The sequence below is a fragment of the Lathyrus oleraceus genome, chromosome 1 (genome assembly GCF_024323335.1).
Source record: "Lathyrus oleraceus cultivar Zhongwan6 chromosome 1, CAAS_Psat_ZW6_1.0, whole genome shotgun sequence".
In the NCBI taxonomy this organism is placed as follows: domain Eukaryota; kingdom Viridiplantae; phylum Streptophyta; class Magnoliopsida; order Fabales; family Fabaceae; genus Lathyrus; species Lathyrus oleraceus.
The window spans coordinates 132,510,667-132,654,845 of NC_066579.1; the positions used below are offsets into that span (position 1 = coordinate 132,510,667).

The 144,179-nt window shown below is 35.3% G+C and overlaps 8 protein-coding genes, 3 long non-coding RNA genes and 1 pseudogene across 11 annotated transcripts; 5 read left to right on the top strand and 7 right to left on the bottom strand.

The window, feature by feature from the left end:
- Positions 1–38,769: 38,769 nt before the first annotated feature.
- Positions 38,770–39,475, bottom strand: LOC127122071 (albumin-1 D-like). Its single transcript, NM_001427565.1, has 2 exons — positions 39,379–39,475; positions 38,770–39,295 (listed from the first exon to the last, which is right to left on the bottom strand). Exons 1-2 carry the CDS (start codon positions 39,425–39,427, stop codon positions 38,952–38,954), a joined length of 393 nt encoding a protein of 130 aa, NP_001414494.1. The 5' UTR covers positions 39,428–39,475; the 3' UTR covers positions 38,770–38,951.
- Positions 39,476–46,260: 6,785 nt separating this feature from the next.
- On the top strand, positions 46,261–46,862 carry LOC127122088 (uncharacterized). The gene is made up of 2 exons (XM_051052498.1): positions 46,261–46,424; positions 46,596–46,862. The coding sequence occupies exons 1-2, from the start codon at positions 46,293–46,295 to the stop codon at positions 46,695–46,697; spliced, it is 234 nt and encodes a 77-aa protein (XP_050908455.1). The 5' UTR covers positions 46,261–46,292; the 3' UTR covers positions 46,698–46,862.
- Positions 46,863–47,160: 298 nt separating this feature from the next.
- On the top strand, positions 47,161–49,277 carry LOC127095649 (putative U-box domain-containing protein 42). Its single transcript, XM_051034311.1, has 2 exons — positions 47,161–48,802; positions 48,918–49,277. The coding sequence occupies exons 1-2, from the start codon at positions 47,567–47,569 to the stop codon at positions 49,275–49,277; spliced, it is 1,596 nt and encodes a 531-aa protein (XP_050890268.1). The 5' UTR covers positions 47,161–47,566.
- A 5-nt stretch (positions 49,278–49,282) lies between these two features.
- LOC127122098 (uncharacterized) lies at positions 49,283–50,528 on the top strand. Its single transcript, XR_007803505.1, has 3 exons — positions 49,283–49,419; positions 49,591–49,752; positions 49,958–50,528. It is a non-coding gene; the product is annotated as an uncharacterized LOC127122098 (long non-coding RNA).
- A 12,076-nt stretch (positions 50,529–62,604) lies between these two features.
- On the bottom strand, positions 62,605–62,704 carry LOC127116358 (uncharacterized; annotated as a pseudogene).
- A 22,952-nt stretch (positions 62,705–85,656) lies between these two features.
- LOC127122064 (albumin-1 C) lies at positions 85,657–86,349 on the bottom strand. The gene is made up of 2 exons (NM_001427564.1): positions 86,266–86,349; positions 85,657–86,182 (listed from the first exon to the last, which is right to left on the bottom strand). The coding sequence occupies exons 1-2, from the start codon at positions 86,312–86,314 to the stop codon at positions 85,839–85,841; spliced, it is 393 nt and encodes a 130-aa protein (NP_001414493.1). The 5' UTR covers positions 86,315–86,349; the 3' UTR covers positions 85,657–85,838.
- An 8,793-nt stretch (positions 86,350–95,142) lies between these two features.
- On the bottom strand, positions 95,143–95,896 carry LOC127122079 (albumin-1 E). The gene is made up of 2 exons (XM_051052488.1): positions 95,730–95,896; positions 95,143–95,647 (listed from the first exon to the last, which is right to left on the bottom strand). Exons 1-2 carry the CDS (start codon positions 95,776–95,778, stop codon positions 95,304–95,306), a joined length of 393 nt encoding a protein of 130 aa, XP_050908445.1. The 5' UTR covers positions 95,779–95,896; the 3' UTR covers positions 95,143–95,303.
- Positions 95,897–100,300: 4,404 nt separating this feature from the next.
- Positions 100,301–101,494, bottom strand: LOC127122115 (uncharacterized). Its single transcript, XR_007803506.1, has 2 exons — positions 101,395–101,494; positions 100,301–100,706 (listed from the first exon to the last, which is right to left on the bottom strand). It is a non-coding gene; the product is annotated as an uncharacterized LOC127122115 (long non-coding RNA).
- Positions 101,495–101,726: 232 nt separating this feature from the next.
- On the top strand, positions 101,727–102,476 carry LOC127122104 (albumin-1 D). The gene is made up of 2 exons (XM_051052507.1): positions 101,727–101,895; positions 101,979–102,476. Exons 1-2 carry the CDS (start codon positions 101,847–101,849, stop codon positions 102,350–102,352), a joined length of 423 nt encoding a protein of 140 aa, XP_050908464.1. The 5' UTR covers positions 101,727–101,846; the 3' UTR covers positions 102,353–102,476.
- Positions 102,477–119,752: 17,276 nt separating this feature from the next.
- Positions 119,753–122,107, bottom strand: LOC127122122 (uncharacterized). The gene is made up of 2 exons (XR_007803507.1): positions 120,407–122,107; positions 119,753–119,940 (listed from the first exon to the last, which is right to left on the bottom strand). It is a non-coding gene; the product is annotated as an uncharacterized LOC127122122 (long non-coding RNA).
- Positions 122,108–123,857: 1,750 nt separating this feature from the next.
- LOC127122109 (albumin-1 A) lies at positions 123,858–124,548 on the top strand. Its single transcript, NM_001427887.1, has 2 exons — positions 123,858–123,927; positions 124,011–124,548. Exons 1-2 carry the CDS (start codon positions 123,879–123,881, stop codon positions 124,352–124,354), a joined length of 393 nt encoding a protein of 130 aa, NP_001414816.1. The 5' UTR covers positions 123,858–123,878; the 3' UTR covers positions 124,355–124,548.
- Positions 124,549–131,155: 6,607 nt separating this feature from the next.
- Positions 131,156–132,421, bottom strand: LOC127095673 (indole-3-acetic acid-amido synthetase GH3.6). Its single transcript, XM_051034330.1, has 2 exons — positions 132,405–132,421; positions 131,156–132,089 (listed from the first exon to the last, which is right to left on the bottom strand). Exons 1-2 carry the CDS (start codon positions 132,419–132,421, stop codon positions 131,156–131,158), a joined length of 951 nt encoding a protein of 316 aa, XP_050890287.1.
- Between the last annotated feature and the right edge of the window lie 11,758 nt (positions 132,422–144,179).

The window sequence follows — 144,179 nt, forward strand, 5'->3', positions numbered from 1 at the left end:
TTGAGACCCGTCTACTCAGTGGAGACCCTTTTGGAGCTATTGATGTCACATAAGTCATTTATGGTTAGGCATTACTTTCTCTAATTCGGGGTCCGAGAAGCTGAGGACCGTAGAATATTTAACTCAACTTGGCCTATTTAGGACGTAGTGCGGAGACTGTTCAGGTGTAGACATGATAAATGTTGTTACGTGATACTACACTCAGACGAGTTTCTCTTGAGAATATTATGGATTGATGAGTCAGCCATCCTACCCTATAATATCCGATAGATGGAATTAAGACTCTGGGAACTTTTTAGAACATGATCTACAAGTTTTTATCCTTAGTACACCCCTTTGGGATGGTTCTTAACCTGACTCCATGCTCGTGACTCACAACAAACCCTTTAATTCTTGGTTGATCCGATTAAGTCTTGTCAATATCAATGGAACTTGGATGTTGATAAGGTGAAAACCATAATCCACCAAAATGTATGATTGATCTTGATGACAACTTGATCCATCCCTTGACCTTTGTTTGTGTTTACCGTGTGTGTGATCCCTTGTTTGTGATTGTTGCATTTATGCATTCATGCGCATTATAACATTCATCACACAAAAATAATTTCAAGGAACTAAGGTCTTATTTGCAAATATTTTCAGACCATGGATTATGGACGAAGGAACACTAAGAAGTACAGTTTCAGATGTCCTGATTTGAAAGAGCTAAGGAAGTTGCCATCCTTTGTATTAGATCCCTTGGACTTCAAGAAACGTAATGGGAAGGTTTTATATGTGTTATCTAGTGATGTGGTTGAAGGACTCTTGAGTGTGTTGGTTCAGTTTTATGACCCTCTCTACTGTTGCTTCACTTTTCCCGATTATCAGCTTATGCCTACGTTAGAGGAGTATGCCCATCTCTTGGGAATACCTATTTATGACAAGGTTCCTTTTAGTGGATTGGAGGAGATTGCCAGATCTCATTGTCATACCCCGATTTTGATCCTGAATTTTTATGTTCGTTTGGCATGCTTGACCTAACTTTGCTTTGTTTTTATATGAGGATTGGTTTTGATTCAAAGTCATGGTGTTGTGATTGTGGATACATCTATGGTCTGGGTCATCTGAACAACCAAGTTTTCTTGTGTTTCTAACCACGTGCCAGTCACGTTATTGGTTCATGGATACTATAACCTTATGGTCTTATTTCATGGTTTTGTTCATACACATTATCAGTCAAGTTATTTTCTTCTCAAGAGTCAAACATTCAAGCCAATTGTGAAAACAATCTCCAATCATTTTTTTCAAACCATTCCAATCCATTTCGTCCATTTTAAACCAGTACATGTGATTCCATACAAGAAAATAAAAAATTGACACTTTTGACCAATTGTTTACTTTGGTCAACAGTTGACTTTTTGGTCAACTTTGACCAAAGTCAACTTAAGTTCCTTCCTATTCCAAACCCCAAGAACCTCCCATCCCTAATCTAGATATGCAAGGAAGATTTGGAAGTTGTACTACTTCTGAGAATCTTGATGTTGGATATAATGTGGTTCTAAATCATCTTATGGGTTAAGTTGAGTTAACAAAACTAGAAGTGTTGGAGATGGAGAATATTATAAAAAAAAACAGTTCTGTAGATATGGAAATACAGACGGCAGGTTTCCAAACTGACGCCCTGAGTTTTTTCTACTTATAGGGATTTAATTCAAGATACAATTAAAGAAACAAAGGATATGAGGGGAGAAATAAAGGATTCAAAGATGCATCGGTTAAGTTTTGGTGTATATACAGTTGACTCCTTGATATCTAATACAAACAACTGTCAAGTGCTTACAAATCAGCAATACACCCTGAATCAGATAAAAGAACAGCTTGTTGCAATGAATAACGGTTTGAATATCATAAAGAATTGTATTAGCAATGATGTAGATGTGTCCGGGTTTAAATTGACAGATGAAGATTTCATAGAAGCAAGTTACAAGAATTCACAAGTGAAATAACTGAAGAAAAGGTGCCCCTAAATTCTGAAAGAGGCATAATATTTCAATCAGATGATGAATGCAGCAGACTCCTGTTTTCAGAGGCAAATGAGTGATGTTTGCTTTTCCTTGGGAGGAGTAAAAAATGTTGACTTGTCTAGATGCACTTCGTCTCTTTGACAGTCATCTTGTGGTAAGATGGAGATGTATGCTGCCGATGCCAATCCATTGGTAGGATCTGAGGATCAACACTGTGTCTTGAGAGAACACGATGGCTTGATTTATGCCAATGATAACAATAGATTTGAAGATGTTGGGAAAGATGGAAATTTAAAATTGATCCCTGCAAGAGGCCAACAGCTTTAGAGGCCCTTCAACATCCTTTCTTCATGAGCTGTTTTCACATCCCTCCATCACTTCGCACCAGGGCAGTAATCAGAACTCCTCCATCTGCCGGAAGAACAACCGTGACAGTAAGAATAACCTACAACAGACAAAAAATCATGAGCAATATAGTCGGAAGGAAAACGGTTCATGCATTGTCTGCAGCAAGATAGTACGACAATGGAGAAAACAATTTTTGCAATGTTACCAAACCGCCCACTTTGTTTGTGAACCATGAGACTTGGCAAGAAACCGGCTTCAACCATCAGGCTTATGAACCTGTCTGCAAACCTAAAACATGCTGAACTAACACATTCGAGTGAGCCTAACACCAACTGCAACCAAATTCCTTGCCCACAGTATACCACATTACCTGGCCAAAGCCTCAAATACAATTGGCCCTGCAATAGACATTGGTTTAGAGCTTCATTAAACAAAAATGAATAGAAGCCACAACAATTTTTGCAAAGAAAAAAAACCTGCTGCAAAATCTTGCCACAATAGAATCACAAACAGCTTACCAAAACACCCTGCCATGGACACTTCCTTATAAGTCCCTGCTCACTTCAAGCAACCGCAGTTGATGCCAATTCAACATACCACTCACTCTTCTTCTTGAGAAATCCCTGTAGAAAGTCAAAACATTGGTGAAAGCTAAATATGTTCTGCTAACAAAAGTGTAGAAACTCATTAGAATTCAAAAGAATTGATTCATTTAGGTGGCTCACCTCAAACCAAACATATCCGAATGAATTCTTGACTGCTGCTACAATATCTTGTCAACAAATTCCTACAAAGCCATGGTCCTTCCGCCAAGCATCAGCAGCCCGCAAAATCAACAAACACATTTGAAAGTATTGATGTTAAGGTTTTCAAATCTGAAGGATCTTACTACAAGCTTTCAGCATTGTTGAAAATGATTTCAGACAGAACAAAGGTGGTTCAGTTCCAGCCACACATAAAGTTCATCAACACAGCAAATGCATAGAAGCAGACAGGATAACAAATGGAAATGATACCTATGTTTTCATTTTTTGGCAATCACGTCAGGCTCCAAATGAGAACAAAGAAATTACCATGACCTCTTTTCCTGTACTCAAGATGGACTCATTACAGTAGACACAAACAGAAGAAAGATTTAGTAAGCCTTTATACCAGGATGAGGGAACTGCAATCTCAATGGGAAGAAAGATACTTCTGCATGGCTAGGTATTATGGTGAAGTGCTTGTTGATGCCAGGAAACTCTGAAAGGAGAACTTACCATATTGATTGAAGAACAAGCAAATTCTAAAGTTGAACCTTCACCGTTATAGCCATACTCTCTTTGTTATGTGTCCAAGAAGTCGTAGAGTTGAAACTTCAAGACGAGGAAGGCACTGGTCCTGGTTATGGTTTAGACGAGGTGAGACTTCAAGTCGTAGCGGGACCTCGTCCTCACATCGGAGCCGATTTAGTTCCAAAAGCCATGCTCACAAGCTCAACGTTTTCCCCTGCAAGAATCAAACCACACAATTACATTTCGATAATTTGAGGAAAATGTATATTCTATTCAAGTGAAATGCACTATAGTAAATAAGCTTCTTACCAACAGTAAAAATTCTTGGAGATGGAAAGGATTGAAGGAGGGACCACCTGCTGAAAGAAGACAAAAATTCCTCAGGCAACTCCGTACTATGAGACTACGAATTCACTCCTGTGGTCCCTGTTATTCACACATATAAGAGCATACAAACCCTAATTTTGGGAGAGGACACTGTTCAGAAAAGGAGAAAAGATTGAGCGGCGGAAAAGACAACAAAATCAGCCAAAAAAAAACCCTAGGAGTCATTGGAGAGGCGGAAGAGAAAGAAAACTGTTCAACAAAAAACCCCAAGAAAATCTGGATTCCACTCAGAAGAGAAAAGATATCCTAACTTAGAAGGATTCAGGAAGAACATTACCTACGCTTTCGTCGGTCGATCCAGCTGCAACTGGTTAGTTCCATTTTCGATCCATCTCTCATCTTTAATGTAGCTTCATGATTGTCTTCCCTGCGTGTTCTTGTTGTGCTTTGTTGTGGAATTTTTGCTGTTGTTCAAAAATGGAGTTTGATTTTTGAGGAAGAAGGTGGTTTTTGTTTCAGAAACGGGAATGATATTTGTGGCTCTTGATGCTTCCCTTTTGTTTATTTTCAAACTGATACGTTGTTTTTTTTTTTTGTTCTAAATAACATGAGGTATTTGGATCGATACCTGTGAGATCCACGAAATACAATGCCTAGCCTTTTTTTGTTTTGTGTATCATCAGTCATTATTAGCTTTGTCTTTTTCATCTGGACCAAGACAGCCATGCAGCTAGGTCACGCTGCCCTTTGGCTTTCCGTCAGTTCTTTTGTGTTGGACCGGTTATCCAAGTCTGGAATCCAATGGCCCATTTCATTTTCTTTTAGTTAAGTTTTTATTATTATTGTTTGTTGTTCTTGTCTATATGTTCTAGTCGCTGTTAAGATAATAGCTAACCACCTGTGGCCGGGTGGATGGGAAGGAGTCCCATTTCCCCTTATGTAGTGGGTTCGATACCCACATATAACATTTCTTTTCGTTTTTAGCATTCATTTTTTCCATGTTTATGTTGTATTATAATTTTATTATACTCACAGTTTCATTTGTCAATAATGCAAACTTTGTTTTCTTTTAACTTCATCATTCATTCAAAATCACTTTAAAATTATAAAAAATCATATTTTTCTCGATTTAACATCGAGCCCCTTTTTCACACCCTCGTAAGTCGATTGCTTTTTTAAGCATCGCCGTCAACCTCACATAGCTTACTCTTGGGCTTTCTTACAATGAGCCGGTTCCCTTACACTTACACCCATACGTTGTTTAAATGTTCATTATTTCATTATTTGATTATTTGATTTGATCACATATTTGTTTATATCTTACTTGTTTGATTAACTGTGGCCTACTTGTATGGTGTATGAGGCATATATTTATATTGCTTGATTGCCATGTCAACCCCCATTCATAACAAATGTATCCCTCTCCCATGAAATGTATAATATTTACTCTTTCATTCTTTATTCACCTGTTAATACAAGAATTAAAATGAACATTCGATAACCATTTCAAAACAAGATCAAAACCTCGATCCAACGTCGAGTAATCATTTTTCAAAACCTAACAGAACCAGCACGTATTCATCCACCCTTTTGTAAGTCGATTGCTTTATGCATCGCCATCAACCTTGTAAGTCGATTGCTTCATGCATCGCCATCTACCTTTATCCCTAACACTTCTCCTTGCTCCATTCGTCGATTCTTGTTCCGATTAGGTAGCACCCATTAGGTAGAACCCTTTGTATGATAACATAGGTAGGATTCCCATATCCTTTTGCATGCTAACATTAGGTAGATATTCCCATTTGTAAATCCTAACGCTTAAGTACATATTGCATGACAACTCTAGGGCAGAGCTCCCCCACTTCTAGACCTTTCCGAGCGTCGCCGATCTTGTGGCATGTAGTCCGTCCTATTGCAAAGAGGTAACTGCCTAAGACTCGATTCAGCGAGCTGCGACACCTACTGCTAGGACGTGAACACATCGCCCACTCTCCTTTGACACAACTGGTGTCCTCCTTTTGTAAGTCCATGTTCAGATGGCAACCCCTATGAAGGGGAACTACGTCGCCCTGATTCTCATACCAGATGAGGTACGTAGGCAGGAGATCATGCGAGATCTCTCCGGGCACACTTTTCTTTCTTTTTGTGTGTGTGCTTGACAGTTATAGGCTCGAGTTCCCGACTCCCTATTAACTTGTTTGGTTGTTGTGTGCTTGGAAGCTGATGTAAGTCCATCGAGTGGCATTCGGGTTCCAGTGTGCGTGTGTTTTGGTTCGGATGCCTATGTAAGTCCAGTGATTGGCGTTCGGGCTCCACGTTTGCCTTTTGTGTGTGTTTGGTTCGGATGCTGATGTAAGTCCAGTGATTGGCAGTCAGGCTCCACGTTTGCCTTTGCCTGTGTTTGTTTGTGTGCGTGTAGCCGAACTACGGCAACTCTGATTCTCATGTTCAGATGAGATACGTAGGCACAATATGCGATGTCTTGCCGAGTTTGACTAACAACTAACAACTAATCCTTGTTTTCTTTCGCCCTCGTTGCGATCGAGATTTTCCTTTTCTCTTGCCCTAGTTGCAATCGAGACCCTTAATCCCGTAGTTAGTTTGAACTACGTTTTGCTCTGATTCTCATTCCCGATGAGATACGTAGGCATAAGACACGATGTCTTAGCGAGCACACTTATCCTTAACCCATAGGTAGCCGAGCTACGAAGACTCTGATTCTCATATTCAGATGAGATACGTATGCAGTGGATGCGACATCCGTGCGAGTCATTTTGTTTGACCCTCTCTTTTAGTAAATAGTACCTTAGATAAACACACACCCTTTAGACAAGAAACAAACAAGAGTGGATCCCGTAGAGTACTACGGATGCGTGGGGGTGCTAATACCTTCCCTTCGCATAATCGACTCCCGAACCCAAGATTTGGTTGCGAGACCTTGTCTTTTCCTTTTCCTTTCTCCAGGTTTACTTCGAGCGTTTCCTTTCCCTCCTTTGGGATAAATAACGCACGGTGGCGACTCTTCTGTCATTTCTTTCTCGCCGGTTGTTTTTTCGCACCTCCGTATTTTTCGGGTTGCGACAGCTGGCGACTCTGCTGGGGATATAGCGGTTTCCCTAAGCGAGTCCCTCCTAGCTTTTGTAGGTTTCTTGTTTGTTGGGTGTTTATTCTTTTGTACAGTTATTTATTTTCAGCATTTACCTGCTTTACCTTATTGCATTCATGTACATATGCTTGCTGTATCTGTGGGTTGCTTGTTTGTTGGGTTGGGGTGTTCTATGAGAGGTAAGCCCATTACCCAGGCTTGAGTGTACACACAGATTTTAGAGTGGATGTTCATGAGGCTTGCGTGGCATGTTGCTACGTTAAGTCGTTCGTGAAGAACCACACCCAGGCGAGGTTTCTCTTGGATATATTTTGTCCTATGGGTGTTCCATAACGACAGATATTCCTTTAGAAATCGTCGACTCTGGTGACCATTTCCCGAGAACTCAGTCGAGGCCTCTCCTCCGAGACGTGATTATGTTAGCTCTGGTGGGCGCATTCTCGCTGCTCAATCCGAGGACCCCGAGACTGGGAACTTGCTTTAGGATATCCTGTTGAGGGGAGTCAGCAGAGGTCTTTTATCCCGTAATAATGCCAAACCTTCAGTGGTAAACGTATTATTCTCGACTGAAGGGCTGAAGCTGACAAACTTCTGTTCTTAGAACCTACCAGTGAGGGGAGGGTTTGATCTCTACAGATACGGTTTCTGCCAGTGGTGCTGTGATGGTGACTTTGGTTCAGCCAAATTTATGGACATTTATTTCTGGGGCCCCGGAGTTCTGTCCGTGGTTTATCAATGGGTTCCGTTTATTTCGGATCCCCGGGTTGAATTGAGAGTACCGGTTCAGAGGATCTGGCTGTCATCCATTCAATGGATGATCCTGTGATGATAGTAATGTAATCTCCAGTTCCGTTTATTTCGGAACTCCACAAGTTGGATTTATGGTGACTCGGTTCTCCAGATTTGGGTTCAGATGCCAGTTGATCAGATTGACTTTGGGTTTCAGAGGAATTGTGACTCCAAGTTCAAGCCAAAGCTCCGATCCGGTGTGCCGAGATGCACAGCCTGCCAGTCTTGGCTCCATCATTTGCATCATAGCATGTTTATTTTCCAAAAAAAATATAATAATGCATGAAAAAACAGAAAAAGTTAACTCGCATACGCATATCCTTTATCAGGATCATTCATGACAAAATAATACCCATATCATGCATATCATGCACATAGCATCCTTGCATTACAGACATGTTTGGAGAGACTTCTCACTTCGGTTCTTGACTGAGAGAGGATTGCTGACCGCCGACCGCATCGTTACTCAACCAGACTCAATCATCAGAAGATTATGGATCAGGTTCAAGCAGAGTTGGCTGAGATGAGGGCAAACATGGCCCAGTTCATGACAACGATGCAAGGAGTTGTTCAGGGGCAAGAGGAGCTGCGTGCCTTAGCCCAGAGACTGGAAGCCATGATTCCACCAGTCCACCGTGCTTCACCAGTGGGTGTACCCGTTCATGAGAATGCCGCTGTCACTATTCTCGTCAATGATCATGCCGTGGGCGATGAATTGAAGGGGATCAGAATCAGTGAACAACCTCTTGCTGCAGAGACTGTTAATGTCAGAGCAACCCGCGCTCCGGTTCGCCATCCTGGCTCTTCAAGTTCTTCCGGTTCTAAGAAGACATACTCTGGGGCACCCAAAAGGGGAGAGAGTGAAACAAATGCTGTGCACCGTCGGAGGAGTGCAAAAAGAGGACATAATCGTCAGGTTGCTGCTGTGACTATTCCAGCTACTCAACCCCAACAGCAGAGAAGGCCAACTCAGCAATATCAGCATCAACAACATCGTCCTCAGCAGCAGGCTTCCCAGCAAGCCAGTACGAGTAATGAGAGGAAGAAGATCATTTTTGATCCAATCCCCATGTCCTACGCCGAACTGTATCCCTCTCTGTTAGAGCGGAACTTGATCACTCCCAGAGACCCGCCGGCTATACCCGTCGACCCTCGATGGTGGTATAGGCCTGAGCAGCATTGTGTGTATCATTCGGGTGCTCCTGGTCATGACGTGGATAGTTGCTTTCAGTTGAAGATGAAGGTTCAAGACCTCGTGAGGTCAGGTATTCTGAACTTTGAAGATTTGGGTCCCCGTGACAATCAAGCCTGAAGATAACAAGTCCTGGGTTGGCGCCGACTTTTTCTTCAGAAGGGTTGTTCAGAAAACAGAAATTGCTGATGCAAGAGATACTGACAGTTGTCATCCCCGGGGGGATCTATCACAATTGGGTCACTGTGGGCTTTCCTACAGTTGTTCATAAGCCAGAGCAATAATCACTTTGTTTAAAAACCCTTCTCCCATGCCAAAAGGAGAAGTGATGACATTGTTGGCAACATTTTGTGCAATGATATTTTCATTCAAATAAATTCATGTTAAACATTTGTTTTTCCATTTGTTTTCCCTTTTCGCTTTTTGCATGAAATTGGTGATCACAAAAGACCCTAAAAACAAGAATAAAAGCAATCTTTTCATCTGCATAACAATTGTCTTGTTTGATTTTCAAAGTGCCTTTTATACTCAAAATCTTTATGCAGGTTGTTTCTCAAACCCATTGAACATAATGATCGGACGTCATCTCCCAATTTTGAATTCCCTGTATTCGAAGCGGAAGAAGATGATGCTTGAAGGGATTCCTGACGGTATTTCCCGACTTCTTGAGCAAGAAAAGAAGATCACACTCAGTTGCATCTCGAGAATCAGCAGAACAGCCAACTGGGGCATTAATAAAAAAAAAAAATCAATCAAAAAAAAAAACAACAAAGAAAGAGAGGGTGCAAAATCAAAAGAAATCAAAAGAAATCAAAAGAAAGAAAAAGAAAGAAAAAAACAAAAGAGAAATAGCACCCTCAAAGTTCCAAGTTGACTGATGCTGAATTCGATCGAAAAGAAGAGATCAACTGCCATGTGTCATGGTCAGTCATATCAGCAGAGAGTGAAGAAAGCATTCGACAAGAAGGTCAAGCCTCGTGTGTTCCGAGAAGGTGACCCTGTGCTCAAGAAAGTCTTGTCTTTCGTGCCCGATTCCAGGGGCAAGTGAACCCCCAAGCTATGAATGTCCATATGTGGTCAAGAAAGCCTTTTCAGGCGGTGCTCTGACACTTACAACAATGGATGGAGAAGTTCACTCGTCTTGGGAACTCCGATGCAGTCAAGAAATACTTCGTCTAAAAGAAAAAAGCAAAACAGCTCGCTAAGTCGAACACCCCAAAGGGCGACTTAGGCAAAAAGGAGCGTCTCGGTGGATTGAAAACCCGAAAGGGCGATCCAGGCAAAAGTTAGAGACATTGAAAAAAGAATTTGCATCCCGCTAGATTGAACACCTCACACTGGGGCAATCTAGGCAAAAATTAGGGATTTGGCAAGTAACTGCATCTTGACAAGACCGTGTTCTATATCTGCCATCCGTCAGGAATCCTCGATGCGTCGTCGACTGAAGCTCTGAATACATCGAAATTCAGAATGGTAGAGTAAGGGTCATTATGTTCAATGTAGCCCTCTCCAATATATATCACCGATTTCAAACTTGTACAGATCTATGGAGTCTCGCCCTTTGCAGACTACCATTCCATCACATCAATTTGAGCTTTTATCCAATTATTTGCACTCTTATTTGTTTCAACTCAACAAACGTTTTGCATGTTTTAATTGATAAAGTATCATTGTTTTTCAAAATAAATAAAATTTTCAAAATTGTTCTCAAACTAAGTGAATATTCACAATGGTGGAAGGATACTTAGGAGACCCACAGTGCTCTCCCAAGGGTGGTATGATTACCAACAGGTAAGACAATTGTTCGTATCTCGAGCATGACTGTATCTTTTTCCTGCAGAACATTTTCATGGTTTCTCCTCAGCGAGGTTGCTCAGTGCAGTGTTGGTTGAAGTTGTTTATCTTCATGTTCCCGGCAGTACAACATTCTTCCTCCAAGTCCCTGTTAGCCCTATTGTGGGGCATCTCCAGTATAGGTTTGATTGAGCCCTACTGTGGGGCATTCCCAGCAAGGTTTGTCTTTCCCCAGTAGGATGGAAGTTGACGTGATTATAAGATCCTCAGCACAGTTCCTGGAGTTCCCCGGTGTTTGTCTCTGGAGGAGACGTGTGTTTAGGCATTCATCATTTAGATAAACATAGCATATTGCATCATTAGTGCATAGCATTTCCATGATCATGGGGCATTGTGTAAAACAAAAGAAAAAAAACTCATGCATCAACATTGCAAACATATCCATTAGCCCTAGGCCGTGGTGACCAGCCGAGTTTGGGTTGTTGGGAAGAGGTTAGCTTCGCGCCATTGGATCGGCTTCAGAATTGGTTTCATCAGCATGGTTGAGAAGTTGGTGTTTTCCCAACAAGTGACTCCTTAGTTGAGTGGGTATCCCCAGCAGTGTTACTCCCCGAAGTTGGCATCATTTTGCAAGCTTGGTTCAATTCCCCTAGCATATGTGGGCGTGTCTGATCTCTCCATATAGAGTCGACCCCTTAAGCAGAAAATGTCCACCATTCCTTCTGCGCTCCCCACCGAGATACATCCTCGTGGATGACGGTTGCTTCCGTTCCCTCCATAATGGGATGGGTTTTCCCTATTGAGTTCTTTCCTCATTAGGATGAGTCTTGATTCAGTTTGCCTTCTTGGATCGATCCTAAATTGGCTTCTTGTTCGCTGTCTCTTGTACTTCTCTGGGGCATAAATGAATGGTTGCTCACTAATCGGCACTCATTCATCTCATCCTCAGCGGAATTTTGGGCCTCTACCTACAAACCGGTAGTTGTAAGTCCTATCGTCGTGGTTTTCTACCTACAAGCTGGTAGTTGTAAAATCCCACTTTCACCCCCTAGCAGAGGTAACCTTTGTGGTTCATGCTGTTTGTGGGCCTCTACCTACAAACCGGTAGTTGTAAGTCCTATCGTCGTGGTTTTCTACCTACAAGCTGGTAGTTGTAAAATCCCACTTTCACCCCCTAGCAGAGGTAACCTTTGTGGTTCATGCTGTTTGTGGGCCTCTACCTACAAACCGGTAGTTGTAAGTCCTATCGTCGTGGTTTTCTACCTACAAGCTGGTAGTTGTAAAATCCCACTTTCACCCCCTAGCAGAGGTAACCTTTGTGGTTCATGTTGTTTGTTGGCTTCTACCTACAAATCGGTAGTTGTAAGTCCTATCTTTGTGGTTTTCTACCTATTAACTGGTAGCTGTAAAATCCCACTTTCATCCCCTTGGTGGAGTTAACCCTGTGTGCTCATCCTATCGATGACTGGTTACTTTTCCGTGGTTTTCTGCCTACTAACCGGTAGATGTAATCCCCTCTTTGTGGTATTGATAGTCTTGTTCCCTTTGGATACTTGCCTTGATCAAGCAGTATTGTCCCCATTGGGTCTTCCCCTTCTTTTTGGATACTTGCTCCGAGTAAGCAACTTTATCCTCTTTTGATTGGTCATCTTTTGCATACCTAGTCTGGTACCCCGTTGCGTTTCTTTTCGGTCGTTTATCCATTTAACAACCTGCAACCCGGTTATGGATAATCTTCCATGCGAGTGTATTATCTATGTTTTGACGGCTATAGATAATATATCTCATGCACTCTTTGGTCAACCTTTCGATTGTTATCCCCAGCATAGGTCTTTGGCATGCGTGCCGGCTCACGTATCACTGTTTTGTTATCTTCGTCGATGCTGATAAACATGAAGAAGTTTCCAGTATTCAGACTGATGAGTGGCATTCAGGCCAGTTTTCCCGGTATCCAGACCGAAGTGGCATTCAGGCCAGTTTTCCCGGTATCCAGACCGAAGTGGCGTTCAGGCCAGTTTCCGATTTCCAGATCGAAGAAGTTCTCAACAGTCAGGACGAAGAACTTGTGGTGTTCAGACCAGTTTTCCCGGTATCCAGACCGAAGTGGCATTCAGGCCAGTTCCCGGTATCCAGACCGAAATGGCGTTCAGGCCAGTTCCCGGTATCCAGACCGAAGTGGCATTCAGGCCAGTTTCCGATTTCCAGATCGAAGAAGTTCTCAACAGTCAGGACGAAGAACTTGTGGTGTTCAGACCAGTTTTCCCGGTATCCAGACCGAAGTGGCATTCAGGCCAGTTCCCGGTATCCAGACCGAAGTGGCATTCAGGCCAGTTTCCGATTTCCAGATCGAAGAAGTTCTCAACAGTCAGGACGAAGAACTTGTGGCATTCAGGCCAGTTCCCGGTATCCAGACCGAAGTGGCATTCAGGCCAGTTTCCCGGTATCCAGACCGAAGTGGCATTCAGGCCAGTTCCCGGTATCCAGACCGAAGTGGCATTCAGGCCAGTTTCCGATTTCCAGATCGAAGAAGTTCTCAACAGTCAGGACGAAGAACTTGTGGCATTCAGGCCAGTTCCCGGTATCCAGACCGAAGTGGCATTCAGGCCAGTTTCCGATTTCCAGATTGAAGAAGTTCTCAACAGTCAGGACGAAGAACTTGTGGCATTCAGGCCAGTTCCCGGTATCCAGACCGAAGTGGCATTCAGGCCAGTTTTTCCGATATTCAAATCAAAGTGGTGTTCAGACCAGATTTCCGGTGATCAGACCAACATTGATACTCTCATATTCCAATGCTTAGTGCGGCGTTCAGGCCATGGGTATTCCTGTGTTACCATTTATTTTGGTGTTCAGGTCAACTTCCTGTTTCGGTACTCAGACCGATTTTCACCGTACCAGACGGACTCTTCTTTCGAGATTGCTTCTTTGCCGATTCTGACAGACATTGTTAACTATTTCATGGGGATTCAGGATCAAAATCCGGGTCTTCTTAGTATTTAATCATCTCCCACTATGATCATATGAAGAACGTCCTGCTTCATTTTCTCTAGTTGAAGACGCTTAAATAGGGGCAGCTGTCATACCCCGATTTTGATCCTGAATTTTTATGTTCGTTTGGCATGCTTGACCTAACTTTGCTTTGTTTTTATATGAGGATTGGTTTTGATTCAAAGTCAGGGTGTTGTGATTGTGGATACATCTATGGTCTGGGTCATCTGAACAACCAAGTTTTCTTGTGTTTCTAACCACGTGCCAGTCACGTTATTGGTTCATGGATACTATAACCTTATGGTCTTATTTCATGGTTTTGTTCATACACATTATCAGTCAAGTTATTTTCTTCTCAAGAGTCAAACATTCAAGCCAATTGTGAAAACAATCTCCAATCATTTTTTTCAAACCATTCCAATCCATTTCGTCCATTTTAAACCAGTACATGTGATTCCATACAAGAAAATAAAAAAATTGACACTTTTGACCAATTGTTTACTTTGGTCAACAGTTGACTTTTTGGTCAACTTTGACCAAAGTCAACTTAAGTTCCTTCCTATTCCAAACCCCAAGAACCTCCCATCCCTAATCTAGATATGCAAGGCAGATTTGGAAGTTGTACTACTTCTGAGAATCTTGATGTTGGATATAATGTGGTTCTAAATCATCTTATGGGTCAAGTTGAGTTAACAAAACTAGAAGTGTTGGAGATGGAGAATATTATAAAAAAAAACAGTTCTGTAGATATGGAAATACAGACGGCAGGTTTCCAAACTGACGCCCTGAGTTTTTTCTACCTATAGGGATTTAATTCAAGATACAGTTAAAGAAACAAAGGATATGAGGGGAGAAATAAAGGATTCAAAGATGCATCGGTTAAGTTTTGGTGGATATACAGTTGACTCCTTGATATCTAATACAAACAACTGTCAAGTGCTTACAAATCAGCAATACACCCTGAATTAGATAAAAGAACAGCTTGTTGCAATGAATAACGGTTTGAATATCATAAAGAATTGTATTAGCAATGATGTAGATGTGTCCGGGTTTAAATTGACAGATGAAGATTTCATAGAAGCAAGTTACAAGAATTCACAAGTGAAATAACTGAAGAAAAGGTGCCCCTAAATTCTGAAAGAGGCATAATATTTCAATCAGATGATGAATGCAGCAGACTCCTGTTTTCAGAGGCAAATGAGTGATGTTTGCTTTTCCTTGGGAGGAGTAAAAAATGTTGACTTGTCTAGATGCACTTCGTCTCTTTGACAGTCATCTTGTAGTAAGATGGAGATGTATGCTGCCGATGCCAATCCATTGGTAGGCTCTGAGGATCAACACTGTGTCTTGAGAGAACACGATGGCTTGATTTATGCCAATGATAACAATAGATTTGAAGATGTTGGGAAAGATGGAAATTTAAAATTGATCCCTGCAAGAGGCCAACAGCTTTAGAGGCCCTTCAACATCCTTTCTTCATGAGCTGTTTTCACATCCCTCCATCGCTTCGCACCAGGGCAGTAATCAGAACTCCTCCATCTGCCGGAAGAACAACCGTGACAGTAAGAATAACCTACAACAGACAAAAAATCATGAGCAATATAGTCGGAAGGAAAACGGTTCATGCATTGTCTGCAGCAAGATAGTACGACAATGGAGAAAACAATTTTTGCAATGTTACCAAACCGCCCACTTTGTTTGTGAACCATGAGACTTGGCAAGAAACCGGCTTCAACCATCAGGCTTATGAACCTGTCTGCAAACCTAAAACATGCTGAACTAACACATTCGAGTGAGCCTAACACCAACTGCAACCAAATTCCTTGCCCACAGTATACCACATTACCTGGCCAAAGCCTCAAATACAATTGGCCCTGCAATAGACATTGGTTTAGAGCTTCATTAAACAAAAATGAATAGAAGCCACAGCAATTTTTGCAAAGAAAAAAAACCTGCTGCAAAATCTTGCCACAATAGAATCACAAACAGCTTACCAAAACACCCTGCCATGGACACTTCCTTATAAGTCCCTGCTCACTTCAAGCAACCGCAGTTGATGCCAATTCAACATACCACTCACTCTTCTTCTTGAGAAATCCCTGTAGAAAGTCAAAACATTGGTGAAAGCTAAATATGTTCTGCTAACAAAAGTGTAGAAACTCATTAGAATTCAAAAGAATTGATTCATTTAGGTGGCTCACCTCAAACCAAACATATCCGAATGAATTCTTGACTGCTGCTACAATATCTTGTCAACAAATTCCTACAAAGCCATGGTCCTTCCGCCAAGCATCAGCAGCCCGCAAAATCAACAAACACATTTGAAAGTATTGATGTTAAGGTTTTCAAATCTGAAGGATCTTACTACAAGCTTTCAGCATTGTTGAAAATGATTTCAGACAGAACAAAGGTGGTTCAGTTCCAGCCACACATAAAGTTCATCAACACAGCAAATGCATAAAAGCAGACAGGATAACAAATGGAAATGATACCTATGTTTTCATTTTTTGGCAATCACGTCAGGCTCCAAATGAGAACAAAGAAATTACCATGACCTCTTTTCCTGTACTCAAGATGGACTCATTACAGTAGACACAAACAGAAGAAAGATTTAGTAAGCCTTTATACCAGGATGAGGGAACTGCAATCTCAATGGGAAGAAAGATACTTCTGCATGGCTAGGTATTATGGTGAAGTGCTTGTTGATGCCAGGAAACTCTGAAAGGAGAACTTACCATATTGATTGAAGAACAAGCAAATTCTAAAGTTGAACCTTCACCGTTATAGCCATACTCTCTTTGTTATGTGTCCAAGAAGTCGTAGAGTTGAAACTTCAAGACGAGGAAGGCACTGGTCCTAGTTATGGTTTAGACGAGGTGAGACTTCAAGTCGTAGCGGGACCTCGTCCTCACATCGGAGCCGGTTTAGTTCCAAAAGCCATGCTCACAAGCTCAACGTTTTCCCCTGCAAGAATCAAACCACACAATTACATTTCGATAATTTGAGGAAAATGTATATTCTATTCAAGTGAAATGCACTATAGTAAATAAGCTTCTTACCAACAGTAAAAATTCTTGGAGATGGAAAGGATTGAAGGAGGGACCACCTGCTGAAAGAAGACAAAAATTCCTCAGGCAACTCCGTACTATGAGACTACGAATTCACTCCTGTGGTCCCTGTTATTCACACATATAAGAGCACACAAACCCTAATTTTGGGAGAGGACACTGTTCAGAAAAGGAGAAAAGATTGAGCGGCGGAAAAGACAACAAAATCAGCCAAAAAAAAAACCCTAGGAGTCATTGGAGAGGCGGAAGAGAAAGAAAACTGTTCAACAAAAAACCCCAAGAAAATCTGGATTCCACTCAGAAGAGAAAAGATATCCTAACTTAGAAGGATTCAGGAAGAACATTACCTACGCTTTCGTCGGTCGATCCAGCTGCAACTGGTTAGTTCCATTTTCGATCCATCTCTCATCTTTAATGTAGCTTCATGATTGTCTTCCCTGCGTGTTCTTGTTGTGCTTTGTTGTGGAATTTTTGCTGTTGTTCAAAAATGGAGTTTGATTTTTGAGGAAGAAGGTGGTTTTTGTTTCAGAAACGGGAATGATATTTGTGGCTCTTGATGCTTCCCTTTTGTTTATTTTCAAACTGATACGTTGTTTTTTTTTTTTTGTTCTAAATAACATGAGGTATTTGGATCGACACCTGTGAGATCCACGAAATCCAATTCCTAGCCTTTTTTTGTTTTGTGTATCATCAGTCATTATTAGCTTTGTCTTTTTCATCTGGACCAAGACAGCCATGCGGCTAGGTCACGCTGCCCTTTGGCTTTCCGTCAGTTCTTTTGTGTTGGAACGGTTATCCAAGTCTGGAATCCAATGGCCCATTTCATTTTCTTTTAGTTAAGTTTTTATTATTATTGTTTGTTGTTCTTGTCTATATGTTCTAGTCGCTGTTAAGATAATAGCTAACCACCTGTGGCCAGGTGGATGGGAAGGAGTCCCATTTCCCCTTATGTAGTGGGTTTGATACCCACATATAACATTTCTTTTCGTTTTTAGCATTCATTTTTTCCATGTTTATGTTGTATTATAATTTTATTATACTCACAGTTTCATTTGTCAATAATGCAAACTTTGTTTTCTTTTAACTTCATCATTCATTCAAAATCACTTTAAAATTATAAAAAATCATATTTTTCTCGATTTAACATCGAGCCCCTTTTTCACACCCTCGTAAGTCGATTGCTTTTTTAAGCATCTCCGTCAACCTCACATAGCTTACTCTTGGGCTTTCTTACAATGAGCCGGTTCCCTTACACTTACACCCATACGTTGTTTAAATGTTCATTATTTCATTCTTTGATTATTTGATTTGATCACATATTTGTTTATATCTTACTTGTTTGATTAACTGTGGCCTACTTGTATGGTGTATGAGGCATATATTTATATTGCTTGATTGCCATGTCAACCCCCATTCATAACAAATGTATCCCTCTCCCATGAAATGTATAATATTTACTCTTTCATTCTTTATTCACCTGTTAATACAAGAATTAAAATGAACATTCGATAACCATTTCAAAACAAGATCAAAACCTCGATCCAACGTCGAGTAATCATTTTTCAAAACCTAACAGAACCAGCACATATTCATCCACCCTTTTGTAAGTCGATTGCTTTATGCATCGCCATCAACCTTGTAAGTCGATTGCTTCATGCATCGCCATCTACCTTTATCCCTAACACTTCTCCTTGCTCCATTCGTCGATTCTTGTTCCGATTAGGTAGCACCCATTAGGTAGAACCCTTTGTATGATAACATAGGTAGGATTCCCATATCCTTTTGCATGCTAACATTAGGTAGATATTCCCATTTGTAAATCCTAACGCTTAAGTACATATTGCATGACAACTCTAGGGCAGAGCTCCCCCACTTCTAGACCTTTCCGAGCGTCGCCGATCTTGTGGCATGTAGTCCGTCCTATTGCAAAGAGGTAACTGCCTAAGACTCGATTCAGCGAGCTGCGACACCTACTGCTAGGACGTGAACACATCGCCCACTCTCCTTTGACACAACTGGTGTCCTCCTTTTGTAAGTCCATGTTCAGATGGCAACCCCTATGAAGGGGAACTATGTCGCCCTGATTCTCATACCAGATGAGGTACGTAGGCAGGAGATCATGCGAGATCTCTCCGGGCACACTTTTCTTTCTTTTTGTGTGTGTGCTTGACAGTTATAGGCTCGAGTTCCCGACTCCCTATTAACTTGTTTGGTTGTTGTGTGCTTGGAAGCTGATGTAAGTCCATCGAGTGGCATTCGGGTTCCAGTGTGCGTGTGTTTTGGTTCGGATGCCGATGTAAGTCCAGTGATTGGCGTTCGGGCTCCACGTTTGCCTTTTGTGTGTGTTTGGTTCGGATGCTGATGTAAGTCCAGTGATTGGCAGTCAGGCTCCACGTTTGCCTTTGCCTGTGTTTGTTTGTGTGCGTGTAGCCGAACTACGGCAACTCTGATTCTCATGTTCAGATGAGATACGTAGGCACAAGATGCGATGTCTTGCCGAGTTTGACTAACAACTAACAACTAATCCTTGTTTTCTTTCGCCCTCGTTGCGATCGAGATTTTCCTTTTCTCTTGCCCTAGTTGCAATCGAGACCCTTAATCCCGTAGTTAGTTTGAACTACGTTTTGCTCTGATTCTCATTCCCGATGAGATACGTAGGCATAAGACACGATGTCTTAGCGAGCACACTTATCCTTAACCCATAGGTAGCCGAGCTACGAAGACTCTGATTCTCATATTCAGATGAGATACGTATGCAGTGGATGCGACATCCGTGCGAGTCATTTTCTTTGACCCTCTCTTTTAGTAAATAGTACCTTAGATAAACACACACCCTTTAGACAAGAAACAAACAAGAGTGGATCCCGTAGAGTACTACGGATGCGTGGGGGTGCTAATACCTTCCCTTCGCATAATCGACTCCCGAACCCAAGATTTGGTTGCGAGACCTTGTCTTTTCCTTTTCCTTTCTCCAGGTTTACTTCGAGCGTTTCCTTTCCCTCCTTTGGGATAAATAACGCACGGTGGCGACTCTTCTGTCATTTCTTTCTCGCCGGTTGTTTTTTGGCACCTCCGTATTTTTCGGGCTGCGACACTCATATCATAGCTAAAGCCCTTCATCTGAAGAAGTATGAGATTGAGGCTCATTGGGTGAAGAAATGAGGAATGTTTGGATTGACTTTTGAGTTTCTCATAGGGAAAGCTACTGTTTTTGCTCAAGCCGGTAGTATGGATGATTTTGAAGCCATCTTTGTGTTGCTCATCTATGGTTTAGGTTTGTTCCCTAACATTGACGGGTTTGTTGATGTTAACGCCATTAGAATCTTCTTGATTGGGAATCCTGTTCCTACTCTGTTGGGTGACATGTACTTTTCTTTGCATTTGAGGAATTCTAAAAGTGGTGGAACTATTGTGTGCTGTATTCCTCTTCTGTAGAAGTGGTTTATTTCGCACTTGCCTTAAACACCTATTTTTTTTGGAGAACAAACAATGTCTATGGTGGTCTTAGAGACTCATGTCTATCACTAATGATGATATTGTTTGGTACGATTCTGCATTGAGTAGCTTGGATATTATCGATAGTTGTGGTGAATTCTCTAATGTGCCCCTCATTGGTACACAAGGAGGAATCAACTATAACCCTGCTTTGGCTCGTCGTCAACTTGGGTTCCCCTTGAGAGACAAACCTAATAACACTCAGTTAAAAGGTCTTTTCTATCAAGAGGGTAAAGATCCCCATCATTTGAAGAAGAATATGATACATGCTTGGCATAATGTGCATAGGAAAGGAAGATCCGAGCTTGGTCCATGCAACTGTGTAGCTTTGGAAGCTTACACTACTTGGGTGAAGAAGAAAGCTTTGGAGTTGAAGATGTCGTATGCTTATGAGAGACCTATGTATTTGGTTGTGGTAGAGTCATCAACTCTCCCTAACCAAGATGTAGAGGAGTTAGAAGACGCGTTCATTAAGATGAAGCAAGAAAGAGATATGTGGGAAGAGCGGTTCCATGCTTTGAGCCAAAAGCATAATGAGTTGTAGTTTGAGTCAATGGAAAAAGACACACTTATTGAACTTCTTGAAGACAGAGCAGTGAAGAGACAGAGAGAGCCAGAGGGTTCACATTCCTATAGTATGCCTCAACCTTCCGGCGCCTTAAGAAGATTGTTGATCAGCTTGTCCTTGAGAAGGCTCAGATGAAGGCATCTTTTGAGACTAAGATCCGACGCATTCGAAGGAAGTATGCGCCAGCAGCCAGATTATCTGACACTGTTGCTAGGGGATACTTAGGATGATTAGTTTCCTTTTCTCTTGTATTTGTACTTTGGTTTCTGAAATTGTACTCAGAGTAATCCTTCCAAATTTTATGAATAAAAGAGATTTTAATGGTCAATCAAATTGATATTATTGTTATTATATGTTTGCAAATGAAACAACGTGTTCCTTGAAATTAAAACAATCAAAAACATTACATTTCATGCATCACCTGCATAGTAGGTTTTCTTCTGCCAGATGTCTTATTGGTTATTCTTATGTGCTTCAGCCAAGCTGACTCACCGATACAACACTCGCGCCAATCAACCCAAAATCATGGAACATTTAGAACAATAGAACATGGAGCTGAAGGATGAGATGGCACAATTGACCTCTATGATGGGGCCTATTCTTACTGCACAGAATCAGTCTTCACCAACTCCCGCAACTCCTCCCCAGACGATTGTCATCTCCGAGGTAGCTACCTTAACCGTTCCTGTTGCTGCTACTCAATCTGGTTCGTTTATTCCTGGTGGATTCCCGTGGGGAATGCCACCAAATTTCATGCCCGAAGGGTTTGCACCTACCTTTTCTTCTATGCCGACATCTAGCCCGGTCATGTCTGTGCCACCTCTAGTTGTTCATACCTTGCCTCATGTTGAGGACACCATTTACCATTCTGAGCCATGTGAGGGCCCAGATGTATATGAGAAAATGGATGGAATTAAAGATCAGTTCCTTGAGCTGCGAAAAGAGTTGAAGACTCTGAGAGGAAAACACCTATTTGGGAAGAGTGATGTTGAGCTTTGCTTGGTACCAAATGTGAAGATCCCGATAAAGTTCAATGTCCCTGACTTTGAAAAGTATAAGGGAAATACTTGTACACTTAGTCACCTTGTTATGTACGCCAGAAAGATGTCAACTCAAACTGATAATGATCAATTGCTGATTCACTACTTTCAAGACAGCTTGACTGGTGTTGCTCTTAGATGGTATATGGGGCTAGGCAGTGCAAGTGTTCGTACTTTCAACGATCTGGGTGAAGCTTTTGTTAAATAGTACAAGTATAATATGGATATGGCGTATGATAGAGACCAGTTGAGGTCTATGTCTCAGAAGGATAAAGAGACATTTCCCCCATTATAAGATAAAGAGATGACGAAGATTTTCCTAAAGACCTTGAGTTTGCTTTATTACGAACGTATGATCGCCAGTGCCCCAAGTGACTTTATCGAGATGGTAAACATAGGGATGAGGTTAGAAGAGGGAGTTCGTGAAGGACGTCTGTCTAAGGAAGAAGCGTCGTCTAGTAAGAGGTATGGGAGTGGTCTCTCCAAGAGGAAAAAAGGGGAAACCAATTCATTATCTATAGGAAGGCAGAGGAGACCTCATGTCATAAGAAGTTCTCAACCTCGTCAACATCAACATCAAGTTTCATCAGTGATTCCTGTATTTTCCAACAATTCCAATAATCAATCTATTCCAATTTAACAACAACAATGTCAACAACAACCGCAACAAAGAACCAAATGCAACAACAACAATAATAACCAGCAAAGCTTTGAGAGGAAGAATGTCTCTTTTGACCCTATTCCTATGTCATACGCCGAATTGTATCCATCGTTGGTTCTTAAGAACCTACTCCAACCAAGAAATCCACCTCAAATTCCTGAACCACTTCCATGGTGGTTCAAACCTGAACTCCGTTGTGCCTTTCACCAGGGAGCCCCTGGCCATGACATTGAGAACTGCTACCCGTTGAAGTACGAAGTCCAAAAGCTCGTGAAAAGTGGAATGGTGTCCTTTGAGGACCGCGCGCCTAATGTGAAAGCCAATTCGTTACCAGCTCATGGTAATGCTACTGTCAATATGGTGGATAGTTGTCCAGGAAATTTCTGAGTCTTTGATGTATTACGTATCCATAGGTCTTTGGTGGAGATGCATAAGACTTTGTGTTTGATCAGTGATGTAAGCACGACCATGATGGTTGTGCAATCTGTAGTGTGAACCCCCATGGATGTATGATCGTCAATAGAGATATCCAGAAGTTGATGGACGAGAATGTAATTCAGATTCAACGGTCAAGGGATATAGATGATGTCAATGTAATTGTGTCGGTGTTTAAGACCCCTAAGCGGGTAGTAATTCAATATAACAATAGCAGCAACAACAACGTCAATAGACCGGTATTGCCGTTGGTTATACGGTTGGCAGGCCCTATCCCGTATGCATCCGATAAAGCTGTGCCTTATCAGTATAATGCCACAATGGTGGATAATGGTCAAGAGGTTCCTTTATCTGTAACAAATTATGTGGTGAATATAGAGGATATTGCAAAGGTGACCCGTAGTGGTCGTGTGTTTGGTCCAATCTTTCCGAAGGAGATAGAAGATGTTTCTGCCAGTAAGAAGGTGGATGTACCTACGAAGAATCCAATTAGTGCTCCAGTATGTCAGTCTAGTGAATCCAGTAAACTGAAGACTAATGATGATGATGAGGTATTACGGTTGATTAAGAAAAGAGAGTTTAATGTGGTGGAGCAGCTGCTCCAAACTCCGTCAAAGATTTCAGTGATGTCTCTGTTAATGAATTCTGAAACACACAGAGAAGTGTTGCAAAGAGTACTAGAGCAAGCCTGTGTTGAGCACGATGTTACTGTGGATCCGTTTGACCACATTGTTGCTAACATTACTTCTTGCAATAATCTGAGCTTTTATGATGAAGAACTTCCTGAGGAAGGTAGAAATCACAATCTGGCACTCCATATTTCAATGAACTGCAAGGAGGATGTGATGTCTAATGTGTTGGTTGATATTGGTTCTTCTTTGAATGTACTCCCGAAGTTAACTCTTTCCAGACTCTCTTATCAAGGCGCCCCTATGAGGTACAGTGGAGTGATCGTTAAAGCATTTGATGGTTCTCACAAAATCGTCATTTGTGAAGTGGACCTTCCAGTTAAGATAAGTCTGAGTGATTTTCATATTACTTTTCAAGTAATGGATATTCACCCGGCCTATAGTTGTTTATTGGGAAGGCCATGGATTCATGAAGCAGGAGCTGTAACATCTATTATGCACCAGAAGCTTAAATTTGTGAAGAACGGCAAGCTTATCGTTGTTGGTGGAGAGAAGGCATTACTGGTGAGCCATCTATCATCCTTTTCTTATGTTGAATCTGAGGAGGAGGTTGGAACTCCGTTCCAAGCCTTGTCTATTACTGAAGTGAAGAAAACTAGGGCACCTATGTCTTCTTTGAAGGATGCCCGAAAAGCTATTAAGGTTGGCTGCACTGATCAGTGGGGCCGCATGGTAGAGGTTGCTGAGCACAAAAATAGGGCCGAATTGGGATTTCAACAAGGGTCGTTCAATGTCAAAGCCGAAGATGTGCAACTGAGTTTCCGGAGTGGAGGGTTCATCCATGGTAATGAACAACACCCAACTGCTGTGATCGAGGATGATGAAGACGAAGCTTGCGCTAACTTTGTGACGCATGGCAAGACTTACAACAATTGGGTTGCTATTGATATTCCTGTTATTGTTCACCGCTCTAAGTTTTTTTTTCACTTTTAAGAAAAATCCTTCTCCCATGCCTAAGGGAGAAGTGAACATTGTTAGGCATTTCAATTATCATCAATGAAATACAATTTTATTCATCCACATGTATGATGTTTTATTTTTACTTTTTGCTTTTCTGAAAACGATAATCAGAAAGAACATAAATAAATAAATAAATAATAATTGTCCATTTGCATAATATTTGGTCACAATTCAGTCCTCTAAAATTAAGATATCAAATCATTATGCAGGTTGGTTACCAAACCCATTGAATACAATGATCCTACTCCCTCTCCAAACTTTGATTTCCCTGTGTTTGAGGCTGAGGAAGAGACTGATGATGAAGAAGTATCTGATGAGTTATCTCGTTTACTTGAGCATGAGAAAAAAGTCATTCAACCATTTGAAGAGCAGATTGAGTTATTCAACTTGGGTTCCGAATATGATGTGAAGGAAGTCAAGATTGGGTCTCAATTGTGTCCAGAGGCTAAGAAGGGGCTGATTGATCTTCTTCGAGAATATTCAGATGTGTTTGCTTGGTCCTATCAAGACATGCCTGAGTTAGATTCTGAAATTGTGGAGCATAGATTATCATTGAAGCCAGAGTGCCCTCCGGTCAAGCAAAAGTTGAGGAGAACTCATCCTGATATGGCAGTGAAGATCAAAGAGGAAGTGTAGAAACAAATTGATGCTGATTTTCTTGTTACCGTTGAGTATCCGCAATGGGTGGCCAATATTGTGCTTGTTCCAAAGAAGGATGGAAAAGTCCGTAGGTGTGTTGATTGTAGAGATTTGAACAAAGCTAGTCCAAAAGATGATTTCCCTCTGCCACACATTGACATGTTGGTAGATAATACATCTAAATTCAAAGTCTTTTTGTTTATGGATGGATTTTCCGGTTATAATCAGATCAAAATGGCACCCGAAGATATGGAGAAAACCACATTCATTACACCCTGGGGAATATTCTGTTATAGAGTGATGCCCTTCGGTTTAAAGAATGCTGGTGCAACGTACCCGAGGGCTATGACCACTCTTTTTCATGATATGATGCATAAAGAGATCGAAGTCTATGTTGATGATATGATCACCAAATCAAGTGATGAAGAAGAACATGTTGATAATTTGTTGAAGCTATTCTAGCATTTGAGGAAGTACAAACTCCGCTTGAATCCCAATTAGTGTTGCAAGTTTACGAAGAAATGCCACAAGTGTCAAATTTATGCAGATAAGATTCATGTTCCTCTGACACTGTTGAATTTCATTTCCTCTCCATGTCCCTTCTCTATGTGGGGAGTCGATATGATTGGAATGATTGAGCCTAAAGCTTCAAACAGACATCGTTTCATCTTGGTGGCTATTGATTACTTCACAAAGTGGGTTGAAGCGGCATCATACGCGATCGTAACCAAGCAAGTTGTTGTGAGGTTTATCAAGAACCAAATTATATACCGTTACGGTGTGCCAAGTAAGATCATTACTGATAATGGGTCGAACTTGAACAATAATATGGTGGAAGCTCTTTGCAAAGACTTCAAGATTGCACATCATAATTATTCTCCCTACAGACCCAAGATGAATGGGGATGTTGAAGTTGCAAACAAGAACATCAAGAAAATCATCGAGAAGATGGTTGTGATGTATAAAGATTGGCATGAGGTGCTCCCATTTTATTTGCATGGGTACCGTACATCCATCTGCACATCAACATGGGCAACCCCTTTCTCACTTGCTTATGGTATGGAAGTTGTACTCGCAGTAGAGGTTGAGATCCCATCATTACGAGTCTTGAGGGAAACCAAGTTGACCGAAGCTGAATAGTGTTAGACCAGATATGATCAGTTGAATTTAATTGAAGAGAAGAGGTTGACTGCCATGTTCCATGGTCGGTTGTACCAATAGAGAATGAAGAAAGCTTTTGATAAGAAGGTCAGGCATCGTGTATTCAGAGAAGGTGATCTTGTGCTCAAGAAGATGCTATCTTTCAAACCAGATGCTAGAGGCGAATGGACTTCTAATTATGAAGGTCCATATGTTGTTAAGAGAGCCTTTTCAGGCGGTGCTTTGATTCTTACAACTATGGATGGTGAAGAGTTCACGCGCCCTGTCAATACCGATGCAGTCAAGAAATACTTTGCCTAAAAAGAAAAGAACAACTCGCTAGGTTAAAAACCCGAAAGGGAGGCTTAGGCAAAAATGAGCTTCTCAGTGGATTGAAAACCCGAAAGGGAGATCCAGGTAAAAATTAGAAACATAAAATAGAAAATTTATCCCGGTAGATTGAGTACCCCTCCTTGGGGCAATCTAGGCAAAAATTAGGGATTATGGCAAGTAACTGCATTCGATTGATCTCTAATCTTGAGAGTCGTTTTGAGCAAGACAATCAACTCTGATTCATCATCCTCAACCGAAGCCAAGAGCACAGTGGATAGTGAAGTTGGTAGAAGGATTAGTGATCATTGTATTCAATGTAGCCCTTTTCCATGTAAATTACCATTTTTTAATTTTTGTAAAAGATCTGTGGAGTTTTATCATTTACAGACTACCATTCTATTAAATAAACTTGAGCTTTTGATCCAATTGTTTATACTCTTATTTATTGTTATGCCAGATAGAATTGAATCTTTATGTGATAACTTTGAAATAATAAAAAAAAATCATTTTTCTTAAAATAATAAAAGCAATTACTTTAAAAGGAAATCGATTTCAGTAATGAATATCAACAGCAGTCTGAAAACAGGTGAGTCCTAAAGTGAAAAGGATTGTTAGTCTTCCCCAAGCAGTTGGTTTGGTCACTTTTTCCTCCCCAATGGAAAATTAGTTTTCCCAACTGAGTAGTAATTGCCTCCCCAACTGAGTTGTAGGCTCATATTCTCAACGGATTGCATGGATCCAACACAGAGTTTCACTCCCTGAAAATTCCATAGTGGAATTCACTCTTGATCCCCGCCAGCGTTGATTCTTGAGTAGTGTTTATGGTCCTCTGCAAGGTTATCTTCCATTTGGTATGGTGTTGACCTAAAATTCCCCGCAGAGTTCACATTTCAGGCCCTTAACAGATCTTTCCTCCTTCCTCAGCCAGGTTTGAGATATTTAGAGATGGATGACTTATATTCATCCCCAGCATTTTTCTCTAGTTGGTACTTCCTTCTTGTCGAGATTAGCCTAGTGTTGTAACGATGATTCAAATCACTGACATTTGTATCCTTTGTGATTGCTTTGTCAACATAATCATCAATCATATATACATATGCATTCATACATCAGATATTTCATCATGCATGCTATTACATCTGATTCCTTATTTTCTGATCCTCTGCTATGGTGATATTGTTTCTCCATGTAGATTTGGTGCGTCTGTCCTCCCTCAATTGTAGAGTGTCATCCCCTTAAGCAGAAAAAAATTTAACCTTTCTCATTCCCCAATGAGCTATTTCCTTATGGATGATTATTATTTCAATTTCCTCTCCCCAGTTGATGGTCTGGATGGAACCCCTTCCCCTGAGTTATATCCTCATCGGGTCGAGTCTTTGCTTGACCATTTCTTTCTGGTCCCTCGAAAGTTTATTACCCAGTAACTGGTAATATTCTTTTCGATTTGCGAGTACTTTAATTTTACCAAATACCCGGTAATAGTAATCTAATTCCTCTTATTTTTTCCCAAAGAATTTGTTTTATGTTTCCCCAGGAAGTCTATCCTTGATATGTTCATCATAACCGATGACAGATATTCCTCCCTTGAGTTTATCCCTGATATGTTCACTTTAACCGGTGACGGATATTCTCTCTTTGAGGTTTCCTACCCAGTAAAAGGTAGTTATAATCCCTATTTCATTCTCCAGAGAGTTAATCCTTGATATGTTCATCCTGACCGATGACGGATATTCTCCTCTTTGCGGTCTTCTGCCTAGTAACCGGTAGTTATAAATCCTACTTTTCCCTCTGAGTTTATCCTTGATATGTTCATCCTAATCGATGACGGATATTCTCTCTTTGGTATTCTATCCAGTAACTAATAGATATAATTCTTATTTTCTCCCCGGTGGTTTATCCTTGATATGTTCATCTTAACCGATGACAAATATTCTTCCTTTGAGTTTATCCTGGATATGTTCACTTTAGCTAGTGATGGATATTCTCTTTCTTTGGTCTTCTGCCCAGTAACCGGTAGTTGTAAATCATATTTGATTTTTTTCTACAACAATTTGTTTCCTAACCAGCGACCGGTAATGAATACACCTCTTATTTCCCTAAGCAAGTCATACTTAATATGTTTACTCTAACCGGTAACGGATGCCTCTTTATCAGATTATGTTATCTTCTTACCTAGTAACCGGTAATAGATAATATATTTATGGTACTCCTATGTCGAAGATTATTCTTCCCCAGTTGAGCTTGGTTCAGGTATTTCAGTTTTGTTTTGATCTACCCGTTTCCCCTGCAGATTCTTCTTTATCCCCGACCAAGTCCTTCCATTGATTTATTTTCATGGAATCCCCTTGTGTCTCCAACAGCTTTTAAGTCGTAGCCTGGCCTACGCACAACTTTTTATCCCCAGAGTCTCTGTCTCCTCTAGTGAGTTTTCCTTATGAAATGCATTATGCTCCTGTGGACTTTCAGTCTCTCCGGATTCGTTTCCTTTGTGTCAACATCTTTCCCTAGAGAGATTACTTTTAAAAGTCAAATCCTATGCATCATGAGGTCTCTTAGGGACCAAAATTTGTTTCTATATGTTTTTATTTAAGTCCATTCTACTGAGTTGATACAAAGATTTTAACCTTCACATCCTCAGTTAGAATGTCCTTAAATAGGGGGAGTTGTAAGACCCCAATTGTGACCCTAAGATCCCTCATGTCATCTCATCATATTCATTAGTATTGGGATCACACCCTAGCATCCTCCTTACCACTCATTAATTGGGTTTGTATTGGGAGGGATCACCAAGCATATTTTGATTGTATCATACTTTGACATTCATTATTTACTAACCAAAATACCAAAAATATGTCAATGTATAGTTTGTTGTTTTATAGGTAGTGTGTATGCTCATCTATGCTCCATCAAGCTCACATCTAGGGTTTAAGACCCTCAATGCAAGGAGACCAATCAATAAATGATTCACATTGGCTCTAGACATCATATATGGATCCTTGTGACCTTCACATATCATTTTGATCAAGAATTCATCAAGAGTTTGAAGCTTGTTTGCCTTGGAAAATCTAGTTCATCTAGGTATCTTGTGTGACTTCCTTAACACGTTTCTTCAACATTTGATCAAATATTTCAAGGGATACTTCATATTAAATCATACTATGCATATATGATCCTACATGAGTCCTAAAAATAAAGAGAATGTCAAGCTAGCAAGATGGTTCATGGTGGTTGACCAGAGAAAGTCAACTAGTCAAAACTGGGGTTCCCTAGACCCTATCTCCTACAATTTTTGTCATATGAAAATAATTCCAAGATAAAAGTTACTCAAAATGACATTCCAAACAACTTTCATGTTTAAGTGAAGAGCTAGTTTTTCTTGGAAAGTCACTTTTTATGGCGAAAGATTATAGGTCATTTTGTCTGAACCCTAGTTAGGAGGTCAAATTCCCAAGACCATAACTTGCTCAATTCTTATGAGGTGAAAGCCATTCAAATTCCATAACAAAATTCAAGATGTCTACTTAAAATTCAACTTGAAAATGCATGTTCCAATAGAAAAAATTATAGGTCACTTTGGACCATTACCATTGAACAAGTCATTTTCCTCAACTTCTAAAATGCATAACTCTTTCATGCCAAATCCAAAGGACGTCAAATTTATGATAAAATTGAAGAGGTTTGAAAGATATATAACTTTTATGAAGGAACTTTTTTCATTTGAATTCCATATCAAAAGTTACTTGAGGTGGAAGAAGTGAACATTTGACTTCGTACTTAGAAAAATTTCAAACATGTTTGATTTTCCAAACTTCCACCTCAAAATTCATCATGATCCAAGCTTCAAATAAAACATTATTCAACATGAAAGTTGTTTCCCTTGATCTCACCTTTCCAAAAAGTCTAAGATCATCTCATTTTTCCAAAGAATGAAGGACTTGCACATGGGTTCTTTTCAAAGGATCAATTGGATGATTTTCACTTTCACAATTCAAACACAAAAACATGGCCACATGACATGATTCTCAAGCATTTTTGGACCTGATAGCATCACTTAATGGGACTATCACATGCCCATGCAAGCATGCAAGGTGAATTTCTAAATTTGGCAAAATTTGGAAGTGGGTGGAAATGAATCTCATAGCCTATAAATACAGCCCCTCATGCTTAGAATTGAGGACCTCATGCCCAAGCTTTGAACCTGCAATCCAAACCCTCACCATTAAAGGATAATCTTAAAGGTTTACATTTAAAAATTGAGCTTCGAATCTCATTCTCTTTTGAGATTGAAACTCCTAGAGTCCAGGCCATTTTATGATCTTAATCACTTCCTACAAGCTTCTGAAACAAAGCCAAGCACAATTGGAATCAAGATCAAGCAAGGTTGAAGCTCCCTCGAAGGTAATTTTTCAGAATTTTCATCTCTTCGATTCTCCCTCAATTATTCACCATTGTGTGTGATTTTTGGTTGGCTAATTGGTTCCATTTTGGTGATGGTTGATGGTGGACTAGTCCGGTGAGGTCCACCGGAGAAGAAGACCGGAGCCCTAGCTCCGGTGGTGTGTTGTCACGCCTCTCAACCATCAGATCTGTTCAATTTGTTTTAATCTTGGCCTTTGATTTTAAATACCAAAATTGCAATGCATTCAATACAGTGCACCATGGAACGCGCTCGCTTGGCCATCAGATCTGCCACCTCAATTAATGAGGGAGATCTGATGGCCCTTGTTTTTTTGTATTTTCTGATTTTTCATTTAATCCACTTATTTAGATTAATTCATATTAATTTCATTTTTAATACAAAAAATATGGGACTTTCACCAAAAATCCTTAAATATTTTTCTCTTTCATTTTCTGAATTAAAATTATTTTTAGATTAATTTTGATATTTTTCATGAATTAATTGTTTTTGTGCATATTTTTAATTTTGTAAAAATACTTCTGACTTTTCAAAAATCATGAAATTTTTTGTCTAAGGTCCTTTGACCTTGTTTGACCTAGGATAAATCTCTTGGCTATTTATTTTGTGTTTTGAAGAAATTTTAGGTTTTAACCAAATTAAATTGAATTTAAATGCATTTTTAATTGATTAATTGTGTAAAAATTATGTTGAGCCATTTTTATTGACTTGTGATATTTGACTATGTGTTTGGACCTTGGTCAAAGTTGATTTTACTTTTGTTCAGTTAAAATAATTGGATTTAGGGGATTGATGAAATGTACATTTCATCTCCCAAAATGAATGAATGATTTTAATTTTATAAAATTCCTCCCATGAGCAATTTGTGTTTCTCTCATCTCCCCTCCCTCTTCATATTCAATCCCATTCTTTCTCATCCCTTTCATTGACCAATGAAATCTCCAAATTCTAAGGCTAATTGGTTCGTCAATAACCTTGTGTTAGATGAACCAATACAAGTATGGATGAGATAGGTCCACCCTTTGATCTTTTTCTTTTAGTGTGTGGTATGTTTTAGGAGTTTGGTTCATTATACCAAATCGCTAACATGCATTAGCACCAAAAAATTTATTGCCCGACCTCAAATAGTTGTGACTTCTACATAAGTCCAATTACGATTGCTTAACATATAGCTAAATTTGACCCTAAAGGCATAACATTCTAGTAAGTGAGATTGTAAGTCTCCCATCTTTCATGGTATTGTATGGAAACTTGGCATTTTTTACTTCCTTTGGAAGATGTCTTAGTTCTTGGATCCATGCTTGTGAATAGATGGTTGAGTGTTCTCCAAGGAATGACTTAATCAATTAAAAAGAAAAACATCACTAACATCTAACTAACTAACATTTGACTAACTTTTTATTAATATTGCTTTACTTCCAAGTCATTTACTTTATGCAACTTAATTTCTAGTCATTTATCATTCATTGCCATTTACATATCATTTAACTTGTTTATGTTTATGTCATTTTCACTTTGCTCATTTGAACCTTATATTGTGTGTGTATATTTTGTTTGTGTATTTTGTTTGTGCTTGGGGTCTCAGGACCTTAAAATACCTAATAAATAACAAAAACCCTAAAAAATGTTTGTGTGGACTGTTGGGTTTGATCTGAACTTTTGGATCTAGGATTAGGCAACATTCTATATGCAAAAGAATTTGGTCAATGCCAACATTTCTGAGACCAAGTTATTGTGATTTGGGTTTTCATCTGATGCAAGTATTGGGATCCATCTGAATTCATCTGCTTCATGGTCTTGGTGCAACTGTTATTTTGATCTCATGCTTAATACCTTATTCTGAGCAAAAATCAAGGAGTATTTCATCTGATACATGAGAAGACAAAAAAAGACTGTTAGCTATGGATTTGCTTGCTTGGATGTGACCATCTTTATTTGATGCCTTGCTCTTCATATTGCTAGTTGCTTGATTCAAAGTCCAAAGGGAAAATGAATTTTCTATATGACATTCTTGTCTGTTGGATTGTATCTCATTGGTCAGATCTTTTCAACTCTTAACTTTTAATTTTATGCTTAGGATAGCCTCTTCATCTTCTCCCACTTCTTAAATTTCAAAATCTCTCTCCCTTTTCAAAAAAATTCTTTGCTTGTGATTTCAAATCTTGGACTTTATTGCAAATTAGCAACTTTGGCCTTATGCCATTGCATTTTTTTTACTCCTTTCATAAATCAAACTTGTAAATGAACTTAACCATATTGACTTAAAATTTCAAAAGACAAAAAAAGAACTAATACTCATTCAAACTTTTGGGCCTTTTGTGCCTCTCTTAACTTAAATTTTGATTAAAAGCAATCCACTCATTTTGAAAATGATTTCACGAACTACGAGGTTTTGAGCCCTCATTTTTATGTTGGTACGTAGGCACGAGACCGAATGTCTTGTCAAACACAAAAAATATAATTAATGAACTCTTTTTCTCATCCCCACACTCTATTTGTTTCAAACATCTTTTATACCAAAAACATATACACACATAAAAAAGGGCCCCCCTAGGAGTACCTAGGACACTTTGGGTGCTAACACCTTCCCTCTGTGTAACCAACCCCCTTATCTTTGGGTCTTGCTCATACTTTTCCCTTTTTCCTTTGGAAACAATAAAAGCACGGTGATGACTCTGGTTTTATTGACGTTAAGTTTATCCATAACCTGATGGTTATGAATTTACCGCTACAGTTTCATGAGTTCAATTCTTAGCACTTGTTAATTCATCATTTATTCAGAATTTTATCATCACCTTTCATTTATATTTTAAAAAAGAAGGTTATATCACAACAATTTACTAAACTAACTGTTGTGATATATTTTCAATTATTCTTAAAATTTTTAAATTGCTTAAAACCTGTCACTTTTTTTTATAAAATATCATTAATGTAAATATTATGTCACCATGGTTGTCAAATCAAACCGTTATAATATAGTTTTGATTATTTTTTAAAACTTTTAATTGCTTAAAACCTGGCATTTTTTATTATAAAATACCATAAATGTAAATCTTATATCACCACGGTTGTCTAAATATATTGTTATAATATAGTTTTCATTATTTTAAAAAAAAATAATTGCTTAAAACCTGACGCTTTTTTTATAAAATTTCATCATATATCACAACAGTTTTGATAAATAACCATGGTGATATGGTTTACTCAATTTAAACAGAGCTAGCTAACTTGTCTCTTCAGTTCTATATTTTCATTTCCATCAAGAAACAACCCCTGATGAAACAACGCAATTTTCAACCCTAACCTAAGCAAACAACACTATTTCAAACCCTTGACGAAACAACACGATTTTCAACCCTAACCTAACCAAACAACACCATCTTCAAACCTGAAGAAACAACAACATTTTCAACCATAACCATGGTTTGTGCTTTCGTACCGTTTAGGAAGGAGTTGATACCGTGTTCTTCATTCTTGACAAGGAGGAAGTCAAAGATTCTGATAACATTTGTTTACTTATTCATCATGTTTCCGGTATGTAAATGTTTTCCCTATGCACCTACAGTACCGTCATTTTTCATTTATGTTTATGTATTTGTTATTATTGATGTTATTGTTGATGACACTATTGTTGATGATGTTTGTATCTTGATGCCACTTTTATTGTTGATGATGTTTATTGATGATGTTCGTTGATGATTCTATTGTTGATTATGTTATTGTTGATGATGCTTTTGTTGATGATGTTATTGTTGATGATTATATTGTTGATACTACTATTATTGATGTTTGTGTCTTGATGCCACTATTGTTATTGATTATGTTTGTTGATGATGCTATTATTAATGATGTTATTATTGGTGTTATTGCTGATAATTATTTTGATGATGCTATTGTAGATACTATTGTTGTTGATTCTATTCTTGACAACGCTATTGTAGATGGCCTCTTCTTCATCTAGTAGCGACGAAACTATGTATTCAAATGGACACAGTTCAAATGATTCTCAATCTGTAGTAGAACAACAGAAAAAAAATCAAAGAGGTGCCACAATGATGACTAAATTAGCAAAAGTCCATAACTCAGTTGTCTTCATTCCTCTGTTTTAAGAGTTATGTTGTCTTCCTTGGACGTAGAAAAGTCAACATATTATTAGATGACTGGAAAGGTGTAGTATATGAGGTGAAAACTAGCATATGGACAAACATTAAGGTATATCAATTTTAACTTTCATCGATTCGATATTATTTTATATAAACGCTAATACATACTTATTGATGTAAATATATAGCTGAGATTTGAGTTTAGTTATGAATAGAAGTTAAAGAAAACGTGGATCACTTATGCTGGTATGGCTTGGAGAATTTTTAAGTCACGACTCACTAGTGACTACATTACGAAGCCTAAGCCTGATATTGACCGCCCATGGGTGAAATATCTTTTTCTTGGCAAGAAGGTTTGGGAAAAGTTTGTGAAGTCTCGTAGGTTCAAGAAGTTCATTGTTAGTATGAGTTGTATTTTCTGATAATTTAATGGATACAACCATGGATATTAATATTTTTCATATGTTTTAAACAAGTTAAAAGTGAAGTAGGAAAGCTGAACAAGTCAAAGAACAAATACCCCTATAAATTGTCTCTTAGGGGATACAAGAAACTTAAGAAAACCATAATTTCTAAAAAAAACTAAGAGAAGAAGACTCCATGAGTCGTGATCAGGAACCATTTCCACCATCACGACATGAGAACTAGAAGAGAGTTTGACAATAACCAAATGGAGAGTAAAACTTATATGCCTCAAGAGCATTCGCTGAGAAAATTGTAAGTAGGATTTGTGATGCGTATGTTATGTGTTACTTAAACCCTTTTGGTAATAAACAATATATGTCTTATCATGTTGTGTAGGATTCATTAGTTAACTTAGCCCGTGAAGGTTCCTTTGTTCCAAAACCACGACATGATATTTTAGTAGAAGCAATCAGAATAAAGGAGAATGATGGGCGTGTCTGTGGGGTTGGAAATGGCATCGGCCTGAGAGTGTTTTTGGTACGCTTAGAAAAAGCACCAGGCAGGTGCAAAAAGAAATGTTGGAAGATATTCAGAGGAAGATTGATACTCAAAAGCAAGAATTTGATGAGAAGTTAGAAGCGGGGCAGGAAACTCGCCGAAAAGAATTGGAAAAAATATAACGGTTATATGCGGAATGTGAGAGTGAGAATATTTTGATATCTGAAATGTATGATATATATTGTGTTAACTTAGTTTTGTGTTTCTATATTTTATATGATGTAAAGAATAAGTGGAACCTCCCCACAGTGTACAAATGAAGATGGTGATGTTGATGACCAATTGCCTGCCAAAAATATTGTATGTGGTGCAAGCATGAAAGGAAGTTGTTCAACCGCCCCCACCAGTAGAGAGATCCATAACAGATTATTGGCTCTCTCTGAAGAATCATACACCAACATGTTATGTTACGTTATACGCAACGAAGATGTGGTGTTTACTCTTCTGCTAAAACATGATCTAGAGATAGAGGGGTTAAATAAATTCATTATGATTCCTAAAGATATAAAGGATATGATCGTGGGAGAACAGTAGCTGGACATAGGGTTACTACAAGTTCGACACACATAAGTATATCTCATTATGGTACATTCATTATTTTGTATATAACTAATTCCTCACATGTTTTTTGTATTTTATTTAACCATTTAGATACATTCACCGTCTTTGTATAGAAATAAATAAATTGTCTACTTATGGATCGTTGGATCCAGTTTGAGTACGATTTACAAATAATTATCCAAAAAACATTGAAGAATACTTAACATCACGGATAACGGTGGGGAAAGAATATTACTTAGAAATGTTCCTAAATAAGTGAGTAATTATTATAGTTAGTTTTCATGTTTTACCAAATATTAATTTTATACGCTTGTATTGTTCATTTAAAAATCGTTATCAATTGATCATCATATCTCTTCGACCGAATATGATACCTACATTGAGTTCGTTACACTATGAATTTGCTCCTATTATGAAACAAATTATTATTAGGTAACTTTATGTTTACGAGACTTTTAGTAATATTTTCTTTGATTTTGTAATTATCTTAGCGTGTAATATTTTTAAATCATTTTCAATATACAGGATTGTAGAAAGACACTATAAGTTGAACAACTCTAAAAAAAATAATTGTATTTTGTGAGTCCAAGATAAATGGATTAATTATAACATAATTATATATACTCATGAAATGAAATGTGTGATTATTATATTTATAAATTTTTTAATTTATACCAGAAAATAAGCAGAGAGAGAGATGTGGGTACTATGTAATAAAATATTTATCAATCATTTATTGTTCAATCATGTATTTGATTTTTTTTTTCTATATTGTCATTTCATATAACATAAAATAGTTAGTTTGTCTTATTGCAATCAATGAAAATGTTGTGTTTTGTTGTTTATTGTTTATAGTATTTTGTGTTAAAATATAATAATAATAATAATAATAATAATAATAATAATAATAATATTTATAAGTTTTTACAACAGTTTTATTTCGTTCGTAGGACAAAAGTTCAGTAGTGAGAGTTAGGACAACATGATTCCGATTAAAAAATAGATTAATTGTTATGCAGTGTTATTGTAAAAAAATTTACACTGTCAATATATCAAAATTATTCGTTTGTATTATTTTTTAAATGGTTAAAATAAAAATCAAATATTTTAAATAAATTAACGATTATGATTAACTGGCAGTATAAAAATCTTTACAAGTGTCAGTGTATATCAATTATATTCATTAAAAAATTATTATGTAATAGTATTATAATTATAATATTTATGTAAAATATTCCACATTTGTAATTATAATTGCTAGACTATGCCAAAAATTTATCAATATATTATTTAAAATTTAAAAAGCAAAACCATATATGTGATAAGTGGTCTCACTTAGTGGAATTTCGGTATAACCTTTGAATCTCTATAAATATTGGTTTAATGATCGCTCTGAATCTTTAAAAAATTTAGTTCACAATTTTTCTTTTTTATGGTTTAGTAATCAAAATTGAATTCTATAGGTGATATTTTTCTAATATGGAATGCTCCTATTAATAAAAAGCAACCACATATATTACCGCACTAACCACACACATGCACCATGTTTTAAATTCGGACCGCAACCGCAATTGCACCCGTGGATGCACCTCGAGTAATATTAGAAACCTTATCAAACAGTTTTAAAGATGATTCTTTAAATACTTTAATCAAAAAAATTAAATATTAGAATCCTTAAACTTAACATTAAATATTTTTCAATATTGTATTTCAAACACGCATCTAAAAAAAATTCACTCTGCAACGGCTGTAATAGGCATCGCAACAAATGCAATGACCGCAATCGCAAAACACGCAACCGCAATTTAAAACCATCACATGCACCGTTTATTTAAATTTGGGAGGGTTATCTTATAAATCCAACTCCTATTATTTTCTATTTGAAGATTCATAATATTTATTACTTGAAAAGCAACTGCATATATTACAGCACTGCAAACCATGTACATATTACATTTATTGGAATTGTGATTTGTATCTTAGAAATCCAACTCCTATGTTGGAAACAAAGATTGTTTATTTAAAGTAATGCATACATGGTTTTTGTTTTGGATATCGAAATTAAGCAGTGGAAACACTCTTCAACAAGTCTTTTGGGGTAATCTTAGAGAAAACGTCTTCTGCTTCAGATTTAGAGGCAAAACACCATCCATATTCAATATCAGGATTAGGATAATGACCGCAAAACTTCCCACTTCCTTTCTTCCTACAATCGGCATCAGACTCACATAAGTTAGGGTGTTCATCATTCGCCTTCAAGAAAACTCCAGATGGATTTCTGCAGTAACCTATAAATAGACCAACAGGGATACATCGACAAGCTGAAGTGCCACATGGTGGCATCTCAAATGGAGAACAAACCCCATTGCAGCTTGCTGCTCCTGCATATTTTGTCAGGAACATACCTGCAATTGGCAAAGTCAACTAAAATTGGAACAACCAAAGATGCATGTATTATATTGGTAAGAAAGATGGATAAATTACGTACCTAATGTGGCAAACAAGACGATCAAAGAAGCCAGTTTAACGGAAGCCATTGTTTGATCGAAAGAAAACCAGCTACACTTATTTTTATGAGACCTTTGTTTTATGTTGCATTATTTCATTCTTGTATGAAGCAATTTATAGAGACGTCTTCTTACCATAGCTGACGGTAAATGTAAAAACAAAACGATATGATAAACAGAATTAACTTTTAATGCATGCATGAGTTTTTTGGGGGCTAGCGAGTGTGGCAATATATCAAAGCAAATCATGCATATTCTTTGGCAGCTATCTAGTGTGGCAATAGACCAAAGTAACACAGTGTGCATAATGTTTTGTGGAGTAACAAGTGTAGTATCTATAATTATTTAGTAAGGAAAGCGAAAAAAGAATCATTTCATTATAGATAAAGAATAGTATGGAGAAGTCATGTCAAACCAATTTAGTGAATAGCTGTATAGAAACATCAACCAGAGATGCAAGTTCAAACCTATGACATTCTAACCTTTAAAATTAAATTCCATTAAAAACCAAATAGTATGAACAAGCCAAATTATTTCTCATCATTACCATTACTTTAAAAATGAATAAACTCAATAATTATGATGGTTTGTGGACAACGTATTATGGATTTGGATCTTCTCCTATCTTATGTTGTCTACTGTCTACTCAAATCACAGTGCAATTTTTCTCACTCATAAAATAAAATAAAAATTTAAATAAATTTTTTGTATAAACTTTCCGCCATTGGATTAGCAGCTTGAGGACCGCTAAACAGATCCGTAGTAGGTGATCTGTTTCCACCTATTATGGTAGTAGTATGTAAAGATATAAATACTTATAGTTATATCTTAGCTAGAAAAAAATACTATTTGATTAGAATATATTTAAATAACTTTTTAACAAATTATTTTTATTTATTTATTTATACACAATTAAAATTTTAAAATTTTATTGTATATTGATTGAATTTCATTTTTTATAAGTTAAACAATAATTGTAATATCCCATATTTTCTTAAATACTCAAATTCATTATTAGTTAATATTAACTGAGTTTCTATATGCTCTAAAAATATCAGTTGCAATAGAAAGAGAGAATAGTGAATTCAAATTAACTTAATTAATATTATTTGGGACTTACCTTTTATTAATTGGAACATTTTAGTAACACTAATGTCATACTCCAATTTTGACCCTCAATCGCCAAATCAATGCATTCATCAAATCATTAACATCATATGCATATCATAACATACATAATGTCTAAATTTCCAGTCAGAATAATTTCTCGGATTTACAGACAGATCGGTCAAACTGAATGTCAATTGTGCATAAAATCAGTGGACGAAAAATTTCAAAATCGAGCTTGCAGACGTCAATTATATTAATCTATGTTTCAAATAGTTTAACCTGGTGTGCTCGTTTTATTTTTTTGACTTGTTTTGGTCGCATTTTGATTAGTTTTGGCTTGTTAACCGGTAAAAATTTATTTTAAAATTAAATCAAACGCTGTATATATCTGAGAAGTTTATTTTACGTTGATCATTTTGGTGCAGTCAATTTATTTTTTCGAGCATTTTTGCGTCCGACTTTTTATTTATTTAGAGACTTCTAGTTTTCTATTTTTTTATAAGTTAAACAATAATTGTAATATCCCATATTTTCTTAAATACTCAAATTCATATTAGTTAATATTAACTGAATTTCGATATGCTCTAAAAATTATCAGTTGCAATAGAAAGAGAGAATAGTGAATCCAGATTAACTTAATTAATATTATTTGAGACTGACCTTTTATTAATTGGAACATTTTGGTAACACTAATAATGAGTCAATTTCTCTCATAGAACAAATATTACTTGGGATATTTGTTTCTAATATCATATTTAATTCTATCCACAAAGTTCTTCCAATTAATGGTGTCCACATGTTTCTATCGAAATTCCTATCCATCTTGTACCATTTCATTTCCTCTGTATATATCAATTGGAGAAAGGGAGAACTTGAGAGAAGAAGGAAGAAAGCTAGTGGAAAGAAGAAGGAAGAGAAAAATATTGATTCCGTCATCATCACTTCATCACCATCTCATCTCACCATCTTCATTTCATCATTTCCCCATCTTCAACAACCTCCTCTTCTATTTCTAAAGCGTTAGAAACCCTAATACTTCTAGAGATTAAGGTTGTAGAATCCTAGGGTAATTATAAGAATTTATGCTATATGAAGAATGTTTTTTTCTTGATTATGATGATTTTCATGAACAAGTGTTTTGTGTAACACCCCTTTTTCTACCCCAAATACTTAACATATAATCAGAGTAAACAAGTACGCATATAAACAAAAGTGTGTCACATCGACGTTTTCAAAAACTAAAAACTTTCAAAAACCAACATCATTCATCATCAATATACAATACACCTGATCATTTATAATAACACCTCTCACTTATCATGAATATTCAAGCATATGCGTTCGCAGCGGAAAATAATGAATACTCATGTATTTCATAAAATGATCCATGTCTCATACCATGATCATCTCTCAATAATCACCTCAAGATAAAATAAAACAAGTAATAACATGATGCATATCCAAATAAGATATGAGTTCAATACTACTAATCTACCCAGTGTTACATGACCAGAGCATCGACTCACTACTTAGTCTTCAAACTAAAATACGGAAACTCTCTGGCTAATCTCGAGTGAGCTACCTTCCACTTACTTCATTAATACTACTCCGGAGTATCTGCGCGATACCCATGTAAAGGTAACATTCAAACAGAAAGGGTGAGAATTCAAATCATTATGAAGAAGCATAATAAGGCACAATGATTAAATCAACAATTAAAGGAATTCATCACACTTCGTATAACCATGTAAATAATATTAATCAACATTTATTTCACATGTTTCAAACATCCATCAGAACTCAAGAAGTATAATATTCAAATCCAATAGTATATTCACAAATATACACACAACTACAACTATCACATAATCACATATTTTTCCAAATTATGTATCCAAACATCACCAAATTCAATTACTAAATCTCATACACACCTCACAATCACATCAATGCAAACATTCAATTATCACATGACTCTAATGTGACTCAATGCATGACATGTGACTCTATGCATGTGGTACCTCAATGTGAACCCAACGTTTCACCGCTTTCCGATTCAATATCTAGAATCCAAGTCACGCTTCTGATCCGGACAAGATCAAAGCCACTATCACGCCTATTTCCAATTAAGGATCAACGTGTGCTACATCTACCATGCCTATTTCCAATTAAGGATCAACGTGTGCTACATCTACCACGCCTATTTCCAATTAAGGATCAATGTGTGCTACATCTACCACGCCTATTTCCAATTAAGGATCAACGTGTGCTATATCTACCACGCCTATTTCCAATTAAGGATCAACGTGTGCTACGTCTATTTCCAATTAAGGATCACCGTCTATGTGAACCCACAGTTTCACCACTTTCCGATTCAACATCTAGAATCCAAGCCACTACCACGCCTATTTCCAATTAAGGATCAACGTGTGCTACGTGTATTTCCAATTAAGGATCACCGTCCACTACCACGCCTATTTCCAATTAAGGATCAATGTGTGCTACCAATTAAGGATCGCCGTCCACTACCACGCCTATTTCCAATTAAGGATCAACGTGTGCTACGTCTATTTCCAATTAAGGATCACCGTCCACTACCACGCCTATTTCTAATTAAGGATCAACGTGTGCTACATCTATTTCCAATTAAGGATCACCGTCTATATGAACCCACAGTTTCACCACTTTCCGTCATGAAGTCGACCATGCCATGAATGAATGTACAAATACCAACACATATGCAATTAAGATCATCTCTACCATCTTAACATTTCACATATCACCATAATTCAACTCTATGAATTATCCACCAATGGTACATATACACATTCATAACAAATACACCATTCACATAATATGCAATTAAGATCATCTCTACCATCTTAACATTCATAACAAATACACCATTCACATAATATGCAATTAAGATCATCTTAACATTCATAACAAATACACCATTCACATATATAAACTAATTATCAAATACGCACAATTAGATTTCATCTCAAAATGATTACAGCATTTAAAATATCAATTTTTCACTTTTCAAACAGTGTTAACCGGTTAACGCATATGGTTAATCGGTTAACGCAAAACAGAATACACTTCCTGGCAGATTTCAACAGTGGTAACCGGTTAACGCTCTGTGAGTAACCGGTTACTGTAAAACAGAATTAACAGATTTTTAAGCAAGTAATCGGTTAACGCTCGGTGAGTAACCGATTACTGTAAAACAGAATTAACAGATTTTTAAGCAAGTAACCGGTTAACGCTCGGTGAGTAACCGGTTACTGTAAAACAGAATGCAGAATTTTCTGCATTTTTCATCGTTGGAGGACTTTCGGACCTCCGATTTCGATTCCGTAAAAAGCTACACGTTCAGAAAATTATAACTCATATAATACCCTAATTATATAACGTTAATTTTCAGTTTTAACACAATTAAATCACCACAATCAAGGATAATCATCAAAATCTAACCATTCCAAACAACCATACAAAATTAGGGATTTTAACCTACACATGCGTCTACCCATTGACCCAATCATACTAACCCATAATAATAAGGATTCCCCCCTTACCTCTTCAATTTTCTGGAAACCCTAGCTATTCTCTTTACTTTTCCTCTCCTCTTTCTCTATTGCCTTCAATTGATCAAATGAATCCTAATTCTCACTATCATCCCCTCTTATATACTAGTATTCTATTTGAACTTAAAGCATGATACTTCTAATTTAATTAATAGGCCCAATAAGACCTAATATTTAAATATTTCTATTTAATTCAAATAAGTCAAACCAACTCAATATACACACCAAGTTAATTAATTTCATTATTCATTATATCTCATATCAACTAAATAATTAATTAACACATCAAATTAATTAATATAATTAATTATTATACTACCTAACAACCAATTAATTAATTAACACTCTAAATAAATAAAATAAACTATAGTAATAATAATAATTACTGAAATTGGGTTGTTACATTTTGCTATATTCTTCATGATTATTGTGACTAAATGATTGATTATGGTTGTTGTTATGATCTTGAAAACCATGATATATATATATATATATATATATATATATATATATATATATATATATATATATATATATATATATATATATGTTTGTATGATGGATTTTGTTTGAAGAATTAGTGGATTCTTCTATTGAAAAAGATACAAACGATTGGTCCTGGAACTTTCTCTAGACCAATCGATTGGGAGGAGCTACTGAGTTGTGAAGAAGTGTAAAATATTTGAGACCGATCCATTGGTCCTTTGTCACAATCCATTGTGTTGTCCTCCTACATTGAAAAAAATGAAAAATTTCAGGAACTAATTAATTGACATTGAACCCCCAATCGATTGACACTTTCTTTTTCTTGAAAAATGGTTCTCCAAACCTAACAAATCGATTGAGCTTCCCCACCAATCGATTGGCTCATGCCTAACACTCCAAATCTCCTTTATTTAATGATCCTAAATACATTGCATCAAGTGAGTTACATGTTGAGTCAAGTGAGTTAACGTAGTGATCTACTTAGGTTATAAGTTAGACATATAACTTAGATAACATTAGAATGCTAGATTTATTCGTAGGATACCTATGTGAGTCTTGTGAATGGATGCTTGCTATAGTTGAGAGTGAGATGCTTTGTATGGAACACGCATTGTTGTTATATGAATATTGGTGAATGAAGTCACCCAATGATTGATGAATATAGTCGTGTTTTATGGAATTAATCACCTATTCAGAGTATTTTATCCTTGATGGTGTACATCCCTATTTGAGATGCTTAGATGAGTAGGCATGGGATGTGACTCCAATGATTCACTACGCCAAAAATGACTTTTAACAGCGCATCTTAGAGAGCGCTTTTAAAAGAAAGCGCTGTCTAAGGTTAAAATTAAAATAAAACACGGAAAATGTTCCAAAAAAATAATGAAAGCGCTGTCTAAAGGGGGGTCTTAGACAGCGCTTTCTAAAAGCGCTGTCTAAGACCCCCCCTTAGACAGCGCTTTTAGAAAGCGCTTTTAAATATAGACCTTAGTCAGCGCTTTTGATAAAGCGCTGTCTAAAGTCTTTAAATTAAAAAAAAAATTAAAACCAAAAGCGCTGTCTAAGGGGGGGTTTAGAAAGCGCTTTTGGAAAGCGCTGTCTAAGGGGGGTTTAGAAAGCGCTTTTGGAAAGCGCTGTCTAAACCATCGATGGAATATACATTTTTAAGTTTCTGATTAGCTTAACCCACATCACATATATATATATATATATATATATATATATATATATATATATATATATATATATATATATATATATATATATATATATATATATATATATATATAATATATATATATATATATTATATATATATATATATATATATATAATATATATATATATATATATATATATATATATATATATATATATAAGTGAGTCATTCCAACAAGGTAAATCTAAAAACACTGGTTCTATGATAGCAAAGGCAAGAGTTGCAAAATAGGTTGAGTTGGCATTTAAAATTTTAGTAGTACTACCGTTTCTAAATACCATCTTTCGTGGCGGTTGTTTATTAGGAAATCATCTGTGGTGGTTCACACTATCCCTTATAATAATTGTTCATAGCTGAGATATATATATAGACAATTCTAAAGCGCCGCAAAACGTAATTCATTACGTCAGGTAATTGCAACACCCATATGGTTTGATCTGAATTGAGAGGTGTGATTTGTTCTGAGTTTGTTGGTGGAAGGAAAGGAAAGATGTCATCACTGGGAACTTCAAAGGGGATTCTAGAGATCGCTAAGTTTGGGGTTTACGTTACTGTACCCATCGTTCTTATGTACGTTTATGCCAGCAATCCCGACAACACTCTCCACAAGTTCATCGGAAAAGTAACTTCTCTCCCTCTCTCTCACACTCTCTCTCACTCTCTCTGTGCCTTTTTTTCAATTTCTCTTATCGTGTTTATTCGCTTACTTTAATTCACGATCACAAAACTTAGGGTTATGCTACAAGGATACACAACATCTTCTAAATTGCATTTTATTGTTATCATGTTGCAGAAGTCATACGTTGAATATCCCAAGGATACACAAAAGCCACCACCGCCAGAGGAGCTTAGAGAGATGGCGAGGGAGATAGCTCGCAAAAGGAACAACCCCTGATGCTTCTTGTGGGTTGGCAATAGTAATAGTAAACGTTTGTAATGGACACCGTGTGAACTACGAATCTTTGCTTCTTTCAATTGTTTCTGTTGTTTTATTATGAAATTTTCTGCAATGAAAGGAACATATTGTTATTAAGTAAATGAGTCAACGTTTGCAATTTCATTATCACGCCAAAAATCAATTCTTCATTGCATGAAGTCATGGACTGTTTTCTCATATTGTCGAACAACAGCACTGTATTTGATCAAATTGCTATTTTCTGTGATTGCCAACATTATTACCAACTTGACTTCTAAGCTTTTGCCTGGTTACTTTCCTGACATATAGATAGTTTGGAATTACCGGTGAGCAAAGATAATAATTTATTGTTTCATTCAGTCTTTAAGGATTTGTGATATGAGTTTCTGTGAATGACAAAGCTATTGCAGTTCATCTTCTTTATTTAAAAGGTTGTATATCTATATCTCTTCTTTATTAGTTGATATATCATATATGTTGTTATGGTATCAATTTTTTTAAGTCTATTTAATTGTTTTTTTTTCTATTCTTTTTTCCAACTTATTGTTTACCTAGCAATGGGAACACCTTTCTTCTCTGCATGTTAGAATCGCAGTGGTTGCAGCTTAGATGCAATATTCAGTTTGTTTTTGTTAGCTTGAATGATTCTCTTTTAGTCTCTATCCTTCCCTTCTTTCAGTTCAATGACCTGTTCTCAAATTTTTATGCTTCATAGAGGACTCCATGAGAGGAATTTGATTGCAGGGAAACGAGAAGCAATTTTTTGGTGTTGTGGTTTCAACTTCCATACTCTGCATAATAGAAATACGGTTTGAGTAAAAAACTCAAGAGACTACAAACCGCTTACCATGGTTGGATTGGAACTCATACCGATAGGTACAATTTTGGCTGTTTTAACTAGCCAGGTTGTGAGAACAGCTAATGCTGCAAAAGATGTTCTTATCGACAAAGAAAGTTTTAATATCCTTTCGAAACACCTGCTTGATATTGCACCAGTCCTAAAGGAATTGCAGCTTCAGGAACTGAATGAGTCACAAGCTGCAAGGGTTGCTCTGGAGTCTCTTGAATCAGATGTAAAACAAGCAAGTAATTTGGTTGAGAAGTACAGGAACAGCGGCCATTTTTACTTACTTATGAAGTGTCATTACATAGTCAAGGAAGTTGAACAAGTCATTAGGGATATCGGAAGGTCTCTAGCTGCATTGTCTCTTGCAAATACTGAAGTCCTATCAAGAATTTCTGATCAAGTCAACAGACTACAGAGTGAGATGCAAAGGGCCGAGTTTGAGGCTTCACAATCTCAGCTTGACATTGTTGATAAGTTGAACCATGGAATTAAGGAGCAAAAATTAGATCAGGCTTTTGTGAACGATATGCTCGAAGAGATAGCAAGGGCAGTCGGGGTGCCAGTGGAGCCTTCAGAGATCAGCAAAGAGATAGCCAGCATTAGGTGGGAAAAAGAAGAAGCTGCAAACAGGAAAGAAAGAGCAGAAGTTATATTTTTGGAGCAGATCATTTTGCTACTCTCTCAAGCTGATACAGCAAGTGATTTCGAAGAAGTTAAGAAGCAATATTTTCAAAGGGTTCAGGTAATAGAAAGATATGGTTCAAGGGAAAAATATATTCCGCCACTTAATTCTTTCTGTTGTTCGATAACTGAAGCTGTTATGGTAGATCCTGTCAGTCTTTGCACCGGTACTACATGTGAGAGATCTGCCATCGAAGTTTGGTTTGATGATGGCAATATGACTGACCCGAAAACGAAAGAGGTTCTTGAAGATACTACCTTAAGGTCGAACATTCGGTTAAGAGAATCCATAGTAGAGTGGAGAGAACTTAATTGCTGCTTCAGAATAAAGTCTATCAGGGAAAACTTATTATCTAATTCTGGCTTATTATTGCACGAGTCCTTGAGTCAGATGCAGGCTCTCATAAAAGAGAATTCGATTAATAAGGATTGGATTTCTATAGGAGAACTTACTGATATTATCATCTCCATCCTTGGGAACTCTGATTCTATAGATGTCAAGATGAAGATCTTGATTACTTTGAAGGGTGTTGTTGAGGGGCATGCAAGAAACAAGGTAAACAGTCTTTATTTTTCATTTAAGCTGAGCATAAATTTTTTACATATGCTGCACTGAGATGTAGACATTCTTCAACTAGTTTTAAATTCGACATTTGCATAATATTTTACAGGAAAAAGTGGTTGAATCTCAAGGATGGCGATACATTATTTCCTGCTTACACAATGACTCTAGAGTAATAAAGGAAGCAGTTGACTTGCTCTATGAATTGCTTCAAGACCGTTCTGGTTGGAATAAAAGTTTCTGCGAAAAACTTTCTGAGCATCCCAGCACGGTCAATTACCTTGTTACCATTCTAAACGGACCTGTCAGCGATTCAATTGAAACTGCAGAAAAGATTTTGACGGAGCTTTTTGAAATAGATGAGGAAAATATTTGTTGTGCTGCTAAGTTTGGCTGGTACAAAGCACTTGTTGATCGCATGATTCAAGGTAGCAAGACTTTCTTTTCCAGTTCATCTTTGTTGCGTTGATTCATGGGCAATGTTTATATAAATTCTTCTTTTCATGGTGTACGTAATTGCATATGGGAAGTCTTTTCTTTTAGTTTCTGTCTTATTGCTGTGCTAGAAACGCAATTCCGGCTGGCATTATCTGGTTGGTGCCATTTAACTGGTGAGTGATAGCTTTGTTAGTTTAGGAAGTTAACGGTTATGAATTCCTGTTGGTATTGGTTAGAAATCAAATTGTTAACATTGCTAGGGTACTGCTCTGTTGGTGAACTGTTGTGTCCTGTTAAACATCAGGTTAGGATGAACTTGATTGGTGATTCTTGACTTGATGCAGGTCCAATCTGGAATTTGGTCTGTGCTTTACAACTTGGTTCAAGCCTGCACAGGCTCTCATCGAAGACCAACATATAGCTAATGCCGCATTGCATCATGGCTTGTAGTGAATTGGAATGGTTTATGTTTTGCAATGTACTGTTGGTGTATATACTTATTTATGGTATGCTTGGAATGAAAACATGAATGGTCATTGTATCATGAACTTTGGTTTGAATTAAATGTATAAGATTGGAATTTTTATGGTTGGGAATGTAATGGGTTAGGTTAGAGTTGTGGGGATGTTGTTAGTTGGATAGGGTAGTATGTGATTAATGTTATGTCAGTCAGTCTGTGCTACTACTAACTGGTTTCTTGTTTTGGTGCAGTGTTGATGATGTTTCTGAGGATTTCTGAATGGTTAGGACAACAACGTGCATCACAATAATTGGAACCGTTGTTTGTTGATGGCTTGCGTTGTTGTTGATCCACAGTGCATGAGATCATGATTTGTATTATCTGATGAGCATTGTTTACAATTGGAATTCCTTCTCCACTAAACATGTGATTGATTACAGGTGTTTATGGTATGGCATTGACTTGACAGCAGGTTGGTCATTTGGTCCCATAGCTTCACTTCCTATTCTGACTTTGGTTTAGGCATATCTACTCCTACTGATTTGGTGTTTGGCAGCAGCTCTTCATTTGTCCATTGTGTTTGTGGTGCAGGTTTAGTATAGGTTTGGTGCAGATTTCGTGCTGCAGGGTCTAGGATCTTACCATGATGCAGCCATGATACAAGCAGGTCATGATTATGGTTTGTCTGTAGGTGGATTGTTGTTTTATTGTAGGTTGATGGTTCAGCTCATGTTGTAATGATGCTTGTGTAATGTTTATGTATGGACTGCCGCAGGCCTTAATGAATGCCATACACTGTTGTTTTAGGTGATTTTCATTGAATTGTGTTGCTTTGAATTGATGCACCATGTTAGCTTTTACTTTATGTTAATCCGGTTTACTTTATGTTTCAAAAGAGGTGTTAATGATGTTTTTATATTAGGTTTTTGTATGACAAATTGATGCGCCCCAATGGTTTGGACGTGTCATTCGGATTCTTAGCACCCGCGACCGTCAACTTAGGTTTAATCTTAAGTAGACCGGATACCGTGACGGAGTATGTAACACCCCGAATAAAATAAGAGAATTATTTAAATTAAGTTAATAATATATTTATTAATTTAATTAAAATAAATTGAATTATTGGATTATTATTATTTTATTAATTGGAATAATAATTAGTGGAAAATATATAAGTTGGAATAAGAGGAAAAGGGTTTTTTGGTTGGTAAAGAATTTTCACGTGAAGCAGAGAAGCGGCTGAAAGGTGAAAAGTGGAGAAAGAGCAAAGGTTGAAGAACGGAAAAGCTTGAAGCTTAGAGATTGCCGGATTATCTCAGGTAAGGGGGGTTTATCGTCGTTTAATGGGTATTATAGATTAACATGTCATGGGTAGTGATAAACCGTTGAAGTAACCCTAATTGGGATGTTGAATGCTGAAATATTGTGATGAATAAGTTGTATTAAAGATGTAATTGAGTCCGTAATCGTGTGAGTCGTATTCCCCCGAACGTATAGCTTTTTACGGAAATTGAATCGGAGGTCCGGGAGTCCTCCAACGGCGGAAAATGCGGAGAACTCTGCATTCTGCCTTGTGTTAGCGCAGGAATTGTTGTTTTGTCTGCGTTAACCGGTTAACCCAGGGCGTTAACCGGTTAACACTGTTATATTTTATGGAAATGTGCTGTTTTGCCTGCGTTAACCGGTTAACCTAGGGCGTTAACCGGTTAACACTGTTGCGTTTTGCCAGAAAGTGTGTCTTGTCCTGCGTTAACCGGTTAACCCAGGGCGTTAACCGGTTAACACTGTTGGAAATTAGAAAAAATTGATATTTTAATGTTGTGAACCTAATTGGTGATTGGCCTATTATAATCAATTGTGATGAGTAATTTTGTTGAACTGATGTTATGAAATGTTGATACAAGTATGTTGCTGAGTTGTCCCATTTACGGAAAGTTGTTGAAAATACTGAGTTGTAGGCTTGGTGAGCCAAAGTTGATTTAAGTTGATTTTTGTTGGAAACGTTGTTGTGTTGATATTATTATTATGTTGTCGACAGTTTAGAGTCGTGTATGCCATGTACATTCATATGCATTAAGTCGGAGCGTTGCTCACACCACGTTGGCCTGGATTGGCAAATTTTAAGTTGAAAGTTGAAGGCTTATGCCTTGATGCCCACTAAAATGGCAATGATCTTAAGTTGGGAGTTTTACTCCGAATGGTACCACATGCATGACGAGTCGAGTCTCATTAGAGTTGCATTATGTTGGTTTGTTGTATGTGTATCAGTGGTATTGATCTTGAGTATGTATATGAGTTGTGTTGATATTGGGTGATTAATGAGTTAAATTACTTAACATAACATGATAAATTATAATGTTTGTTATATCGATTGAGGAACTCACCCTTACAACTATTTTTCAGGTAACGAGCAGTGAGTGAGTAGAAGCTAGTGCTTGGAGTCTAGTGTAGTCTCCGTTGTGGGTCATGCTCTGATAGATGTAACATCGGGACGGGATGTTTAATTGTTAATTGTCGGTTGTTGAACTATTTTTCATGTAATATGTTATACGTTTTAATTGGTTGACATAATTTCTATCCGCTGCGTATTTTTGAAATGTTTTATGGTTGATATAATAAAAGAGCATGACAGATGTTATTTTAGAAGATGTGACACCCTTGTTTTGTGTATTTACTCTGATATATACTTGTCGTTGTTATTAAATATTTGGGGTATTTTAGAAGGGTGTTACATTAGTGGTATCAGAGCAGGTCGGTCTGTCCGGCCAGTTGTCGTGTCGTTACTGTCTAACAATTGTGTATTGTTACTAATCTAACTTTTAAGTTGTGTTGTATTGATAAGTTGGAATGGCTGGAAGGAATGATGCTGCAATGGCTGCCGCAATGCAAGCAATGGCACAAGCTGTGCAGAACTTGCCAAATGCTGGTGGAGATGCTGGATCACGTAGCTTGGCGACTTTTTAAAGAGAGAATCCGCCGGTGTTTAAAGGGAAGCATGATCCAGATGCAGCCTTGGGATGGTTGAAAGAAATTGAGAGAATCTTCCGTGTTATGGATTGTACTCCAGCTCAGAAGGTTCGGTATGGTACTCACATGCTAGCAGTCGAAGCTGATGACTGGTGGCTAGAGACTCACGAGAGGTTGACCGTGGCAGGTGAAGACATTACTTGGGATGTATTCCGTAGGGAATTCCTGAGAAAGTATTATCCGGAAGATGTCCGTGGTAAGAAGGAAATCGAGTTCCTTGAGCTGAAGCAAGGAAACATGTCTGTCACTGATTATGCTGCAAAATTTGTGGAGCTGTCCAAATTTTATCCTCATTACACTGGTGTTGGTGCTGAATTTTCAAAGTGCATCAAGTTTGAAAACGGACTGCGCTCTGAAATTAAGAAGGTTGTTGGGTATCAGAAGATACGCATTTTTACTGAATTGGTTGATAGCTGCAGGATATTTGAGGAAGACAATAATGCTCATTACAAGGTTGTCAGTGGCCGCAAGGGAAAGCAGCATCAAAACCGTAGCAAGCCGTATGATGCCCCAGTGGGAAAAGGGAAACAAGGAGCTGCTCCGGCTCAGAGGACTAGTAGGGGAGGTGCTCCTGCGGGTATAGTTTGCTTCAAATGTGGTCAGGCTGGTCATAAGAGTAATGTATGCACTGCTGAAGTAAAGAGGTGTTTTCGCTGTGGTAAGACTGGTCATGCAATAGCTGATTGCAAGCACAAGGAAATGATTTGTTTTAATTGTGGCGAAGAAGGGCATATTGGAAGTCAGTGTCATAAGCCAAAGAAATCTCAGACTGGGAAGGTGTTCGCATTGACCGGAACTCAAACCTCCTGTGAGGACAGACTTATCCGAGGTACATGTTTCATAAATGGTACTCCTTTAATTACTATTATTGATACCGGTGCTACCCACTGTTTTATTTCTGCTAACTGTGCTCGAAGACTGGGTTTAAAATTGTCCGCTTTGGATGGTGAATTGATTGTTGAGACCCCAGCTAAGGGATCAGTAACTACTTCTTTGGTATGTTTAAAATGTCCTTTGTCGATCTTCGATAAAGATTTCTATGTTGATTTAGTATGTTTGCAGTTGGATGGGATGGACGTAATTCTTGGTATGAACTGGTTAGAGTATAATTATGTTCATATAAATTGTCATCATAAGTCGGTGAGGTTTTCCACTCCTGAAGAGGAAGGAGTTGACTTATTATCTTTCCGAGAATTGCGAAAATTGATGAAAGAGGGAGCTCAGATGTTTTCTTTGATGGCGACGTTGTCGGTTGAAAGTAAAGCTAAGATAGAAGAACTGTTAGTGGTGAAAGAATTCCCTGAAGTTTTTCCTGATGAAATTCCTAGTGTGCCGCCAGAGAGGGAAGTTGAATTCACTATTGATCTGGTACCTGGTACTAGGCCTGTTTCGATGGCACCGTATAGAATGTCGGCATCTGAATTGTATGAATTAAAGAAGCAATTGGAAGACTTACTTGAGAAGAAGTTTATAAGACCAAGTGTGTCGCCATGGGGAGCTCCAGTGTTGCTAGTAAAGAAGAAAGAGGGTAGTATGAGGCTTTGTATTGATTATAGACAATTGAATAAAATAACGATCAAGAATAAGTATCCACTACCGAGGATAGATGATTTGATGGACCAATTAGTGGGTGCTTGTGTGTTCAGTAAAATTGATTTGAGATCGGGCTATCATCAGATCAGAGTGAAAGATGAAGACATCCAGAAGACAGCGTTCAGAACTCGGTATGGACATTATGAGTATTCTGTGATGCCTTTCGGTGTGACTAATGCGCCGGGAGTATTTATGGAATACATGAATCGTATTTTCCATACTTATCTGGATCATTTTGTGGTAGTATTTATTGATGATATTTTGATTTACTCTAAGTCCGAAGAAGAGCACCAGGAACATTTGAGATTAGTATTGGAGGTTTTGAAAGATAAGAAATTGTATGCGAAGCTGTCCAAGTGTGAGTTTTGGTTAAGAGAAGTCAGTTTTCTCGGCCATGTAATTTCAGGAAAAGGTATTGCTGTAGATCCTTCCAAGGTAGAAGCTGTATTGCAATGGGAAACTCCTAAGTCGGTTACCGAGATTAGAAGCTTTTTGGGATTAGCTGGATATTATAGAAGATTTCTTGAAGGATTTTCTAAGTTAGCACTTCCGTTGACTAAATTAACTTGCAAAGGTAAAGCTTTCGTGTGGGATGTTCAGTGCGAAGAGAGTTTTAATGAATTAAAGAGGAGATTGACGTCGGCGCCGGTTTTGACTTTGCCAAATCCGGGGGAACCGTTTATAATTTACTGTGATGCTTCATTGATGGGTTTGGGAGGTGTGCTCATGCAGAATAATAAAGTAATTGCTTATGCGTCACGACAGTTGAGAATTCATGAAAAGAACTATCCTACGCATGATCTTGAACTTGCTGCTGTAGTGTTTGCGCTAAAACTTTGGAGGCATTACCTTTATGGTTCCAGATTCGAAGTTTTCAGCGATCATAAAAGTTTAAAGTATCTATTTGACCAGAAAGAGCTGAACATGAGACAACGTAGGTGGTTCGAATTGCTTAAGGATTATGATTTCGGTTTGAATTATCATCCAGGAAAAGCAAATGTTGTGGCCGATGCTTTAAGTAGAAAGACCTTGCATGTGTCAGCAATGATGATTAAGGAGTTGGAATTAATTGAGCAATTACGGGATATGAGTTTGGTTTGCGAAGTAACACCGCAGAGTGTGATGCTAGGAATGCTAAAGATTAATAATGATTTTATGGATAGTATCCGAGAGGCACAGAAGTTGGATGTGAAATTAGTAGATATCCTTAATCGTTGTGGTCAATCAGGGAAAAGTGACTTTAAGGTTGATGCGAGAGGTGTGTTGAAATTAGGGGAAAGAATTTGCATTCCTGACGACGCGATTTTGAAGAAAAGTATTCTAGAGGAGGGTCATAGAAGCAGTTTGAGTATTCATCCAGGAGCTACTAAAATGTATCAGGATTTAAAGAAATTATTTTGGTGGCCCGGAATGAAAGAAGATGTGGCTCGTTTCGTGTATGCATGCTTAACTTGTCAAAAGTCGAAGATTGAGCATCAGAAGCCTGCTGGGTTGATGCAACCGTTGGAAGTTCCAGAATGGAAATGGGATAGCATTTCTATGGACTTTGTAACGGGGCTGCCTGCTACCTTACGAGGGCATGATTCGATTTGGGTGATCGTTGATAGGCTCACGAAGTCGGCTCACTTCATACCTATTAACATCACTTACCCAATTGCGAAGTTGGCAGAGATTTACATTCGAGTAGTTGTAAAGTTGCATGGTGTTCCTCTGTGTATTGTGTCGGACAGAGATCCGAGGTTTACATCGGGATTTTGGAAAAGTTTGCAAGATTCGTTGGGATCTAAGTTGAGGTTGAGTTCGGCATATCATCCTCAAACTGATGGCCAAACTGAGAGGACTATTCAGTCATTGGAAGATTTACTGAGAGCTTGTGTTCTTGAACAAGGAGGTTCGTGGGACACTTATCTTCCATTGATCGAGTTCACATATAATAATAGTTACCATTCTAGCATCGGAATGGCGCCTTTTGAAGCATTATATGGTCGTAGATGTAGAACTCCGTTGTGTTGGCACGAATCTGGTGAGAGTGTAGTACTTGGACCAGAGTTAGTTCGAGAAACTACCGAGAAAGTGAAGTTTATCCGGGAGAAGATGAAAGCTTCTCAGAGTAGGCAGAAGAGTTACCATGACAAGCGGAAGAAGGATTTAGAATTTCAAGCTGGTGACCATGTGTTTTTGAGAGTCACGCCTGTGACCGGAGTTGGGAGGGCTATGAAGTCTAAAAAGCTCACTCCTCGCTTCATTGGTCCGTATCAAATCTTAGAACGAGTTGGAAAAGTTGCTTATCGGATGGCATTACCACCTAATCTTTCGAATTTGCATGATGTATTCCATGTGTCGCAGCTTCAGAAGTATATCTCAGATCCGTCTCATGTGGTTAGTATGGATGATGTGCAAGTGCGAGATAATTTAACAGTAGAGACAAAGCCTGTACGAGTTGAAGATCGTGAAACAAAGACACTTCGAGGAAAAGAGATTGTGTTAGTTAAAGTCGTTTGGTTGGGAGCTGCGGGCGAAAGCATGACATGGGAACTTGAGAGTCGGATGAAGGAGTCTTATCCGGAGTTATTTGCTTGAGGTATGTTTTCGAGGACGAAAACTCTTTTAGTAGGGGAGAGTTGTAACACCCCGAATAAAATAAGAGAATTATTTAAATTAAGTTAATAATATATTTATTAATTTAATTAAAATAAATTGAATTATTGGATTATTATTATTTTATTAATTGGAATAATAATTAGTGGAAAATATATAAGTTGGAATAAGAGGAAAAGGGTTTTTTGGTTGGTAAAGAATTTTCACGTGAAGCAGAGAAGCGGCTGAAAGGTGAAAAGTGGAGAAAGAGCAAAGGTTGAAGAACGGAAAAGCTTGAAGCTTAGAGATTGCCGGATTATCTCAGGTAAGGGGGGTTTATCGTCGTTTAATGGGTATTATAGATTAACATGTCATGGGTAGTGATAAACCGTTGAAGTAACCCTAATTGGGATGTTGAATGCTGAAATATTGTGATGAATAAGTTGTATTAAAGCTGTAATTGAGTCCGTAATCGTGTGAGTCGTGTTCCCCCGAACGTATAGCTTTTTACGGAAATTGAATCGGAGGTCCGGGAGTCCTCCAACGGCGGAAAATGCGGAGAACTCTGCATTCTGCCTTGTGTTAGCGCAGGAATTGCTGTTTTGTCTGCGTTAACCGGTTAACCCAGGGCGTTAACCGGTTAACACTGTTATATTTTGTGGAAATGTGCTGTTTTGCCTGCGTTAACCGGTTAACCCAGGGCGTTAACCGGTTAACACTGTTGCGTTTTGCCAGAAAGTGTGTTTTGTCCTGCGTTAACCGGTTAACCCAGGGCGTTAACCGGTTAACACTGTTGGAAATTAGAAAAAATTAATATTTTAATGTTGTGAACCTAATTGGTGATTGGCCTATTATAATCAATTGTGATGAGTAATTTTGTTGAACTGATGTTATGAAATGTTGATACAAGTATGTTGCTGAGTTGTCCCGTTTACGGAAAGTTGTTGAAAATACTGAGTTGTAGGCTTGGTGAGCCAAAGTTGATTTAAGTTGATTTTTGTTGGAAACGTTGTTGTGTTGATATTATTATTATGTTGTCGACAGTTTAGAGTCGTGTATGCCATGTACATTCATATGCATTAAGTCGGAGCGTTGCTCACACCACGTTGGCCTGGATTGGCAAATTTTAAGTTGAAAGTTGAAGGCTTATGCCTTGATGCCCACTAAAATGGCAATGATCTTAAGTTGGGAGTTTTACTCCGAATGGTACCACATGCATGACGAGTCGAGTCTCATTAGAGTTGCATTATGTTGGTTTGTTGTATGTGTATCAGTGGTATTGATCTTGAGTATGTATATGAGTTGTGTTGATATTGGGTGATTAATGAGTTAAATTACTTAACATAACATGATAAATTATAATGTTTGTTATATCGATTGAGGAACTCACCCTTACAACTATTTTTCAGGTAACGAGCAGTGAGTGAGTAGAAGCTAGTGCTTGGAGTCTAGTGTAGTCTCCGTTGTGGGTCATGCTCTGATAGATGTAACATCGGGACGGGATGTTTAATTGTTAATTGTCGGTTGTTGAACTATTTTTCATGTAATATGTTATACGTTTTAATTGGTTGACATAATTTCTATCCGCTGCGTATTTTTGAAATGTTTTATGGTTGATATAATAAAAGAGCATGACAGATGTTATTTTAGAAGATGTGACACCCTTGTTTTGTGTATTTACTCTGATATATACTTGTCGTTGTTATTAAATATTTGGGGTATTTTAGAAGGGTGTTACAGAGTACGTTCTTCAAGATAAATATTGGGTGATTAATGAGTTAAATTACTTAACATAACATGATAAATTATAATGTTTGTTATATCGATTGAGGAACTCACCCTTACAACTATTTTTCAGGTAACGAGCAGTGAGTGAGTAGAAGCTAGTGCTTGGAGTCTAGTGTAGTCTCCGTTGTGGGTCATGCTCTGATAGATGTAACATCGGGACGGGATGTTTAATTGTTAATTGTCGGTTGTTGAACTATTTTTCATGTAATATGTTATACGTTTTAATTGGTTGACATGATTTCTATCCGCTGCGTATTTTTGAAATGTTTTATGGTTGATATAATAAAAGAGCATGACAGATGTTATTTTAGAAGATGTGACACCCTTGTTTTGTGTATTTACTCTGATATATACTTGTCGTTGTTATTAAATATTTGGGGTATATATATATTTGTTAGCCAAAAATTGGTAGAAAAAAGGCCAAAATGGCATATATAAAATGTGATAATTGTCTGTCAAAATCTGGTTGAAAACAGGTAGAAATTCTGGTTTATAAACCTGGAAAAAATGTGGTTTAAAACAAAAGCTTCAAAAATTTTCGTATACCTTAGACAACGCTTTTGTAAAAAGCGCTGTCTAAGGGGGGATTAGAAAGCGCTTTAGGCAAGAAAGCGCTTTAGGCAAAAGCGCTGTCTAAGGGGGGGGGGGGGGGGGGGGGGCTTAGACAGCGCTTTTTGAAAAGCGCTGTCTAAGGTATACCTAAAAAAATTAAAATAGGAGGGTCTTAGAAAGCGCTTTTGGCCAAAGCGCTGTCTAAGGGGGTGGGGCTTAGACAGCGCTTTTCAAAAGCGCTGTCTAAGGTATACCTAAAAAATTTAAAATAAGAGGGTCTTATAAAGCGCTTTTGGCCAAAGCGCTGTCTAAGGGGGGGGGGCTTAGACAGCGCTTTTAAGATTTAAAAAAGCGTTGTCTAAACCTTTAGCAGCGGAGGTTTAGACAGCGCTTTAAAGCGCTGTCTAAGGCTAAAAAAAGCGCTGTCTAAGGTCTTGTTTGTTGTAGTGATTTGTATCTCAATTGGGTTTGAGCCGCAACCATGGCGGACATTGGGGATAGGTGGACACTTAAGTAGGTTAGAAGCCCATACGGTGAAAGATACCCTAAGTGGGTTAGAGACCCATACGGGTGACGATCACTTGGAATGAGTTTCAAGCTTGCCCTAAACGTAGGTCCTCTCGGGGATTGATGTTTCGTGAATCTGAATAGTGATTTATTTGAGTTGTAAAAACTCATGAGCATGTTGTCATACATTGCGAGATTTTTCCTCATCACTTAAGTCTTTGTTCCCTTGTTGACTTAAGTTGGAACTGTTTAGAACCTTGTAAAGCCTAGTGGATCCATAAGATAGGGAACCTATTGTGATTAATCAAGATTCATCAAGATTCATTCATGGTGGGATATAAACCTGCCATTATCAAGAGTCTTGCAGAATGATAACAGAAAACAGGAGGGAAGCATAACAGAAACAGTTGATAACACGAAATTATATCGCTTTTTAAGACTTAATTCAATTAAATTATTTTATCATTTACGCTAGTTCATCTCATTTTATCAGATATTATGCAGTATTCCTCTTCTATTTATATCAGGTACCCATTTTGAAGCAAAAGTGAAAAAGGAAAGAAAAGGAGGTGTAAAAAGGAACAAAAAGGAGAGAAAAGGAACCAAAGGCCAAAGCCCAGCCCAAAGCGCACAAGTCACCAATGCTGTGCCTGTGACGGACGTCACAGGACGCGTGACGAGCGTCACGCGAAGTAGCCTTGTGACGGACGTCACACATGGTGTGACGAGCGTCACACCAGTCCACTAGCTTTTTGGCGCAAGTTACGCTCTCGGAGGAATGGAAGTAACGTTGAGGACTTCGTGTCCTATTCCCAAGCCGTGAATTTAGCACGCTGAAGACTCGTGGAAAAGAAGAAAAAGGCAGTCAGTAGCACTACTATAAATAGCTACCCTAATCCCTCTCGTTGGCTCTCCTCTCTTTGCCGTTTACACACACCGAAGCTCTGCCGATTTTCTGTTCAAGCTTTTGCTTATTTTTCTTTTTCCAGCAGAATTAATATTGTTTATTTTATTTGTTTATTGTGCAAGTTTTATTTTCTTCTTCCCTTGCAAATTTACCTTTCCCGTTTTTTAATTTTTAGATATTTTTCGCGTAGTAGTTTCTACACCGGAAACTACTGTGCAACTTTATACCGGATTTAACCTTACGTTATATTCGAGTTTTTTATTTCCTTGATTTAATTTACTGTTTAATTGAAGAATCGAAGAACAAATCCTACCGGCTTGTGGAGGAGTGTTCAAGACCTTTGTATTACGCATTCAGGTTCTCTAATTGTTATTTAATATTTAATGTTTTACTCTATTGTTTATTTACATTGCCTGCCTGAAATGAGTCTGTGTATGCATGATAATAATTATTATTTAGTTAGCATGTCTGGCTAATTCGCCTAGGTATCGGTATGTAAAGTAAGCAGAAAGAGGGGTCAAGACTGAGTCGGTCTATTCAAACTTAAAATTAGAATCAATCTTTTTATGGTCTTAACTTACAGGTTTAATAACAAGATTTTTTACAAAAGTAAAAGACATAAAGAAGTTGAAACCAACAGAGCGAGAGTTTGAGGTTTTAACTGGACAGTGTAACTTAGTCATAAAGTCTATCTCAGGGCGAGAGCAAGTTTTAGAATTAATTAAATTCTGACCTTTTTCCAAAAAGTATTTTTAAAGATTGAATGTGAGGACGAGAGTTAAGCATTTAGATTTAATTGTATAACCTAAGTCAACAGAGCGAGAGTTTGAGATAAGGGTGTTTAAAACGGTCAGTATTTTCTTAAAAAGAGTTTCTGCAACTTTATTGTTTTCAAAATATGATTTTTGACTTAATTATAAGTGACAGCTACATTAATATAAGATCATGGTTTCTTCAACAGAGCGAGAGTTTGAGATAAAACCTTTAACCAATAAAGTTAATCGAAACGATTTATTTTAAAACCGAGAGACCGACAAGGAATTGATTCCCTAGTTTTGACGAACTACATACCGATATCCGTTTTATTGATATTTAATCTAGATATTAGTTTAGCTCTTAGTTTTTCCCCAAACAATCAAACATTTTCACCTTAGATTTACGTAGTAACTTTAGATAACGGTACATCGATTCATAAGTCCCTGTGGGATCGATATCTTTTTAAAACTACGCGATAGAACTGTGCACTTGCAGTTTGTATCCCATTCTCGACTCACACAGTCGAGCGATCAAGTTTTTGGCGCCGTTGCCGGGGACTTTTATTCAATCGATATCGTAACTCTTCCGTTACGCTGTAGAGATTAAGGTTTCTTTTTCCTTCTATTCTTTCTTTCGTTGATTTGTATGCCACGCACTCGCTCTCAAGGCGAACCGCTCTATTTACGAATCAACGATATCGAACTATATCTCCGAGTCTTACGACGAATTCGGGAATATCGTGCTGAAAACAATCTCCCTCCTATAAACCTTCCTGATATCAAAAACATTTTTCCTTCTTTAACCGAGATGGCAGAACCAGCTCGTGCTCTTAGAGATTACGCCGCTCCATCGCAAGATGAACCGCATTCAAGTATTGCTCCGCCCGCAATCGAAGCAAACAACTTTGAACTTAAACCTTCGCTGTTGCAGGCTGTGCAACAGAACCAATTCTCTGGAAATCTTACCGAGGATCCAAACCTTCATTTATCCGTATTTGTTCAATATGCTGATACTGTTAAAGCTAATGGTGTCACTTCAGAGGCAATTCGACTTCGTCTTTTTCCTTTCTCATTAAGAGATAGCGCTAGAAGATGGCTTCAATCTCTCCCTTCCAACTCAGTCACCACATGGAACGAGTTGAAGAAGTTTTTCTTGCCCGATATTTTCCGCCAAGCAAAACAGCTATGTTAAGGGCCCAGATAAACGGATTTAAACAGAAAGACAACGAGTCTCTTTTCGAAGCATGGGAAAGATACAAAGACATGATGAGACTTTGCCCACACCATGGTTTGGAAGACTGGTTAGTAATTCACACATTTTATAATGGTCTCTTATACAATACAAGGTTAACAATAGACGCCGCTGCAGGTGGTGCACTAATGAACAAACCTTATGCTGACGCTTACCAGCTTATCGAGAGCATGGCCCAAAACCACTATCAGTGGGGAACCGAACGAACAACAGTGGAAAAACCTCAACCGAAAACTGGCATGTACGAGATAAGTAACCTTGATCACGTTAATGCAAAAGTGGATGCTTTGGTCCAGAAAATTGAAAGTTTAAACGTATCACCACCAACCGCCGTGGTTGCTATAACTCAGAATTGCGAGGTCTGTGGAATCCAAGGCCACACTCCTGCGGAATGTCAACTCTTGACTGGAATCCAAACAGAGCAGGTAAACTATGCTCAAGGAAGCCCCTATTCGAATACCTATAACCCAAATTGGAAGAACCATCCAAACTTTTCATATAAGAGTAATAATGCTTTATACGCACCCGGACAGTCTCCGAATCAAACCCCATCTATACCTCCGGGATATCAGAAACCGAATCCTAACAATAATACCCCTAGAAAATCCAACTTGGAAATCATGATGGAAAACTTTATAGCTTCCCAACAACAAACCAATAAAGATTTCTTAAACCAGAACATACACACTGGCGAACAACTTAAACAACTAGCAAGCAAAGTAGATGCCTTGGCTACCCATAACAAAATGTTAGAAACACAAATATCTCAAGTAGCTCAACAACAAGCACCTACTGCTGCACCAACTGGTACATTCCCTGGACAGCCCCAACCTAATCCGAGAAGCCAAGCTCATGCAATTATATTAAGAAGTGGAACGGAAGTAGAAGGACCGTCTGATCCAAGGATAGAAAACCAAAACCCTAAGAAATCTACTGAGGAAAGTGAACCTAAGGAAAAGGAAGAGAGTAATAAGGAAACCCTAGAAAAGAAGGAACCTTATGTACCTCCACCACCTTACAAACCACCTATACCTTACCCTCAAAGGCTTGTTAAAACCAAAGATGTAGGTCAATTTAGAAAATTTGTTGATCTCCTTAAACAATTAAACGTTACAATTCCGTTTACCGAAGCTATTACGCAGATGCCTTCATATGCTAAATTCTTAAAAGAAATTCTTTCTAATAAAAGGAAACTTGAGGATAGCGAAACCGTTACACTCCCTGCCGAATGTAGCGCTATAATCCAAAACATGCCCCCTAAACTCAAGGATCCAGGTAGCTTCTCTATACCCTGTCACATAGGAAAATTTGTCATCGACAAAGCCTTATGCGATTTAGGAGCCGGAATTAGCGTTATGCCTTTATCCATATGTAAGAGACTGGAAATGGGAGAATTAAGACCGACCAAGATGTCTGTACAACTAGCGGATCGTTCCATCAAATATCCTGTAGGAATCCTTGAAAACGTTCCCGTACGCATAGGTCAGTTTTACATTCCCACTGACTTCACAATTATGGACATTAGAGAAGATGATACTACACCTATTATACTAGGAAGACCATTCTTAGCAACTGCCGGTGCAATCATAGACGTAAAACGAGGAAGACTCACCTTCGAAGTAGGTGAAGAGAAAATTGAATTCATTCTTTCCCAATTCTTGAAAGCACCTGCAATAGAAGATACATGTTACTTCATGGATATCATCGATGAATGCATAAAAGAAGCAGAGTCAGGAGAAGACAAATCATCAGACTATCTTTTAGAAGACAAATCTAAACAATGCTTAGCAGTAACACCAGATCCTACGCAGTGTCTTAACAAACCAACCCCTGATTTGAAAACACTTCCCAAAAATCTGAGATATGAATTCCTAGACTTAGAACTTGAACGACCTGTGATAGTCAATGCAGATCTAGGAAGACTCGAAACAGAAAAACTCCTACATATCTTAAGAAAATATCCAACCGCACTAGGATACCACATAACCGATCTTAAAGGAATAAGCCCTTCTATTTGTATGCACCGCATCATGTTAGAAGAAGACGGTAAAACCTCTAGGGAACACCAGAGAAGACTAAATCCGATCCTAAGTGAGGTAGTAAAGAAAGAAATAACCAAGTTATTAGAAGCAGGTATTGTATATCCTATATCTGATAGCAAATGGGTTAGTCCTGTACACGTTGTACCAAAGAAAGGAGGCATAACCGTTATTGAAAACGAAAAAGGAGAAACTATAACTAAACGAATCGAATCGGGATGGAGAATGTGCATTGATTATAGGAAACTAAACAAAGCAACCCGAAAAGATCATTTCCCTTTACCATTCATTGACCAAATGTTAGAACGATTAGCAAAGCATTCACATTTCTGTTATTTAGACGGTTATTCAGGCTTCTTTCAAATACCAATTCATCCTGATGACCAAGAAAAGACAACATTCACATGCCCTTTTGGTACCTTCGCGTATAGACGAATGCCGTTTGGTCTGTGTAATGCCCCTGCAACTTTTCAAAGATGCATGATGGCGATTTTCGCCGACTTTCTCGAAAACATCATGGAAGTATTCATGGATGACTTTTCTGTATACGGACAAAGTTTCGAAGAATGCCTTGAAAACCTGGAAAGAGTTCTTGAACGATGTGTAAAAGTAAACTTAGTACTTAATTGGGAAAAGTGCCACTTTATGGTACAAGAAGGCATTGTTTTAGGACACATCATCTCGAACAGAGGAATTGAAGTAGACAAAGCCAAAATAGAGGTAATCGAAAATCTTCAACCCCCAAGAACCGTGAGAGAAGTACGAAGCTTTTTAGGACACGCCGGTTTTTACCGACGATTCATCAAAGACTTCTCTAAGATAACTAAACCCTTAACCGGACTGTTGATGAAAGATGCCGAATTCATATTCGACGATAACTGTTTAAAAGCATTTCGAACTCTTAAACAAGCATTGATCTCCGCACCCATTATGCAGACACCAGACTGGAATGAACCATTCGAAATAATGTGCGATGCCAGTGATTATGCTGTAGGTGCTGTTTTAGGACAAAGAAAGGATAAAAAGCTTCATGTTATATATTACGCTAGCAGAACCCTGGATGAAGCACAGATGAATTATGCCACAACCGAGAAAGAACTCCTAGCAGTAGTATTTGCGCTAGATAAATTTCGTTCTTACTTGGTAGGAGCCAAAATAATAGTTTACACTGATCACGCTGCTATCAGGTACCTTCTAACAAAAAAGGATGCTAAACCTAGACTCCTAAGGTGGATCTTGTTACTACAAGAATTCGACTTAGAAATCAAGGACAAGAAAGGAACTGAGAACGTAGTAGCAGACCACCTCTCTAGACTTGAGAACCTTGAACCAGAAAGAACATCCATTAATGATGATTTCTCGTATGATAAACTCATAGCTACTTTGGAAGAGAACAACTCCGACATGCAAGTAGAAACCACCTTAGCTATATCTGTCATACCATGGTACGCTGATCTAGTTAATTATTTAGCTGCCGGAATAGTTCCACCTACTTTATCTTACCAGCAGAAGAAACGATTCTTCCACGACATAAAACACTATTACTGGGATGATCCCTTACTCTTCAAAAGAGGTCCCGATGGTATTTTCCGTCGATGTGTACCCGAAGAAGAGGTAGAAAATATAATCCAACACTGTCACTCTGCGCCTTATGGTGGACACACAAGTACATCCAAGACCTGCTCTAAAATCCTACAAGCTGGCTTTTATTGGCCAACTGTATGGAAGGACGTACATGCGGCTATTAAGGAGTGTGACAGATGTCAACGCACGGGAAACATATCTAGACGTGACGAGATGCCACAAAAAGGTATTTTGGAAGTAGAGATTTTTGACGTGTGGGGAATAGACTTCATGGGACCATTTCCATCCTCCTTCGGTAACAAATACATACTCGTGGCGGTTGACTACGTATCAAAGTGGATCGAAGCTATAGCTTCCCCAACAAATGACACCCGAGTAGTAACTAGACTCTTTAAAATATAATATTTCCGAGATTTGGCATCCCAAGGATAGTAGTCAGTGATGGTGGATCACACTTTATATCCAAGGTACTCGAAAAACTACTACTTAAATATGGAGTGAGACATAGGATAGCAACACCTTACCACCCTCAAACCAGTGGACAAGTGGAAGTATCTAACAGAGAAATCAAGCAAATACTAGAAAAAACGGTCGCCACTTCAAGGAAAGATTGGTCATTGAAATTACCAGAAGCTTTATGGGCATACCGAACTGCTTATAAAACTCCCATAGGGACGACCCCATTTAAGCTCATTTATGGAAAATCCTGTCACCTCCCGGTAGAATTGGAACATAAAGCCTATTGGGCTATTAGAAATTTAAATTTGAATTATAAAGCCGCCGGTGAAAAGAGAATCCTTGACATAAACGAATTAGAGGAACTCAGAAGAGACGCCTATGAAAATGCCAAAATCTATAAAGAAAGAACAAAACAATGGCATGATAAGCGTATATCAAGGAAAATCTTCAAGCAAGGCGACGCAGTACTCTTATTTAACTCCAGACTAAATTATTCCCGGGAAAACTACGATCCAGATGGTCAGGACCTTTTCACATCACTAAAATCTTTCCCAGTGGAGCGGTAGAAATTAAAGGACAATCTACAGAACCGTTCACCGTAAACGGGCAACGTCTGAAACATTATCACTATGCGGAAACCAACGAGGATTCGCAAATTCTACACTTAGACGAAACGCCCCCAGGACTCATAGACAATATTTAACAGTTTCTTTGTCGAGCTTGCGACATTTAAACAAAGCGCTTAGTGGGAGACAACCCACAAATTAATTTGTTATTTTATTATTCTATTATTATTATCATTTCTCTATTTTTCTCTTAATTATTCTTTTAATTTCTATTTAGTATTCATTATTGATTTATTCAAAAAGAAAAAAAAATATATCCATATAATAATAATAATTCTTTTCTTCTTTCGGCATTTGGCCAAATCCTGACTTAAACTCATGTTTTCTTTTCTCTAGTTAACACTAACCAGATGGGACATTTTGACCGTATGGGTATCAAGTTCAGAGGAATGGCTCAGAAACGAAGGTTTGAAGAACTAGCCACTAGAGAGATGCTACCTAGTTTATATGCTGATGATTGGGCTATGACTGCCCTTGGACTGAGACAGAGTGTCCTGTTTTTGCTGAATCAGATAGGATGGGAGACCTCCCCTATCCTGAGACATTTCACCACCTACCGGAGGCTCACACTAGAATTCCTTAGTTCATTAATCTATCTACCCAGCCATGAAAAAGGAATTACCAGAGGTTTTATCCAGTTCAGAATGTTCAATATGGAGTACCAATTTAATATTAGAGACTTCACCAACCTTTTGAGTTTTCCTACCTCCTTTGATACATTCACTATAAGCCAGGAAGAACTTTTTGAATATAGAGAGCTTGAACACTTTTGGGGTAAGCTGACTGGAAATGATGAGCCCGAAGAACATGAGTTTCTCTCTGGAAACATACATAACCCGCTTTTCGCTATTTCCATAAGATCCTGACCCACACTTTATTTGGGAAGAAGCCAAATAGTACTTCAGTTTCACGTGATGAACTCTTCATCATATTTGTGCTTCCAGAACCGTCCAGTAAACGGTGCTACTTTTATGTTAGCTAATTTGGACCACCTTATCCAGGATGAGAGAGCACCCATTAGAATAGGCGGCCTGATAACTATGATAGGTAATGCTATTGGATTACGTCAGCCTATGCTTGACCTGAACCCTTTTTGTGGCATTACCACTATGAGTATACCTTTCCTCTTCAACACTATGTTTATAGCAAACATAGGGTCTGATGAGTTTGAGCTTGTTATTGATAACCAGGTTCTCTGCCTATTCACCATGCCCGATCCTAGGACTAGTGTTCATAACCAAAGGAACTGGCTCTATAACCTGAATGAAACCCCAACTCCTGATGGATCCACTGAATCCATCCAGGATTATGAGATTTGTGATGACTATGAGCACTATGTTGACCATATCTCTCTTGCTGAATCTGACCCTCAGACCCCATCCGGCTACCATGATATTGATCCTCCTCCTCAGCCTGTCCTGACCGAAGAATCAGCCATGCCTGATCTCCGACATCATATGCCAGGAACAGATATTAAAACCGTCATTGAAGCTTTGATGTCAGAACAAAACGCCCTCAGGGAAGATTTCTACAGCTTGAGACTTGCAGTCCTAGAACACATGAGCAGCACGGCAAGTCAGTTACGTATGTTACGGCATCATGTTAACTCTTTTACTCCTCCGGCCAGAGATCCGAAGATAGATGGAATTTAGTTATTTTTCCTTTCTAAGTTATTTAGTTTTAGGCTAGATTTTTTCATTAATGTTGTTTGAATTCATGATTATTTCTATTTCATTTCATTATTTTCCCTTCCTGTAATACATTATGATCTCTTTTTTTTATTGAAGCTGTTTAGTTAATTATGCAAATGCCTGTTACATTCTACTGTTGTTACCTATTATTATCATACAAAGCAAGTAACGTGCACAGTGCATTAAAAATTGCAGACTAAAAATAACCATAAGCTAAATAAAACATTAAAATATGCTACCAAAGTGATTCTGTGAAGCGCTACTAAGCCTTTCCAAAAAGGAAGTGTGACGAGCGTCACACCACCCATAACGGACGGCACACTTAGTGCCTGTTACGAGCGTCACAGCCTTGTGACGAGCGTAACGCCTCTCAGACATGTGAACGTTAGGGAGCCGTTGGAGACGAACGTTACACCCCTACCTTTTTACATTCCCCATTCATTTTTCATTTACCACACTTAATTACTTTTCAACCACTTTTTCTTTCTACCTTCCATCCTTCTCCTATAAATACCTACCAAAACTCCCTTCATTCACCACAAAACAAATCTCTCATATCAAACACACTTCTTTTCCTTTCCAAATCATCACTTCAAAAATTCATCACAATGGCGGGAAATCAAAATTTCGGAAATATCATCTTCCGATCCGGAGATGACAACTATCAGCAGGAGCAATTCGAGCGCTTCCAACAGCGAGGCGTCGCTTCCACCAGGTACCCCGATTTAACTTGTTTACAACAATTGGCTTACTCCAAGGTATCGAGTGGATGCTCCGTAAAGCCGATTTAACCTTCCTTTGCACCCATAACCAACCCACCTATCCTTCCCTAACCTTAGAATTCCTAAGTTCTTACGACTACACCACTCCCGCCGGTGAAGGTGAATTTCTAACCGGTACGGCAACCTTCCGTATGTTTAACACCGAGTACTCTCTAACCCAACGCCAATTGAGTGCCATGCTACATTTTCCCACAGAAGGTCTGCTCCATGCCAGAATCCCTCCAACCTCAAACTGGAACACAGTTCTAGTTTTCGACCTTTTTAAGAAAATTTCCGGTATAAATACCTACAACTGGGAAGAACTCCTTCTCTCCCACATCCATAACCCCACCATCCGTTATTTTCTCCGTATCCTGCAAAACACACTCTTTGGAAGACCAAACAACAGTAAGGTCAACTCAAAAGAACTCTTTTCCTCCAGTGCGTTTTCGAATCGGATACTAAGGTAAACGCCGCCTCTTTTCTCTTTCATCATATCCGCACCTTATGTGCTAGAGGCCGGCAACCATTCATAATTGGTGGATTAATAACCTCCATAGCACTTGGCCTGAACCTAGGGGATAAACTCCAAACTTTAGAATCCCTACCTCCCCTGTCTATGGATATCAGCTATTGCCGCTCCAGCCGCCTGATTAAAAACAGAGTAGGCGGAGGCTATTATCTTATGGTGAACAACCAAGCTGTCCCAAGTGTTGTGCTACCCAATACCACCCTAACGGATGTCACAAACCCGGACCGCCACCTCTACGATCTTAGCGCTCCTGAAACCACCGAGCCTTCACAAACAAACCAGCAAACAGATGAGTTTGCAGAAATGGAACAAGGTGATCATCCGCCAACACAACAATCAGTCCCGCTAAACCCTTCCAGTAATGCAGCCAGCCCATCCTCCCAACGTCGTCGACGACGAAGGCCTGCGACCAACGATGACATTATGGATGCTATCGATGGAATGCAGGCACAGAATACAGAGATGATGCAGATGATGCGTCAAATGCAACAGCAACAGGATGCTCGGAATGCCATAACCGACCAGCGGTTTACTGAGTTGTTTAGCAGATTCGACAGCTTAGACATACGTCAAAGATCACCAGGACCAAGAACCAGAGGTGGAAGGCAGCCTTAGTTGTTATTTTCTTTTTCCTTTCCATCTTGTATTTCTTTCCCTTCAAACATCGAGGACAATGTTTAGTTCAAGTATGGGGGGGAAACAATATTCTTTCCATTCTCATTTTTTTTTTTTTCAAGTATGTTTTTTTCCTTCATTGTTATTTCCCTTTCTTATTATGAATAAATAAAATATAAGTTAAGTCCTGAATGTGAAAAAAATTTTCTATTATCTATTTCCCTCAACTTTCTTGAGCCATAACAAAAAATTTTAACACACCCAATAAGTATAAAGGTTGCTTACTTTATAAAATTTGAGTGAAATCAAAACAAAATCATTACCATAACAACGCTCTGAGAACCTCAATATGTTAGATCAGGATAAGTACCTATTATACCGAACTCCTTGAACTTTTAGTTCTATGGTAACCCCAAGTAGTTTATACAGAAGTCAGCACCATCTTAATAGCAAACTACGTGGAGAGCCGATGAATATAAGTGAATGATCCCCAAAGTAACATAAAATATATGAATATATCAAGAAATGCACTAAGTAAATTAGGTGATCCTTACCAGATCATTTAATCTAAAGGTTGCAGATCATGTAAAAGCACAATACGAAAGATCCATTATGAATTGGTTCAGTAGGAATCTGGTACTGAACTTGGTAGGGCGGACTACGGTTCGATCCCCCGCAATTTGCAATGGACTGAATAATGAAGTTATCCGACTTATGTACCAGAACTTCTAGCTAAATGCGGATCATAATCACTAACCGGTTACTCCACTATGTGCGCGAAAAGATAAAGGGCTTAATGTGATTTCGCTAGAATGAAAACGGGTAAAATAAGACTAAAGGAACCAGGATAGCTATCATAGGGTACTTGAACTGATTGGCATAAGGTAGGGTTATCTAAGTTGTAACGGTAGTTGTTGATGTCAAGATTAAACTCAAAAATCCTCCTAAACAAAAATCCATTGGCGACCTAGTACGAATTGATGTGTGCTTTAAAATTTCATCAGGCTAAAACTTTTAACAAGTTCTATACTGAATTTTGCTTGAGGACAAGCAAAGATTTAAGTATGGGGGAGTTTGATAACACGAAATTATATCGCTTTTTAAGACTTAATTCAATTAAATTATTTTATCATTTACGCTAGTTCATCTCATTTTATCAGATATTATGCAGTATTCCTCTTCTATTTATATCAGGTACCCATTTTGAAGCAAAAGTGAAAAAGGAAAGAAAAGGAGGTGTAAAAAGGAACAAAAAGGAGAGAAAAGGAACCAAAGGCCAAAGCCCAGCCCAAAGCGCACAAGTCACCAATGCTGTGCCTGTGACGGACGTCACAGGACGCGTGACGAGCGTCACGCGAAGTAGCCTTGTGACGGACGTCACACATGGTGTGACGAGCGTCACACCAGTCCACTAGCTTTTTGGCGCAAGTTACGCTCTCGGAGGAATGGAAGTAACGTTGAGGACTTCGTGTCCTATTCCCAAGCCGTGAATTTAGCACGCTGAAGACTCGTGGAAAAGAAGAAAAAGGCAGTCAGTAGCACTACTATAAATAGCTACCCTAATCCCTCTCGTTGGCTCTCCTCTCTTTGCCGTTTACACACACCGAAGCTCTGCCGATTTTCTGTTCAAGCTTTTGCTTATTTTTCTTTTTCCAGCAGAATTAATATTGTTTATTTTATTTGTTTATTGTGCAAGTTTTATTTTCTTCTTCCCTTGCAAATTTACCTTTCCCGTTTTTTAATTTTTAGATATTTTTCGCGTAGTAGTTTCTACACCGGAAACTACTGTGCAACTTTATACCGGATTTAACCTTACGTTATATTCGAGTTTTTTATTTCCTTGATTTAATTTACTGTTTAATTGAAGAATCGAAGAACAAATCCTACCGGCTTGTGGAGGAGTGTTCAAGACCTTTGTATTACGCATTCAGGTTCTCTAATTGTTATTTAATATTTAATGTTTTACTCTATTGTTTATTTACATTGCCTGCCTGAAATGAGTCTGTGTATGCATGATAATAATTATTATTTAGTTAGCATGTCTGGCTAATTCGCCTAGGTATCGGTATGTAAAGTAAGCAGAAAGAGGGGTCAAGACTGAGTCGGTCTATTCAAACTTAAAATTAGAATCAATCTTTTTATGGTCTTAACTTACAGGTTTAATAACAAGATTTTTTACAAAAGTAAAAGACATAAAGAAGTTGAAACCAACAGAGCGAGAGTTTGAGGTTTTAACTGGACAGTGTAAGTTAGTCATTAAGTCTATCTCAGGGCGAGAGCAAGTTTTAGAATTAATTAAATTCTGACCTTTTTCCAAAAAGTATTTTTAAAGATTGAATGTGAGGACGAGAGTTAAGCATTTAGATTTAATTGTATAACCTAAGTCAACAGAGCGAGAGTTTGAGATAAGGGTGTTTAAAACGGTCAGTATTTTCTTAAAAAGAGTTTCTGCAACTTTATTGTTTTCAAAATATGATTTTTGACTTAATTATAAGTGACAGCTACATTAATATAAGATCATGGTTTCTTCAACAGAGCGAGAGTTTGAGATAAAACCTTTAACCAATAAAGTTAATCGAAACGATTTATTTTAAAACCGAGAGACCGACAAGGAATTGATTCCCTAGTTTTGACGAACTACATACCGATATCCGTTTTATTGATATTTAATCTAGATATTAGTTTAGCTCTTAGTTTTTCCCCAAACAATCAAACATTTTCACCTTAGATTTACGTAGTAACTTTAGATAACGGTACATCGATTCATAAGTCCCTGTGGGATCGATATCTTTTAAAACTACGCGATAGAACTGTGCACTTGCAGTTTGTATCCCATTCTCGACTCACACAGTCGAGCGATCAACAGTGGAAGGGAAAGAAGAATAAAGAAGAAGGAAGAAGATGAAATGAAATATTGTTATGTTTATTGATTGATTACATGTGGCAATATATCCTTTATATACAACATCCTTATCCCTTATCTACCAATCATGATGGAGTAAACTAAACAAACTAATAAAATTGTATTAGCCTAAACCATAATGATTAGCATGATTAATCTCAACAGCCCCTCTCAAGCTAAGCATGGTGAATATTTATCAAGCCAAGCTTGGAAATGAATTTGTTGAATGTTGAAGTTGGTAATGCCTTGGTTAAAAAATCAGCCAGCTGCTCATGTGTAGAGATAGGTAGAAGTCGAAGTAATCCTTGTTGAAGTTTCTCACGAACCAAATGACAATCAATTTCTAGATGCTTAGTTCGTTCATGGAATACCGGATTGGACGCAATATGCATTGCACTTTGACTGTCACAATAAAGAACAGGAAGTTTGGTACACTTGATGTGCAGTTCCTTCATGAGAACAATCAGCCAAAGCAGTTCACATGTGGCGAATGACAATGCTCTGTACTCTGCCTCTGATGATGATCTGGAAATGGTGTCCTGTTTCTTTGTACGCCACGATATAAGAGAGGTTCCAAGGAAAAAAACAGTATCCTGAAATGGATCTTCTTGAGTCAATGCAGCCTGCCCAGTCAGAATCTGAGAAACCAAGTAATTGCAGCTCAGCATTTCTTCGAAATATTATTCCTCTGCCAGGACTGGTTTTCAAGTATCTAATGACTCTGCAGGCAGCATGATAGTGAGCCATTGTTGGGTTGTGCAAAAACTGGCTAAGTTGTTGTGTGGCATAAGTAATATCTGGGCGTGTGGTATTAAGATATAACAGTCGTCCTATCAGTCGTCTGTACGATCCAATGTCCTCAAAGGCCTTGTCATTGTCAGCATGTAACTTGACAGATGGATCTGTAGGTGTGGGAGTTGGTTTGGATCCAAGCATGCCTGATTCCTGCAGGAGATCAAGACAGTATTTTCTTTGGGACAATGAAATTCCTGCCTGTGAATGAGCAACTTCAAGGCCAAGGAAATACTTGAGTATGCCCAGATTTTTTATGCTGAAATTTTCATCCAGGATAAGCTTAATGCGATCAAACTCAGACATGGATGTTCCAGCTAGGATTATGTCATCAACATATACTAGAATGGCTGTGAAGTGATCATTGGTTTTCAAAGTGAATAGTGAGTAGTCAGAAGCAGACTGAGTGTAACCTTGCTGCAGGAGTAAAGCTGTCAATTTTTCATACCATTTTCGACTGGCTTGTTTAAGACCATATAATCTCTTTTGGAGTTTGCACACTTGGTTAGGTTTGTGACATGTAACACCTTCAAGTATGGTCATGTATACATCTTCCTGCAATTCCCCATGTAGAAAAGCATTGTTAACATCCAATTGATGCAAAAACCAGTTGTTGATGGCAGCAGTTGCAAGAAGAGTTCTGACAGTGGTAAGCTTTGCTACAGGTGAAAATGTGTCAAAAAAATCAAGCCCTTCAATTTGATTGTATCCCTTTGCAACCAGTCTGGCTTTATACCTTTCTATTGTGCCATCTGCTCTATGTTTCACTTTGAAAACCCATCTGTTACCAATAGGTTTGACATGTAGTGGCAGATCAACTATGTTCCAAGTCCTATTCTTGTCTAGTGCATCTAATTCAGACTTCATAGCCTTGATCAAATGTTCAGACAAACATGCTTCTTTGTAGTTCTTTGGTTCATGTGTGGAAGTGATATTGGATGCAAAGACACGATGAGATGCAGATAGAAAATGCAGGGAATCATAATTTGAAATAGGGTAGTTAGTTGTACCTGATGATGACTTGACTGCTGATACATCAGATGTATTACACACATAATCTGAGAGATAATGGGGTGTATGCTTAGCTCTAACAGGCCTGCTGTCAATGACTGGTGCATCAGTAACAGGTTGAGTGTCATGGTTTTCATCAATATTATCCAGAGGTTCATGGTGCAGTGTGTCAGTGGTTGTGTTAGAATAAGGATCATGTTCCTCAGTTGTGGGTTCAATGTTTTGTGTTGGAACATGTGTGGTAGGTTCATTGTGTGATAAGTCATTAGAATCTTTGTATGGGTGATAAGTCCAGTTAGTGGAATTCACATTTGAGTAAGGGAAAATATGTTCATGGTGTATAACATTTCTAGAAATCAGAACTGTATGACTGTTAATGTCATAGAGTATCACACCCTTCATACCATTTTTGTATCCTAAGAAAACACATTTTTGACCTCTTGGCTCTAATTTGGTTCTGTGCATATGCAGTGTGGATGCAAAAGCAATGGATCCAAAAACTTTAAGGTTGTGCATATCAGGATGAGTGTTGTGCAGTATGAAGTGAGGAGACATATTGTTTAAGACTTGTGTAGGAAGTTTGTTTATAATGAATGTGGCATGTAGGATAGCATATGACTAGAATTCTTTTGGAAGTTTGGATTGAAAAAGTAGGGCTCTCCCAACATTTAGTAAATGTTGGTGTTTCCTCTCCACACGACCATTTTGTTGTGGAGATTCAACACAGCTGGTTTGATGGATGATTCCTTTAGATGAAAAAAATTCAGGGATATTAAACGCAGGGCCATTATCTGTTCTAATGATTTTGACATGGAGACTATGTTGGTTTTCTATGAGATTGACAAAATCAATGACATGCTGTCTAGCTTCAGATTTGGTTTTCATTAGTGTTATCCATGTATATCTGCTACAATCATCAACAGCAGTTAAAAAATAGGAATGGCCATGTAAAGATTGGACTGCAAGAGGTCCCCAAATATCAAAATGGACCAAATCATAAGGATGAGCAGCTCTATTATTACTAACAGTATAAGGGAGTTTTCTTTGTCTAGCATAACTACAAACATCACAAACATCCTTGTGATTAACTTTGATAAAAGGAAATTGAGTGTGTAGGTACAATAATCTGTTTTGAGATAAGTGTCCTAATCTAAAATGCCATAAGGCTTTGTCAAGTAAGATGACACTAGCTGCTAAAGCAGTGGTTAAAACAGGTGTGTGTGTGGCAGGTGAATCATTATCTCTCAGTGTTAGGTAATACAATCCATCTTTCTGCTCAGCAAAACCAGTCATCTTCAGGGTGAGTTTGTCCTGTATGACACATTGTGATTTAAGAAAATTGACAATGTAATTAGAAGATTCACACAACTTTGAAACAGATAATAAATTTAAAGAGAATTCAGGGAGTAAAAGCACATTATGCACAATGAAATCAGAAGAGAAATGAATTGTTCCAGAGTGATCAGCAACAAGACATTGTCCATTTGGTAATCTAACATTGATAGGGATAATTTTCTTATATGTATGGAACCATTTAACAGAGGTACAAATGTGATAAGTAGCTCCTGAATCAATGATCCAAGAGCCATTACTATTACTATGCATGCAATGATATGTGTTACCTGTTGATGGATGACCAACATCAACTTGGTTGGAAGAAGCATGTGCTGAAGATTGTCCAAGATTAGATTTCTGAAGTAGATCCATTAGAGCACTGAATTGGCCTTGAGTCATAGGTGAATTGTCACTCTGAATATCAGCATTATGAGATGAAGATCCATCATTATTTCCATCTGTTGCCACATTGCTAGCTGAATTTTGAAATTGTTTCTGCATATGGGGTGGAACACCATGTTTCTTGAAGCAATTTTCAACAGTATGGTTAGTCTTGCCACAGAATGTGCAAATGCGAACACCGTGTTTGAAGGCATTGTTTCTTGTTCCAAACCTCTTGGAATCAGCAGCATTGATCAGTGTTTGGGCTTCATCATGTGGAATGGGGAGCTGGAGTTGGCGTTCATGTTGAATCACCATGGAAAATATCTTGTTCATATTTGGTAATGGATCCATCGATAAAATTTGGGACTTCACTACAGCAAACTGTTCATTTAAACCAGTCAAAAATCTGATGATCTGCAATAGCTGGTGATTAGATCTTGCACTGCGCATAGCCTCACATGTACACTTTATGCGGCAGGTGCAGATTGGTAATGGTAGATACAGATCCAGCTCTTCCCAAAGGATTTTAAGATCAGAGAAAAAATTTGTAACTGATTTGGTTTCTTGTTTCAGGTTGTAAATTTCTTGTTGCAGCTCAGAGATTCGTATTAAATCGCCCTGTGAAAACCTTTCTTTCAAGTCATTCCATACATCCAACGCATTTTCCATGAAGACAATGGACTGTGAGATTGAATCTGAAATGGAATTCATGATCCCAGAATGAACAAGCATGTTGCAGCGGTTCCAAGCATGCAGGGATGGATCAAAAGAATCTGATGGAACAGGGAGAGAGCCATCAATGAACTCAATCTTCATTTTTCCACCAAGAGCTCTCTTCATGCTTCGAGCCCATGAATGATAATTGGAACCGGTGAGTTTGGGAAGAACTGTTACAGAGCCAGGGCCATCACTGGGATGAACGAAATACGGCGAGGTTTGATCCAAAGCAGGATCAGTTGATGAGGATGAAGCTCGAGAGGGAGCCATGAGAATCGAATGAATTGAATGAGAGAGATGAAATGAGATGGAGGAACGAATTCAGTGGGATAGCAGCGGAAAAAGGATCGGATTGGCGAATGATACCATATTGTGATTAATCAAGATTCATCAAGATTCATTCATGGTGGGATATAACCATGCCATTATCAAGAGTCTTGCAGAATTATAACAGAAAACAGGAGGGAAGCATAACAGAAACTGTGGAAGGGAAAGACGAATAAAGAAGAAGGAAGAAGATGAAATGAAATATTGTTATGTTTATTGATTGATTACATGTGGCAATATATCCTTTATATACAACATCCTTATCCCTTATTTACCAATCATGATGGAGTAAACTAAACAAACTAATAAAACTGTATTAGCCTAAATCATAATGATTAGCATGATTAATCTCAACAGAACCCACTGAGATTATTATCTCAACCCATGTTGTTAATTATTTTTCATGTAGTTATGATCAGGCGAAGAGTAAGGACAAGATAGCGGGATGTTCTTGCTTATCTGATGTTTTTGATGGCTTTTCCATTGTGTAAATATTTTTGAGATCATTCTATAATGATCTAGTTCCTAGTTTAATTTTGGGCATCTTTGTGTATATTTAGTGCCAAATAGGATTTTTTTTTGGGACATATAATATGTACATTGTTGCTATTAGGCGCTTATGTATTTCAGTACCAGTATTACATACTATGAATAATATCTATTTTTAGATATATATTATATCTGGGTGTTACAATAATTTCGATAAGTATTAATGTGAAAGTTTGCTTTATTGGTTTTTTGAGAAATAAAAAAGCAAAGATGTCTTTTGAGAAAAAATATATAGTGTTTTTAGAATTAAATATATTTTGGTTTCTATATTTTAGGATTTTTTCATGTTGTTAAAACAAAAGAATATATATATATATATATATATATATATATATATATATATATATATATATATATATATATATATATATATATATATATATATATATATATATATAAAAGATCATGAAAACAAAAATAAAATTATATTAAAAAATGGTTTTATCTTTACGTGAAAATATAATGATTAGAAGATTAAATTTTATTGCAATTGCAAAAATAAAAATCAAACACTTAAAATGAACTTTCAAGTTTAACAACTCAATTTTTTTGGATATGTGATGGGAATATAAACTGAACTAAAAAAATATATATTAAGTGTGTAATCCTATCATTAAAGTTTCTATTATGGAAAGGAATTATGTGAGAGCTTTTTTTATAATCTATATCGATAATATGTAATATTATTAATTTTATGCCATTATCAGCATTATTATTAATCATAGATCTATTCTTTAAAAAAGTATGAAAACCGATTCGAGTATTTTATATTAGGATTAATTACATTAAAATTTATATTAATGTCCATTATTAACATTAAAGTTTTTAATTTTTGTTAAACATATAACTGTCAATTAAAGTCTATAAGTTATAATATGTCGTTTCTCTCGAGGGTTGATCATCCATTCAACTTTACAATAAATAATAATGACTCATTTGTAAAAGCAATAAGTTATGCTTACACATTTTTTATAATTAAATTCAAAAATAATGTAATAGTGTATACAATATTTGAGTTAACAAAAATTATAATCTTGTTCAATAAAATCAACTTAAAAAGTGAATAATAGTGGACATGATTTAAAATAAAATAAAAAACACTAAATAAATATTGCTAGTTAAAAACCTTAAAATAATATAATATGCATAAGAAACACTAAACAAATAATGAAATACTTGAGTATGAGATTTAATAATAAGATAAATTAACCTACAAAACATTTTTTAAATTATTTGTGAAGCTCTTTAAAACATGCAAATTCATAAAAAAAACATAATAAAAAATTCAAAAAAAAAATAGTGAATAAGTGAAATGGGTACATATGTGAATAAATAATGAACGTGGGATTTAAGGTGGTTATAAAGGTGTGGAAGAATGTAATGAGACAAAATATTTTATACATCAATGTATGGGGAAATAACAAAATAAAATATAGTTCAAATGTTTATGTTATAATTGTGATGGCGATCTTGGTGGGAGTAAGTGGTGTGTGGTGGGATACTTCAACACAATGGTTAGGCTTCATGAAAGATGGGGACATGGTTCAGGTTCAAGGTTTCAATCTTCAGATTTTGTTGAATTTATTAAAGATTTGGCTTTAAATGACATCCCTATTCTTGGTAGGAGGTTTAGGTGGTTCCAGTCGAATGGGGTGCTATGAGTAAAATTGATCGCTTTTTAGTGTAAGATGGTTGGAAGAACCTGTGGGTCTCGAGAAGTCTTTCGGCTCTATCATGATATGTTCTGATCATTGTGACATTATTCTTCAATTATTGCTCATATTTAGGATCATATATTGTTTTATTTCAATAACTATAGGTACGATCAGAGTTCTGTGGAGTCTGTACTAGGACAATTTTACTGGATTATAACAAAGAAGGCATGTGAGTATGCAAAATATGCCCATTGACTCAACAATTGTCGAGTGCCAAACACGTGGTGATATGTCGCTCGATATAAGGCACGAAATAACCTGGGTTTGGGTAATAGGCCATCATATTGGACTTGTGACAATGGATATATGTGTTTGTAGGTATTGTCAAGGTGACTAAAGGTGGTGAAGTGTGCAATCAATTGATTAGCTATTTAGTTTTGATGATGACAACACCATAATATCAAATGATATCCATTGAAGTTGTTATTTATTGAATATAACCCAAGTGGTCGAAAATGCTCAAGATATTTTATCTAGCTAACCTCTTGGATCAAGCTATCCTCTTGAATATGTTCTTCATGATAAATTCATCTCTTTGAAGTCAACATTATTGCAAAAACATTTCAAATTGAAAAAATATTTAAATAGAAAAATAGTTTAAATTTCACGAGTATAGGTTTTAATCATCCTTGCATTCCAACCCCTTGCAAAAAAGATTTGCATGTCCTTAGCCATCAACCAAGGAATGATTTTTGAAGGGATTTCTCGCTTAGGGCGAGAATTCTCGTCTTGCTTAAAATTGCATCAAAGTGCACTAGGCACACACAGGGCCCAACCAACGAGCCTTCTACAATAACATTTTTTATATGTTTTGCTTATTCATTTTTCATCTCCAAACACATCATAATTCAGAGGAAAAATGTGCTTAATAACAAAATAATCAAATTTGTGTCGCCATAAAATTCTCCATTATAAATTCCAAGTTAGAGCAACTTTGCATCGCAATAAAATTCTCCATTAACATTTCAAAGTTGGATTGTTGAGAATTTGGTGGTTCCTCATAATATTGAGTGTTTATTGTAGAATTATTTTGGGTCTTCTATCCACCCTAGATTATAAGTATTGGGATAAGAGTTTCCATGATTATTTTTTTTCACAATTCACCATATTTTGGATAGACCCCATGCATAACATAAAAGAAACAACAGAAAAGAAAAAACACGATTTTCAACCCTAACCTAACCAAACAACACTATTTCAAACCCTTGACGAAACAACACGATTTTCAACCCTAACCTAACCAAACAACACCATCTTCAAACCTGAAGAAACAACAACATTTTCAACCAGAACCACGGTTTGTGCTTTCGTACCGTTTAGGAAGGAGTTGATACCGTGTTCTTCATTCTTGACAAGGAGGACGTCAAAGATTCTGATAACATTTGTTTACTTATTCATCATGTTTCCGGTACGTAAATGTTTTCCCTATGCACCTACAGTACTGTCATTTTTCATTTATGTTTATGTATTTGTTATTATTGATGTTATTGTTGATGACACTATTGTTGATGATGTTTGTATCTTGATGCCACTTTTATTGTTGATGATGTTTATTGATGATGTTCGTTGATGATTCTATTGTTGATTCTATTGTTGATTATGTTATTATTGATGATGCTTTTGTTGATGATGTTATTGTTGATGATTATATTGTTGATACTGCTATTATTGATGTTTGTGTCTTGATGCCACTGTTGTTGTTGATTATGTTTGTTGATGATGCTATTATTAATGATGTTATTATTGGTGTTATTGCTGATAATTTTTTTTTTATGATGCTATTGTAGATACTATTGTTGTTGATTCTATTCTTGACAATGCTATTGTAGATGACCTCTTCTTCATCTAGTAGCAACGAAACTATGTATTCAAATGGACACCGTTCAAATGATTCTCAATCTGTAGTAGAACAACAGAAAAAAAATCAAAGAGGTGCCACAATGATGACTAAATTAGCAAAAGTCCATAACTCAGCTGTCAAACTCCTGGTCGATAGTGTTGTTTATACTATTCTTGATGGTCTTCATTCCTCTGTTTTAAGAGTTATGTTGTCTTCCTTGGACGTAGCAAAGTCAACATATTATTAGATGACTGGAAAGATGTAGTATATGAGGTGAAAATTAGCATATGGACAGACATTAAGGTATATCAATTTTAACTTTCATCGATTCGATATTATTTTATATAAACGCTAATACATACTTATTGATGTAAATATATAGCTGAGATTTGAGTTTAATTATGAATAGAAGTTAAAGAAAACGTAGATCACTTATGCTGGTATGGCTTGGAGAATTTTTAAGTCACGACTCACTAGTGACTACATTACGAAGCCTAAGCCTGATATTGACCGCCCATGGGTGAAATATCTTTTTCTTGGCAAGAAGGTTTGGGAAAAGTTTGTGAAGTCTCGTAGGTTCAAGAAGTTCATGGTTAGTACGAGTTGTATTTTCTGATAATTTAATGGATACAACCATGGATATTAATATTTTTCATATGTTTTAAACAAGTTAAAAGTGAAGTAGGAAAGCTGAACAAGTCAAAGAACAAATACCCCTATAAATTGTCTCTTGGGGGATACAAGAAACTTAAGAAAACCATAATTTCTAAAAAAAACTAAGAGAAGAAGACTCCATGAGTCGTGATCGGGAACCATTTCCACCATCACGACATGAGAACTAGAAGAGAGTTTGACAATAACCAAATGGAGAGTAAAACTTATATGCCTCAAGAGCATTCGCTGAGAAAACTATAAGTAGGATTTGTGATGCGTATGTTATGTGTTACTTAAACCCTTTTGGTAATAAACAATATATGTCTTATCATGTTGTGTAGGATTCATTAGCTAACTTAGCCCGTGAAGGTTCCTTTGTTCCAAAACCACGACATGATATTTTAGTAGAAGCAATCAGAATAAAGGAGAATGATGGGCGTGTCTGTGGGGTTGGAAATGGCATCGACCTGAGAGTGTTTTTGGTACGCTTAGAAAAAGCACCAGGCAGGTGCAAAAAGAAATGTTGGAAGATATTCAGAGGAAGATTGATACTCAAAAGCAAGAATTTGATGAGAAGTTAGAAGCGGGGCGGGAAACTCGCCGAAAAGAATTGGAAAAAATATAAGAGTTATATGCGGAATGTGAGAGTGAGAATATTCTGATATCTGAAATGTATGATATATATTGTGTTAACTTACTTTTGTGTTCCTATATTTTATATGATGTAGAGAATAAGTTGAACCTCCCCACAGTGTAGAAATGAAGATGGTGATGCTGATGACCAATTGCCTGCCAGAAATATTGTATGTGGTGCAAGCATGAAAGGAAGTTGTTCAACCACCCCCACCAGTAGAGAGATCCATAACAGATTATTGGCTCTCTATGAAGAATCATACACCAACATGTTATGTTACGTTATACGTAACGAAGATGTGGTGTTTACTCTTCTGCTAAAACATGATCTAGAGATAGAGGGGTTAAAGGAATTCATTATGATTCCTAAAGATATAAAGGATATGATCGTGGGAGAATGGTAGCTGGACATAGGGTTACTACAAGTTCGACACACATAAGTATATCTCATTATGGTACATTCATTATTTTGTATATAACTAATTCCTCACATGTTTTTTGTATTTTATTTAACCATTTAGGTACATTCACCGTCTTTGTATAGAAATAAATAAGTTGTCTACTTATGGATCGTTGGATCCAGTTTGAGTACGATTTACAAATAATTATCCAAAAAATATTGAAGAATACTTAACATCACGGATAACGGTGGGGAAAGAATATTACTTAGAAATGTTCCTAAATAAGTGAGTAATTATTATAGTTAGTTTTCATGTTTTACCAAATATTAATTTTATACGCTTGTATTGTTCATTTAAAAATCGTTATCAATTGATCATCATATCTCTTCGACCGAATATGGTACCTACATTGAGTTCGTTACACTATGAATTTGCTCCTATTATGAAACAAATTATTATTAAGTAATCTTATGTTTACGAGACTTTTAGTAATATTTTCTTTGACTTTGCAATTATCTTAGCGTGTAATATTTTTAAATCATTTTCAATATACAGGATTGTAGAAAGACACTATAGGTTGAACAACTCTAAAAAAAAATTGTATTTTGTGAGTCCAAGATAAATGGATTAATTATAACATTCAATTATATGTATTCATGAAATGAAATGTGTGATTATTATATTTATAAATTTTTTAATTTATACTAGAAAATAAGCAGAGAGAGATGTGGGTACTATGTAATAAAATATTTATCAATCATTTATAGTTCAATCATGTATTTGAATTTGTTTTTCTATATTGTCATTTCATATAACATAAAATAGTTAGTTTATCTTATTGCAATCAATGAAAATGTTGTGTTTTGTTGTTTATTGTTTATAGTATTTTGTGTTAAAATATAATAATAATAATAATAATAATAATAATAATAATAATAATAATAATAATAATAATAATAATAATAATAATAAAAGTATTTTTAAGTTTTTACAACAGTTTTATTTCGTTCGTAGGACAAAAGTTCAATAGTGAGTTAGGACAACATGATTCCGATTAAAAAATAGATTAATTGTTATACACTAATCATATACCTGCAATATTGTGGATGCATCTCCAATAATATTAAAAACCTTATCAAACAGTTTTAACGATGATTCTTTAAATATTTTAATCAAAAAAATTAAACATTAGAATCCTTAAGCTCAATTTACTTCATATGTAATTAAAAAACTTAACATTAAATATTTTTCAATATTGTATTTCAAATACGCATCTAAAAAAATTCACACCGGTTGCAAAGTGCATCGCAACAAACGCAATGACCACAATCGCAACACACGCAACCGCAATTTAAAACCATGAGATGCACCGTGTATTTAAATTTGGGAGGGTTATCTTATAAATCCAACTCCTATTCTTTTCTATTTGAAGATTCATAATATTTATTACTTGAAGAGCAACTGCCTATATTACAGCACTGCAAACCATGCACATATAACATTTATTGGAATTGTGATTTGTATCTTAGAAATCCAACTCCTATGTTGGAAACAAAGATTGTTTATTTAAAGTAATGCATACATGGTTTTTGTTCTGGATATCGAAATTAAGCAGTGGAAACACTCTTCAACAAGTCTTTTGGGGTAATCTTAGAGAAAACGTCTTCTGCTTCAGATTTAGAGGCAAAACACCATCCATATTCAATATCAGGATTAGGATAATGACCGCAAAAGTTACCACTTCCTTTCTTCCTACAATCGGCATCAGACTCACATAAGTTAGGGTGTTCATCATTCGTCCTCAAGAAAACTCCATATGGATTTCTGCATTTACCAATAACTAGACCAACAGGGATACATCGACAAAGTGGAGAGCCACATGGTGGGATATCAAATGGAGAACAAACCCCATTGCAGCTTGCTGCTCCTACGTTTTTTGTCAGGAACATACCTGCAATTGGCAAAGTCAACTAAAATTGGAACAACCAAAGATGCATGTATGATATTGGTAAGAAAGATGGATAAATTACGTACCTAATGTGGCAAACAGGACAATCAAAGAAGCGAGTTTAACAGAAGCCATTGTTTGATCGAAAGAAAACCAGCTACACTTATTTTTATGAGACCTTTGTTTTATGTTGCATTATTTCATTCTTGTATGAAGCAATTTATAGAGACGTCTTCTTACCATAGCTGACGGTAAATGTAAAAACAAAACGATATGATAAACAGAATTAAGTTTTAATGCATGCATGAGTTTTTTGGGGGCTAGCGAGTGTGGCAATATATCAAAGCAAATCATGCATATTCTTTGGCAGCTATCTAGTGTGGCAATAGACCAAAGTAACACAGTGTGCATAATGTTTTGTGGAGTAACAAGTGTAGTATCTATAATTATTTAGTAAGGAAAGCGAAAAAAGAATCATTTCATTATAGATAAAGAATAGTATGGAGAAGTCATGTCAAACCAATTTAGTGAATAGCTGTATAGAAACATCAACCAGAGATGCAAGTTCAAACCTATGACATTCTAACCTTTAAAATTAAATTCCATTAAAAACCAAATAGTATGAACAAGCCAAATTATTTCTCATCATTACCATTACTTTAAAAATGAATAAACTCAATAATTATGATGGTTTGTGGACAACTTATTATGGATTTGGATCTTCTCCTATCCTATGTTGTCTACTGTCTACTCAAATCACAGTGCAATTTTTCTCACTCATAAAATAATTTTTTTTTAAACAAATTTTTTGTATAAACTTTTCGCGGTTGAATTAGCAGCATGAGGGACTGCTACACAGATCCGCAGGAGGTGATCACCTTTCCACCTATTATGGTAGTAGCATGTAAAGATATAAATACTTATAGGTATATCTTAGCTAGAAAAAATACTATTGTGTTATACGAGTTTGATTAGAATATATTTAAATCAATTTTTAATAAATTATATTTTTACACAATTAAAATTTTAAAAGTTTATCGTATATTGATTGAATTTCATTTTTTAAAGTTAAACAATAATTATAATATCTCATATTTTCTTCAATACTCAAATTCATATTAGTTAATATTAAGTGAGTTTCTATGTGTAGTTGCAATAGAAAGATATAATAGTGAATTCAAATTAACTTAATTAATATTATTTGGGACTGATCTTTTATTAATTGAAACATTTTGGTAACACTAATGTCATATTCCAATTTTGACCTTGAATTGTCAAATCAATGCATTCATCGAATCATTAACATCATATGCATATCATAACATGCATAATGTCCAAATTTTCAGTCATAATAATTTCTCGGATTTATAGACAGATGAGACAAACTGAATGTCAACTGTGCGTAAAATCAGTGAACGAAAATTTTTTTTTATAAACTTTTCGCGGTTGAATTAACAGTTTGAGGGACCGCTACACATATCAGGAGGAGGTCTGTTTCCACCTATTATGGTAGTAGTATGTAAAGATATAAATACTTAGTTATATCTTAGCTAGAAAAAATACTATTTGATTAGAATATATTTAAATAAATTTTTAACAAATTATTTTTATTTATTTATTTTTACACAATTAAAATGTTAAAATTTTATTGTATATTGATTGAATTTCATTTTTTATAAGTTAAACAATAATTGTAATATTCCATATTTTCTTAAATACTCAAATTCATATTAGTTAATATTAACTGAGTTTTTATATGCTCTAAAAATTATTAGTTGCAATAAAAAGAGAATAGTGAATTAAGATTAATATTATTTAGGATTTGGGACTGACCTTTTATTAATTGGAATATTTTGGTAACACTAATAATGAGTCAATTTCTCTCATAGAACAAATATTACTTGGGATATTTGTTTCTACTATCATATTTAATTCTATCCATAAAGTTTTTCCAATTAATGGTGTCCACATGTTTCTATAGAAATTCCTATCCATCTTGTACCATTTCATTTCCTCTGTATATATCAATTGGAGAAAGGGAGAACTTGAGAGAAGAAGGAAGAAAGCTAGTGGAAAGAAGAAGGAAGAGAAAAATATTGATTCCGTCATCATCACTTCATCACCCTCTCATCTCACCATCTTCATTTCATCATTTCACCATCTTCAACAACCTCCTCTTCTATTTCTAAAGCGTTAGAAACCCTAATACTTCTATAGATTAAGGTTGTAGAATCCTAGAGTTATTATAAGAATTCATGCTACATGAAGAATGTTTTTTTTCTTGATTATGATGATTTTCATGAACAAGTGTTTTGCTATATTCTTCATGATTATGATGATTGTCTACTGTCTACTCAAATCACAGTGCAATTTTTCTCACTCATAAAATAAAATAAAATTTAAACAAATTTTTTTGTATAAACTTTCCGCCATTGGATTAGCAGCTTGAGGGACCGCTACACAGATCCGCAGTAGGTGATCTGTTTCCACCTATTATGGTAGTGGTAGTAGTATGTAAAGATATAAATACTTATAGTTATATCTTAGCTAGAAAAAAATACTATTTGATTAGAATATATTTAATTCAATTTTTAACAAATTATTTTTATTTATTTATTTTTACATAATTAAAATTTTATTGTATATTGATTGAATTTTATTTTTTATAAGTTAAACAATAATTGTAATATCCCATATTTTCTTAAATACTCAAACTCATATTAGTTAATATTAACTGAGTTTCTATATGCTCTAAAAATTATTAGTTGCAATAGAAAAAGAGAATAGTCTATTCAGATTAACTTAATTAATATTATTTGGGACTGACCTTTTATTAATTGGAACATTTTGGTAACACTAATGTCATACTCCAATTTTGACCATGAATCGCCAAATCAATGCATTCATCGAATCATTAATATCATATGCATATCATAACATGCATAATGTCCAAATTTCCAGTCAGAATAATTTCTCGGATTTACAGACAGATCGGTCAAACTAAATGTCAACTGTGCGTAAAATCAGTGGATGAAAAATTTCAATATCGAACTTGCAGACGTCAATTATATTAATCTACGTTTCACATAGTTTAACCTGGTGTGCTCGTTTAATTTTTTTGACTTGTTTTGGTCGCATTTTCTTTATATCATGTTCATATGATAGTAAAACATGTGTGTATACATTGTTTATTCTCTATAATCCTGATCCACCACATTGTCATGATTTGAGAGGAACTAATATTTTGAATTATTCGGTGTGCTACATTTATAGAGGAAAGATATTTTATATTATACAATTGAATTGTGTTTTGAATATATATATATATATATATATATATATATATATATATATATATATATATATATATATGTTTTATTTTGTGATATTGTTCGGATCGAATCATGTCGATACTTTGTTTGCATATTCGTGTGCATGATGCGTGACATTTGTGTTGGTTCGATTCGGTTGCGATGATTGCATTCTTGCGCTAGCAACACTGTTTTTTTTAGCATGTTAAATTTTTTTATTTTTTTGTGTTTCTTTTTGATAAATTTAGATCTGCACGATTTTGATCCATATTGTGATGATCACGTTAAGTGTAGCAAGCTATTGGTTAATTTTTATTGTTTTATGTGCGGTTCTATATTTGTTTTGTTGTTGTATTTCGATTTTACACGCGTCTGATGGTTTAGTGTACCGGCGAACCGTTTTTTGTGCGCTTACCAATTCGCGTTTCGATTCACAACTTTATGGTTTAATTTGATTTTTTTATTATATTATTATTTCTTGATTCGACTTGCAATGATCGCTTACGCGTTAGCAATTTGCTATTTCGATTTGTGCTCATTTTTCAACGATCCAACATCGTTATGTTTAGATCCGACTTAATTTCTCGTGGTAGCTTTGCACGTCTTCGCGTACGCGACTTTGATCCGCGTCTTTGTGTCATGATTTTAATCCGTGCACTTTCTGTTTCGCTTTACTTTTTCGATTCTTTTTTTGTGGATGTATGATGTAAATATGGTATATGTTCTCGTATTTATTTTTATTATTTATTTTTATCATTGTTGAATGCTTGTATGTACATTCTATTCTTGTGGCGTTTGATTTACGCCTTATGCTTGAGTTTGTGTCCCCACACATGAACTTGCACCCCTTCGTGATCCAATTCGCACCCTCCGTGTTATTAATCTTATTCATCATATTTAACCATCGACTTCAATTCATTTCTAATTACTTACCCAAAATCATTTTCAAAACTATTTTGCAAGGCAAGTCAAAAGCTTGATCCAACGTCAAGCTATTTTTAAAATCATTTCAAAATCAACTCATTTGAAACGTTTCTTTTCAAACTGTTCCCACTATCTCAATTTATCAACCACCCGCATTCAAATCATTTTCAAACCACAAAACCACTTCAACTTTCTTTTCATAACCATAAACAAACCTCGATCAACATCGAGTGCGTTTTCCCAATAAAACTTCAAAATACATAAAAATATTCAAAACACTTTCTTAATAAAGATGGAAATGGAACGGGGTGAATACCACGAGCTCCTGAGACTAGGATTCAAGATGGATATCTCGCTAATCCAAGCTCTCGCCATCGCCAAAAATACATCAAACTCATTCAAACTTTTTTTTTGCCTTTTGGCACAATCAAAAACCTTTTCGGAAACGAAAGACATTTTGTCTTAAGCAGATGAAAAACAATGTTTCATCCACAACTATTGAGTTGAGATAAGTGACGTGAATGTGATTTGTAAATGTCTGCTTCTTACTTGTTTTGGGTAAAACAATGTTTTCCGTCGATTAATACAAGATAACTTTCACTAAAATTGACCAATAAACAAACTCTTTTACCTTGAACTACGTGTGCCTTGACTTCTCTTTTGAGATACGTAGGAGCAGGATTGCAAAATCTTGCCAGGCTCACTAATAAAAAATTAAACCTTTTGTCCTCTTCTTTACCATCTTAATGACTCGAGAAGCCTAAATTATAAATAAACACTAACACGTACAACTAACCAAATGGTTCCCGTTGAGTACAACGGATGTGAGGGGTACTAATACATTCCCCTTCCGTAACTGACTCCCGAATCCTGATATTGGTTGCGAAGACCTTATCCTTGTTCTTCTTTAGGGGTTTATTCAACATTTTCCCTTTCCCTCTATGTGAATAAATAAAGATCGATGGCGACTCTGTTAAGTCCATCCCGCGAGCGTGTCATTGCGCTTCGCGAGGTCGTTCTCATTTTTCAAGGTACGACAACTAATAATGAGTCAATTTCTCTAATAGACCAAATATTATGGTTAATAATACTTGGGATATTTGTTTCTACTACCAGATTTAATTCTATCCACAAAGTTCTTCCAATTAATGGTGTACACATGTTTCTATCTAGAACAAAAACCATGTATGCATTACTTTAATAAACAATCTTTGTTTCCAACTTAGGAGTTGGATTTCTAAGATACAAATCACAATTACAATAAATGTTATATGTGCATGGTTTGTAGTGCTGTAATATATGCAGTTTCTTTTCAAGTAATTAACGTATTGCATTTTAGAAAAATATCACTTATACACTTCAATTTTGATTACTAGATCATGAAAATAAAACACTAAATACTTTAACTTATCATTAAATTCCTACCCATCTTGTACCATTCATTTCCTCTCTATATATATATATATCAGAAAATTCAATTGGGGAAAGGAAGAACTTGAGAGAAGAAGGAAGAAAGCTAGTGGAAAGAAGAAGGAATGAGAAAAATATGGATTTCATCATCATCACTTCATCACCATCTCATCTCATCATCTTCATTTCATCATTTCACCATCTTCAACAACATTCTCTTCTATTTCTAAGGTGGATTCTAGTTATAAACTCTAAGACTTCTAGATATTAAGGTTGTAGAATCCTAGGGTAACTATAAGAATTCATGCTATATGATGAATGTTTTTTCTTGATTATGATGATTTTCATGAACAAGTGTTTTGCTATATTCTTCATGATTATTGTGACTAAATGATTGATTATGGTTGTTGTTATGAACTTGAAAACCATGATATATATATATATATATATATATATATATATATATATATATATATATATATATATATATATATATATATATATATATATATATATATATATATATATATATATATATATATATATATATATATATATATATGGTGTATGATGGATTTTGTTTAAAGGAATTAGTTGTGTTTTATCTTCATGTAGAACAATTCGTTTTGTGCTTGCGCCATGTAGAACAATTCTTTGAGGTAATTAATCATTATTTTCACGTGTACACTTTGGGACGGTTCCGTTTATTCTCTATATTTTAGATATCAACACAATATATATCATATATTTCAGATATCAACACATGAGCACGAAACAAAATATATCTATCATATATCACAATATTCTTTATACCTCATATAACTCTTTCATGTCTTTCATGCGAATTTCCTGCTCTGCTGCTAACGATACTTGAAAATCTTTCTTTTGACTTACCAACTTCCTCTTATCACTACTATAAATAATACATGTCATGTCGGTCGCGAAATGAATTTCACCTTGGTTACAATGCTGAGGTAACGAAGAGTGACATGAAAAGTGGGGAATCCTCATTTAATTGATCTTGAGGAAGATAAAATGTTGAATGCAATATATTCTCTATTGCTTTTGCATTCATTTGTTTCTGATATAAAACAAAAAAAAGTTAGATAAATCAAATAAATATTCAGTTTTATGATTATTTAAGAATACAAACATTGAACCCAAATAATTTTTTGCATTTGCAATGCATCACTTGCAAAGTAAATACAATACTCTCACGAACAACATATTAAAAACCATTTTTTATTATCTTGCAATTTATCACATTAATATAACACTCTGATTAAACATAGATGGGTTTTACAACGTTTGGGTTTCTTGCGGATTCACTAATATTTAGAATGTTTTTATATTGAGGCTTTTAGGTTTCATGAGGATCACTAATGACAGTGTCTTGATCGTTGATACTCACTAAATGGATGAAAAAGATTTGTTTAAGGACGGTGAAGAAATACACTTATATTTTACCTCAATAATATATGTTTAAATAAATTAATTTACCTCGGTTATTACTAAACACTGAGGTAAAATCTGTTTCTTTTTAGATAAAAAACAATAAAATATGTTCCAACCCAAGCGCCACATACCTCTCGGTTTCTGTTAAAAATAGAGGGGATTTTTTTTTATATTTATATTGTTTACACAAAATAATAAAATAAATTATTTAAACAAATCAAGAGTTTGATAATGGATTCTTGGAGAACAACACATCTTTTCAAAAAATTTATTAGACGTTTGTTCCAACTAAGAGATTTTTTTTCTTCTGTATTTGCAATCCATCCCAGAGATATTTCATTATCTTGAGCAAATGTTTTTCATTGCAAATGTTTTCACATGACAGAGAACATGAAAGAGAATGTTAAAGAGAAATAGATTATGTGTTTTAGGAATAAATTTCTCAATGTTGTCAACCGAGGAAAGGAATAAATTTCTCAATATTTTCTTTGATTGACAACATATGAAGTTTATTACAAAAATACAACAACACCATCAACATAATCATGTGAGAAAATGTTTTGGTCAATATTGAAGAACATTGAACATTTTTTTTGTCTTGTAATCCATCTGAGAGAATGATGTGTAAGACTTTGGAGCAGTCACGTATAAGTTAGGTTTAGGATAAAATATGACTAACGAGTGCATTTATAGAAAAATATGATAATCTAATCTCTCGTTTATTAAATATAACCAAAGAAATAGATCATTAATTTAAAAATTAAAAAGAAAATAAAAAGAAAAACACAACTTTTAAAGAAATAAAAACATAAACCGTTGATGATGGGATTCAAAACATGTGCTAAAATATATTATTTGTAGTAGTCTAAATTCTTCAATCGTTTATTTTTTCACTTGTTCGGAGCTTTTTTTAGATGTACCAAACCACACTCTCAGGCTGATTCCATCTGCAACACCACGGACACACCCACCATGCTCCTTTATTTTGATTGCTTATACTAATATATCATGTCGTGGCTCTGAAATAAAGGAACCTTCACTGGCCGATATAACCAATGAATTCTACACAACATGATAAAATATACATTATTAATTACCAAAGCAATTTAGATAACTCATAACACACGTATAACAAATCCAACTATTTTCTCAAAGACTAATCTAGGCATCTGAAGTGTAGTCTCCATTTGGTCTTTGTCGAGCCCTCTTCCACTTCTCATGTCACGATGGTGAAAATGGATTGCGATCATGACTCATGGGGTCCTCATCTCCTAGTTTTTGTATTTTTCAACCATCATTATTTTCTCAAGTTTCCTATATCCCCCACGAGACAATCTATAGAGGTAACTTTTTTTTTCTTTCTTCAGTTGTCTTGCATCACTTTTAACCTGTTTTAAGCATAGTAAAAATATTAACTTGCATAATTGTATCTATAGGGCTAATCCACCAAGACTCACTACGGGGAATTATTGCAGGAGAATTGATGTTGGGCATATATTTTTAGGTTTTCAACCTATTAACCCTATTACTTTTCATATACATTTTTTTTGTGTGTTTTTAGATTTAAAAGATAACTCGTTTGATGGAAAGGCTATCAAAGATCCTTTGTAGCTATTGTTCCTTGATATGAGACGTGTTCGATATGTAAACCGAATGACGTAATTGAAAATCAAGTTAGATTGCAGTTATTTGTTGTAGTGTTTTCCGAGTGGTACAATTTGGACATTGGACCGAGTTAGAAGATGATTTCTATAGAGATTTTTCATTGATGCATAGTTTGTTGAAAGAAGGGTTGAAATTTCATGGTCTAGTAATCAAAATTGAAGTGTATAAGTGATATTTTTCTAAAATGCAATACGTTAATTACTTGAAAAGCAACTGCCTATATTACAGCACTGCAAACCATGCACATATAACATTTATTGGAATTGTGATTTGTATCTTAGAAATCCAACTCCTAAGTTGGAAACAAAGATTGTTTATTTAAAGTAATGCATACATGGTTTTTGTTCTGGATATCGAAATTAAGCAGTGGAAACACTCTTCAACAAGTCTTTTGGGGTAATCTTAGAGAAAACGTCTTCTGCTTCAGATTTAGAGGCAAAACACCATCCATATTCAATATCAGGATTAGGATAATGACCGCAAAAGTTACCGCTTCCTTTCTTCTTACAATCGGCATCAGACTCACATAAGTTAGGGTGTTCATCATTCCCCTTCAAGAAAACTCCAGATGGATTTCTGCAGTAACCTATTAATAGACCAACAGGGATACATCGACAGGCTGAAGAGCGACATGGTGGCATCTCAAATGGAGAACAAACCCCATTGCAGCTTACTGCTCCTACGTTTTTTGTCAGGAACATACCTGCAATTGGCAAAGTCAACTAAAATTGAACAACCAAAGATGCATGTATTATATTGGTAAGAAAGATGGATAAATTACGTACCTAATGTGGCAAACAAGACGATCAAAGAAGCCAGTTTAACGGAAGCCATTGTTTGATCGAAAGAAAACCAGCTACACTTGTTTTTATGAGACCTTTGTTTTATGTTGCATTATTTCATTCTTGTATGAAGCAATTTATAGAGACACCTTCATACACAGTAAATGTAAAAACAAAACGATATGGTAAACATAATTAAGTTTTAATGCATGCATGAGTTTTTTTTGGGGCTAGCGAGTGTGGCAATATATCAAAGCAAATCATGCATATTTTTTGGCAGCTATCTAGTGTGGCAATAGACCAAAGTAACACAGTGTGCATAATGTTTTGTGGACTAACAAGTGTAGTATCTATAATGCTAGTTTCCCTTATCAGCCATAGAAAATTCCATCACTATCAAATTTTAACATCCATTAACGGTGTACAAATCTATTATCAGAATGTTGTTGCTCTTAACATTGAAGAACAACAACAACTAAATCATAAACCTTCAACATCTATACAAATAAAAAGAAGAAAGAATCTGACACCAGAGGAGAAAAAGAAGAGTAGATAAAAGGAGTTCTAGGAAGAAAGGGAAAGAATGAGAAAAGAGTCGACATCTTTGTTGAAAACTAGGGAAGTCCTCCTCCCTGTAGGGCAAGAAGGAGTAGAAGAAAGAGACGAATTTTACTGTTTAACCAGAGACAATCTCTTCCTCGTAGGTCGGTTCCCCTTACTCCCTCAGTTATATAATTGTTTTTGATATAATACTTGAGTTTATATAATTACCTTTTTAATTTATTTTCTTAAATAAACTAATAATTTTATTAATAAAAATAATTAAATGTGATAATTTTAGGAAGAATATGGGATAAAGTTATGGGATAAAATCCTAGGGTTTTAAGCGATAAAATTTAATGGGATAACTATGAGATAATTTAGGGATAATTTTTATAAAAATAATATTTTATTCCTAAAGTAAAATTCATTAATTTCTTTTTAATTTTGTTTTTAATATAATTTTAATTGTCTTTATTACTAATGAAGTTTCTAACATTTTCTCTTATTATAAATTGACTTAATTTCTACACACCAAAAAAGGCTTCAACTTGTATATATTACACGAAAAAAACAACACTGACAGAAAATTTCATCACTATCAAATTTCAACATCCATTAACGGTTTACAAATCCATTATCAGAATGTTGTGTCTCTTAATATTGAAGAACAACACCAACTAAATCATAAACCATCAACATCAATCCAAAAAAAACGAAGAAAGAATCTGACACCAGAGGAGAACAAGAAGAGTAGATAGAAGGAGTTCTAGGAAGAAAATGGAAAGAATGAGAAAAGAGTCGACATCTTTGCTGAAAACTAGGGAAATCCTCCTCCCTGTAGGGCAAGAAGGAGTAGAAGAAAGAGATGAATTTTAATGTTTAACCAGAGACAATCTCCTCCCCGTATGTGGGTTCCCCTTACTCCCTCAGTTATATAATTGTTTTGATATAATACTTGGGTTTATATAATTACCCTTTTAATTTATTTTCTTAAATAAACTAATAATTATATTAATAAAAATAATTAATAACTTTGGGATAATTTTTGTGACTAATATTTTATTCCTAAAGTAAAATTCATTAATTTATTTTTAATTTTGTTTTTAGTATAATTTTAATTGTCTTTATTAGTAATGAAGTTTCTAACATTTTCTCTTATTATAAATTGACTTAATTTCTACGCACCAAAAAGGCTTCAACATGTATATATTACACGAAAAAACAGTGACAGAAAATTTCACCACTATCAAATTTCAACATCCATTTTGGGACAATGAATAGGAATGGAATTTTAGGATTTTAGGGATAAATAATTAGGGATAATGGATATAATAATTGGGTTTATATAATTACCCTTTTAATTTTTTTTAAATAAACTAATAATTATATTTTTGAAAATAATTAAATGGGATAATTTTAGGGATAATATAGGACAAAGTTATGGGATGATTATATTATTTTTTATTATTATGAAAAAAGATAAAATCACAAACCTTTCAAATATCAACAATTACGGTTCATCTCTTTCTAAAATCTTTCCAAAACATTGATCTAGTTATTTTTGTTATGATATTATGATTATAACATTACCAAAAAATTATATAAAAAATATATTTTGTTTCTAAATATTTGGCATTAACTTTTTATAACTATCTCACCTTTAAGTCTTTATCGAAAAAATAAAAAAAAAGTTATTAATAATGAAAATTCCAAAAATATCTTATTCTTAAAATGAAAAATAATTTCAAAATATTTTATTGTTAAAAACTATTTCAAAAATGTTTTACTCTTAAAAACTATTTCATAAATATTTTATTCCTAAAGTAAAAATCATTAATTTCTTTTTAATTTTATTTTTAATATATTTTTAATTGTCTTTATTACTAATCAAGTTTCTAACATTTTCTCTTACTATAAATTGACTTAAATTCTACACACCCCAAAAAGGCTGCAACTTGTACATATTACACGAAAAAACAGTAACAGAAAATTCCATCACTATCAAATTTCAACATCCATCAACAGTTTACAAACCCATTATCACAATGTTGTTGCTCTTCACATTGAAGAACAACAACAACTAAACCATAAACCTTCAACATCCATCAAACAAAAAGGAAGAAGAATCTTACACCAGAGGAGATAAAAGGAGTTCTAGGCAGAAAAGGGAAAGAATGAGAAAAGAGTCGACACCTTTGCTTAAAATCAGGGAAGTCCTCCTCCGTGTAAGGCAAGAAGGAATAGAAGAGAGACACAAATTTTACTACTTAACCATAGACAATCTCCTCCTCATAGGTCGGTTCCCCTAACTCCCTCAGTTATATAATTGTTTTGATATAATACATAGGTTTATATAGTTACCCTTTTAATTTTTTTTTCATAAATAAACTAATAATCATATTTTTTAAATGTGATAATTTTAGGGATAATATGGGATAATATCCTAGGATTTTAAGCAATAAAAATTGATGGGATAACTATGAGATAATTTTGAAATAGCTTTGGGATAATTTTTGGGACAATAAATAGGAATTAATTTTTAGAGTTTTAGGGATAAATAGTTAGGGATAAAGGATATAATAGTTGAATTTATATAATTACCTTTTTAATTTGTTTTCTTAAACACACTAATAATTATATTTTTAAAATAATTAAATGAGATAATTTTAGTGATAATATAGCAGAAAGTTATGGGATAATTATATTATTTGTTATTATTAGGAAAAATGATGAAATCAAAAACCTTTCAAATATCAAAAAACATGGTTCATCTCTTTCCAAAATATTAATCTAGTTATTTTGGTTATCATATTATTATTATAACTTTACCAAAATATTATATAAAAAAATAAAAAATATATGTTGTTTTTAAATATTTGGCATTAACTTTTTTTAACTATTTCACCTTTAATTCTTAATCAAAAAATAAAAATAAGTTGTTAATAATGAATAATCCTAAAATAAGTAGTTAATAATGAATAATCAGTAATTTTTTTAATTGTGTTTTTAGTATAATTTTAATTTCCTTATTACTAATCAAGTTTTTAACATTTTCTCTTAGTATAAATTGACTCAATTTCTACCCACCAAAAAAAATGATACACCTTGTACTTATTATACAAAAAATCAGTAACAGTAAATTCCATCACTATCAAATTTCAACATCCATCAACACTTTACAAACCCATTATCACAATGTTGTTGATCTTCACATTGAAGAACGACAACAACCAAACCATAAACCTACAACATCCATAAAAAAAAAAGAATCTCACACCAAAGGAGAATAAGAAAAGGAGATAGAAGGAGTTCAGGGCAGAAAAGGGAAAGAATGAGAAAAGAGTCAAACCTCTGCTAAAAATGGGAAGTTTATATAATTGTTTATATATAATACCTAAGTTTATATAATTGTTTATATATAATACCTGAGTTTATATAATTACCCTTTTAATTTATTATCTTAAATGAACTAATATTCATATTTTTGAAAATAATAAAATGCGATAGTTTTAAGTATAATATGGATCAAAGTTATGAGATAAAATCCTAGGAAAATAGGATGTATAGGACTCTAACATATCAATAATCTAAACTCTGAGTTACCTGAAAAAGGAAAATAGGAATGGTCAAAAATTGGGATACGATGCTTATAAAACTTTCAACGGCTACAAATATTTTTTTTATTGAAGAACAATAAGTTTACCAATACCAATTCAAACTTTTAGGATTTTCGATTTTTCATCTCTCTCCATAGTTCTTTATCATGGGACTTGTGCTTATAGAAACTATTATCCACTAGGAACCATTCACCTCATGGATACAAATCCTTTTTTTCCTTCAAGAACAATAAGTTTACCATTACAAATTCAAACATTTAGGATCTTCGATTTTTCATCTCTCTGAATAGTTCATGATCAGGGGACTTTTGATTGTAGAAACTATTATCCCCTTAGCCATCATTCACTTGACACTAAATCAAATAAAAAAATTTATGACAAAGTTTTCAACTCGTCTAATAACCAACTGAGGTATAATCCTTAAGTAGTGACTTTCTATTAAGGATAGCCCATAAATTTGAGAAACTACTCATGTTCTTCTCGATCACACAACCCATGATTGGTGTTTACAATTCAATGAACAATGTTGAAAATTATAACTCAACTAAGACAAACCTTTGATGTCAAGTTAGTGAATCATAGAGGTGTGCAACAATAGATTACATACTAATCCAGATATGACACTAGCTTTGAAGACAAGAAACAAAAGAATTAAACCCTAGCACAAAGAACCTAGCTCTTGCGCACCAAAGATCTTATCAAACAATAAGAATTGAGTCTCCTTATATAGCAATGTCTTCCGGCCTTTTCTCCTTGTGCATCTTCTTTTAATTCGTCCGAAAAATAGTTGAATAAGTTGGATGTGATTTACTCCTCAAATCTGTCCAACAAAAAAATATTATTTGTTCTAATTGAAATTCTAATTTAAATGACATTTAAATGTAATTTGAACAACTCCAGATGTCAAACAAATCAAGAAAACATTGCTAAAATAACTGCATCAATTCCAATTGAAAACCAATTAGAAAATACGCAACATACAACATACAACATGGCATACTGTTAAGACCATATGTTGTATAACACATGTTGGAACATCGAGTTCATCATGTTGCAACAACATACACGAAAAGAAGAGAATAAGGAATAATAATACCTTTATGAATGAAGAACAAGATTGAGGCTATACTCTAGAATATCAAAGCTAATGACGAAGAAGAAGAGAGAAAATGTATGTTAGGGTTTTCCTATGAGACATACGAGAACACTATCAAGAAGCGAGAATTAATTCGCTTATATATGAGTAAACAATTTTATCACGGTCGTATTCAAAAACTGTGATGAAATGTAATATCTTTCACTATGGTTGACATTACCAAGAGCGATAGGATCTACACCATAAGGTTTCATGTTTTGAAAAGTTCAATTTTTTTAAAAATTAATATTAATAAATATAAAAAAATATTATAAAAAAATTAAGTAAATTTAAAAAATACTATGATAAAAATGCAATACATTAAAAAAATAAAATAGATCAAAATCAAAATAATTATAATTATATTTTTTACCATCTCATTCGAATGTTCTTGGTAGCTTCTCCATACTATGCTTTACATATTCCTTAATAATTTACCCTATAAAATGAGAATAAATTGGAATGAATTTTTTTATCTTTCCCATTGCACTGCTTCTCAAATTATTAAGGGAAGCTAGCATTATTGATACTACACTTGTTAGTCCACAAAACATCATGCACACCGTGTTACTTTGGTCTATTGCCACACTAGATAGCTGCCAAAGAATATGCATGATTTACTTTGATATATTGCCACACTCGCTAGCCGCCCAAAACCTCATGCATGCATTAAAACTTAATTATCATATCGTTTTGTTTTTACATTTACCGTCAGCTACGGTAAGAAGACGTCTCTATAAATTGCTTCATACAAGAATGAAATAATGCAACATAAAACAAAGGTCTCATAAAAACAAGTGTAGCTGGTTTTCTTTCGATCAAACAATGGCTTCTGTTAAACTCGCTTCTTTGATTGTCCTGTTTGCCACATTAGGTACGTAATTTATCCATCTTTCTTACCAATATAATACATGCATCTTTGGTTGTTCCAATTTTAGTTGACTTTGCCAATTGCAGGTATGTTCCTGACAAAAAACGTAGGAGCAGCAAGCTGCAATGGGGTTTGTTCTCCATTTGAGATGCCACCATGTGGCACTTCAGCCTGTCGATGTATCCCTGTTGGTCTATTTATTGGTTACTGCAGAAATCCATCTGGAGTTTTCTTGAAGGCGAATGATGAACACCCTAACTTATGTGAGTCTGATGCCGATTGTAAGAAGAAAGGAAGCGGTAACTTTTGCGGTCATTATCCTAATCCTGATATTGAATATGGATGGTGTTTTGCCTCTAAATCTGAAGCGGAAGACTTTTTCTCTAAGATTACCCAAAAAGACTTGTTGAAGAGTGTTTCCACTGCTTCCAGAACAAAAACCATGTATGCATTACTTTAAATAAACAATCTTTGTTTCCAACTTAGGAGTTGGATTTCTAAGATACAAATCACAATTCCAATAAATGTTATATGTGCATGGTTTGCAGTGCTCTAATATATGCAGTTGCTTTTCAAGTGATTAACGTATTGCATTATAGAAAAATATCACTTATACACTTCAATTTTGATTACTAGACCATGAAATTTCAACCCTTCTTTCAACAAACTATGCATCAATGAAAAATCTCTATAGAAATCATCTTCTAACTCGGTCCATGTCCAAATTGTACCACTCGGAAAACACTACAACAAATAACTAACTGCAATCTAACTTGCTTTTCAATTACATCATTCGGTTTACATATCGAACACGTCTCATAAAAAGGAGCAATAGCTACAAAGGATCTCTGATAGCTTTTCCATCAAACGAGTTATCTTTTAAATCTAAAAACACAAAAAAAAATGTATATGAAAAGTAATAGGGTTAATAGGTTGAAAACCTAAAAATATATGTCCAACATCAATTCTCCTGCAATAATTCCCCGTAGTGAGTCTTGGTGGATTCGCCATATAGATACAACCATGCAAGTTAATATTTTTACTATGTTTAAAACAGGTTAAAAGTGATGCAAGACAATTGAACAAAGGAAAAAAATTACCTCTATAGATTGTCTCGTGGGAATATAGGAAACTTGAGAAAATAATGATTGCTGAAAAATACAAAAACTAGGAGATGAGGACCCCACGAGTCATGATCGCATCCCATTTTCATCATCATGACATGAGAAGTGGAAGAGGGTTCGACAAATACCAAATGGAGACTACACTTCAGATGCCTCAAGATTAGTCTTTGAGAAAATAGTTGGATTTGTTATACGTTTGTTATGAGTTATCTAAATTGCTTTGGTAATTAACAATGTATATTTTATCATGTTGTGTAGAATTTGTTGGTTAAATCGGCCAGTGAATATTCCTTTATTTCAGAGCCACGACATGATATATTAGTATAAGCAATCAAAATAAAGAAGCATGGTGGGCGTGTCTGTGGTGTTGGAGATGGAATCAGCCTGAGAGTGTGGTTTGGAATCAGCCTAAGAGTGTGGTTTGGCGCGCGCTCGCGCACACACACACACACACACAAAGGGATAGTTACATGTATTCGTCGTTATATATTCATGAAGTATTTAAATTTGTAGATGAGGAGACAAGCAAAGGGATATGAGTATGAGTATTATGTAATGAAACAAATGTTAAACATTGTCTCTGCTGACATTGTTGGTTCTTGGGACCAGGTATATATTATATCATGAAATGTTTACAATAACATGTTTTAGCTAAAGTTTGCTGTTATATTTCAAATCATGTGATATTCAATTTTATTCACTTTTTTTTGTAGACATTTAATGACAGGACACCTTTCTCCCCCGATGACTTAAACGTCGTCCATAAACGTTAGGCTTTTATTTTCAATGCGCTACTTGAAAAGGGTGCTAACGTATGACTTTAGCTTTGATGTTTGTAAATATATGATTTTGGCTTAATTTGATGTTTTTAAGATATGATGCTAGTATATACATATTTGTCTGTAAATAATATTTTTAACTTTGATGTAAAAAATATTTAGGTAATATATGTATAAAATATATTAGGCTTTTATTTAGGTAATATTTAGGTAATATATGTATAAAAAATATTTAGGTAATATATGTACAAAAAAATATAGGTTTGTGATATATGGAAAAAATAAAATAAAATAAAATAAAAACAAAGTATTTCACCACGATTATTTATAATAATTATTATAATATGAAGCACGTTAATTAATTAGATACCATATATTCACTGAGTTTTGAACCCATGGCCTTTATATATTTCACTATAGTTTTTTAAGATTACTATTGATATAGGTAGCATGCTACCTAGTTTATCAAAACGGTCACACACCCGTGGTAGAAAATAACATACTTACAACCAAAGCCTATCTCACAATGGTTGGTCAATCGTGATGGTACCCTTTTTCCAACCATTGTGAAATGAGTTTTTCGTAGTAGTGCTTATTGAAATGATTCAACAATCTTTGGAAATACTGACAAAAACTTAATGACTTTCTTAGAAAGTGAACTAATCGAGTTGAAGCAATAAAATATAAGATCGTTTCCACATGGATTGTGCAATTTAACAAGGTAAAATTTGTTTATTTGGAAAGTAAAGTCGGGGGTTCGCTTGAGAGTGTGTTGAAGATGCTAAAACTTGAATACAATTTTAGGTGAGAAAACAACTAGGTTTTATAAATTTATAGCAAATTAAGAATACCATTGTATCCAATATCTTGGTGTACATATCAATCATTTGGACTCCAATTCCTTAATTCCTTAGGCAAGTTGGATAATAAAATTAGGCGATCTAAGTGCGTTAATTTCCTAGTCACAACTTATAATTCCTTATCCCTAGTTAATTACTAAGTTGAAAAACTACTTTATTTATGACCAATAGAGTTAGAGTCAGTAATTCTTACTCATCTTAATTTACTTTGTGAGTTCGTCAACTCCTAAAGAGTAGTAAGCACAAAAGTAACTAAATAGAAAAAATATAATCAAATCATGCAAATAATATCAAATAATCATATGATCCAATTGAGTAAAATTAAGTTCATCTACTAAGACCTAATCAAAATAAATCTAGCTACTCATAATAATACAAGTAAATACCATGAGTTTCGAAGAATAATTCATGAGAATTAATGAATATTGAGGTCTTCAATGGCTGAACACTCCAATTATTTAGCTCCAATATTGCCTTGTCGTCATTTCTCCATTCTTGTACTCTTGCTCTCCTAGGGTTTCCTCTTCTCTCCCTTGTCTCTTTCACAATTCTTCATGTACTAACAAACTCTCCCTATTTTCTTTTCTTGAATAAATAAAACCTAATTCTCATTTATTTTAATTAATTTCTATAAACTCCTCTCAATTCTCTATAGCTCCACTCACCTCTCTAATTTCTACAAAAGTCTACTTTACTACCCTAAAGCTAATATTCTCATATTTTCTCTATTAATTAAATAATTAAAAATCTAATTAAATCTAGTTTACTGCTAAACCACAAATCCTCATTTCTACACTAATTCCAACCAAAATTCACCAATTTAAACTATTAAACTAAAAACATTCCCAAAACTCTACATAAAAATAAATATAAAAAATTGGGGTGTTATAGAGGGCGGGGGGAGTATGCTTTGTCCTTCCCGAGTTGCCCTTGTATTAGTTCGGACGACAATTATCTGGCTCATACGCCTTTGTTTTTGGATTCATCGCCCGACTTCCCATTTCTCTGCCCATAACATGTGATTGTAGGTGATGTGCGTACTCGGTCAACAATCAATACATATGATGTCGTGAGGCTTAAGTGCATCTCCTGAACTTCTGGGTGTAAACCACCCACTCCATTGAGGGTTCTATATTCTATGGAGATTTGTCTCCTTCGATTCAAGATCCCTGAGGATCTATAAATACATCAGTATTATAATACTAAAGGAGGACAACCAATAACACCAACAAATACACATATACAATAGTTTCTCACCTCACGTCAACTAGCTCTTAATACCCTAACAACCTTAAGGCATCTGACACTTTTTACCTAATAAGGGTTGTAACATATATTATACTTTTACCGTATATAATATTTATAACTCTAAATTAATTAGTTTAAGAAATCCTTTGTTTTTGAAAAAGTCGATAGGTAGATTTTCTTAGATTGTATAATCATTTTGGGACAGAGATTTACTATCCAACATACCACCTCACAAAACATAAATATCTGAGGGGTTGACATGGGTACCTAGGAGTACCTAGGACATTTTGGGTGCTAATACCTTCTCTTTGAGTAACCAAGCCCATTACCTGTAATCTCTGGCATTTTATTAGTTTTGATTTGAAAAATTCTTATCCTTGGGTTATGTTCGTACGTTTACCTTTTCCTTTGAAAACAAATAGGGCGCAGTGGCGACTCTGATTTTTCAATTGATGTCGGGTTTATCCATAGCTCGATGGTCACGAATGCACCACTACAGAAATAAAATGGGATAAAATATATTTTGTTTTCAAATCTTTGGCATAAACTTTTTTTTACCTATTTCACCTTGAATTCTTAATCGAAAAAAAATACTTATTAAAAATGAAAAACCCAAAAATATCTTATTCTTAAAATAAAAACTAATTTCAAAATGATTTATTCTAAAAAACAATTCCAAAGATATTGGATAATTTAGGGATAACTTTGGGACAATAAATAGGGATGAATTTTTAGAGTTTTAGGGATAAATAATTAAATATAAGAGATATAATTCTTGGGTTTATATAATTACCCTTTTAATTTGTTTTCTTAAATAAACTAATGATTATATTTTTAAAATAATTAAATGAGATAATTCTAGGGATAATATAGGAGAAAATTATGGGATAATTATATTATTTGTTATTATTCGGCAAAATGATGAAATTAAAACCCATTCAAATAGCGAAAAATACGGTTCAACTCTTTCCAAAATATTAATCTAGTTATTTTGGTTATCATATGATTATTATAACATTACCAAAAAAAATATATAAAAAATAAAAAAATATATTTTGTTTTTAAATCTTTGGCATTAACTTTTTTTAAACTATTTCACCTTTAATCAAAAAATTAAAAAAAAAGTTATTAATAATGAATAATCCAAAAATATCTTATTCTTAACTTATTTTTAATCAAGTTTCTAACCTTTTCTCTTAAGTAACAAAAAATTCCATCACTATCAAATTTCAACATCGATCAACAGTTTACAAACCCATTATCACAATGTTGTTGCTCTTCACATTGAAGAACAACAACATCAACAACCAAACCATAAACCAACAACATTCATAAAAAAAGGAAGAAAGAATCTCACATCAGAGGAGAACAAGAAGAGGAGATAGAAGGAGTTCTGGGCAGAAAAGGGAAAGATTGAGAAAAGAGTCGACACCTTTGCTGAAAACAGGGAAGTCGTCCTCCCTGTAGGGCAAGAAGGTGTAGAAGAAAGAGACGAATTTTACTGTTTAACCAGAGGCAATCTTTCCCGTAGGTCGGTTCCCCTTACTCCCTTAGTTATATAATTGTTTATATATAATACCCGAGTTTATATAATTACCCTTTTAATTTATTTTCTTAATTAAACTAATAATCATATTTTTAAAAATAATTAAATGTGATAGTTTTAGGGATAATATGGGACAAAGTTATGGGATAAAATCCTAGGATTTTAAGTGATAAATATTGATGAGATAACTATGGGATAATTTAGGGATAACTTTGAGATAAATTTTGGGATAATAAATGGGATGAATTTTTAGAGTTTTAGGTATAAATAATTAGGGATAAGGGTTATAATACTTGGGTGTATATAATTAGCCTTTTAATTTGTTTTCTTAAATAAACTAATAATTATATTTTTTTAAATAATTAAATGAGATAATTTTAGGGATAATATAGGAGAAAGTTATTGGATAATTATATTATTTGTTATTATTAGGAAAAATGATGAAATCACAAACCATTCAAATATCACAAAATACAGTTCATCTCTTTTTAAAATCTTTCCAAAACATTGATCTACTTATTTTTGTTATCATATTATTATTCTAATATTACCAGAAAAAATATATAAAAAAATAAAAAATATATTTTGTTTTCAGGTCTTTGGCATTAACTTTTTTTTATTATTTCACCTTTAATTCTTAATCGAAAAAAAACTTATTAATAATGAAAAATCCAAAAATATTTTATTCTTAAAATAAAAAATAATTTCAAAATATTTTATTCTAAACAACAATTCCAAATATATTTTATTCCTAAAGGAAAAATCATTAATTTATTTTAAATTTTATTTTTAATATAATTTTAATTGCCTTTATTACTAATCAAGTTTCTAACATTTTCTCTTATTATAATTTGACTCAATTTATACACACCAAAAAAAGGCTTCAACTTGTACTTATTACACCAAAAAATCATTAACAGAAAATTCCATCTCTATCAAATTTCAACATCCATCAACACTTTACAAACCAATTATCACAATATTGTTGCTCATCACATTGATGAACAACAACCAAACCATAAACCTACAACATCCATAATAAAAAGGAAGAAATAATCCCACACCAGAGGAGAACAAGAAGAGGAGATAGAAGGAGTTCTGGCAGAAAAGGGAAAGAATGAGAAAATAGTCGACACCTTTGTTGAAAACCAGACAACTCCTCCACCGTGTAGGGCAAGACGGTGTAGAAGAAAGAAACGAATTTTACTATTTAACCAGAGACAATCTCCTCCCCGTAGTTCGGTTCCCCTTACTCCCTCAGTTATATAATTGTTTTGATATAATACATGGGTTTATATAATTACCCTTTTAATTTATTTTCTTAAATAAACTAATAATCATATTTTTGAAAATAATTAAATGTGAAAATTCTAGGGATAATATGGGATAAAGTTATGGGATAAAATCCTAGGATTTTAAGCTATAAAATTTGATGGGATAGCTATGGGATAATTTAGGGATAACTTTTGGATAATTTTTGGGACAATAAATACGAATGAATTTTTAGAGTTTTAGGGATAAATAATTAGGGATAAGGGATATAATACTTGGGTTTATATAATTACCCTTTTAATTTGTTTTCTTAAATAACCTAATAATCATATTTTTTTAAAATAATTAAATGAGATAATTTTAGGGATAATATAGGAGAAAGTTATGGGAATATTATAGTATTTGTTATTATTAGGAAAAATGATGAAATCACAAACCTTACCAATATCACAAAATACCGTTCATCTCTTTTTAAAATCTTTCCAAGACATTGATCTAGTCATTTTTGTTATCATATTATTATTATAACATTACCAAAAAGTTATATAAAAAAATAAATTTTGTTTTTAAAACTTTGGGATTAACTTTTTTTTAAATAATTCACTTTTAATTCTTAATCGAAAAAAAAGTTATTAATAATGAAAAATCCAAAAATATCTTATTCTTAAAATAAAAAAATAATTTCAAAATATTTTATTCTAAAAAACAATTCCGAAAATAGTTTATTCCTAAAGTAAAAATCATGAATTTCTTTTTAATTTTACTTTTAATTGCATTTATTACTAATCAAGTTTCTAACATTTTCTCTTAGTATAAATTGACTCAATTTATACACATCAAAAAAAGGCTTCAACTTGTACAAATTACACACACAAAAAAGTAACATAAAATTCCATCATTATCTAATTTCAACATCCATCAACAGTTTACAAACTCATTATCACAATGTTGTTGCTCTGCACATTGAAGAACAACAACAACTACCATAAACCTTCAACATCCATCGAGAAAAAGGAAGAAAGAATCTCACAATAAGAAGAGGAGATAGAAGGAGTTCTAGGCACAAAAGGGAAAGAATGAGAAAAGAGTCGACACATTTGCTGAAAATCAGGGAAGTCCTCCTCCCTGCAGGGCAAGAAGGAGTAAAAGAAAGAGGCCAATTTTACTGTTTAACCGGAGAAAATCTCCTTCCCGTAGGTCGGTTACCCTTACTCCCTCAGTTATATAATTGTTTTGATATAATACTTGAATTTATATAATTAACCTTTTAATTTTTTTTCTTAACTAAACTAATAATTATATTTTTGAAAATAATTAAATATGATAATTTTAGGGATAATATGTGATAAAGTTATGGGATAAAATCCTAGGGTATTATGGGATAAAAATTGATGGAATAACTATGGGAAAATTTAGGGGTAACTTTAGGATAGTTTATGGGACAAGAAATAGGGATGAATTTTTAAGGTTTTAGGGATAAATAATTAGAGATAAGGGATATAATACTAGGGTTTATATAATTACCATTTTAATTTATTTTCTTAAATAAATTAATAATTATATTTTTACAAATAATTAAATGGGATAATTTTTGGGATAATATGGATAAAGTTATGGGATAATTATACATTTAGTATTCTTAAGAAAAATGATGAAGTCACAAAACTTTCAAATATTAAAAAATAATGTTCATCTCTTCCTAAAATATTTCCAAAACATTGATGTAGTTATTTTTGTTATGATATTATTATTATAACATTGCCAAAAAAATTATATAAAAAACTAAAAATATATTTTGTTTCTAAATCTTTGGCATTAACTTTTTTCTAACTATTTCACCTTTAATTCTAAATTGAAAAAATAAAAAAAAATAGTTATTAATGACGAAAAATCCAAAAATATCTTATTCTTAAAATAAAAAATATTTTCAAAATATTTTATTTTGAAAAACTATTCAAAAAATATTTTTTTCCTATAGTAAAAATCATTAATTTTTTTTAACTTTGTTTCTAATATAATTTTAATTGTCTTAATTACTAATCAAGTTTCTAACATTTTCTCTTATTATAAATTGACTCAATTTTTTCACGCCAAAAAAAGGCTTCAACTTGCACATATTACACGAAAAAACAATAACAGAAAATGCCATCACTATCAAATTTCAACATCCATCAACCGTTTACAAACCCATTATCACAATGTTGTTGCTCTTGACATTGAAGAACAACAACAACCAAACGATAAACCTTCAACATTCATACAAAAAAAATCTCACACTAGAGGAGAATAAGAAGAGGAGATAGAAGGAGTTCTAGGCAGAAAAGGGAAAGAATGAGAAAATAGTCGACACCTTTGTTGAAAACTAGGGAAGTCCTCCTCCCTGTAGGGCAAAAAGGAGTAGAAGAAAGAGACGAATTTTACTATTTAACCAGAGACAATCTCCTCCCTGCAGGTTGGTTCCCCTTACTCCCTCAGTTATATAATTGTTTTGATATAATACTTGGGTTTATATAATTACTCTTTTAATTCATTTTCTTAAATAAACTAATAATTATATTTTTGAAAATAATTAAATGTGATAGTTGTCGGGATAATATGGGATAAAGTTATGGGATAAAATCCTAGGATTTTAAGCGATAAAAGTTGATGGCATAACTATGTGATAATTTAGGAATAACTTTAGGATAATTTTTGGGACAATAAATATGGATGAATTTTTAGAATTTTAGGGATATATAATTAGGGATAAGGTTATAATACTTGGGTTTATATAATTACCCTTTTAAATTATTTTCTTAAATAAAGTAATAATTATGTTTTTGGCAATAATTAAATGGTATAAAACTCTATAACAATTTTTAGGGATCAAAACCAAGGATAAAAACATGGGATAAATATCAAGGATAAGAGATATGGTCTTTGATATTATATAATTAAAATTATAATATGTTTGTTAAAAAAACTATATATATAATATCACTATTGGTTACTTTCTTAAATCAAAATAGTTTGATTTTTTTTTCAATCAATCAAAAGGGGTATTGTCATATAAGTATATAATATTTATTTTCGTAAATAAGTGAAGTATTATATTTTATTGTTTTATTTTTTTAATCAATAATGGGGATAATCATGGGATAGATCTCTAAGGAAATTTTAGGGTTTAAGGGATAAAAAAATTAGGGATAAGGAATATAGTATTTGAGTTTATATAATTAACCTTTTAATATTTTCATTAAATAAATATATAATATCATTTTTCTTAAATAAATTAGTAATTATATTTTTGCAAATAATCAATTGGGATAAAATCAATGTAAACTCACCTCAAACTATAACTCCTTTGCCCTATTGCATTGAGGCATTTTTCAAAATCAATTACTTCTCGCCCCCGATGCGTGAGAACTTCAAAGGATAAACACAAACAACCAATATTTTTTAAGACGAACTACGAGGCTCTGATCCTTCAATAAATTTGAGGGTACGTAGACATAGAGTTGTAAGACTCTAGCGAGTATAATAATCAAAAAAATATTTTTAGGGCGTCCCTTATTAAAATAATAAAAAAAATTGTAAAAACATAAATAATTAAGCAATTAATAAATATTAAAGAAAACACCCTAGAAACACACATTAACCCTATAATTGAATGAGAATCTCATTGAGTACAATGGAGGTAAGGGGTGCCTAGTACCTTCCCCTTACTTAATCAACTCCCGAACCTGGCATCTCATCCTTAGTCTATATGTTTTATCATTATTTCTGTGTTCCTTATGAACGAATAAAGGATGGTGGCGACTCTGTCAATTTTCCAGCCGCGACAGCTACTGACTCTATTGGGGAGGATATTATACTTTTCCTAAAAAGAGTTCGTCATAAACTTTGGTTTTTAGGGTTATGTGTTTTTCGTTTGCTTGTTTATTTTTTGTTTATTTATTTGATTATTATTTTCTATTTCTTTCATATATTTTTTTATTATATGTTTCATTATATTGTCATCGTGTGGAAGAGATTCTTACATGTGTGAAGTCAAAACTCAGGCTTGAGGAAAAAGTAATAAGCTTAAGTAAGGGGTCGTCTTGTCTTGGCCATTGGGTTTCTCACCCCGTGGGGTCTTTGATGACGCTGGATAATGCTGCCTCAACAAAGGCTGCAACAGTATCTACTTCAGCAGCAGCCTCATGCACTCCATCAATCACAACAAAGGAAGCTTGGAAAAAACTTGGATTCTATACCAAAGTCTTATGGTCAATTGTTGAAGCCTTTTCTTAGAGGTGCCCTAGTGGAACTACAACCGAACAATCTTCCTCCTCGTCCATATCCTACAAGTTATGACGAGAATTCCCGATGTGAGCACAAAGTCTAAGACCTGATCGACAACGGGAAATTAACTTCCAAAAAGGAGTCCCATTGTTGAACGGTCACTCCTTTATCTTTACAAGTGAAAGAACTTCAAGAAGTGTCTCCTAAAGCCAGTTGGATCAACAATGAAGCTCGTCCCTAGGATCAATAGACTTTATCATTTCTAGTTGTAATTTCTTTTTTTTTTGCTAAGGGTTGTTTGTATTTAAAATATGTACTCTTTGAAAAGTAATTTTAATAAAATGAGCATGTATGTTTTTTGAATCAATCCATTCGTTTTCACTCTTTCTTATGCCATCATACAAAAACAATCAAACCTTTTCCATCTCTTCACCATTAACAAACTTAAGAGGAGAATGATGTAATAAATAACTGGATTTGCTGACTATGCTTTTAATAGTAAGACCTGACTGATGATGTAAACCATTATTTCACTTCCAAAACACCGGAGAAATAAAGAGATAATCCATAGTCAACCCCCTCGAGCCAGAAGTCGGGGTTTCTTTTTCTATTAATAGAAAGCCCTTAATCTTAACCAGGGGCGGGGTAGTTCTTCAATTAAGTCAATGGTGCATTATAATCACAAGAGAATCATCGCATAGATAAGAGGTTCAAGGATGTCTTCTTCCTTGCATACATCATCCAACATCGAGAAAGCTGAGAAAATACAAAGCACACGATAGCTAACATGGCAGTCATAACTTTTGAAATCAAAATCAAATATCACAAGAGAAAACCTAAAAAATTTACTTAGGAAAAATTTAGGGCATCATATTTCAGAAAAAGGCCCGCTAAATCAAAACTAAAAAGGAGTTGACTTATGCAAGAGTTATTGCATCCTAATGGATCACAAATTCAAAAGAATGGTTCCATGCAAAAAAAGGGATTAAAAATAAAAAAATGGAAACAAGCTTGTGAGTGAAAGTATGTGTCTGCCACCTCAAGAATCTCATCAGTGTTTGACCTATTACATCCATCATCATTACTATCAAAATTCTCTTGCAGACTAAATGTATTTTGTTGAATTAATTGGGTTTAGGAATGGAGATCATCAAGGAGAAGGGGTGGGTCTTAATCAAAATTTGAGCCTTATATCTTTTGTTTTATAAACTGTGAACCAGGCCACGTTATAACATTTAAAAGTCCTAATCGAAGCCAGGTTCACTATGAAAGCATACTCAATAAAATTTGCATTAAACTGACTCCAAATGTTTGTTAAATCATTGATAACCATCTTGTTTTATCACATTTTCACATCTTCATTTGTGCCAACCTCGTGACCAGATATCATATCGATACACCATATATGTTTTCCATAACAATTTTGTATTTTAAAAAACTTGCATGAGCATGGCGTTAGAATTACTTTTCAAAGAGAACATTTTTCTCATAAATCAATACTTAGCACAAAGGAAATATCAGCAATGGTCTGATCAGGGGCATACCACTTCGAGACATTGCTGACTAGGGGCAAGTCACCTAAGGATCCTTCCAATTGGGGGAAAATCCTTATAGTCATGGGCAGATCATCTAAAGATCATACTAACTAGGGGAAAAGCATCCCAAGATCTGACCCACCAGTGTTGAATCACCTCTATGATCCTAATGATAAGGGGTGAACCTTTCAAGAGCTCATACTGGGGCAGGCCATCTAAGGAGCAAACTGGAGCCAACCACTCTGAAAGTTAGTTAGTCATGGGGCATACTTTCCCAAAAGTTCAAATATTGGGGCAATTCATATGAAGGTCACATCGCACCATTCTGGGACCCAAGTTTTCTTTCATGCAACTCTTCCAAATCCTAGTGACATGGCGCAAATCATTCCAAGAATGTATCAAGCACCAGTTAATCAGGGGCATACCTTGCAAGATTTAGATACTAGGGGTAGTCCTTATCAGGGTCATGTCACAACATGGCATGATTCAAGTTCCTTCTCAAGACACTCCTCTAGACCCTAATAATCAGGGGCAGACTTTCAAGATTTAAATATTGGGATAGTTCATATCAAGGTCATATTAAAGCATGGTGGGATCCAAGTTCCTTTTTAGGAAAATCCTTCAAAGAAGACATACAAACAAGGGCAATACCCTCCAACGCTCAATCAATATGGGGCAGACCATTGTAAGGCTTGATCAAAAGAATCTGCTTCCCAAACACGAATCATCTGGGGCAGTTCATTCCAAGAGTCGATTAGTCAAGGGAAAATCTCTCCAAGGCTCATACAATGGCATGTCGTCTCAAGGGCATGGTTAAGCTACTTCAAATTCATATTGATGCAAATTTCTTCAAATACCCAACAGGCTGGGGGAATTATATGATATTGTAGGGAAAATCTCTCTCAAAACTTTCAAGATGTACGTACAAGCTCTGCCATACATCAACAATCGTCAAGTTCGAAATGTATATCGGGAAGTCATGTTGACATAATACCCTACCACCTTTTGACAAACAACCTTGTTACACAAGCAACCTCTCTAAGCCTTGCAGTCCCTGACTCACCACGGGAGTAGTTGTTAAAACATTCAAATCATTTTCATGCATTAATCATGTCGCTACGCTCTAGCGTCAAACCATGCATATCATCTCGTTCATCTATCACATTCCCATAACACGAATCTAACATCTATAAAAGCCCAACCTCACTTGGCACCTACATCCGAAAATCCCAACTTCATTTGGCATTCATCTCAAAATCCCAACTTTTATTGGCATCTAACAAAAGTCCAACCTTGTTTGGCACTCAATACCTACAAATGTCTCAATCTTCAACAACACAACCCAAGACTATTACATTGCATGCATCAATCATCTCATAAATACATCATATCAAGCGTAGCATATCCATGAATGTGGAGCATTACATCGTACAAATTCTAAACATGCATACATAACATATGATGAAACGCGGGATTCATCATAAGAGTATGGATCAATCCCCATCTAAATCAGCGATAGATCTCCATCTAAGCTTCTCCCTAGCTCTTTTCTCACTTTACATCCCAGTAAGTTATTCTTAAGGACAATTCCCCAACAAGTATCCTTGGAACTCATTCTCTAAGTAGAAAATACTTAGCAACATTACCCCCATTGTGCCTTAATGGTAGACATCTACTTCACTAGATCCTTGCAAGGATTTCTTAGAACTTTCCCCCCGCACTCGCATTCCTTAGGGAACCTCGTCTAGAAGCATATTCCCTAGTAGACAGTCGTCTTACGTGACACTAGTCTTCCCCAGTAGAGACATCAAGTTATTTTATCAATATCCTTTTTACTCATTTCTTCTTAGAGAGCTCCCCGACATAAGTTCTATTACCATTGTCACTTTGTTTATTACACCACTGTTCACTTTGGTTCTTACGCCGTTTTCATTCAGTTACTTCGGTTCTTACAATGTTGTCATTCAGTCACTTCGGTTCTTACACTGTTGTCATCCAGTCACTTCAGTTCTTACACCGCCGTCATACTTTCACTTTGATCCTTACACCGTTTGTTTTTTCACTTCGATTCTTACACCATTTGTCATCTTGTTTTATGGTTCTTATGCAGCTATTATTTCCTTCATATATTTCGGATCTTACATCAATTTTCTTTCCAATAATGAGTTATCGATTCTTATACCGATGATGATCGAAGTCCAATCCCCAGCTATACCAGTACAATTCCACTAGTAGGAATGCTTATTAGTCTTCCCTAGTAAGTAAATTCTCCACAAAGCCTTTTCAATAAAGGATTTCCCCAGCAAACTCACTCACCGTGAGTCGTCAAAAGAATATATCCAGTAGTCTGTCATACTGAATGATCGTTATCAACCAGTAAGCAGGTTTTCACCCCTCACATCCCCAGCTTATTAAGTTATCCCACACAACGGATGTGTTCCATAAAATACACCGTGGTTTTATCATAGGGTTACACCGGGGTTTTTCAAGGGGTTCCACCAAAGGTTTCATTAAAGAGTTTTTACCAGGAGTTGCATTAGGGGTTTCAAAAGAAGTATAAAGGATTTTCATCAAGGGGTCCTATCAAGGGATTTTACCAAGGGATTTTATCAAAGGAGTTTTATCAAAGGGGTTCAATCAAGGTGTTTTCGTCATTGAATTATCCACCAAGGGTTCACCAGGGTTTTACCAAGAAGTTTCAACAAAGTGTTATTATCAAGGGGTTTCATCATGGATCTATCAAAGGGTTTCACCAGAATTTTCTATCAAAGGGTTCCACCAAAATTTTATCAAGGGATTTTCTCAAAAGGGTTTTGTCAAGGGATTTTTATCAAAAAGGATTATTAGGAATGTCATAGAAAGATTCAATCAATGGATTCTGCTAGAATCTTACTAAGGGGTTTCATCCAGAGTGATCGGGGTATCAGTAGAGTACTACCCATTCCCATAAAATGATCGGATAATCATGGGGATCGTATGCAAGTTTCACCTAGAAGGGTTAAAATTGATGAAAAAGGGTTTCATCAAGATGTTTCATCAAAGGTTCCATTAGGGGTTTCATTATATTTTTATCAGAGGGGTTTCATCAGGGTTTTATCAAAGGGTTCCACCAGGTTTTCACCATGGATTTCACCAAGGATTTTATCAGGGGTTTCATCAAAGGATTCTATCAATGGGTTCTATCAGGAGTCTCATCAAGGGGTTTCACCAAATTTATATCAAGGGGTTTCATCAAGGTATTTCATCAAAAGATTTTTATCAAGGGTTTCATCTAGGGATTCTATCCGAAGTTTCATCAAAGGGTTCCATAAAGGGGGTCTACCAGAACTTTATCAAGGGGTTTCACCAGAGGGGTTTTAGCTAAAGTGATTGTGGTATCACTAAAGTCCTACCCAACACCAGGGACATGATCAGATGATCATAGGAATAATATGTAAGTGTCACTAGGAGAGGTTGAAACTGTTCATCAAGGAACTAGTCGAGGGGTTCCATTAGGGATTTTTCAAAAGGGTTTCATCAAGGTCTTATCATCAGGGGTTCCATCATAAGTTGTATAAGGGGTTTCATCAATTGTTTTGCCGAGGATTTTATTAAGAGTTTCATCAAGGGTTCTACCAAGGTTATCAAACAGCGACTAGAGGATTGTCTGAGTCCTGCCCGATTTCTATAATTATGGGAATCAAATGCAAGGAGATATTATTAGGGATACATCAAAGTAGGGTGCCAACAGAGCATCAAGGATTGGTCAATCCTTGCTCAGCTCTGGAGTCTATTAATCCCGCGGTCAAAATTATGGTTCCTCTTTATATTTAACCATCTTCTCCCTGAGAAGATGAAGACTCGTCATCATCATCATCTCAGTTTGAAGCTGATTAAATAAGGGTAGCTTTCGTATCCCAAATTTTGACCATTCCTCTTTTTCTTTTTCAACTAACTCAGAGTTTAGATTATTGATATGTCTAGAGTCTCATACAAGTTATTTGTTAAAATCCAATGACCTAAAAAAGTCAAAGGAGGATCATTTTGACTATTTAGGAGTTTTTATCTCATCATACTTTAGTTGATATTTTTGAGCTTTCCAGGGTATAATTTTTATTTTTGTTTAATATATAGTTTCAATTAATTAACTAATTAGGATAACATATAATCCTTACTTTAGAAAAGAAATTAGGACTAACTAGAAAAATATTTAGAGGTTTATTATTATTAGTTAGAATTTGACTATGATTAATTAGTAAAATTAAATAATTTATTAAGTATTTAAATTATATTATTTTTGCATGCCTTTTCCTTTTTACCTTTTATTTCTCTTTTTCCATAAAATTTGTATCTTTTTTAAACTAATTTATTATTTTAATTAATTTTCCTTTTATATAAATATTTTTTTAATAATTTTATTTTATGCATTTTTAGTAAAAAAAAATTTAAGTAAAGGATTTTAATTTTAATTTTTTTATTTTTATTTTAGGTATTTTCAAAAATAATTATTATTTTATTTATTTTAGTCCAAGAAGAGTAAAAAAAAATATTATTATCATTATTTTCCTTCTTTCATTTTTTATTATTATTATTAATTATTTTATATTTATTATCGTTATTTTTAAGTTAAATGAGAGTTATGTATTATATTAGTTATTACCGTTATTATAAAAAAAACAAGAAAACTCTTTTTTTATTATTACGGTAATTAGAAAAGTCAAGTATTATTATTATTAATTATGGTTAGTTATTGAAAAAATAAATTCATTATTATTTGTTATTATTAAAAAAAATGATGAGATCACAAACCTTTCAAATATCAAAAAATACGTTTCATCTCTTTCCATTCTTTCCAAAATATTGATCTAGTTATTTTTGTAATCATATTATTATTATAACATTACTAAAAAAATCATATAAAAAAATAAAAAATATATTTTGTTTTTAAATCTTTGGTGTTAACTTTTTTCAACTATTTCGCCTTTAATTCTTAATAAAAAAGAGTTATTAATAATGAAAAATTCAAAAATATCTTATTCTTAAAATTAAAAATCATTTCAAAATATTTTCTTTTTAAAAACTATTCCAAAAATATTTGATTCCTAAACAAAAAATCATTAACTTCTTTTTAACTTTGTTTTTAATATAATTTTAATTGCCTTTATTCCTAATCAAGTTTCTAACATTTTCTCTTAGTATAAATTTACTCAATTTCTACAAAACAAAAAAAAGGCTTCAACTTGTACATATTACGTGAAAAACAATAACAAAACATTTCATCACTATCAAATTTCAACATCCATCCACAGTTTACAAATCCATTACCAATGTTGTTTCTCTTCACATTAAAGAACAACAACTAAACCATAAATCTTCAACATCCATTAAAAAAAGGAAGAAAGAATCTCACACCAGAGGAGAACAAAAGGAGATAGAGGAGTTCTGGGCAGAAAAGAGAAAGAATGAGAAAAGAGACACCTTTACTCTAAGGCAAGAAGGAGCAGAAGAAAGAAGCGAATTTTACTCCCTAAGTTATATAATTATTTTGATATTTAAAGAAGGAGTGGAATAAATTAAGGAATAAATTAAGGGATAAACATCAAGGATAAAGGATATGGTGTTTGAGATTATATAATTAAACTTTTAATATTTTTGTTAAAATAACTATATATATAATATCACTATGAATTATTTTCTTAAATCAAAATACTTAGTTTTTTTTTCAATCAATCAAAAAGAGTATGTCATTTAGTATATGATATTATGGATAACCAATATAATATTTGGGTTTATATAATTAACATTTTAATAATTTCATTAAATAAATATATAATATCATTTTTATTAAATAAATTAATAATTATATTTTTGCAAATAATCAATTGAGATAAAATCAATCTAAACTCACCTCAAACTACAAGTTCTCTGCCTTATTGCATTGAGGAAGTTTTCAAAATCAATTACTTCTTCGCCCCCGATGCGTGAGAACTTTCAAAGGATGAAAGCAACTAACCAACCAATATTTTTTAAGACGAACTACGAGACTTTGATCCTTCAAATAATTTGAGGGTGAGGGTGTGTAAGCATATAGTTGTAAGACTCTAGCGAGTATAATAATTAAAAAAAATTAGGACTTTCCTTATTAAAATAATAAAATATTTTTGTAAATAAATAAATAATTAAACAATTAATAAAGATTAAAACAAACATCCTATGATTTAAAAAGACATGTCAAATATATTAGGACATTTGTGGTAATGAATATGAAATGAAAGAAGTAAGTTTAAGGTTTACCTCACTTAGATGTTAAGTCGCCAAGTTATAAGGCATGTCAGTATGTTTAAACAAGTGACATGGAGAGAAAAAATAAGTTACAATGATGACTTATTTTAAAGAGAGTCAATGTTACCTTTCTTTTATAGAAGGTCTATAGTACACTTCAAAACATTTTACCATGTTAGGAGGAAGACATCGATCATCAACATGCAACTCCATACACCCACCAACAAAATCAGGTTAATGAAAGAAAAAACATGCCAATAAAAATGGTTAAATGTATGCTTTATGAGAAAGGGTTGTCTAAAGATTATTTATAAAAGATGCAAACATTATTGTATTTTTTTCTTAATAAAATTTCCATAAAAGTAGTAGATAGGAAGACTTCTGTTGATCCTTGGTTTGGCTATAAACCCCTCTGAAAAAAATTAAAAATATTTGGATGGTTGTGTTTTGCTTATGTGCCACAGGTTAAAAGAGACATGTTAGACAACATAGCTCAACTTGGTATCTTTGTGAGTTATATAGTTCAACTTCTAAAAGTTACAAAGTTTTCCAATCTCACACATGGATAAGTATGGATACGCACTTCATGGACAATGAGAATTGGAGCTAGAATGATAAAACAAAGAAGTTCATAGTTTCCTTTGGCCTTGTACGGGTTTTAAACAAGTCCCTACAGCTTGGTATAGCATAACTGATGAGTACTTAATTAAATTAGGCTTTGTTAAAGGTGAATCCACTTTGGTGATCAATCTAATTGTATTGTGATGTCTTTGTATGTTGATGATCTTTTGGTTATCGGCACTAGTGTTGAACATGTTCCACAATTCTAGGATGAAATGAAGCAAGTCTTTGAGATGTGAGATTTTTGAGAAATGTCTTATTTCATTGGTATGAAAGTTAAACAAAAAGAAAAAGAAATGGTGATATCTATAAATGAAGTATGCAAAAGAGATGTTAAAGAAATTCGACAAAGAGAACAATAAAATCACAAGCACTCTATGTGTCCAAAGGAGAAGCTATGCAAGGATGATGAGGAAAACCAAAATGATGGAAGTTTAATTGGATGCTTATTATATTTTACAATTACAAGACCAAATGTTTTATGTGATGTAAGTGTACTGTCAAGATACATGAATTTTCTTAAAGAAACTCATTTTAAAGAAGCAAAATGAGTGTTGAGGTAAGAAACTCATTTTAAAGAAGCAAAATGAGTCTTGAGGTATATAAAGGGAACCTTATATTATGGGACCAAGTTGTCTTGTTTACAAAACTTCTCGTCGTCTCATCGTAAGGTTATTCAGATATTTATTGGATAGGATCATTAGAAGAAATTATACGTTCCTCGGGCTATTCTCTTTGTGTTTCAAAAAATAAGATTTTTTTGCATAATCAACAACTTAAGCAGATTTTATTGCATCCACTACAGTCGTTAATAAAAAAAATGAGATTATTATGAGTAGGGATTTTTGGAGAAAGACTAGTGATATATTGAAAGTATTTGAGCGAATTGTAAAGGTTTTGAGACTAGTTGATGATGATGAGAAATCAACAATGAGTTTTATAGGATTTTATCAGTATTTTCCCTTTTCTTTTTTAGAATAAATAAAATTCGGTGGCGACTCTGTTAAATCATTCCGTGAGCGCGCAAACGCTCGTGAGATAATATTTTTCAAGATGCGACACAAACACCATTTAAGACATTTTTTAAAGTAATGAACCATATTTCCTCTCACAAGCACTTCTAACTTCTTTTGAAAGGTGTTAATCAAGTTGGAGTGAAACTCCTTGACAATCTGAGTATTATATGAAAAAGGATGTTTGCAGAACTTTTTCCACTTCGGGCCAGTTATGATGCGCCCGATCTTGGTCAGTGAGATGAAAATCCTCATCTTCTAAGTCAAAAATAAATCCTCTTTTTGAAATCACATTTCTCGAAGCAAATAATTTAGTGAATCTCTTAACGTTCTTTAATCGTTATCTCTCAAATGTTTCTTGTTTTCGTTCAAATTTCTTCTAAATTTGTAGAATGAAATGGAAGAAAGTTGAACAATAAAAAATGCATATGTTAGGGATCGAACCCATGTGCAAATAATTTTATCCCTCGATTTTTTAATAACCAAGGAATAAAGTGGAATACTTTTCATGACGTCATTCCTTACCTCGACTTTGTAACCGAGATTAAATGAATTTTGCGTCTAACGTTAGATTAAATGCATATAATTATTTTATAAATCAATTTGAAAAGATATATGTTCAGCTAGGGCTAAATGATTAAACAATCCACATTAGATATAATAAATTCAAGTTTATTTTACCTGTCGATTATATTTTAAAATCTAGAGGATATGTTTTTTTTTGCTATTTAAAACTTTCTCAAAGGATCTCACTAGAGATCGAATTTATAACCATTGCCACTTTGTCCTTCGGTTATTCAGAAACGAGCGAGTAAAATGATTTTTCATGTCGGACATTGTTACTTCTCTTGTGTAGCCAAGATAAAATGTGTTTTTTATAGAAGTGTTTAAAAATGACTAAAAGATTAATAATTAAAATTTGAGGATCAAAATTATTTAAATTTTAATATTATTATTTATATTATTATTATTATAATAATAATAATAATAATAATAATAATAATATTATTATTATTATTATTATTATTATTATTATTATTATTATTATTATTATTATTATTATTTAAGTGTAAGCATATCTTGTAATGATTCATGGACCAGCCTTCGAGTATCCGACAAGAAAAATGCTTTTGGATATTATATTTATAAATTAATATTTATTTAACACTTGTTAGTCCACAAAACATTATGCACACTGTGTTACTTTGGTCTATTGCCACACTAGATAGCTGCCAAAGAATATGCATGATTTGCTTTGATATATTGCCACACTCGCTAGCCCCCAAAAAACTCATGCATGCATTAAAAGTTAATTCTGTTTATCATATCGTTTTGTTTTTACATTTACCGTCAGCTATGGTAAGAAGACGTCTCTATAAATTGCTTCATACAAGAATGAAATAATGCAACATAAAACAAAGGTCTCATAAAAACAAGTGTAGCTGGTTTTCTTTCGATCAAACAATGGCTTCTGTTAAACTCGCTTCTTTGATTGTCCTGTTTGCCACATTAGGTACGTAATTTATCCATCTTTCTTACCAATATAATACATGCATCTTTGGTTGTTCCAATTTTAGTTGACTTTGCCAATTGCAGGTATGTTCCTGACAAAAAACGTAGGAGCAGCAAGCTGCAATGGGGTTTGTTCTCCATTTGAGATGCCACCATGTGGCACTTCAGCCTGTCGATGTATCCCTGTTGGTCTAGTTATTGGTTACTGCAGAAATCCATCTGGAGTTTTCTTGAGGACGAATGATGAACACCCTAACTTATGTGAGTCTGATGCCGATTGTAGGAAGAAAGGAAGTGGGAAGTTTTGCGGTCATTATCCTAATCCTGATATTGAATATGGATGGTGTTTTGCCTCTAAATCTGAAGCAGAAGACTTTTTCTCTAAGATTACCCCAAAAGACTTGTTGAAGAGTGTTTCCACTGCTTAATTTCGATATCCAAAACAAAACCATGTACGCATTACTATAAATAAGCAATCTTTGTTTCCAACATAGGAGTTGGATTTCTAAGATATAAATCACAATTCCAATAAATGTTATATGTACATGGTTTGCAGGTCTGTAATATATGCAGTTGCTTTTCAAGTAATTGACGTATTGCATATTAGAAAAATATCACTTACACACTTCAGTTTTGATTACTAAACCATAAAAATAGAACACTATATACATTAACTGGAGTATATATATATATATATATATATATATATATATATATATATATATATATATATATATATATATATATATATATATATATATATATATATATATATATATATATATATCCAACAACCTCAAATACAAAACACAATCTAAAGAATAAACACCAAAGATAAAACGGCTAGAATCCAACAGTTGATACCATCACGTTGCTTCTTGGGTTTTATACATTGCTTCCTAGTTTTTTCGCTCTTATTCAAAACATGCTTCGGTGTATTTCATAAAATTGATCAAGGATTCTTCAAGTTGGGATGGTTTCATTTGTTGTGGTGCTTTAGGAACTTGAGGGCTTGAGGAGTTCCTTAATTTTTTTCTCCAATTAACATTCGAGTGATCGTTCCAACCTGCATTATAAGTATTAGAGTAAGTGAAGGTGTGAAAAACATAAGAAAGGGGAATTTGAATTGGATTGTACCAAACAAAAGTTTTTTTCCAACTCAAAAACATCACTTAAATGTTAATAACAAAGATATAAAAACACCAGTATTTTTATTCTGGTTCGCTTGAAACTCAAAGCTAGTCTAGTCCACCCGTCAAGGTGATTTTTCATTATACACAAGAACTTAATCTACTATAATCAACTGATTACAATAATCACAAAGAATAAGCTTCTTTGTCTTCTCAAGTATCCAACTATACCCTAGTCTCCTTAAGGACTCACAAAGAATAACTTTTTTTGTCTTCTTAAGAATCTGACTATACCCTAGTCTCCTTAAGGAATCAAACAAACAATTTGAATAATATTTTGTATGTTATAAGTTGCTTCTACACAAGCAGATTTTACACAAATGATAAACATATACTTACAGAAAAACTGTATAGAAAAATGATAGCGTTTCAAATAAACTTTGTCAAGTTTTGCAACGCTTCAGTATTCTTCTATATGTCTTTTTTTTCGTCAAGTCTCCAAGTCCCACTTATATAGCATAAGGAGAAGATCGTTGGAGGGAAATATGGGGAAACCAAATAGAGCGGTTGTTCACTGTTTGATGGTAAAAGGAGTGATACTGTGTACTGTCATTCGCCCACAAATTTAGTGACAGGTGTGATGTATAGTATAGTCCTTGCCCGCGAAATTAGGTAGTGGAAAGAATATTTGATTTGTACTATGTACTATTTAATCACATACTCATTTGATCTTATCTTCAAGTTCATTAGCTTCTGATGAAAGTTGATGAAGCATGAAATGAAGAAACATAAAACTGGATTCATACACTTTAGAATCTTTGGTTAGAACCTTGACGAAATGAACAGTTTGGCTTGAGATCTTTAGAATCTTCTGAATCTTCAGACTCTTCAGTCATAACCTTGATAACCTCAACGTCTGGCTTGAGATCTTCAGAATCTTTAGGTAAGTAACACAACTTTATAAGCTTTCCATTCTTTAGAAGCTTTATGATCAGAGTCACGTCCAGAAACACGAACTGAGAGAACGTTGCAGCAGCATATCGTCTCCCCAAAAGCTTCTCAAGAGTGAATCAACACAGAAGAAGAAAGATCATTGTAGCAGCAACTTTGAAAATCTTTTAGAACTTCTCATGACTGGCGCAGAAGTGGAATTGGAACGCAATGTTCATAAACTTATTACATTGCACGTCATGTACTTAGAATCAAAACTGGTTGTTAAAGAAATATAATAACATATCATTAGGGTACCAAAATTATTCTCACACAAATACAACATTGTTATCATCAAAACTCAATGTATAGATGCAGAACCAAATCTTGTTCTAATAATCTCCCCCTTTTTGATGATGACAAAAACATGTATTTTTATGAACAATTTTGTACAGGGTAATCGCAGAATGATACATCTTACAGAAGCACAAAATGCACACACTCTGTGGGGATACATCTTACAGAAGGATACATCTTACAGAAGGATACTCTATTGGAGAGAAAACGCACACACTCTATGGGGAGAAAAGTTCTAGAGAGTGGGGAAAAGCATGAGAAATGCAAAATGCACAAATAAACATCATGACGTTATGCACATGCGTATGATTTTTTATGATGACAAAAAAAGCGTAAAGGGTGTGAGACTGATAATGTAGTACAACTAGATACTCGGCTAATCTCAACAAGATGGAGGTGTGGGTAGAGATTCATTAGGGATTATATCATTCATGCAATCTGATGCTGGGGAGATTGCCATAAGTAGCAACAAGAAAAATCCAGCATGGGGAAGTCATTGAGTTTGTTCTTTAGGATCTTACCATACTTGAGAATTGAAATTCTGGTGTAGTCAGAATTCAGATGTTCTACTCCAAGTCATGACATCTGATCTAACATTGTAACTAATATAGCAAGATAGTTATTAACCACTGTACTAATATGTACACGTTCACAGATGTCACGACATCTCATTCTATGTCACCCTAGAATGGATGAACACCTGGTTCTGTGCATCAGGAAGAAGGACTCAACAGAGATCAATCCTAGCACTCACTTCTGTTGTTTTCTTACACAGTTATCAGCATGATGTCTTACTATTGATTTTGGACATCATCTGTTACATTGTTCCAGTGTGTTTGTCTTTTACTTGTATTTCCTGAATTAAAGGTTGAACACGTTAATCTAATTTCCACTTATCAGATTGCTAACAACTAGGCTATTTGTTAGGTTCATTAGTTGTAGGTTAGTAGTTGGTTTCCTGGATTTTAGCTCAGCTGTTGAATCCCTGAAGAATAGCTTGAGAAAAATACTGAAACAGAAAAACCAATCATCCTACACTTTAGCACATGCTGTTGGGAATGAATGTCACAACATTCAGTTCGACAGCCAGAACATATGCTGATTCTGTTATGTTCCTGGAAACGGATTGTGCTAAGTTTGCAGTACTGTAAAAGACCAACTTGTCTCTACTTCAGTATCAGCTTTCAGTATCAACTGTCAAAACATCCAGTTTGACAGTTTCACAATGATCCTTCGGCCAGGTCTGTTATCCTTGAAAAGAACAGACTTAAATAAATACTGAACTGAAATTAACCTGCTTATTATTCAGTATAAGCTGTCACTGATGAATGTTACAACATTCTGATTGACATTCAACCAGAAGGCTATATACCAGATCTGTTATCATCTTGATAAGCTGACTGGAATACCAGCTGAGTTATGACAGTAATAAAAACACATGCAGAAGGAAAACAAACACAGGAAATTGTTAACCCAGTTCAGTCCAACATGACCTACATCTGGGGGCTACCAAGCCAGGAAGAAGATCCACTATTAGCAGTATTAATTCAGAGTTAAACTCCCCCGTTTACAACTCTTCACTTAATCCCTACCCAATGCAATCTATACCTAGGAACTCCTAGATAGAAACCTCCAGTTTCCATTCCTATCATTACAAATACAATGTAATGTTAACACACCTTGAACTTGCTTCACAGCTTCATTCAAGAACAAAATCACTCTTGCCTACAGGCTTTGAGTTACAAATACTCTCAGCTTTGACCACTGAGAAACACATGGTAACCTTCCCACAGATTGGGAGGTTTACCTCACACACACCCCTAAAAATTCATTCTAAGAGGCTTACAAAAACTAGGTTACAATGTGTTATTTATAACCTAATCACCCAACTGGATTTGGGCCTTCAGAAATCGCAGCAAACTTGTTCTTTGCTGTTACAAATTCAGCAGAAAAATTCTGCTACAAACAAGGTCTTCAATCCTAAAATCTCTCCATATATATCTCCATATTTAGAGCCTATATATATTCTGATTAAGTCTTTAAGACCTCCACATGGGAGTTAGGATATTCACCAAATATCCTTACTAATCCCAGAATATATACTGAATTAATTAATTCAGTTTTCTACACATGTACGATGTCACAGGTCTGATGTCATGACATCGTACATGACATGTTGGTCCAGATGTTGAACTTCTTCAACCCAACATATTAAAACAACAGAGATGAATAGATTATTTGTTTTACAAAATTAATGCCAATCCTAAGGTATTAACAATCTCCCCCTTTGGCAAATTTTAGCTAAAACAAATAAACATTACACTGGACAAAACATCCCATTATGGGTATGCTCTTCATCTCTGTCATTGACTCCCACTACTAGAATAAGTCATTTTAGCCTCCTAGTTTAGAGTCGGCCACCGACACGGACACTATTAGTGTCGGCTAAGCCTACACTAACGGACTCTATCTACGTACATCATTTAAGACAAGTTATTTTTTTTATTAGTGTCGGCAAAACCGACACTACTTGTTATGTTACCTTTGAAGAATGTTTGATTAATTTATTTAGAGTCGGTGTGACCGACTCTATCTAGTAGCATTATTTTTTAATTAGTATTTATTTACTTAGAGTCCGCTTAGCCGACGCTATTATTATAACATATAATTTTTCCATTTATTTATCTATAATATGTATATATATTTAAGGTTTAAGTATTTTATTTATTAAGTAGAGTCCGCTTGGCGGACGCTAAGGAATTTTCTATTTCTGACCAAAAATTGCGCGACAGCTTATTTCCCTCTTTCCTTTTCCCTCGTCATTTTTCACTCTCCCTCCATTTCATTTCACAACACGAAAACCCTAATTCGAATCCGTTTTTTCCCAATTTCGTGAACCGATTCGTGAATCCCTAATCCGTGAATCCATTGAAGAATCCCTAATTCAAAATCCCTCGTTAAAGGGTTTCTGAATCATCAAAGGTAATGCATATTCGGTGAATCCCTAATCCGTGAATCCTTTTCGATGTTTATACATTTGTGTGCGTGGTTGTTTGCCCAGGCTGTCTATTCGGTGATATCTTGCTGTAGGAGGGAATCCTCTCCTCTTATAAAGGGTATTTGCTGTTAATGTTTGTTCGTTGATATGGTTTGTGTAACTTTGATAGCTTGATTATTTTAGCTCGCCAACTCTTTTCTTAACTGTTGATAGCAATCTGTCTCCTTCCACTGTGGTTTGCTTAATTTTCCTGTCTTATGTAGTAAATTGGTTTTATTTTCTTTTTCTATCTAGTGAAGAATCAAATTAGATTTTTTTTTCATTTAATCAAGAGCTTTATATGATTTTGAAAGTTATTATCATGGTCTGTAAATGATCGCTGAAACTCAAATTTGAGCAGGGAACCTGAATGTTTGATAGTGTTTTATGAAGTTCTAGGTTCTGAGTGTTTTATCTCTGTCCAACATAACCAGAATTGCATTAATTTCTGTATAGTGCTCTAATGTAAAGTTGATTTGATGATGTTTACAATGATTTCTAATGCCTTGCTATTGCAAATCTAATATGATATTGGTTGATGTTTGCTCTATCATGTGTTTATGAAAGGTTTGAAAATAGCTTGTAAAATTCAATTATTCTACTGCCAGATAAAGCTAATGTGATTGTTTTTCCCTAAGAAAAGAATGTCTTTTAATTTTATTTTCAATTGATTTTGTATGTTAGTTCACAAGATTGGAAGGCAAGACTAAAGATTCCACCAGCTGATACACGCTATAGGACAGAGGTATGATTACAAACAATTTAAAGCTGTTATCATATATATTCCAAGTGATTGTTTATTTAAATTATGTATTATGCTTTGGTTTTGGTCATATATTTTGTTTAAGAATTGCGATCTTTGAGTTTGTCAGGAACAGTACGCATCCCTTGTTGGAGTTGATTCTCTGCATTGGTTTTAGCTTTCATTTTGTTGAGTCATGTCATTTTTAGTGCCCTATGGCCTGTGCTCAGTGCCTTTTAGACATTTTATTTGATATGCCATTTTTCAGTCATTAGATCATTACGGCTTAGAATTTAGAGTATAAACATGCTTGATGAGATATTTACATTAACATTCACATAAAACAAGGAGGGAAAATTTTACAATTTTCATTTCAGTTACATTCCACTTAAATCTCAATTTCGATTCAACTAACTTTTGAATTTCTAAACTAACTGAATTTACAATGGAATTTAATTTCAAAACAGAATTTGAGTTAAACATTTCACTCACCAAATCCACCTCTAACAGATTTTATAACTTCTCATAACAGATCCTAACTAACTAATAACCTCTAACAGAAACAAAATTGCTGCACAGTTTCTGTTATGAACTTCTTAGCTAATTAAGTGTTAGGAAATTAATTAGTTGAATGTGTTATTACTTATTAGTAATGTCAGCTGTGAACTATTGTTGAAAGTCTAATAGTTTGCTTCTGTTAATGTTAATGTTGAGTTGTTATGACTTAAATGAAACCATGATATGCTTTTATTGTGGACTGCTATTAGCGAACTGTTTGGTGATTACTGAATTTCTGTTAGGATGGAGTTAAGTTTCTGTTAGATTTCTTACTTGAGTTAAGTCTGCTATCAGTTAGTAGGTTGTTTTGAATTCTGTTATGACTGTTAATGTTTGTTAAATTTCGGTTAAGTGAAAATTGTGAGAGTTAATTAGTTAGGAAAACAGAATTGAAAAATGACTATAACCTCACTCTCTCATAACTTTGTGGCTTATGGCCAGTCCAGTTAATCTTCCAAATAAGTACATCTTACAATTAGTCGGTGAGAACCACTTTTTGAGTTTGGCCTCCATTGTTACAATAAGTGGTAACAACAAGCTCATATTCTTGATCAAGCTTGACATCAACAAGATCCACCAACTCTTGTTGTTCTTTCTCATTCACAGGATCATTACTTCTATTAACAGGTAAGAACTCATAGTAGCACATGGTAGGGATAAGGGTATAAGACACATGACATGGTTTACAAAGAGGATTAAGGTTAACACCGAAGAAACCTTCACTAGCAGCATAAATGTTAGATACAAGTGGAAGACCATTACAATAGTAATCCAAAGTAGGAATATACTGTGACATTGATCCTGTCACAGTAACATCAACATACTTAGTATTAGGCCACAACCTAGTAATAATACCTTGCCAAGAACCCTTGCTACACTCACTCTGAATAAAATCAGCAAGATTTTTGTCAGATTTAAGAATTTTCATAACAGCCTCTCTCACTGAAATGTCAGTGATGAGAGGATTAATTGTTCCTGTTCTTATATCATCGCAGAGAAGTGACCAATTTTTCTCGAGGAACCGAACAGCGTGAATGAGACTTGTAGCGAAAACAGCACCGACACGAAGGACCTCGTTGTTTTGACAAAGACCACATAGAAGTTGTGAATACATACTTTGGTATGAGTCAAGACAGAGAACAGTTTCATTTGGACTTGTGAATGGATTGTAAGATCTGTTTAAAAAATGAGAACTTTTGTAAAATCTTGTGAGGGCTGCACTAGTTTTAATGCCTCCTGGTGTTTTAGATTCATTTCTTGTAAACATTAGGTACATTCCTTTTCCTTTATCTAGGTCAGGAACAAATTGATTCATTATTGGCATTAATAGTCTAAATATCAAATATCTTCTTCCAAAATCTTCTTCAATTGCTGGCATCATCTTTCTCTCACCACCAGATGTTCCTGAGCTGAAATACCCAAAAAGAAACCAAAACAAGCCAATTAATATTAATAGGATTGAGTTTTTCAACTAAAACAAGAATAAAATTCCAAATGAAAAAATAGACTCCATCTTTTAAAGAACTGTGGTGACATCTTTTAAATTAGACTCCATCTTTTTAAATTTTTTTAATTAAAAGTAGTTAGGCTCACTGTACATAATAATTAGGCAAATGTTGTTTTTCTGATATTGTTGACATGGACATAGATGATGTTTTGGTATAGGAAAGGGAAAGTGTATTGGTGTAGGAGCCAAACACATGTTTCGATTATTAGGAAGTTACCTTCTAATGATATACATGGTGGAATTTTATGCATCTATTTTACTCTTGCATGACATCTTTACTGGTCGAGCTCTATGAAACAGCCTGGCTCGAATGGATCGTAATCTGTTCCCGGCATAGGGACAGGTGGCTACTTCTCATATTAGTTATTATGAAGTAGAAGATGGGGAACATCATTAATCTATTTGCCTAAAAAATGTTTTTTTTCTACTTAATCATTTCTGATCATAATCTAATTTTATATGAATGAGGTAGAGAAATTTGCTTATATGAGGTGGTTCTTATAAAAAATAGCTTACAGGTCATATGAATATTCTAATTTAATGTTAGAAAACACAACTTTCTGAATTTGTTACTGCTCTTGGTTAAGAACCTTTCTTGATGTTTCATTTAGTTGCATTTCTACTTTCCTCAACAAACAAGGAGAACTGTACCGAAAACATTTTACATTCATATTTACACATAAATACATAAACCTCAAATACATGCCATCACATAGATATATATATGTAACCTTTTATCTTGACAAATTATTGTAATATCTAATCCCTTGGAATGCATGTATTCTATTCTCTCCTAATACCCATTAGGAAGTTATCTGATTTTCTCCTAATACCCATTAGGAACTTATCAGCCATTCATTTTTGTCTAATATATGTTTTAATTTTCAGTGGTTGACGAGTTAATTGTTTGCCTTATAGAAAATGGATCGTACTTGGATGTACGATAGAGTATATTCCAATAGACACGGATTGAAAGAAGAGTATGTTCGCGGGGTTAAAGACTTCGTAAAGAGGGCTTTGAAACAACCTATTTGTAAATCTGAGGGAGGGATAAGGTGTCCGTGTATAAATTGCAAGTGTCTCAAGATAAGAACACCAACTAATGTTAGACTTCACTTGTATCGAGATGGATTTCAACCAGACTATTGGATTTGGACTCAACATGGAGAAGTAGAGCTCAATGTTAATACAAGGAATGATTCAAATAGTAGTGAGCATGTGCATCATGATGACCAAATTGAGGCAATGAATCAGATGGTGTATGATGCTTTTAGGCCTTATGGAGTATTCTCTCACGTGAATGATAACATAGAAGTTGAGGAATATACGTAGGATGAGTTTCCCAACGAAGATGCCAAACGATTTTATGACAAGTTGATATCTTTCAACAAGCCCATTTATGAGGGAGCTACCCAATCAATATTATCAATATCTACTCAACTTCTTGAAATTAGGTCTAATTGGCATGTACCACAAAAAGGTTTAGATTTTGTTGCACAAATGCTTAAAAGTGTATGTCCAGTTCAAAAATGCTTGCCCGATAACTATTACCAAGCAACACAGTTGGTATCTAAGTTAGGGCTAAAGGTTGAGAAGATTGATTGTTGTAAGAATGGTTGTATGTTATATTACAAGGATGATAGCAATCTATCAGAGTGCAAATTTTGTAATGCTCCTAGGTTCATTCCTCGCAAGACTGGCATGGGAAAGTACAAAGATATCCCAGTGAAGAGAATGTTCTACTTCCCAATCATTCCCAGATTACAAAGATTGTATGCATCAACTGAGTCGGCAAGTGAAATGAGATGGCATCACATGAACAAAAATAGTTCCAACATCCTTCGCCACCCGTCAGATGGAAAAGCATGGAAACATTTTGATAGTGTATATCCTGACTTTTCTAGGGAACCCAGAAATGTAAGGTTGGGTCTGTGTTCAGATGGTTTTACTCCTTACATTCAAGCGTCTGCTTCTCCATACTCATGTTGGCCAATAATAGTTACTCCGTATAATCTCCCCCCTGAAATGTGCATGACCAAACCATACTTGTTTTTGGCATGCCTCATACCCGGACCTAAAAACCCTAAATTAAAGATAGATGTCTACTTGCAACCATTGATTGATGATCTACATCGATTGTGGTCCAATGGAATATTGACCTATGATATATCTACAAAACAAAACTTCATCATGAAAGCCTGCTTGATGTGGACAATTAATGATTTTCCAGCCTATGGTATGTTATCTGGATGGGGAACACAAGGTAAATTGGCATGCCCTCATTGTATGGAACACACTGATGCTTTCACCTTGAAAAGTGGCCATAAGAATTCCTGGTTTGACTGTCATCGTCGTTTCTTGCCATCTAATCACTCCTTCAGAAGGAGTAAAAGAAGTTTCCTAAAAAATAGGGTTGTGACCAATGAGCCACCTCCCATTTCCACAGGGAAAGATATATGGGCGGTAATAAGTAATTTTCCAAAAGTTACTGAAATTGGATGGGAGGCGAAATGGAAAGAATTCGAAGGGTATGGAGTGGATCACAATTGGAAAAAGCGAAGTATTTTTTGGGATCTCCCATATTGGAAGGATAATTTGTTAAGGCATAACCTCGATGTGATGCACATAGAAAAAAACGTCTTCGATAATATATTTAATACTGTCATGAATGTTAAGGATAAAACAAAGGATAATGAAAAGGCAAGAGAAGACTTGGCTAAATTATGCTTTCGCGGGGACTTGGAGCTCCAACCCTTAGAAAACGGAAAGAATGGTAAACCAAAGGCTAGTTACACTCTAACCAAATCTGAAGCCAAGTTGGTTTGTAAATGGCTTAAGGAATTGAGAATGCCAGATGGCTATGCTTCAAACCTCAGTAGGTGTGCGAATGTAGAAAAGGGTACGGTGCATGGGATGAAGAGCCATGATTGTCATGTTTTCATGGAATGTTTACTCCCAATTGCATTCCATTCATTGCCAGATTTGGTTTGGAAACCATTAACTGAGCTAAGTCGATTCTTTAAAGATCTTTGTTGCAATACATTGAGGATGGACGACTTAATTAAGTTGGATGAGAATATTCCAATTATCATATGCAAGTTGGAAAGGATTTTTCCACCAGGTTTCTTTGACTCAATGGAGCATCTTCCAATCCATCTTGCCAAAGAAGCAATTCTAGGTGGTCCAGTACAGTACCGATGGATGTATCCATTCGAAAGGTAATTGTTGTGGTTGATCTTATTAAGTTATTGCATGTTTATCATAAATTAATAAACGTGGAATGATTGAATGTGCAGATTTATGGGAGTCTCAAAGAGGGCAGTGACAAATAAGGCTAGAGTTGAAGGTTCCATATGCAGTGATTATATACATCGCGAGACAAATTACTTTTGCTCTCATTATTTCAACTCTTTCCGTTTGTTGCCAACCATAAATCTTAGTAAAAAACCTCATTTAGACAATGATGACATTCTACCTACAATGTCCATTCTACAAAGTGGCGGTCGACCAAGTGGGAAGTCACGAAAATATTTTCTATCTGATAAGGAATGGAAGTCTTCACATGTGCATGTCTTGATAAATTGTGATGAGGTTAAACCATATCTTGAGTAAGTGTGCATCATAATATATTCAATCAAATTATTGATGCATATCATAATAGATATTTACTTATGAATCGTGTGATTTATTTCAGCATATTCTTAGAGAACCACTCTCTAGATATAGAAGATTCATCTGGGCGCATACATATAGAGTTTCCCATATGGCTGAAGAAATATGTAAATGAGGAGACAAATGGAGTTACTAACCAAGATATAATTGCCTTGTCTCGCAGTCCTGCATCAATGGCCATATCATGGAACATGTATTTTATCAATGGGTACAAGTTTCATACTGAAGAATGGAGCAAAGGTAGAAAAACTAGCAATTGTGGTGTGCACGTGAAAGGTCTTGCAGAAGGAGGAAATACTGATTTTTATGGAATAATCAAACATATCTTTGAGCTAGATTACTTTGGTCTGAAGCATAAGATTCCAGTTTTTTATTGTGAATGGTTTGATCCAACAAGGAATACGGGCACAAAGGTTCACCCACAATATAAAACTGTGGATATTAAGATGGATAAACGTTATCGTCCTTATGATCCTTTCATCCTTGCGCAAAATGCAAGACAAGTGTATTATGTCCCATATCCAGAAATGTGTAGAGATATGCGTGGATGGTGTGCGGCAATCACCACAAAACCAAGGGGTCGCGTAGAGATTGACAACATAGAGGATGAAGTACCTTATCAATCTGATGGGATGTTACCGGCGCTACCCAATGTAGAAATTGAAGCAATATCTTGTTTGCGTGACATGTCACAATTAGATGTGTTTGAAGAGATTTTTGATTGCTCTACTAGTGAAGCAGATAGAGGGCATTGATGAAGATAAATTAAGTCGTTGTGCATTTATCTTTTCCCTGTAGAGAACTTTTTCTTTGTTTACCCATCCTTTGTTAGCAGCATTCCTTTGTATTTGATTACAGGGTTTCTATAATGGAATATTTGAACACTGTAGATTTCCTTGATTAATGGATTTTCTGATGACTTCTGAGTACTTTCTATTTTGTCCTTTTTCGGTTGCATTTCTGTTTCCCACTTTGCAACCTTTTCCTTTTATTGAAATCCTTTTATGACAACATAAGCACTATTATTGAACACTGTTAGTGAACAATGTCTGGAGATTCACCAGTCCAGAAGAAGTTCTTGCGATATTTCTGGTGGAGTTAAGACTAATGACAGAAGCACGTCTGAAACGACCGATAAGAAATGTAGTGCTTACCGTTCCAGTTTCGTTCAGTCGTTTCCAGCTGACCCGCCTAGAGCGTGCTTGTGCGATGGCTGGTCTTCATATTCTCAGGTTAATGCCTGAACCAACAGCAGTGGCAATGTTATATGGACAGCAGCAACTGAAAGCTTCTCAGGAATCTATGGGCAGTGGAAGTGAGAAAATTGCTCTCAGTTTTAATATGGGTGCTGGTTTTTGCGACGTTGCTGTGACTGCTACCGACGGAGGAGTATCCCAGATAAAAGCCTTGGCAGGAAGTACTGTTGGCGGAGAAGACTTGCTTCAGAATATGATGCGGCATCTGTTACCGGATTCTGAAAATATTTTCAAGAGTCATGCGGTCAAACAAATCGAGTCAATGGCATTGCTTCGAGTTGCAGCCCAGGATGCAATTCACCAGCTTTCGTCTCAAATCAGTGTTCAGGTCGATGTAGACTTGGGAGATGGTTTGAAGGTATACAAGGTTGTTGACAGGGCGGAGTTTGAGGAGGTGAAGGAAATCAGGCAGCAGAAGAAAATCATTTGTTGGGATATTTAAAGATAATCGGAATACCTGCAGCACCAAAAGGAGTTCCTGATATCAGTGTGTGCATGGATGTAGATACTGCAAACGTGCTGACAGTTTTAGCCGGTGTTGTGATGCCTGGATCTCGGGCGCCTGCAGTTCCTTTTATGCAAGTGAGGATGCCGATGGTTGATGATGCGCAAGGTTGGTGTGCTGAGGCTATAAATAAAACCTATGGTGCTTCAATGGATTTGGTTACTCTCAAAAAGGCATGAATTGATATTCATGCATCATTGTACCTTTTTATAGTTGTTTTCTTGTGTTTCAGTAACAGAAGTTGTTGTTTTACATGTATAATGTTTGTAAGATAATAAATAATATATAAAAGGCTTTTATTCTAAAGCTTCCACCTTAGTTCATTTGCTAACCTAACACTGTCCCCCAGTTGCAGGAGAAAAAAAACTCAGGAAGGTAAGTTTGCAATAGAGGGAGGAAACTTAATATCTCCATTTTCGGCCATTTGCATTTGAACTGTGTGTTTGCAATTAAACTTTTTTACTGTTCTAATGCAAAGGTTAATACAAGAATGGATTTCAATATTGTTGATTGTTATCTGCTTTTATTTTTATGACAACAGATGACTAAAAGAGGTGGAAAAGCTAAGGTATTAGCACCAGGAAAACTTCAAGAAGAACGAAATCGCATAATTAACAAGAAGCATATCGTTAGGAAACCTGCTCAAACAACATTGTCTATGCAGGATGCATCATCGGCACCAACACCAGCTCAGGCAGCACCGTCCGTGCAGGTTGCATCGTCGATGCCGACATCAGCTTCGAAAAAATCATCTGTGCAGGCTGCATCGTCGATGCCAACACCAGCTCAGGAAGCATCGTCCGTGCAGGTTGCATCATCAATGCCAACATCAGCTTCTAAAAAATCGTCCGTGCAGGCTGCATCGTCGATGCCAACACCAGCTCAGGCAGCATCGTCTGTGCAGGCTGCATCGTCGATGCCAACACCAGCTCCAACTGTAGTACCTGTTCATGCCACTACCTCTGAGAATTTCAGTTTTATGCCTACTCCAACTTTAAGCCATCAAACAATGGCTGGCCCTCAAAGTATAAACCTTCAAACAATGGCTAGCCCTTCAAATTTGGCAGAGGAGGAAGATGTGGATGCTGATGAGGATGAGGCGGTGGGTCAAGAAACTATTACCCCTCTTGTGCCAACAATAGATGAGAATGGGAAAGTTATTATAAAACCATCTGGTACTGGGTAAGTCATATATATTCTCATAATTTAATTTTGTGCAGGAATCTTTACTATATGTTGCACATTTTGATTTTGGCTTTTCTGCATGCCTAAAGAAGCTTCTGTAAAATTGTGTATCCTCTGCATTTTCCACCTTGTTGTGAATCTCACCTTTTATGGATTCGTACACTACAGCTTTTTAAGTGCTTCCCTACAGTTAAATGTGATTAATAATATTGTTCTGTCTTGGACTGGAATAATTAACACAAGAATGTAACATGTGTCATAATCATAATTGGTCATTAGGAACGCCATTGCATGATTCTATACAGAGGAACAGAACATGTAGATTGATTTTGGGTGTAAAAGCTCCTAATCTAAATATGCTTACAGTACTAAAGTTCCACTTGGGAACATCATTCTCTAATAAGCTTCTTTCAGTTTACTTAGTAGTTTTATTATTGTATTTTGTAGGCTAGTTCCTGCCAAAGAAGTTGCTGGTGCCATTAATTATGCGATACGCAAACAATTTTATAAACCTATACATCATTGGTCTGCACTCGATCCTGATACGAAAGCTGATTGGTTTAAGTTGTTTGGAGTAAGTATTTATTGACTTTTGTCACTTAAGTTGATCAAATTATATTTAAAAAAGTAACTAATTGGTTATTAATATTAATTATGTGATTTTAATTATTTTTAGGAGAAGGTTTCGTGGGATCCTTTCGATCATGCATTTGTCTATAGCGCATTTGAAAAAAAAGGAAGAAAATGATTAAACGACATGTTGGGGAAGGCGAGGAGAAAAGGGACTCGACCTTCATGGATTGGTGATGATGCTTGGGTTGAACTTCAAACTTATTGGAAAAAGACCGAGTTTTTGGCTGTGTCTTCTCAAAACAAGACCAATCGAGCTTCCGCAAGAGGCGGAGCAGTCCACACCACAGGCCGTAAGGCTCATATTGATGTTGCACTTCAACTTGTAAGTAATAAAATCCTAACAAATTATTATTATTATGAAGATTCTTTATATCTTGACAGTTTTACTCGTATTCTGTATTGATTATTGGATTATTTGATTTTTGTAGTCACGTGAACTTCAAAGGGATCTGCGTCCCGATGAGTTATTTTTAAAAACACACAAGAGGAAAAATGGTGAATGGGTTGACAGTCGTGCTGCATCTACTTATGTAAGTTCTCGTAAATTTGAAATTCCTGCACTATTTTTACTGTTAATTCATCAGGATGATATGCTAGATTGTTTGGTTATTGACATTCCTGCACAGTTGGCTTGTTTGGTTATTGACATCAAAAAACTATTAGGAAGTTAGTATGTTAGTTTATGACTATGAAGTGTAAATTGGTTACGAATTGAATGTTAAATGGAACCTGTTAAATTTTGATTATTGAACTGTTATAGAAATGGTGAAATACTTGGATAGAAGCTAATATGAAATGGTGAAATACTTGATTATTGATCAGGATGATATGCTAACACTAACAGAAATCAAACATTCAATTAACCATATGCTAACCACTAATTCGAACTATTTTTACTGTTAATTCATCAGGATGATATGCTAGATTGTTTATTGCTCAGTGTTTTGAGAAAGGTTATGCAGATAGGATTCAGGTTTTTTCTACTGATTTTATTGATGAGGATTTCGTTGATGCTTGTGCTGGTTTGACTTATGCTAGGATTGAAGGAAAAACATGAATTATGAATCTGTTATGTTCTTTTGTTTTGTTTTCTTGTATTGTATGGTTTTGGATTTGCTGGTTTGTAAATGTTTGTTTGATTGTAAATTTAAACTACAACATGCTATGTTTGGTTGAATATACATGAATCAAGACGTGAGATATTGTTGCATATTCGAATTTGCTTCAACATTATATTTGTAAGTCTTTCATTTTCCTACACTGATGGAGTAAGTTGTGGTTACAATTTAATCCACTAGTCACACACACTATTTATTTGGTAAGTTAGTAGAGAAAGCTGTGGTTATGAATTATAATTCTCATTGAGGATTCGGATTGGTAGGAACTCACTGAGAACATTGAGTGGTCCATTGAACACTAAACACGTGTCTTATATTAATCCACCTCATTTATATTATTTGATTATGCATTATTGTCACACTTATTTGAATATTAAATAGGATGGTTATTACTGTTGGCATTTTATTGAATTACGAAGTTATTGAATCAATTAGGAAATGAATGTGATTGAACAAATTTGGTTAAGTTGTTTTTGCTGCAGTTTTTTATGAAATTGAAACGCAGGTTGAAAAATCAATTAGGAAACTAACTATTACTAACTATGTGATTTGGAAGTGTTTCAGACTGGTGCTGCAGTGAATTCGTTTAATGTTGAACCTTAGTTGCAATGTTGGGCTGAACCAAATGCAATTTGAAGCCGAACTGAATGTTAATTGATTAACCAAATGCTTCACCATTTGAGTGGTTTGAATTATTATTTCAGTTGTTGTTAGAAAATGAAGTAAAGTATTGGCTTTCAATTAGGGAAAGAATTTGGCTACCATGGTTTGAATTGTTGGAAATAAATGAAAGTAGTTTGGCTTGTTTGGTTATTGACATCAAAAAACTATTAGGAAGTTAGTATGTTAGTTTATGACTATGAAGTGTAAATTGGTTACGAATTGAATGTTAAATGGAACCTGTTAAATTTTGATTATTGAACTGTTATAGAAATGGTGAAATACTTGGATAGAAGCTAATATGAAATGGTGAAATACTTGATTATTGAACTGTTAACAGAGCACTAACTTAGCATTATAATGTTTTGTTATGCAGAAGACTTTTAAAGAGAAGTTTGATGCAGAACTTCAGCCAACTGAAGAAGGGAATGGAGAGGTTGTTCAGGTGTTAGATGGAGAGCGTGTAAATCAGCTATGGACAGAGGCTGCTGGGGGCCGTAACCGTGGTCGGGTTTATGGCGCTGCAGATTTAGCTATTAATCTAAAACGTGGATCAAAAAGTTTTACCCAACAATCTCAAACTCCTCAACACTCTATGTTTGGGATGTCATTAGAAGCTGAAAGAGCAGCTAGAATTAGAGCTGAACAAATTGCCGAGGCTGCAACGACCCAATTACAAGAGGCTAACGAAGCAATGCGAGCTGCTACCGAGGCTGCAAAAGCTGCTACCGAGACTGCACAAAGGATGGAGAGGGAGATGAATGCTTGGAAGGAATTTATGATGAAGAAATTTGACACTTCAACTTTTGTATCACATTCTCATCATTATGTTGACGATTTGGATGATCAATCATTAGATGAAGATTGATCTTGTACTTTTAGTAGAATGAATTAATCTCGGATGTGATTACTTTTTGTGTATGTTTTTTGAAAGTTAATGTGGGTAGAACTTTTGTAGTTACTTTCACGAATGTTTAAAATTGTTTCCAAATGTTTTACCATAAATATGATACTGTGGATTGAAAAAATTTGTTCCAGTGAGGTTGTCATGTTGCAACCCGTTATTGTCCTTTTTTGTTGACTTTAGAGTCGGTGTATGCAAGGCTAAATATTAGTATAGACTTTTCTATGTTGACTTTAGTGTCGGTGACACGGACGCTATCTGTTGACATTTTTTGTTGACTTTAGAGTCGGTGACACGGACGCTAAACATAATATTGACTTTTCTATGTTGACTTTAGTGTCGGTGACACGGACGCTATCTGTTGATTTTTTTTGTTGACTTTAGTGTCGGTGGAACGGACGCTAAACATAATATTGACTTTTCTATGTTGACTTTAGTGTCGGTGACACGGACGCTATCTGTTGACTCTTTTTGTTGACTTTAGTGTCGGTGACACGGACGCTAAACATAATATTGACTTTTCATGATTTTGAAACAACATAGCGTCGGTTCCATTAGTGTCCGCTTTAGCCTCCGTCTCCCCGAGGCTACGTAGCGTCGGTGTATCTTTAGCCGACGTTACACAGTAGCTTCGCAACTTTTATTCAAGGCCCGACACCGACGCTAAACCGACGCTAACCACATATTAGTGTCTGTTTTTTCACCGTTAGCGTCTGTAAATGGCCGACGCTAAAAACAGTTTTTCTAGTAGTGTCCACCACCACAAACACCAAGGTTGGTGTACATGAGGAAGTAGAGGACCACGGATCAGTTGTACCAGAACCCTTTCCCTCAACAGGAGAGCTTCCGGAAGAATATGTAATACTGAGTACATAGATAATGTAACTCAGATCACAAGACACAACTGTCCTCTTAACTCATATCACAAGACACAAGTGATATACCCAGTTGGTGGATTTTGTGCCTGACACCAACTTCTGTTTGCTACCACAGTTAGCTTACTTCTGGTACATTCTCAACCCCAGGACTGTATTTCTCTCCCCCTTTTTAGCTAAACATTTGTAAAGGCACCCCTCACAAAACCAGATCCAGGCGCAGCTTGCCCAAACCTTAACATACCCCATGATTCTGAGGGAATGGAGTGTTTCTCTTGTGAGAAGAAGAGGGATATTACATCCTTTAAATAGTCCAGCCCGTGCTTAGGAATTTACGGTAGGAATTAATGCTTGGTCAAGATTCATTAATTTTTGCTGAGAAACAGTCAGAGAATCACCAACAAAATCTCAGACTATCTTTGAATACCTTTTATAGCTCTTGACTGTTTCTTTTCCAAAACAGCAGTTCCAGTGCATTGAGACTATTCCATATATGCAGTCAGACACGTTGCACGCGATGTCTTAACATTCCACGCGGCTTTTTCCTGCATTCTGCCAGTATTCAACATTTCCCAAGGTTCCTGTCATACCTCCAGTAGAGACTTGACATCTGGCACTGCTACAGTCAAATTCCCACACTTCAGCAGATGGTTACTCCCCCTGTACCACACAGTTGTAGCCATCAGGCTTATTCTGATTTATCAGAATTTGACACAACACCCTTATAATTCCTAATGACTTTAAGACTCAGAAGGAATTTATAGCATTGTCCAGGGCAATGTCATGACATCCGGTCAGACATTCTTCTGCTCACTCAGCCTTGACATACATCACAACATCCTGATAACTGACAAGGTGCCATATCTAGTTATCTGAGAATACGTAGACCACAAGCTTGATGATTTCTTGCAGCACACAGACAGAACTCCCCCTGTCATGAACAACCCACTCTCCTCTTGAAACTTGGAGATCACACATGGGCATATCCAACATCCCAAAGTTGGACCTTCACATACTTCCTGATTCAAAGAGAATCCAGACCACTTGATGAATGGAAAACATAAGACGCATCTTCATGTCTTCAAGAGCACACCCTCTGTTCAACCCTCTTAGCTGAACACATTCACACTCTGTGTCAATCTCTCTTCTAACCAGAACAGAAGACCACTTCACAAGATGTTCTA

Coding starts and splice junctions, on each gene's coding strand:
- LOC127122088 (XM_051052498.1), top strand. CDS start 46,293: ATGTCATCACTGGGAACTTCAAAGGGGATTCTAGAGATCGCTAAGTTT. Junction 46,425..46,595: donor TCCACAAGTTCATCGGAAAA/GTAACTTCTCTC, acceptor ATCATGTTGCAG/AAGTCATACGTTGAATATCC.
- LOC127122079 (XM_051052488.1), bottom strand. CDS start 95,778: ATGGCTTCCGTTAAACTGGCTTCTTTGATCGTCTTGTTTGCCACATTA. Junction 95,648..95,729: donor CGTCTTGTTTGCCACATTAG/GTACGTAATTTA, acceptor TGCCAATTGCAG/GTATGTTCCTGACAAAAAAC.
- LOC127122071 (NM_001427565.1), bottom strand. CDS start 39,427: ATGGCTTCCGTTAAACTGGCTTCTTTGATCGTCTTGTTTGCCACATTA. Junction 39,296..39,378: donor CGTCTTGTTTGCCACATTAG/GTACGTAATTTA, acceptor TGCCAATTGCAG/GTATGTTCCTGACAAAATAT.
- LOC127122104 (XM_051052507.1), top strand. CDS start 101,847: ATGGCTTCTGTTAAACTCGCTTCTTTGATTGTCCTGTTTGCCACATTA. Junction 101,896..101,978: donor TGTCCTGTTTGCCACATTAG/GTACGTAATTTA, acceptor TGCCAATTGCAG/GTATGTTCCTGACAAAAAAC.
- LOC127122109 (NM_001427887.1), top strand. CDS start 123,879: ATGGCTTCTGTTAAACTCGCTTCTTTGATTGTCCTGTTTGCCACATTA. Junction 123,928..124,010: donor TGTCCTGTTTGCCACATTAG/GTACGTAATTTA, acceptor TGCCAATTGCAG/GTATGTTCCTGACAAAAAAC.
- LOC127122064 (NM_001427564.1), bottom strand. CDS start 86,314: ATGGCTTCTGTTAAACTCGCTTCTTTGATTGTCCTGTTTGCCACATTA. Junction 86,183..86,265: donor TGTCCTGTTTGCCACATTAG/GTACGTAATTTA, acceptor TGCCAATTGCAG/GTATGTTCCTGACAAAAAAC.
- LOC127095649 (XM_051034311.1), top strand. CDS start 47,567: ATGGTTGGATTGGAACTCATACCGATAGGTACAATTTTGGCTGTTTTA. Junction 48,803..48,917: donor AGGGGCATGCAAGAAACAAG/GTAAACAGTCTT, acceptor AATATTTTACAG/GAAAAAGTGGTTGAATCTCA.